The sequence below is a fragment of the Cyprinus carpio genome, chromosome A21 (genome assembly GCF_018340385.1).
Source record: "Cyprinus carpio isolate SPL01 chromosome A21, ASM1834038v1, whole genome shotgun sequence".
NCBI classification, from domain to species: Eukaryota; Metazoa; Chordata; class Actinopteri; order Cypriniformes; family Cyprinidae; genus Cyprinus; species Cyprinus carpio.
In genome coordinates, this window is record NC_056592.1 from 17,809,778 (window position 1) to 17,914,932 (window position 105,155).

The following is a 105,155-nucleotide window of genomic DNA, read 5'->3' on the forward strand; positions in this document are numbered from 1 at the left end:
ATAGAAATTAAACCAACCCTACGCAATAGTTTTTTTTTTTTTTTTTTTGCAGATTTTATTAATTAATTAATTAATTAATTAATTAATTACTTGTGAATGTTAGACTGAAAAAAAGCTACAGTACATCCTGTACTATCAGCCATCCAGTCTCCTGAGCAATGGAAATCAGAGGAAGCACGTCTGGTAACTGATATCCTGCTTATAAGTACATTCATTTCATCTTTACATTTAATCTTTATCTGTTATTCTTAAGCTTTTCCTGCATCAAAGTGTAATTTGGTGTCTATAAAACCACTGCTTGTGAAAAATGTTAGTTTTTAATGTTATTTTTAGTTTTAGTAGCACTTCATACATAATCAATAGGTCTTTTGACGCTATTCATATTTTTGACGTGGATACAGGACATCCACCGCACAAAAACATTTGTAGCCAGCATCTATTTTCCAAACCCACAAACTTTTGTATTCTTCCTGTTCATAAATGATCTCAACCTTTGCTAATGGCTGCGTGGTCAGCTGGGGATAGTTAGAACGATAAAAGCTTTGAGCATGCTGTAAATGGGTTTGATGCAGAGGCCATATCACAGAACATATACACTTTATATTACAACATTTTACAATGTCATAATATATTACTTTCATTTCTCCAGTTTAATCAGAATGGATGTGTGAACATTAAGGTAACATCTGTTGTGCAATATTGTTGCCATCTGACAATAATTTTTCATTGCATATTTGCAAATATATATATATATATATATATATATATATATATATATATATATATATATATATATATAAGAATTAATTTTGTATAAAATATTTCTAAAATTATGTTATAATAGTACTAAATCTCACACCAAAATTGTCTATATATATATATATATCTATATATATATATATATATATATATATATATATATATATATATATATATATAATATAATCATTAAAATAAAGTTATAATATCTAAATATCATCTCAAAACACTTTCAAAATGATGTTCCAATATTTATATCGCAACATTCATGACAATCCTAACTATTTTACGCTTTGGGAAATAGTTAATTTGTATGAATGTCTACAATCTACTCACTGACGGTGAGGTTTAGGGGCGGGGTTTGTTTATTTATTTATTTATTTATTCAAATCGTACAAAATCACCAATTCATAAAATAATTAGGTTTTCTCATGAAATAAGCTGTCTTTTTGATGCAAATAGCAACAAAATAAAGTTTAAGATCATTCACAGTCTAAACTCTAGAAATCATTCAAACTGTCATCCATCAGAATTCTTTCCCATTCAAACTTTTTTATTATCTTCTTATCTTATACTTGAAGCGAACACCCACAGCATTGAGCTTTTGACCTATGGGGAATGTGTTTAGGCAGATCGTGGCATGCTCAAATGAAGTTTAGAAAATCAATAGCACTTAGTCTATGTTATTCTCTTGCTGACAGAAAGGCCCAGTTAGTCCAGCAGGAGGAGTAATGGACACTTGTGAGGTTCACTTATATATAAACAGAGAGAGGATTCCTCAGCTCACATATCCTGTGAGCACAGCATGAAAGCTTGCAGGATTTAAAAGCAACAGAAATGTTTTATGGAGCCAATGGAACCAAATTAGCAAATAAATGCATTAAAAAAAGGATCATGCGATGTTTAAATGACAGTTTAGGTCAGTGCTGTAGTGGAGAGTTGTCTCGATCATTTTCCTGCGAGTGTTGTTAAATAGAGAGACAGATTTGTAGAAATTGTTGAGGTAAACCACAGCTGTTAGGCCAGTTCCTGGAAACTTCTAATGGACTTTCCCACTCAGAACCCCCTAAGCTGGCATCATGGCAGTGTACCAGAATGTAGTTAGCATGACGTTACTCCATCTGAAAGGCCATCAATGAAAAGGGCATTGTCTGAAACATATTCTAGTCTGTTGGTTTAGATGTAGGAGAGACGGACTTCATAAGTACTTGAAAAAAAAAAAAATTAAATAATAAATAAATGTAAAGCAGCTGGATGCTTCAGGTTTGTTTGTTGTTCCTTTGTAAAATTTAAAGTGTGACATGTGATTAAAAAATCATGAACATTCAAATTAATATGACAGTGGGATTAAATCATTTACTCTCATGTTGTTCCAAACACTTAGGTTTTTTTCTTCTTCCATGAAAATGAGATATTTTGCAGCATCTCACTACTACTCTTTTTTTATATAGAATGATAGCGAATGGTGACCATGACAGTCCCTGATGGTTAGGTCCCATTCACTTTTAAAAGGATAATTCACCCCCAAAATGAAAATTTGCTGTTAATTTACTCACCCTTAGGCCATCTATGACTTTTTTTCTTCAGTAGAACAGGAAAGATTATTTTCATCTGAAACCATGGTGATTCAATGCAAGGCAATGGCTACCCGTCAAGAGCCAAAAGAAAACTAAACAAAACAACACACACACACAAAAACCCTTATACAGGCAAGATTAAATTAATACCAGAGGCTCCTGACAATATAGGCTACTGAAGTGAAATGAAATTAACAGTGAATTTTCATTTTTGGTGACGGCCCATCCACACAAAGGATGAAAACAATTAAGATAAATTCTTGAAAAACATTTAATAGAATAGTCCACACCACAACTATAATGATAATGGCACAGTGATAAAATTTCATTGGTATCACTTTCAGAATTATTATTATTATTATTTTTCCATCTGATGAAAGATAAAAACATCAACAGGCAATCAGAATCCACTTTAAAGAGTTTGGGCATTTAAAGCAGCAAAACAACATAACTGCAGCGCATGCTTATGAAAAAACAATGTTATCACTTGTTAGTGTGGATTCTAATATAGTAAGCATTATAGTTAGCATTTTAGTCATTGTCCTTAAATATCTCATACTAACTAGAATGTCAGTCACACAGGTTTAAAATGAACATGAAGGTGTATGAGTAAATCAAAGATATTTTATCTTTGGGAAAAGGGTCCCTTTAAGATTTTGGTCACACGTAAACACCCATCCCAGCAGCACATGGACTTGCTCTGCTCTTCCTCATTACAGGAAATGACTGTGATGGGACTCCCTGCATTACTTAGCTTCTCCATCAACTCATTCCCGTCTGAATTCTCAGACTGATGCAGCACTCAGTATCCACCATTTTAATGTACAATACTAGATTTGAACTCTTTCTAAAGAAATTGTGAATGATGGTTGTGAAAAATTCTCCATCATACCAGGGTTTTCTGTGGATATAATACCACATTCAGTCATTCACATAGCAACTAAATACGGTTGATCGTCCTGTATTTGAGACCTTATCTGGGGTGTCACTATAATCCCTTTTTTCAAACTCTTGTTTGTCAGTAAGACATCAATATACTGATTTGTGAATTGATCTCTTTTGATCTTTCAAGTCTTTTTTTTTTTGCACAGACTATAAAAGGTCTAAAAATGTTTACGATTCAGTTTGCTTCATTCAGACAGTGATCAGAGTATGGATCTGTCTCATTTAAAAGAAGTCGGACTGAAAACATGCTCTGCAGTGACAAAGGCTCTCATCAGCAGAAAGAATCAAAAGGCTGAGGAGCAAGTTGTGTGGAGAGAGGAGAACTGGTCCAAAGTTAATTTTAGTGCATGATGAGAGCAAGTTTAATTCATTTGTATGACAGTTCTGGGAGACAGTTATACGGAAATACTTTGACGACAGCCTTTGCTCTGGAATTTAAGAATGACCATAACATTTCACGTTCTGTGTAACGAGATCTGTCCACTGTTAGTCAGGTTAGCCGTCCTATATCGTGCAAAGTCCTATGACTTTTCTGATGCATATGGAGGAATTTATTCTAAAAATACATTTCCATCTCCCTTTATTCACATTAACCTCAAGTCATAAACCACTTCAAATGAGTGTAAACTTTCTGTGAATTATTTGACATTTCCATCAATTGTTTCTGATGTGATACTTCAAAAATGAGCATAAAAACAGGGTGATGGAAACAGCTACAGCAAAACTGTAAATTGGAGGAATGCTGCCAGCTAAACAGTGTTTGTCAGATTAACACCAATAACTTGGAGGTATCTGTAAGTGTTCTCCAATTTTGAAAGTTATCTCAGTTATGTTTTTTATACTGTGCTTCAGAATACAATTAATTTATGAAATATGCTTTAAAAAAAAATCACCCTTCTACTCCAGTTAGGATACCTTCAAATATATAAATGGCATCAGTGCAAGATGGCAGCAGCCCTATTGGGACATTTTGGCTTCACTCTTCTATAGTTGAAGGAAGTGGAGACATGTCACCCATCTTTTTCACGCAGCTATTGTAAATTACTCTGTGTTAACAGGACATATCGCGGCTCACACACGCAAGTTAACATGGCTGTCAGCAGTGTTGCGTAAGTTACTCTTAAAAAAAAAAAAATACTAATTACACCTTCAACAGTGTGATTAGTTTACTAATTTCTCTCTCATTCTAAATCCCATACCAATCTTGATCAGTTAACAATACAAGGACAGACATGAAACTGCTACTTTCACACTTTCAAATAAATAAAAAATTGCATAAATTATTCTTGAACTGACTAAAGTATTTAAAGGGAGAAGTATACATTTAAAATATAAATTTTAACATCAGATGTTAAATTTTGACATTAAACCCACTACTGTTTTATATTGAATTGTTCTGTAGTCTATACAGTATTTAATACAATTACATTAGAACTAATTAAATTACAGAAAAATAAGAGTAACCCTTACCTTACTTTTTCAAGGAAAAAGTAATTAAATTACAGAAGTTTCTGAATGCATAACCCCAATATAAATGCTGCCCAGGTTATTTGTTTTCAACATGTTGCTATGCAGTTTGCTAGCAAAAAAAAACCTGACTCAAGTCTCTAACATTCATCAGCCAGGCAAAAACATTTCTACACAACATTAGCCAGCCAAAATTTATTAAGTCTGATCACTTACAAAAGTAATAGCACACCTTATATTCTGTGCTTATGATTGTATAGGGATCATAACTCTATGGATAACATTAATACTTTGCTCAGCAATTATATAACATCATTCCTCACCCCATTCTTATCAATTTTTTTTTTTTTTGGTCAAATGTCTAGGTACTTTACTGCCACCTGCTGTTCATCCAATGCACTACACGCTTGAACCCCGAACTAGCTTTGCATCCCCCACTAGCAACAATCTTGGTAAATGCATGTGAAGTTTAGAAGAACAAAGGTTACAAAATACACGGTTTACAACACGTTAAGAGAGCTGCATCTGTTGCTCACAAAGTTATTTGACGTTCTGAGCATAAAGACAATGACATTTTATTCTTGAACACAGTGACAGTACATTCAGTGACCCTCCACAAGGAAAGGGTCCTCTTCGCTCCCGCACTCATCCGGAAACTCCTGTTGCAAGGGTGCCTTCTCTGAAGCTATTGTTTCCATTCGGAGGACATCCCTCTTACGACGCAACCAACGAACCCCGTCTTGTATGCGGCTGAACTTGGCAGAGCGAAGATGCCAGATGAGGAGAGCGCAGATCAAGATGCTCATCAAAGAGGCTAGACGAGGATAAAGAATTTCAGGACAGTTTAAGTCATTTATTTTAGTATTGACAAGCACCAATTATTAAACTTAATCATTATGGCCTACATTTATAGTTAATTTAAATTTAAACTACAAAATGATTTTCAAAAATATGGGGTTAAATATGAATACTTGATTGTAAATTAGAACATATTTGGTACTTAAATGGATGCTTATCACATTTCACGCTTTTCTCAGAAGCAGAAGTCGTCATAGTTGGGTAAAATTCTACAGTGGTGAACGTAAACTATAAAAAAATATTTTTTGTGTTCTCATTGCCTCCATCTGCTATAGTGCTGCTTTGACTATAAAAGACGAAAATTAAAAAAAGTCACTCCCTCACTCTTTGTATTAGAAACGGTGTTAACTAGTTTTATATAATTTAATGGCAATTTAAGAAAAAGCAGAGTCTTACAAATGTACATTAATATAAAAAAGTAGATTTATGACATTACTGTAGAAATGCATCATCACAGTCTGCGAAAAGGGTCTAATGTAGTAAATTAGAACAAGATCTTTTGACCAATGAGATCACTGGAAACAGAAAAGTAAAGAGTTTTTTTTAATACCTGTAGTAATTACAAACACAGCCTGATTGAGGGAAGCCCTGTCTGCTGTAAAGTCAATCACAATGGGCCTGGTCACTTTATCTGAGGATATATTCACCTAAAACCACAGGAAGGAGAATAAGATAATAGTAAATCGTGTGTAGTTTCACCACCTGCTGGACAGAAGCAGTGTGATCAGCTCAGCCCGATGTAGTACATAATAAAAACATTACATTACCATTCAAAAGGTTTGGGATTGGTAAGATTTAAAAAAAAAAAAAAAAAAAAAAAAAAAAGTACTCACCATGTGAGTGTCATTTACTGACAATACCATAAAAAAAAAAATAAAAAAAAAAAATTTAAAATAACCGTTTTCTATTTTTTTAAATACTTAAAATATATTAAACTACGGATAAAAAGTTAAAAATCATGAAATCAGCTGACAATTTTTTTTCCACAGTGTTTATCATCAGCAATGATCAAACATCAACCCACTCTACATTTTTTTCTCATTTAAAAGCCTTTGCACTCAGATATATGCCACAACACGAGACAAAAGACTTCCATTTATGTCCAATTTAAAATGTCATTTATTCCTGTTACGTCAAGGCCATTACACCAGTCTTCAGTGTGACATGATCCTCCAGAAATAATTCTAATATGCTAACTTGGTGCTCAAACATTTATCATGTTGAAAACAGTTGTACTGCTTTTTATTTATTTTGTGGAAACCTTATTCTATGCATTTACTGTCACTTTTGATCAATTTAATGCATCTTTGCTAAATAAAAGTTGCTTTCTTAAATGTACTGACCCCAAACTTTTGAATGGTATTGCATTAACTTAACTTACAGTTTTATTATTCTAACATTAGCCACATTAAATAATAATAAAAAAACATTTTAATATATAAATTGATAACACCTGTTAGCTGTTAGTAAACTAGAACCTGCCTGCTGGAGCTCTTGCCGATATCCATGGGCCTGAACCATCAGCTGATGTGTGCCTGGAGCCACGAGAGTGGTGAAGCGACCCTGACTGTCTGCATGAACATTCATAGAGCCGTTCACCACAACAACAGCATCCGACACCGGACGGCCTTCACTGTCCCTCACGACACCACTCAGCCTTCTGTGAACCTTCATTGATTAAACAGGAGTTAAACATGAATTCAAATGAGTTGAAGTTGCCTGGAAATATGGTTATTCTGAGAAGATGGAAAAAAATAGTTAAAATGTGTTCACCTCCAGCAGCATGCGGAAAAGAGGCAGTCTGTTCTCCATCCACAGCGAGAAGAGATGAGGTTCTGATGGGAACATACAACAGCCAGTGTACACCGTGATTTCAGGGCAAAGGCCCACATCCAAACTAAAGTCCTGAAAGAGCAACATTTGTATTTTCTTAAAGACATACAAATTGGAATATGCAGAAAATGAGATTTGAGAACAACACTGGAGGAGAAGATCTAAATTATCTATACCTTCATGCTGCCAGTGTGAGATCTGAAATCTGCACCCTTAAGGATACCTCCTGGGATTCCCTCTGTTGAGTTAAAACCAAATCACAAACCATGATATGATGATGATTACATTATTATATGTAATTACAGCAGTATTTTTTCTTTAATCTTTAAATCTGAAAGTCAAAAGTACCTGACTTTTTAGTACACCTCAGTTTACCCAAGTGCATTGAAGGATGACTGCTGGCATACAAGGAGGCCAAATATCTCAATGTCTCCTCATTTTGTGCTGTGGAGTCATAAATCAAATTATGATAAGCTTTAAATGACGTTTCTACTACAGCTGCGATCACCCTAGACTTTGAGCATGTGAAATTTCTTCTAACACTGCATCATTTGTGAAATGAGGTTATACTCTGCAGCATCTTTTTAAATACAAATTCAAATCAAACATAAAATCTACTCCTCTTTCCTGCAGTTTTAAAGGGGTCATATGATGTTGCTAAAAATAACATTATTTGGTGTATTTGGTGTAATGAAATGTTTATGCAGTTTAAGGTTAAAAAACACATTTTCCACATACTGTACATTGTTTCTCCTCTATGCCACGCCTTTCCGAAACGCGTCATTTTTTACAAAGCTCATCAGTCTGAAAAGCGAGGTGTGCTCTGATTGGCCAGCTATCCAGTGCGTTGTGATTGGCCGAATACCTCAAGCGTGTGATGGATTTGTTATGCCCCTTACCATACTGTGATGCTGTGTCCCGGTGTTCTAACAAATAATGCTACCTATCAGATTATGCTACCAACACTGTATTTATCCTACTGTGTGGGTAGGTTTAGGGTTGGGGTAGGTGTACATTTTAATAAAAGGATTTTGCTTCTGAATTATGCTACCATCTGTTTTAATAGGAGGTAGCAAAATCTGACAGGGTCGCACAAATCATCAAAACGATGAGACAAAACCAATAAAATCCATTATAAACAAGGCATTTGTTGTATCCAGTGGGGACATAATTACGGATTATAATGACTTTATACTGTCTTTTTACGTGTTGCATCAGGTTGCGTAAACATAAAACCATGTCTGCATTTGTGATCAGAGAAACGAAACTAGCACTGCTCTACACTGCTCAAAACTCGTGTTGCAAAACTCGCGTTTGAATCATCAGTGGCAAATTCTTTAAATATGAAAACATACTTACAGGCTGTGAGTCAGAACAGCCGGCATTGTAGTAAATGCACTGCACACATCTGAATATTTGGGTTGAACTGTTCTGGAACAGTGTTGTAAATACAACTTAAACACTGATTTCTAGTTGTGTCCTCTTTTGGAAGGCCAAACAAAGTAGTTTCACTTTCACAACGAAACACACAGCGTCTCTATGACATGGCGGCTGCGGTGGCAGCAATAATAAACTTACCTTTCTTTGCGTGAACATTTGGGCGGTGTTATGCAAATCCTCCCACATCGTGATTTAGACATGTGGGGGCGTGTTTAAACGAGGCGTTTTAGGAGGGACATGGACCAGTCTTAACTTTTATTGAAAAAATATCTCTTTGGGTTTGAGACTTCGCAACTTTAGGGGGATCTTATCTATTCACAAACAGCTTGTAACACTCCAAAGAGAAAGAAAAACTTGAAGTTGCATTATATGACCCCTTTAAATGTGTGTTCTTTTATTTCAGCTACGGGGTGATCTATTGGTCACATTACAAATTCACAGGTTCTGCATTAGCATGCTTATGAATAGAAGTCAATTTAATGAAAAGTGTAGCTTGATCACCCCTTAATATGAAAAATTTGGGCAAACTTTTTGCAGACAAAATAGTCCATTGCCTATTTAGCTCACACAGGTCTCACATTCGAACAAAGCGGCTTTATGTTTGTCATTGCAGCAAATCCATATGATCAAAATTATATTATTATTAAATTCCCATTCGTGTGGATTCCTATTGAAATGGCTGGATTTCATCTATGAAAAGACACCAAACAACAGTAAATGTGACCACAACATTTGCCAAAAGTGCCATGTCACATTTTTTCCACTGGCCAGATGAAAATTATAAGTCCAATCACTCAAGCACAAACTACACAGGATCATGCAGGAGTTTAATACTTTAGGGGCCCCAAACAAAAAGAATGGGTAATATTAATAATGTTAAATACATATTTATATAGTGCTGTTTGTTACCCTGCTGATTAGGTCTGTCATAGGGGTACGTAGCCAGAAGAAAGCCTCCCTCGAGCACTATTGAGAGAGAGAAAGTCCCTCCAGAAATCAAATCCATCACTGCAAGCGTCTCTGGCTGTGCGGATGCGTTACCTAAGTATAAATACAAACTTTATATTTACTCTAACCAAAGCTTTGAAGTGTTCACTCACATGATTTCATTGCAGTGTGTTGACAAACCATAGAAGAAATCGGTGTCCAGGTCTGTGCCATTAGCGTTGGTGTACCCCACACTGGATGAGCACAATCCCTCTTGTGCCTGCTCTCTACCATCAGGGTTCACACATGGGAGAATCAGTATTCTGCTCCTGTCAATCAGCTAAGGAGGAAGAAACAAAAACTGTATTAATGACAGATACACAAACTCTGTTCTCTAAACATATATTTAACAGTGAAAGTAATATCAGAATGTTAAATGCTAACCCAGTTTATAATTTTTTTTGTTTTTTTTGCAATTTTGGATGTGCTTTACTTTTTCTGTTAGCTTGGCAATGTGCTAAGATGCTTTTGTGTTTGTTTGCAAAACTTCTGTTTTCTCACGAAAGTTTGACATTCTCTGCGCAAATGCTTTGAATTCCCCAGAAAAACTACATTCACTCACGTTTTACAATCCCCCTAGAAACTTTGTTTGCAAAACTGGTGATGGGTATAATATAACATCGGAGTAAAAGGACATAAAGGATAAAGGATGGTTGGTAGGCAGTAGACAGCAAGTCTTTGGAATGGAACTACAAATTAAATGACTGAAACTGATTGAGGAAGTTACGGGTTTATTGAGAGGTTTTGTAAAGCTTGCCTTGGTGATGGCGGGATTCCTGCCATAGTTGAGGCAGAGAAAAGAAGCAAATTCGAGCAGCAACTCTGGACCTACTGCCGCATTACCATGGACTCCGGCAAGAAAACGGATCTTGGGTTCAGCAGGTTGAGGGAACTTCAAATTGCCAGCAATCTCAAGAGCCCAGATAGTTCTAAACTCAGTGCTTTGACCCAAACTGACTCCAGGAAGGGGGGGGGGTGATTCAAACAACAACAACAACAACAACAACAACAACAACAACAGAAGATTCACACCATCATTACCTTCCAACTTAAGTCGATAAATACCCATGATCTACGTACATAAAGATGTTTGGACTGGACGTTTTGCCTAAGCTGTTCTAGATAGTTACTCAAGTCTAAACATCTCAAATCTTTGGTTCTTAGCAAGCACCACTAATCACTGGATAAAGATATCTTCAGGATTACATACCTGTACAGCCGTGTGATGTGAGGGAAGTTCAAGGTCAATCCTCGCAGGAACCCGGAGCGTTCCTTGTAGGTTCGGTACTGCAAGGTCTGAGCAGGGATAAGGCTGCGGACCAACTGATCCAACTCACCAGGGGCTAAAAGCCACTCCACCAGTGTCTCAAAGTCCTTCTGTTCTCCTTCCTCTACAGATGGCTGCAACGTATCTCTGTTCAGCTTGAAGTCCACCTGCTCCACCCGAGTCTTCAACACATGGACAGATACTGACATTGGAGTATAACTGTGGATAGATCACAGGAAATGTAATGGCTGGCCCATTTTACAACTGGCATTCTGTTAGTTTGTCCATTTCTTGTGGCGTGTGAGGCCTCACCCTGAAGCAGATGCGGTGATATGGTAAGAACCAGGAGCCAGAGGTCTCCAGTATTGGCCCGTGCTGCTGGTGTGGACATGATGGCTTGAGCCTTCCACCATGACTGTGGCATTAGCAATGCCTTTGCCAGACTGACCATCAGTCACCATACCCCTCACAACCAAATGAACCTGATATATGGGACATCACAAACCATGCAAAGGTTTAAATGGAATAGCTCACCCAAAAAAAAAAAAAAAAAAAAAAATTTCTTGATCATGATCAAAAATAAATCACCCGTTGTATAAAGTGCAAGAGCGCTCTGTGATTCTTCTCCCAGTATTCTGAGAGCAACTTCTCTGGTGGAAGCAGTTCACAGCTCAGACCGATGTCAACGGCTAATGTGTCTGTGCTGTGATACGCCCAAGTCAGCAAATCAGTTCCTACATTATGCAAAAGGCAAAAACAGTGTGAAACAGGATACTCTAGACATATGTACTAATGAATAAACAATTAAGATAAACAAATCTAATAAATAAATCAAAAAGATTTTTAAAGAAACTAATAATTTTTATGCAGCAAAAAGTCAAGTGACATTAAAGAGATTCATAATGTTACAAAAGACAATGCTGTCCTTTTGAACTTTCCATTCATCAAAGAATCCTAAAAAAGCCTATCATGGTTTCCACAAAAAAAAAAAAAAAAAAAAAAAAAAAAAAAAAAAAATTAAACACCACAACCATTTTCAACATAGATAATAAAAACAAAAAATTTTCTTGAGCACCAAATCAACATATTTGAATGATTTCTGAAGGGCCATGTGACTGAAGACTGGTAATGGCTGCTGAAAATTAAGCTTTGCCATCACAGGTATAAATGACATTTATGAATATAAAAAAATGGACAACAGTTATTTTAAATTGTAATATTTCACAATATTTTTTTTTTTTATTTTTTTTTGAAATAATTGATGCATTGTTGGTCATAATATGTTTTTTTTTTTGATAACTACTACTAATAATAATGATGATATTATTGAAGACAAAATTTTTTTTGGTTAATAATTTAAGTTCTGATTTCATTTTCACTTAAATCAGTGATTATGCTTTAGTCTGACCGGTGACTACTGGACGATGGTGCTTAGTGCCTTTTTTCTCTCTGGTTCTCGGCACATCACAGGCCTGAGGCTCTTGAAAAGCTTGAGATTTCTGGAATGAAATGACAACAGTACTGGACAATTTGAGAAAGGCTTGTGATGCAAGCATTACAGAAAACAATGATATTCTACACGTTTTCTGCTTATGATTTAGTCAGTTAAATTAAATGTCACAAATGTTACATTAATGTTACATAATTCATGATCTCTACACAGCACATACAATATGCGTACCAAATAATAGGCTTCTGCAACTGATTTGAACATGTCCTTATCGACAGAGTCGAGGGAACTCGGGTACACAACTCCCCTGAACCCTAGAGAAAACAGTAGCAGTTCAGTTTTATTATTTTAAAAAACAAATTAACATTTTAAGACAAACCCAAGCCACTTTCTGTACCTCCACGTATACTTGCAGACAGCACAAAGAAGTGGGCCTTGATCCAGTTCATCACTGCTTTAGTTTCTGCTTCAACAGTATTTCTCGATCTTGACTGTTTAGGGAAATCTGCATTCAGGTCAACATGGTGACTGTTACCGTGTCCAATAACGCTCAGGTCTCCTGAGACCCGTTTCTTGTAAACTACGAGAAGAAAATCAAGGTAAGTACAGAAGACAAGAATGAAACAACTTGCCAATATATTTGCTTGTACCTTTTAGTGCTAATTCATACCCGTCTGGGTTCATGGAAGGCATGATGTGAATTATTGTGCTATTGACCAGATGTGTGACCAATGGATCTTCGCCATAATTGCGGCACAAGTACTCAATCAGGTTTAGGAGAATCCCCCGACCGATAAACTCATTTCCATGCAGGTTACCCAAAAACATGACCTCTGGTTTGCCTGGTCAAAGTAAAAAGGTGATCACTAGAGACATTTTTTTTTATAATATGTGTGTGTGTAAATGTATGCAACCATATGCAATTGCACCTTGCTGATCAACACCAGGATTGGTGGATATCTCCATCACATAAAGATTCCTCCCCTGCACTGATCGTCCAGCAGATTTCAGGTAAGTGATGTAAGGATAGACTACACTAAGCAGTTGCAAGAACATCTCCATTTCATCATAACTATGATGTTGGAAATCCAAAGTATGGATCGGAGACTTTGAGATGGGAGGCCCTGGTGTGCTCAGACGGTCATTGGTTATCATAGGTTGTTCAGAAGGATCTAGCAATAACATCTCCTCTGCAGGCTCCTCAAGAGTGAAGTTTAACAGTGTGGCTTTCCCTTTAATCACTGGCACATTCTTGACAGTATTTGAAAGAAATCTGAAGGAAACATGAAAAATTCCATTAAACTGGACCTATTCCCTCCCATTATTCTTTATGCATCTACTTATAATCACCCAGGTGAGCTAGCAGTGATGTCATATCTTCCAGGCAGCAGCAGACGATAATAATCACCAAACATCCATGTTGTGATGTTGTGATCAGTTCCAGAAACGGAGATTGTTACATTTGGGAGACCAAAGCCTGATCTGGTCATTACGTAACCCCTCACACCGATATGAGCCTAAAACAGAAATGAAATAAGGTTTGTTAGACCGTTCATGGGACTACATAAAATATTCAAATTAACTCACTTGGTGTATGTAGGCAAGAAGGGCCTCCTTGTTGTTTATCCACTCTATGGAAAGCTGAGATGCTGGTGGATACTTGCAGCAGCTCAATCCAAAAGTGACTTCAAAACAGTTCCCTTTGAAGTAGTTGTAATTCTGCATTCCCCCTGTGCACACACAGAACACCAAATCAAAGCTCAATGGATTTCCACTTGAGTACAAGACATGTTTTTAATATCAAACAGGTTGTGATACCATCTCCGAAGCTTTTGTTTGGATCGTCAGGGCAGTCAGGATTTTTCATCTTCATGATGGGGTGGTTCTCAGTGTAGGTGTGTGTTAAAAGGCGAAACAGAGCATCATCTGTTGTCAGCCCTGAGGCTGCATAAGAACTGCCATCATGAAAGGGGTAGGTGGCCTTCACCGAGCCCCCACGTAGACTACCAGACAAGACAAACTTGAAAAGACGACACAGAGGAAACAAGCATTGTAGGAAACACTGCTTGAGAAAAGATCTGACTTGTGAAAATCTCAGATTAGAAGCAAGAGAACATAACACCACTGAATAATTAGAGATTTAAGTTTTTCAGGCTAGTATAAAATGTTACATCAATTTCTCCATTATATAAAAAAAAAAAAAAGCCAGTACCGAAGTGATGCTCATTTTGTCTGGATCAATTGTTTTTAAAATAATTTATATTAATTTTGATATTTTGTAGTGCATACAGTGTTTGTAATGCATACCGTGTTGTTTTAGTACTATATATACTAATATATATTGTATATTACTATATATACTAATATAGTATATTGACTCAGTGCATCTCATCATGGTATGGAAACAGCTCAGCCCAGGATCGTAAAGCCCTGCAAAGAGTGGTGTGCTCCGCTGAGCGCATCTCCAGAACATCTCTCCCCTCTCTGCAAGACATCCACACCAGGAGATGTAAATCTAGAGCCCCTTTCACACTGCGATTCCGGCAAATACACGGGTAATGTGTCCCGGCATTTGTACCCGGGTCGCTAGATTTTGCACTTTCACACTGCCAGTGATTACCCGGAATATGTGCGTGCGTTCACACACAACCCGTAAAGGTTCCGTGAAGACACGTGATATCAGGGTGTGACGTGTAATGTACGAGTCGAAAACGCTAGGCACGTTAACTTTCACTGAAGCTGGCGAACGATCTCAGCTTCAGCGCGGAAAGTGAGGAACTAACTGATCTCTGCTTAGTTACAGTTTGCAAATATTTTTTCGTCGCGAACGTTGATCTGCCTTCAAAACACCTGGTAAAAGAGTCGCGCGATAACACGCGTCATCACTACGACACGGCATTAGATCTGGCTTTTGTTCACACAGCGCTCGTTCCGGGACTGAACCCAGCAATGTTACTAGGTCCCCGACCCCGGGTTCAATCCCGGATTCAATCCCGGGACATGTTTGCTTTCACACAGAAGTCGACCCGGCAATGTTCCGGCAATTTGCCGGGTCCGACGTGCAGTGTGAAAGGGGCTTAGGGCTGTAAAGATCCTTACAGACCCCACCCACCCTGGAAATCCATTTCATCTGCTACAGTCAGGCAGACACTTCCGCAGTCTGACGGCAAAAACGGAGAGCCTCAGGAGGAGTTTCTTCCCTCACGCTATCAGACTACTAAACCATGGACATTAAACACACTACACTTTAGAGACTCTGGTAGTGTAGGGTTACCCAATAACTCACTACACACTGCACTTTTTTATGACACCTAACTATGCAACTCATCTGCACAGTGTTTACATCTCTGCACATCATCTGTATAGCAGTTCTTGTAGCATCACTACACAGCATCTTTAAAATTATTATTATATTTTTCATATATTTCATTATTTGTATTTAATTCGTCTTATTTTTTATTTTTTCCTCATTTTTTTGGATATTTCATTATTTGTATTTAATTTTCTCTTTTTTTTTTTTTTTTGCACAGTCTAAAAAGAGTATGCCAGACCTACATTTCACTGCTTGTTGTATGTCATATAACTTGTACGTAGGGCTGGGCGATATATCGAACGATATTCATGAACGCGATATTGCGTACCTTGTCAGTGAACTACGGCTCTGTCTATTAAATGCCGCTCCATTTGAAAGCAGGTGATGGCGATTTAGCGCTAATCAGGGAACCGGCTTTACTGACTAGATACGCATGATCATATCGTTCGATATATCGCCCAGCCCTACTTGTACGCGACAAAAAAATCTTGAATCTTGAATATACTTGAGATTATAGGTTTTAAGAATTTGAATGAGCTTTTATTTTTATATTTTCATCTTAATTTTAGTTTAATTTTTTAGCAATTTTGTGTAGCAGTTATTTATTTTTAAGTATTACCATTAAGGTCGATTTTATTGTTTTATTTTCCATTAGTCTTCGTTTGTATTAATTCCCAGTTAGTAAATTTAGTGCTTCAACAAAATTATTTTAGTTATATATATATATATATATATATATATATATATATATATATATATAAAAAGTTTAAGGGGAGACACTGCAGGCAAAAACAGTGTTTTTTCATGCACCTGTCAATATTTAGATTTTGGGCTTTTTGGCTTTTCATAAAGTGTTTTTTTTCAGACTTATGGAAAGAAAACATCCAAAAGACACCTGTTAAGTGTTTCTTTTTATAGCACTTTATCTGTGATAGCACTTTCAATAGATTTCAATTAAAATACATACTTTTAAAGGCCCTTTTCATTTTTTTTTCTCCAACTCTGAGCCATAAATCTCCACTTCAGTGGCACTTACACACACCAAACTTTACATTTGTATTCCTGTCTATATTCTGAAGGTTGTTACAGAGTGATTTGTTCATATATAATTTTCTTGATTATATACAACATTTTATTCCCCAAAAAATTGTGAAAATATATTGTTTTCTAGCTGTTCAAAGTATTTTCTGAATTATGGAGTGACAAAAAGAGATAGCCAGAATTCCTTCTGTAAAAACATTTGACTCTAATGTGTCAATAAAATTAAACAAGAATTTTGAAACTGACTTCATCCTGTGTTCAGATTTTTGTACTAGAAATGTATGCAAATTAGCGCATATTTCATTAAATAATGCCTCATTTGCATATTTAAATATAACATTTTTAGAAAACTTGTAATACAAAAAATGTTTGCAATTATCAATGTAATCAATCAACTTGGTAAGTAAGGTGATATCTATTAGTTAATTTTTTTTCCCTATTCACCTGCAAGGCAACTGAAAAACCTGAAAATGTCCACGTGGCTTAAAATGTAGAATTTTTACAATTATTTTTGTTTATAAATTATACTCCTGTTGACCCTCTTAATAATAATAGATATGAAATCATTTTTAACGACATAGATTTTAATGGCAAGGATAACTGAGGTTGTCAGTGTCAAATGATTTGATTAAAACATTTGTAAATTTATAATAATAATAATAATAATAATAATAATAATAATAATAATAATAATAAAACATACTTTTTCTCAAGAATCCATTGCATGACAGCTGTGACCTCCGGTATGTCTTCTGAAGTCTCACTGAAGGCCTTATCCTGGTCTGGGAAACTCTTATCGAGGTCATAATGTTTGGTATTCTCGCGGCCTGCGCTGCTGCCGGTGCAGTCCCCCTCCACCGCGCGCTCAAAGCCGTCCGGATTCATGCTGGCCATTATATAGATGTCCGTCCGGTTCACCAGCTCCGTTACTCTCACATCACGGCCATACTGAGTCAACAGGTACTCGATCAGATACACTAACAGCTGCCTCGACAAAGCCTCGTCCCCGTGGATGTTGCCCACATACTTGAACCTCGGTTTGCCCGGTACGTCCGCAGTCGGACTCGTTGTTATTCTCGTGACCCAAAGCTCCCTTCCCTCGACAGACTGTCCTATGCTCACGAGGCTGCAAATATGCGCGTATTTTTGAGAAAAACGCTGAAGACGATTGGTCATGTCAGCGTAGTTGTAATATCCTTTGTATGTTTCTTCATAAATTTTGTTGGTGCGTCTCAAACCAAGTATTTGAAGCGGAACTATTAAAATGAGCCACAAAATACGCATTATGTGTGTGTAGTAGCTTTCAAACAGTAGTGAAATTAAAAAAAAAATAGTTTAATCGTTTTATCGTTAGTTGCTTTTTTGTTGAGCCATCATAAATTTTTCTTCACTGCTTTGTCAATGAGCAGGTTAAACGCTCTGAATCAAAATTAGGAACACTAATAGAATCCACTTGGTATAATTAGTATAAAATTGATTTGCACTGGGTCAAACCAAAACCTGGATTAAACCACTGCCATTTGTTAAGGGGTGGTTGTCAAATTTCCATACAATTTTACAATTGTAAAGTTTTACAAAGTTAAATGTATATCAAGATCATCAAGATTCATTTAAATATATATATATATATATATATATATATATATATATATATAATATAAATGTATAATGTAAAATGAGCCCAAAGACCGCTTCCTAAAATATAAAGGCAGCTATATATTTTTGTAATAATAATAATAATAATAATAATAATAATAATAATAATAATAATAATATTTTTTAAATGTAAATGTAAGGAGTACTTGTTAAAACTGTTTATATGAACACGGTAATAAAAAATAATGATTAAATTATTATCTGGAGAATGTTTATATATTACACACACACTTATATTAATGCATTTAGAGATATTTTAGACATATTTTTCCTACAAAAATACACATGGGGGATGCTTATAGAAGCAACAAATGAAAACCGCCTTTCCTGTCCTTTTTTGTATTTGTGATGTTTTCACATGATCACATTTACAGTCATTTTATGTTTAGCATCTGAAAGGTTGTTGATAAAGTAGCATCTAAATGGTAATTTAGTGAGGCCCATCTGTTGCCATGTTGAAATAGTTAGTACAAAAGGCTGTCGTTGTTATGTTTTAACATATATTCTGAGACATTATATCTTTTCATTTCAAATTTTAATTTTAAACATTTCATTACACCTTTTTCTGAAAATGACTGATGTGAGAGTTCAGTGTTTGTTCTAATGTTCACTTAAGGAAAGATCCACACACCACAGTCAGCTGATATCAATTATTCTGTATTTTTTTGTTTGTTTTGTTTTGTTTCTTTAGATGTTATGCTCATGTTCTTTATTCATCAAATATCATACAGGAGCTGACAATGAAAACTGCATTAGCTATGATCATGATGATCAAGTCATGATGAAAGAAGAGCAACGCTCCCAGCTTCTCCGGCTCCCGTCATCATACAGGACTTTTTCTTCTGCTTTTTTTTCTCATCGTTCCTGCTGTCAATAGTTTGTCTTTCTTTCCTCATGTAGTTGGTAAAAAACATGCTGGGAACTTGTTACATTAGTGTAGCACCAATATACCAGCCTGCCGTCCGAGTCAACAAACCATCTTGCATGGCTGGGAACAGAAGGATGGAGGAAGTGGAAGTTTAAAGGGTTCAGGAGGAAGAAGGGAGGGAAGGGAGGAAGGACACGGCTGGTTCCTCTCAATGCTGGATCCTACGGATAGACTGGATCTGGGGGGTCTGAGCATGGCAACCGTACTCCCTGTAGTGCCTGTACTCGCCTCCATGGCAGTCGCACTCCATAATGTACTGGTAACCACGGTAACCAGGATACTGGTAGCATACCCATCTAGAGAAATAACAAAGAGAGGCAGCATGTTACCATGGAGGCCAAGTGGAGCATTTGATATCTCAAACGTTGATGAATGCAGTGACGAATACAGTGATGCCAGCCTTTGTCAGATACAGGTCAAAAGTAACATAAGAGCTAAAAACAGAAAGCCAGCCTCCATTTTTGGAATAAAAATGTTTGACCCTAACAAAATGATCAGGTGATTAAAATCCATGCTGAGCAATGGTACTTACGCTCCACTCATGACTTGGATGGAGCCGATCTCATTGCTGCACCATCCCATAGCCTGCAGGGAGGGGTAGTCATTGCACACCTCCCACTGCCTTCCAGTCATGTTCTCACACTCGAAAAGCGTCATACGGCAATCACTGTGCATCTGTTTCAGAATGGAGAAAGAAAGACAACTTGTTGAATTCTCTGTAGAGCAAAATTCTGATTTGAAGAAACGATTACCTTTAAATTTGTGGCCTGGAATTTGAATTAAACTGTTGAATTTGAACAAATGAAATTGCAAATGGAAATTGAATTTACTTCATTTTGAATTAGTCAAACACAACAAAATGGGCAAGATACTGCATTCTAGGAAATGTTCTTCCGCCATGAGCCATAAAATGACCATTAAAATAAAATTTAAAATCGATCATAAATTGACCATAAAATCAATGTTTTATAACTTCTATAAATCATACCTATCTATCTATCTATCTTATATAATTATATCTTATATAAATCTTAAATCATATAAAAATAATATACATTTTATCATTTTTATTTATTGTTCAAATAAATATTTTAGATTAATATTTCTAATGTTTTCATTACCCTTTGTATGATAACATGTAAATTATAATAAATAAATAAGATTTAATATATATATATATATTTGATGATTTATTGCTTTTTATCAAATATTTTGGACTTACAGTATTTTTCTGATATTTCTTATTATACTCCTTTGTGTATGATAGCATGTATATGTAAATTATGCAAATAAATAAATAAAGGTAGCTTTTCAGACATTGATTATTAATATTTTATATAAATTATATTTATATTTTATTATTTATTTCTTTTTAAACAAATATTTTTTTATATAGTTCTTATTACTACCCCTGGTGTATGAAACATGTGTAAGTAAATAAATAAATACATAAATGTAGCTTTTAAAACATTGATTACTGGTATATTTACATTTGCATATACATTTTGTTATTATGATTTACTGCTATTTAAACAAATATTTTAGATTTATATTTCTAATATTTCTGATTATTAATTCTATTTGAATTATGCTTTTTGCAAATTATTTACTATAGCTCAATTCAATTTAAATGTATTCTCAAAAAAAATTAATGTCATGTATCTACAGCTATGACAAAAACGTGTTGAGAAATAGTGATGATCAGAGAGTCTGTTGGTGGGTGTCTTTTGTGTCTCTGCTGCAGATGGTCTCACTCACAGCAGAATAGATGGGGCGGAAGGACATCAGCCTCTCAATGCGGTAGGCATTGCTGCCACTCCAGGCCTCCCAGCAAGGGTAATCTCCCTTCTCCAGGATGAACTGCTGGCCATTGAAGGTAGAGTGCTCAAAACCTACCCAGCTAGAATCAGAAGAAACAATTAGGAGATGGGGGCTGGAAAGAGGAAGAGAGATTTACTCAGGTTATCAAAGATGCTTGCTTTTACTCACACGCCACACTCCACCTTCAGGGAGCGGACAGTCTCCATTCCGTACTCCATGATGTTCTGACAGCAAGCGGTGAATTCACAACGCCTGCCCTGGAAATGCTCCTGATCATAAACAGTAATCTGAAACAGAAAGAAATGTGTAATTACACAGAAATATCCAGGGGTGTAGCCATCTTTTCAGAAGTGAGGGGGACAGAAATGTGGTAATACTTTTTTTTTTTTTTTTTTAAGTGACAAGTTTTATTTTTCTCTCATTTATTTTAATTGGCAAAGAAATCAAATACACTGCAGGACAATAACCAATAATGTATATATATATATAATATATATATATATATATATATATATATATATATATATATATATATATATTATATATATATATGATATATATATATATATTCTATACTGTAATAAATGCAATGTAAATTATCACTGTATTAAAAAAAGTGAAGTGACATACAGCCAAGTATGGTGACCCATACTCAGAATTTGTGCTCTGCATTTAACCCATCCAAAGTGCACACACACACACAGCAGTGAACACACACACACACCCGGAGCAGTGGGCAGCCATTTATGCTGCGGCACCCGGGGAGAAGTTGGGGGTTCTGTGCCTTGCTCAAGGGCACCTCAGTCGTGGTATTGCTGGCCCAAGACTCGAACCCTCAAACTTAGGGTTGGGAGTCAACCTCTCTAACCACTAAGCCACGACTTCCCCCTTTTTTCTTTCTTTCTTTCTTTCTTTTTTTTTTTTTAAAGTGACGTGATTATTCTTATACTTAATTTATTACCTGGATATAACTTGAAAAACCCTTGATGTGAACACACTTGCCCGAAATAAAGTGCAGGGTACAAATTTAGCTGTTATTTACATGTTAGTGATGATTTAATTAAATACCAATTATGTTCTAAATTGCATTTAAAATTTGTTTTAAATTATTTAAAATTATTATTTTTTAAACTTCAATTCAACATAAATTCATACATCAACAGTCAGGAACAGTTAGGAATAATATTTTTTAAGAAGTCTCTTATGCTCACCAAGGCTGCATTTATTTACATATGAAAATACAGTAAAACTAATATTGTGAAATATGATTACCATTTGAAAAATCTGTTTACTATATGAATGTATTTCATAATATAATTTATACCTGTGATGGCAAAGCTGAATTTTCAGCACTCTTACTCCAGTCTTCAGTGTCACATGATCCTTCAGAAATAATTCTAATATGCTGATTTGGTGCTCAATTATTATTGCTGCTTAAATATTAATAATGATTTTTATTATTATCAATACTAAAAACAGTTTCTGCTCCTTAATATTTTTGTGGAAAGTGAGATTATTTATTTATTTATGGTAGTGTTGGCTGCTGAAAATTCAGCATTGATATCACAGGAATAAATTACAGTTTAAAATACATTCAAATAGAAAACAGTTGTTTTAAATTGTAATATTATTTCACAATATAATAGTTTTTACTGCATTTTTGATCAAATAAATGTAGCATTGGTGAGCATAAGTGAAATTTTTTTTTTATTAAATATAAAATGAAAAATAAAATATTTTTTCTTCTTCTAAAAAAAAGAAAAAATAAATAAAATCACTGTACCTTCCATGGTCCCATGGGCGTTGACATAGGGTTTGTCAGAGCCATTGTTTCAGATATCTCAGCACTGACTGACCTGCATGCAAGGAATCAGACATCAGAAGAGTTCATCACTGTATAACATCCCTAAAATGCATACATGATGAACAGTTTTCATTCATTTCTTCTTTCACTTACTTGTCTTACTGTGAAAAAAAAAAAAAAAAAAAACGGTACAAGTGTTTTTTTTCATAACATTCTTTGTGCGACAAGCCTGAACATTGTTCGATCAATTAAACCGAGTGGCTTATATTACTGTTTAATGCACATCAGGTCTGCAAATGAAAAAGGTCTTGTTCAAATCATAATTATCTCCTTGTCTGATTGTACCAGTGGATCGTTGTTTGATTTATCATTCTGTATATTTAATGCTCCAATATGGTGTTCCAGGCTTGTTTAATCTGGTTTAAAGTTGGCAGAGGTACAGGGTTTACCAGACTTACCCAACAGAATGAGCTGTATGCGTTGAGGGGAATCCACCACGCGGTCTCCTGCTCAGGCATCTGTGGGGCTATTTATACAGACACCACTTCAATGGGGCTCCCTGATTCACAGACCCCGGCTGCTGTCAGCATTTTGCTTTGGATGCCTTTTGTTTCTGACCTCAACTGTAGTCCTTTCTTTCCTCTGCATGCTCTTTACAATGAACTGATCTCCACCAATGAGCAGCCATGGAGCTACCTGATGAGCACCTCACTTTTACTCTTTAAAGGTAGCAATGCATACCAATATCTGATTTTATGTCACATTTATGTGAATTTCATAAAAGGTTATATACTATAACTTGAGATTTTCATTTAAGGCCTTTCAAATTTGAATTGAAGATGTCTCTGCTGTAGTATTTGGTATTTTACAGACTTTATAAGGAAAAGTTCTAATCAAAATAGCACTGAAATATATTTTACATACTATATGTGGTTTTCACATAATACAAATGTTTAATCTGATGACGCTTGACATGCAATGACAAACAATAATAAATATTTATATTTCCAGTTTTTAGTCTCACATCTGAGTGCAAACTTAAAGCTGCTGCTTACATGTTTTCTGGGGTTTAGTCAGATTTCAAAGGCGATGTCTGATTAATGCAATGAGTAACGCGGATGAATATCCAGCCCATAAATAGAAAAACATTGCTAATATGAATCAGTGTGTTTTCCAAATCAATGAAGCGGATACTGGTTGAGCTCAAATACAGACAAGTTTAACATTACAGCAGTTTAAATGTCTAAAAACTATGTTCAATTGCAACTTCAAATATCAAATTCAGGAACAATACATGGGTTTTTAGAAAAACTATGTAACAATAGGACATTTACATTGAAAGATGCACATATACTGAAAACAAATAGGTGTAAGATTTACTTTGAAACAATTTTGATTGCTAGTTAATTTCACAAATAATTGCAAAGAAATGGCATTGAATTAATGTGAAATTCTGAAGCACAATGACTAAAACTGAGTTTTCTTGTAAACTTACTCCAAATATCTTTTTTATTTCAGTGTATAGACCAGTGTTAGCATTCATTGTGAAATGACTTCTGATGCTCAGCGCACAACCTCAACCCAGGTCTCTTTGCAAAACCGTACACAGACTGCAGTCAGCACATTGTTGTCCTGGGTGGAGGTGTGTGTGTCAAATGTGTATGACGTGTTTATCTGTTAAGCTCTGTGTGAGTGTGAGTGTGTATGTGTGTGTGTCAAATGTAGTTCTATTTGTGTGTAAAAATGTCTGTATGTGCGTGTGTGTGTGCGTGTGTGTGTGTGTGTGAGTGTGTGTGTGTGTGTGTGTGTGTGTGTGTGTGTGTGGATTTCTGCTGATGAGAGCAGCCACACCGTGATGACAAAGAGACAAGCCAGCTCAGCGGGCCTGTGAAATTAAATGAGTGTGTCCTCTTCTACAATACACTCTCAGTCACATTATTAATAAATTCACCTCTGTATGAACATTATACTTTAACATATTATACTTTGCTGATTAAATTTTTTATGCCTTTGTTCTGTCTTTTAAGCTATAAAGGTTTGATTCTATCTTAGTTTTGTATCATAACAATAGGCTATTATACCAATACGCACAACTGTATTGGTTAAAAGGGAGATCTTTGAATTATTCGAAGTTGGCAGGCACAAAATTTAATTAGACGGCATTATTATATCATTTGGGGAAAACTTTTTAAACAAACCAAAACCATGAAAATACAAGCTCTTATGATTGTATTATTTGATGAATTGCTTGAGTTATTTTTCTTCATTAGAAATCAGTATCTCATTCTCTGGTATAAATGAAATGAAATGTTGATTTCGTTTATATCAACGGTTAGGCTATTTTTATTTGTTTTTAATGTTTTTGTACTGTCGTGTGGCGTCCTCTTGTGGACTGTCATAACTTCAACGCTACACTAAATGCAGGTTGTATATTGGCATACAGTATGTGGTTCCATCAAGAACATTTTATTGCACAAAAAGTACTTTATGGTAACAAGAGATTTTTTAAGTTATTTTTTAAAAATTCTTAAAAGAAAAAGGGGCTATTTTAAGAACTGTTCACTGAAACGTTCTTGTGGGATACCTAAAAATGGTTCTTCACTGGCATTGCCCATTTTTATCCCCTTTATGGTACCTTTATTTTTAAGTGTTGAATAAAAAACTTTCACATGAATTATAAACATGTCAATGCAGACTTAAATGTAAAGTTTTAATTTAGATTTAAAGTAAAAAAAAAAAAAAAAAACTTTTTTTAAAAAAAATAATTAATAATATCGGCGTTACAATTTCTCATATTTGCTGGGGTTTGTGTTTTATTTATTTGAATTGCTTTGAGTTGAATTAATGCACGTACACAAAATTCACGAATCAATTTGGATCATACCACACGACAAACGGGAGAATTCAAAATAGATATCCGGCGAACAATACATGCTAGAATTACCAGTTCAGTCCAGGCTCGACGACTGATAAAAAAAAATAAAATAAATAAAAAATAAAAAATTTAATCAGTGAAACAGTGTCATCTGTTGTCACCGTGCGCCACTGAACTGCAGGCGACCTCGTACCGCGCAATAGTACGTCCCTCAGCTGGAGCGCGAGAGAGGTTCAGATTGAGCGGAGAACAGGAGGATTTAAATACCTCTAAGCGGGCGACCTGCTCAGCCCTTCGGGTGTGGGAGGGTGACTGTTTTGTGTCTTTGCTAGACCGGGGGAGCAGGGGGGTGGAGGAGGAGGAACGGATAATGAGCTATTCTTGTACCAGCACAGGCAACAGCCAGGACCCATCGTGCTCTAAGAAGTCTGGCGGCGTTAATCCCGGTAGTTGCAGCAGCGGAGACACCGGCAACAGCGATAACCACCACAGCATCCGCGGCAGCAAAGCGAACTCGAACCCTGATTTATCCGAGGCCATGAGGGTCAAGAAGGGCTGCAACACGACAGACGTCGGGGTCCCCGTAACCACAGAGGAGGAATTGCTTGCGAACGAAACGATCTCCCCGGAGGATGTGCTGGGATTGCAGAAGATCACTGAAAGTAAGTGACCGAGTGGATCGGAACACACTCGGAATATTTCGTCAAACATCGTGCATTGTCGCAAAGCTATTGCATACGTTGCGCTTTGTATCAACGCAGGCTACAGTACATTGAGTAATCACAGATCCTCTTGTTTATGAACACTTCACAATGGCATTTACGCCATATTGTAGCGATTCTAGATCACCGGATTTCTTTAATAAGAAGTCTGAAAAATAACTTGCTTGAAGAACAGACTGAGCCAATACAGTCCATCAATATTTCGACCTATTGGTGTGATTATATTGCATACAGTGCATTGATGTAGCTCACTCTTCAAAGGTCTTTATTAGGGTTATATGACCTCTTACTGGTAATACTACTGAAATTAAACTCATCAGCTAATGAATGACTTTGGAAATGAGAAGAAATAAATGGCATGGGCAGTGTAATTTCTTAAGGATCAGCTATAATTAACCTCCTTCAGCCTTGCAGTCCTAAGCATGGTTAGGTAACAGGTGGCCAATAAGCCCTCTGTTACTGTTTTTAAAGGCCTGTGCAATGCTTATACAACATCCACATCTCATGAACCTTAATGAAGAGGCTGCATGTAATGCTAAGCTATTAGAAATGCCTCCAAAAAAGTTTGGATTCTGATTGATTACTAATTCATTCATTTATTTTTTAATATTAAATTCCTAGTTCTAACCAGCTTGTGAATTATATCAGGACTTGTGTGTTGAGGCCCTTTTTCCTTCATCTAGCATTTTAAAGAGCAATCATTCTTTTTTTTAAGTGGTCATATTTATGATTTATAAATCTATAATAAAATCATAGTACAGTTTTGTAATTTTCCTGTTTATACTGAACAGAAATCTCTTGGGTTATCTTGTCCATTAGCGAGTTTTGAGCAACTTGGCGCACACTGAATAACTTGTAATGTGACTAGTGGTTACTGAAACATAATTTGTATATATACATAAATTATGTAAAGTATATGTAAAGTATTTACACTTCCTAGGATTATATTCTTCTCTTGGCAGCCATCTTTCTCTGTTTACAGTTAATATGTTAGCGCATCATCCTTGAATTTTTCTTTTCCTCTTCTTTTTCTTTTTTTTTTTCTTTTTTAATGATAATAATTTAGGTAAGAAGTGAAAGTTTAAAAAGAAAGTTTAGGAAATATGTGTATATTAAGTGTTTTAATAAAAGTTAAGTTCAAATGAAGATGAAGGATGAACACCAAACATGATAAATTGTATTTGGCTACACATTTTTATGCATCAAATAAATTAATAAATTAAATTAATTCATTACACCTACATTTTTTCATGTTAAAACTATAAGGTATTTAAATTACAATAATTATGTCACCCAATAACAGCTATTAATAATGTATAAACATTGTTATTCATTATAAATACTCATGACAACAACAATAATACAGATTCATGAAACATTTATGAACTCTTGCTGGAAAATGATGCTGTAATTTGTTCGATACAAGCACTACTTTTAAGACGTCCTGTTCTGTGTTAGCCACCCTGATAACTATATCTTGGTAAAGTGAAGTATGTAAATGAGCAGGGTTAGTGGGCCTTGCTTTTGTCAGATGGTGAGTTTTTAATGTGCCCTACAAATGTGCAGATCATGTTTGTTTCCAGCCCACTTAACCAGCATGTTTATTTGCTCAAAGCAGTTACATAATTTCACCTGTTTGCTGTGTTTGACTTCATAAGCTGTCCTGTTGGGCCTTTCTGAACATCTGAGAAATGCTGCCCACTCAAAGCAACAAACCTGTGCTTTGCTCACAGTACACAAGTATACATTTTTTTCTTTTGATATTTTGATCTAACTTCTAACCTCAGCACTGATGGCTGGAACTTTAGATCACCAAAACCATGTCCTGCTCTTTTTGATCTGTCAACACACAAAATGTTCCACTGTTCTCTTTTCATTGGTGTTCACTCATGCTTTAAATACTAAAAATACTAAAAATAATTTATCTTTATTTTAACTTGGCTTGTCGTTGATGTAATGTTTATATCAGTATAATCTGTTTATATTAATCGAATTAATCTATTGCTGAGCCATTAACATGTCATATCATCTGAGAGCAATTGATACAGGGTTGGAAAGCATACGTGTTGAACACCTGATTGTTCTGAGTGACCAATATTAGCACCTTTAGATAATACATTGCTTGCTCAGTAATTGTTGAGGCATATGTTGAGATTTTTACCATGGCAACTCTTTCTGCAGGTTGAAGGTGGGGTAGGAGCTCCTTATTATTGCCTCATTAAGAACAAGTTTCCTGGGGACCTGAAGCTGTAGAGAAGCAGTTACGTATGCAGTTTTATGTAGAAATGGGCATATTTTTATTCAAATGTAATATAATTCTATATATATATATATATATATATATATATATATATATATATATATATGTATATATATATATATATATGTATATATATATGTTTGTATGATGTTGTAATGTTCATAATATAAACTTTAAATCTTACTTTAAGCCTTAAAGGGATACTCCACCCCAAAATGAAAATTTTATCATTAATCACTTACCCCCATCTCGTTCCAAACCTGTAAAAGCTTTGTTCGTCTTTGGAACACAATTTAAGATATTTTAGATGAAAACCGGGAGGCCTTTGACTATCCCATAGACTGCCAAGTAAATAAGTGTCAAGGTCCATAAAAGGTATGAAGGTCGTCGTCAGAATAGTCAATCTGCCATCAGTGATTCAACCGTAAAGTTATGAAGCGACGAGAAGAAAATAAAAATGAACTTTATTCAACAATTCCTTTGGTAGCCGTCTCCTCTGTGTCTCTCCATATCACTGTATGCTGCATATGCTCTTCTGTATCAGCCGCGCCACAAGGATGTGCTGTTTTTACGTGTATTTAGCTTTGATTTGAAAGAAAACAGCACTTACTTGGCAGTCTATGGGACAGTCACAGGCCTCCCAGTTTTCATCCAGAATATCTTAAATTGTGTTCCGAAGACGAACGAAGCTTTTACGGGTTTGGAATGACATGGAGGTAAGTGATTAATGACAAAATTTTCATTTTGGGGTGGAGTATCCCTATAAAGGGGTCATATGACGTTGCTAAACATTATTTTGTGTATTTGGTGTAATGCAATGTATTTATGCAGTTTAAGGTTAAAAAAACACACTATTTTCCATACATTATTGTTTCTCCTCTATGCCCCGCCTTCTTAAAATGCATAGATTTTTACACAGCTCATCGTTCTGAAAAGCGAGTTGTGCTCTGATTGGCCAGCTATCCATTAAGAAACTTATCCTTAACAAACTGTGATGCCGTGTCCCAGCAGGACGAGACTCAGTTCAGCTGCTCTGCTCATGCACGTCCCATCATCGGTTCTCTTTTAGCAGTTCAGTCAATGTACTGTTAGGTAGGGCTGTGCGATTTGGGGAAAATATCTAATTGCAATTTTTTTTTTGACAGATATTGCAATTTGATTTGCGATTTTTTTTTATTTTTGCAAAGTCAAGCTTCAGCTTAATTTGTCAATAGTGTGCAGCACAGTATGAGTATCATTGCTCTGCTGGAAAAAAAAACAATAGAAACCATCACAGAAATTCAATAACAAAATTCCTTTTTGTAGTGTGTTTTGGCCATTATTCCAATATGAATTACTGTTGTTCTATTGTTTCCCATCTGCCAGTTTATATCCCACCAATAGAATGAATCAAACACCAGTAGATACCGTTATAGTTTACATTAAAACCAATATAATTCCCAGTATATATAACCCTTAAATCCATTACATTGTCTATTGTGTTTTGGGAGGGGTTCTAATGTTGTTCTATTTTTCAGCTGGGAATATTATAATGGTATTACTACTTTTACATAATTTGCATAATTACTGAATTTCACAGAAAAGATAAAGAATTACACTTGTTTTAAACGTGGAGCCTGGCGCGAGTTTACACAGGCTGCTCACGTGCATCTAGCCTTATTGCCAGATGCACTCGTTGAGACTTGAGTTGTGGAGCTGCATGTGAGTATAACTGAGCATTACGAGACGGGCTGTGTGTGTGCGGTGAGTGTAAATGGCTCCTCCGTGAGACACGGATGAGAGGAGTGAGTATGAGAAGCATTCAGAGACACAGGATGTGTGTGCGGTCTTCTGAATTGGGAATAGCTAACACATTATAAACTTCTTTCAAATTAGAATCTGTTGGGGAGATAAAATGTGCAAGATAATGTTCATGTACTAATAAAAACATCTAAGAATGTATTTTTTTTATTCTCCAGTACTGAAAGATGTGTGTCTGGAACGCAGCTCTTGCAAATTAACATTACCTTTTTGGTGTCTGTCATTTCGAAGCCGAAGTAAACTCATATTACATAAGTTTTTCTTAAGTATTAATTTACCAACTATCGATCTGACCCTGTAGATGCCATAATCACACACTCCCTCTCCCGCTTGTTTTTTTTATTTTTTTTATGGTGGGCGTTTACACAGTTGGCTAGAGCAGTGCTGATTTGGGAGAATGTAAGTGTGCTCACTCTATTGGTTAGTAAGGCTGCCACTCTGGAACAGAGAAATATCGTGTCCATATCGCAGGCTTTGCGATTAGCAAAACCCAACGTCTCAAATCGCGATTGCGATTTGATTAATCGCACAGCCCTACTGTTAGGAGTTTATTTCGCGTCAGAGGAAGTGTCAGGCACGTTTATAAACTGATTAACTTTAAGTAATTTGTGAATTATTGCGTACTGGAGACGCAAACCATTTCAAACGATTCTGTTCGATTTGGTGAACTGGTTTGACCGGTTCACTAAGAAGATCCGGTTAAATAGAACAATTCGTTCACGATCCGTACATCACTAGACGAGCCAAAACCAATAAAACCCATTACAAATGAGGCATTTGTTGCATCCAGTGGGGACATAATTACTGATTATAGTGACTTATACTGTCTTTTTACGCATTGCGTTGCATATCACTCTACGTAAACATAAAACCATGTCTGCATTTGTGATCGGAGAAACAACAAGCCTACTCTACACTGCTTAAATCCTTGGCAAATTATATAATATAAAAAAACGTAACGATACTTACAGGCTGTGAGTCAGAAGCGCCAGACTGTCCTTGCAAAGTTGTAACTGCCTGACTTTTGCCACTGACGCATTGCAGGCTACTGGTTCAGGAAACAGTCCTCATCCTACATAGAATGCGCAGCACACATCTGAATATTTGGGTTGAACTGTTCTGGAACAGTGTTGTAAATACAACTTAACCACTGACTTCTAGTTGTGTCCTCTTTTGGAAGGCCAAACAAAGTAATTTTGCTTTCACAATGAAAAGCCCTATGAAATCCGTTTTATTTTTTCTTAAATTGTTTTATTTTTATTCCAAATTCAGTTTTTTCCGTTTTAATTTTTCTGGATTCAATTTTTTTCATTTTTTAAATTTTCTCCACTCCTTTTTAATAGTTTTTTTTAGTTTTATTTATAGTTTATTAATTATAATTAATTTATAATTATTTAAATTATTGATTTTTATATATGTTTAATAAAAGTTTAACAAAAAAATACATGTTTAGGGCCCTATGAAATGTTTTTTTCTTTTTTCACCATATTTTTTATTGTTACCAAATTCTGTGTTTTAGCATGTCTAATTATTTGAATGCATAAAACAACTTAATTTATTCATTTTTTTTCTTAAAGAAGCCTTTTTTTCCCCTCAGAAATTCTGTGATGTGTATTTAACTTTTTCTGGTTATCAAATCAAGGCAAAAAACATTAATTTCATTTATCTTTTAATTGCTGAAAATTAAGAATTTTTTTTTTTTTTGCAAACAAAGGGGATTTACTATTAAAATTAAAACATGATGGAAGAAATGTTGTGTGATTATTCCTTAAAAAATAATGTTTGTTTCATTTTAGTACTACTGTAGTAGTAGGCTATGTACATTCTACTGAAAAATAGACTTCAAATCAAACTGGATTTTATTTTGACGGTTTGCCGTGAATACAGTTCTATGTATGTGATATGACGCTAGTTTTACTCAAATCAAATGGTCAAATGCTCATGAAGTGACTCTCAGAGCAGTTCTGGAGATGTTGTTAATGTGTTTACGTCCTCATTTTGAGACAGCAAACGCTGAAATCACTGCAAGCGTCACGCGCGTTTATGTTTTTAATTTGTTTACGTCCTCATTTTGAGACAGCAAACGCTGAAATCACTGCAAGCGTCACGCGCGTCGGATTCATATGAAATTACTTTTGTGGCTTTTAGTTACATAGTTTCGCACTAGGATTTAAGTGAATGACCACTTTTGATGAATTCGTTCTGTGTTGAGATGTGAATTCCGTTTTTTCTGTCCACGTTTTCTGCATCATCAATCAATGGCACTACAACAGCGAGAATAAAAGTTGCAGCTACGACCTTCGCTTTGCGTGAACGTTTTGGGCACGTAGACGTGGGGTGTGTTAAAATGAGCCAATTACACTGAAAGATAGCATTTGAGACTTTAGTCTTTGCAAGTTATGCACCAGAGCTTGTTACACTCCAAAGAGAAAGGAGAAGTTTAAATTGCACATCATATGAACCCTTTAAATTCCTGGCATTCTATCAATTTGCATTTAATTACATTTATTTTTGCTTTTATCTAGGGTTGGGACCTATGTCATATCCGAAATTTCCCTGTATCGAGTGGTTTTTCTGCAGTGGATTTTGTTTTATGTTTTGGTTTTTAAATGTTTAATTTTGATGTTTTGTGTTTTGATGTGCATGGGGTTTTCCACATGAAATTAGTTTTTACATGTTTCGCACTAGGAAAGGAAGAACATGAAGGTTCTGTGTTGAGATGTGTTCAAGCGCTAGCAAAAGACAGTGTAAAGAAATACACTGAAAGAAGCAGTCAATCAGTGGAAGTTAAAAGCAGCTCGTAAGTGTATTTATTTATTTATTTATTTATTTATTTATTTATTGTCTCAGTGTTTAGCGCAGTTGTCGTTGCTAGGAAATGCTTATTTTGTTTACTGTGTTGAGACATGTTAAAGTCGCGTTTGGTCTCGTACTGTGGGCGAATTCCAAATGGAAGTGGGCATCTATATGCCCTACCCCTTTCGAAGGGCAGAGTAAACCAAGTAAACTTGCAGTAAACCAAGCAGGTTTCATTACATCTATTACTAATCATTCAAGATTAAACCTCATGGCCCTGACAGTGACGTGGATCTAACCAGAGGACACTGCTACTCCTGCAGCACTCTCCAATAATTTCTCATTTTCCCACACTCCCCGTCTGACTGGACGAGGTGGAGGTACTGGTCTGCTTATCTCTAATGATTAAAAATGTATTCCTTTACCTTCTATGGGTATTAACAGCTCCTTTGAATCATATCCAGTCACAACCCACCCTTTTAAAATCCATTTTGTAGTTGTTTATCGACCCCCAGGACCACAAAGGTAACTTCTAGGATGAATTAGATGTGCTGCTCTCAACAGGACCACAGAAGGTACTCCCCTAGTTATGCTTGGAGACTTCAACATCCACCTAGATAAACCTCAATTTACAGACTTCCACACTATGCTTGCCTCTTTTGATCTTGAGTGTTAACTACTGCTACTCACAAATCAGGCAACCAACTGGACCTTATTTACACACGACACTGCTCCATTGGACATTTACTGGTTACTCCACTGCACACCTCTGATCACTTCCTTCTCATTCTTAACCTCAACATGGTTCCTGACACAGCACATACCCCTCCACATGTATTGGAGAGTACGCTCACTCTCACCCTCCCTGCTATCTGCTATGGTTTCATCTTCGCTTCCTCCCCCTAAACAGTTATGATCTCTTGATGCTAACAGTGCTACTGACACTTTCTGCTTCAGTCTTACATCTTGTTTAGACACTGTCTGCCCCTTGTCTTCCAGGTCAGCCCTTACCACCCCTTCTGCCCCTTGGCTGTCTGATGTCCTCTGCAAACATTGTTCTAAACTCAGGGCTGCTGAAAGGGTATGGTGCAAATCAAAAAATCCTACTGACCTTAATGTGTATCAGTCACTCCACTCTTCCTTCTCCGCTAATGTCTCCACTGCTAAAAGGACATAATATCATAACAAATTTCTTCAACTTTCATGCTCTTTAAAACATTTTCCTCCCTCCTTTGTCGTCCTCCTCCCCCTCCTTCATCAGCTCTAACAGCTGACGACTTTGCCACATTCTTCATTAATAAAATTAAAACCATCAGCGCACGGTTTTCCACATCACAGTCTGTCAAGCACAACTTACCAGCAAAGATAAACTTGTTCACATCCTTCTCTTCACTCTCTGACGCAGAAGTCTCCAAACTCATCCTTTCTATTCATCCCACTACTTGTCCGCTTGATCCTATTCCTTCTCATCTCCTTCAAGCCACTCACTTCATTACACATCCATTCACACTGGTGTTTTTCCCTCAACATTTAGACAGGCTCGCATAACCCCTCTACTTAAGAAACCCACCCTTAATCCACCTCTTTTAGAGAGCTACAGACCAGTTTCCCTTCTTCCTTTCATTGCAAAAACACTTCAACAAGCTGTGTTCAACCAAGTTTCTCCCTTTCTCACACAGAACAACCTCCTCGACAGCAACCAGTCTAGTTTCTCTCAGTTGTTGAAGCCCTAAGACTGGCAAGAGCGTATTCCAAATCTTCAATACTTATCTTGCTGGATCGGTCCGCTACTTTTGACACCGTTAACCACCAGATCCTCCTGTCAGCCTTACTGGCAAAGGGCATCTCAGGAACCGCACTCCAGTGGTTTGAATCTTACCTCTCAGATAGGTCCTTCAAGGTATCTTGGAGAGGTGAGGTGTCCAAGTCGCAACATCTAACTACTGGGGTGCCTCAGGAATCAGTTCTTGGACCACTTCTCTGTTTACATGGCATCACTAGGTTCTGTCATTCAGAAACATGGCTTTTCATATCACTGCTATGCTGATGACACTCAACTCTACCTCTCATTCCATACTGATGATCCAATGATAGCTGCTCACATCTCAGCTTGTCTAACAGACATTTCTTGCTGGATGAAGGACCATCACCTTCAACTCAACCTTGCCAAGATAGAAGACAGAAACCTTGGAGTTATGATTGATGATCAGCTGACTTTCTCAGACCACATTGCTAAAACTGCCCAGTCCTGCAGATTTGCTTTATTTAACATCATGAAGATCAGGCCCTTTCTTTCGGAACATGCTTCACAACTCCTTGTTCAAGCTCTTGTTCTGTCCAGGCTGGACCATTGCACTGCTCTCTTGGCAGGTCTTCCAGCCAGTTCTGTCAAACCTTTACAATTAATCCAGAATGCGGCAGCAAGATTAATTTTTAATGAGCGAAAAAGAATGCAGGTCACACCTCTGTTTATAAGTTTGCACTGGCTACCAATAGCTGCTCACATAAAATTCAAGGCATTAATGTTTGCCTACAAAACCACCACTGGCTCTGCACCCCTTTACCTAAATTCATTACTCAGACTTACGTGCCCTCTAGAAGCTTGCGTTCTGCAAGTGAACGTCGCTTTATTGTGCCATCCCAAAGAGGCACAAAATCACTTTCACAGACTTTTAAATTAAATGTTCCTTCCTGGTGGAATGACCTGCCCAACTCAATCCGAGCAGCTGAGTTATTAGCCAAGAATAGTCTAAAAACACATCTCTTCCATCTTTACTTGACCCTCTAACTCTAGCACTCTCTATTCTAATTTTATTTCTTAAAAAAAACTTGCCCCTTTTAGACTTGCACTCCGTTCATTTACTTTCTTAAAAAAAAGCTTCTAACTAATCTTTTTGTATTCTATCTATTTGTTTTATTTTTATTTATGATATAATTAACAAAAGCAAAAAAGGCCTCTAACTCTAGTTCGCTCTATTCTTTTTCTGTTCTCTCTAGGGCTGCACGATAAATCACATGCAATTGTCATGCGCATCTCGTCAGTAATCCTTTTGTTCTTTTTGTTTTATCTCTAGGGCTGCACGATAAATCACATGCAATTGTCATGCGCATCTCGTGATTCATCGGCGATTATAATAGAAACAGAGCTGCTTTATTTATGGGGTTTCCAGGGACAGCGCGCTACATGTGCACGTCAAGCGCGTTCTTTTAATTTTCGATTGCGATTCATCTGAATAATTTTGTAATTATGAAAAGTACGATATATCTAAGTAAAACAGCAGTTGCTTTACCCTGCTTTTATGGGGTTTAATAGACAGAGCCGTAGTAACGGCTGCATTTTCTGCAGATGTTATCGCCCGATCTGCTGTCAGAGAGTGATCTACGGCTCTGTCTATTAAATGCCGGTCCATTTGAAAGCAGGTGATGGCGATTTAGCGCTTCATCAGGGAACGGCTTTAACTGACTAGATGTGCATGATTCCCCATATCGTGCTTCTAATGCATGCTTGTGCCCATCAATAGCGTGCGCATTACCATGATATATTGCATTCAAGCAGATATTGCATTACCGAATACTGGCATATTGCATTACCGAAAAGCGCCCTAATTCTGTTTTCTTGTGCATTTTTGACCAGTACTGCGTTGATGGGAAACGTATTCTTGTTATTTTGATGCATTGTTCTCAAATTCGGAATAATTTGTAATATATAATTATTCACGGTATTTGGAAGTGCCCACGATAACAATATCGTGAATATTCATTACCATGATATATTGCATTACCGAATACTGGCACATGTCTACACAGAACCAGCCTTACTGACAAGATGCGTATGTCGTGAATATTCATTACCATGATATATTGCATTACCGAGTGCAGCCCTTAATTCTGTTTTCTTTTCTCGAGGGGTGTGTAAATTATGGGGTTTTTTATGTTATACATTTGACTAAAAAAAAAAAAAAAAACAATACTTGCTACTTGTGTACTGTGGTAAGGTAACATATATATTCAGAGACTGGTTATAGCACTTGCATATCTGCCATCTCTTGTTGAGTGACGAGAATACTTTTTGATGCGCTTCCATTGCAATTTCTCCTGTTTGTAAGTTGATTGCACCCTTTTGGATAGGCATTTGTAAGTTGATTTGGATAAAAGTGTCTGCTAAATGATTAAATGTAAATGTAATGAAGGTCACAGGATGTTAGATGATCTTTTTTTTTTTTTTTATTATTTTTTTTTTTTTTTGTTTGTTGATGTCTTTCGAGTCTTGAGTTTTTTTAATTTTAGTATAGTGAGTGTATTTCAAGGTTTTTTAAGTTTTATTAGGTTATTATATTTTAGTAATTTAGTATTAGGTTTGTATTTTGAAGTAACTTTGTCATTTGCTTTTAGGCCTATAATGGCGTGCAATTCACACACAGTACAGAATTACAGTATTATAAAATTCACTCAGACATAATCTGCTCTGTCTTAAGTGAATGCTTAGGGAACTGTGGGGGAAAACCTGATGTGTAACATTATATTAGATATGCATTACAGTATAGGATGTCATGTATCATTATCATAATGTTAATCTAACCAATAAAAGAAAGAGGGCACTCGCTCCACTTCATTGAACTGCTTTGGCCTAGTATGCGTTATTTCCCCCAAATGTCGAGAGCGCATTACAGCGTGAAAGTACATATAATGCGCGAGCGCGAATCTCTCTCCTGGGGAATATAATGTGCCCGAGCGCGAATCTCTTCTCCTCGAGCGCGGAATATAATGTGCTGAGCGCTGAACTGGGCGCGCGCTCTCAGATACACGTTGCTCTTGTAAGAATTTTCTCTGGGCTAGTATGCCTGCACTTTAAACGAGTTCAGTGCAATCGCGAATCTCTCCTCTTTACTTAAAGTAAGCATGTATGTGCTTAGACTGTGTCCCGTGCGTTTGCGCATGGCCAAGTACTCTTCTCTTCGATTTCTTTCTCTTTGCTCTAGGCATAAACGCTGTCAAAACGGCAACAACCAATCAGAAATAGGCCTCAACGACTGACCAATGAAAAACCCTTTACTTTTATAAAGAATATCTCTTTTGATTTGAGACTTTAGTCTTTGCTACTTTACAGATCTTCTTTATGCACCAAGAGCTTGTAACACTCCAAAGTGAAAGGAAAAATTTAAATCGCATCATATGACCCCTGTAATATAATAAACTTTTTGAGGGTCTTATTTGAACTATGCTGTCATAACTTCATTTTCATTTCTCTTCTTTCTCCCATTCTTTGTCTTAAACAGACACAGAATCTATATCTATTTTATGTTTCACCCAGTCAGTTTTAGATGTTAATCATCATTAAGAATGTGCTCTAGAGGCTCAAAATAAAAGTACATGGATTTACTATCCACATCTGATGAAATATAATTCAAATGAATGTGCTTGGACTAGGTGTTTAAAGTACTTTGACAAAAACCCTTGTCCTCTCCCGTATTCATTTTTTATTTAAATGTAATATCCTGTTCCAGTTCCAACTCTATGCACACAATTATCAGAAAGTAATTTATACAAGGCTGTACTATAGAAGACAAGCAAATCAGAAAAAAAAACTCATTACTCTTCCTAAGTTTACCAACTATGTTGTTTTTTCTTAAGACTGCATTCAGTGCGCGCAGTGTGTAAAATCATACTTCAACAAGACAGTTTGTTTTACCTCAATGTTAGCCCTGAACTGCAGTTTCTGCATTGTTTACCTCTTACCTAGCTCGGAGTTGAATAATTCAACATGTGACCCAGCTTCAGTGTTGATCTAATGAAATTATATTGGCATATATTCAAATATGCGACTCTGCATAACTTTGTCTTCTCCAGCAAAAATGAAAGCACTGCTAAACATACATTTAGATCCTGCTTACTTAAGAATCACAACTTCAACTCCCAGTCACTGTTACAGAACTGTAAATTTGCAATCTGAGTTTAACATAAAATTAATAGAAAATTAAGACTAATGGGTAGTAGGGATTTTGTTCTATACTGATGGTCTGTGTAAATGTTTAAAGTCAGCATAAAATTAATAGAAAATTAAGACTAATGGGTAGTAGGGATTTTGTTCTATACTGATGGTCTGTGTAAATGTTTAAAGTCAGCATAAAATGTAAATTTAACCTTTCTATTTCTTAAGTGCATTGATTCATTGATCCAAGAACATTTAAGGGTATTGATCTTATTGTGAACGATTCAGCCATGCAAGTTCCCCCCCACCTCCCAAATCATTCTGTATGCATAAACCCAACATTAACACCATATTAAATCACTATACTTTTTAAAATCATAAAACACCTTTGTGTCCTCTGTTCTTGAGCCAGGTTGTTTTGAGCTGTAAATGCCATGTGACTAATTGTACACATTTAGGGCTTTTTTCACCCCCATATACATGGCTGCATCTCTTGCCCTTTTGGTGCTCTCCACTGTCTGCTCTTACTGTCATTTCCTGTGTCTTATTCTAGTGTCTATATCTGTACCTCTAAACTCCAGATGGCTAATCTGCCAAGCTTAATGTGCTAAAAATGTACACCACTTCTTTGCAACCTAGTGTCCTTAGCACGGCCCGGTGTCAGGAAAAATTCAATCCTCCTGCAGATTCCAATCCCCCTTGGACCCCAAGGGATAGCTGTTTGTAATGCCTGATGATAATGATGATAATAATAAATGTGTTCCCTTTGACATCTGAAGATTAATAGTTTTGAATGGAATGTACTATCATGTCCATTATATTGCATGTTTTAATATCAGTGTTTTGATATGATTACGTATCCAAACTTTAGGACATGGATGACGAAATGTTAGCTTGGCAGTAATTGGTTAGTATGCTAACTGAAAACCAGACTTGATAAATTTGACCATATGTGTTGTACATATCACTATTTGACATTTTCATGTCAAATAATAAAATTTGCATACAAATATTTTCATGAACAAATCATCAATACATTTTGTACTACATTTTTTGTAAATTTATGAAAAAAAAAAAAATTGTAAAAACAACTAAAGTCACTCTGGGTTACCTTAGAATTGTGTTAAGATTAAATTTTAAAGGGGTCATATGATGCGATTTCAATTTTTCCTTTCTCTTTGGAGTGTTACAAGCTCTCGGTGCATAAAGAAGATCTGTAAAGTTGCATAGACTGAAGTCTCAAATCCAAAGAGATATTCTTTATAAAAGTTAAGAGTCAACCATGCCTACCTAAAATGGCTCAGTCTTACACGCCCCGCACATGTCTACGTCATGATGTGGGAAGATTTGCATAACGCTGCCCAAATGTTCACGCAATGAAAGAAGGCGTTACTTATTTTCGCTGTTGCCACCGGCGCCATGTTGTGGAGAGACTGTGTGTTTCGTTGTGAAAACGAAACTGCTTTGTTTGTCCTTCCAAAAGAGGACAGAACTGGAAATCAGTGGTTATTTTGTATTTTCAACACTGTTCCAGAACAGTTCAACCCAAATATTCAGATGTGTGCAGCGCATTTTGCAGAGGATGAGGACTGTTTCTTGTGAGAGTAGCCTACAATGTCGGTGTCTGTTTCTATAAAGTGGGGCAATTCCAACTTTGCAAGGACAGTCAGGTGCTTCTGACTCGCAGTCTGTAAGTATATTTTCATATGTAAAGGATTTGCCACTGATGATTCAGACGCGAGTTTTGAGCAGTGTAGAGTAACTGTTAGAGCTTGTTGTTTGTCGTATTCGGCCAATCACAATGCACTGGATAGCTGGCCAATCAGAGTACACCTCGCTTTTCAGAACGTTGAGCTTTGTAAAAACCAGATGGGAAGATTATCAGTGAATAACTTATAATTTTTGGCCTGTTCCTGCTACTGTTTGAACAAGACTTGGGTTATGGTGCATGAGTCACACTGACTAATCTTATGAGATATGTTATGTATTATACTTCTGCTGTCATTTTGAAGCATTGGGCACTAATTACATTACATTACAAAAAAAAGGGCCTGCAATGACATTTTGTTGAACTGTTCCTTTTAATAATTAGACCAGTTTGGTTCATTTAATGTTGTACAAGGCCTTTTCTGCTTATAATATTAGTAATAATGTTGGATGGTTGTTATATGCATTATAATGCTAAAGTGTCTGTCTGATAATGCTGAACTATTAACTTGTAATTTTTGATATATGACTTTAGTTTGTATTTTTGGTAAATTTTGTAAACTTAAATTGATAAATCACTAAGACAAACTGATGTCTGAGAGCTAATTAAAAGAGTTATTGAACAGAAACAAACTGGAGAAACCATTCCAACTGCCATATGAGTCATTTACATAGATTAACATATTTGTATAAACCCAGACTGTGTGATCAGAGAGCAGTTATTTAAAGAGACAGCTTTGTTCAGTTTCAAGCAATGATGCTGAAGGATGTCCACGCAGAGTTCACATAACACGCATCCACTAATGTTTTCTATTCTTGCTCAGCACTTTAAATGCTTCTATGTCATGCCAGTAGGTTGGTCGTGTTTGTACAGCGGCCCATCCTCTCACCATGGTGTTGCTTGATGCTAATGCAGAATGATCCAAGGTCACGTTAAAACCGCCAAAGGCATGGCGGTCATGCCTGTGCTGGCCATGAAGTGATTTTTTGGCTGGGTATTTACAAAACTGAGCCTAAACCTACCAGACGTGTGTAATACTGTGACCTCTATCAGGTTCTCTTGCTCTACAATGTGCATGTGTGTTTGTGTGATAAGAACATCAAGTACCCATTGAGGTTTTCCTGTTCGTGCGTATGCAAACACATTTTGCAAGAACGTGCACAACCCATTAAATTCTCGCTTTCAAAATGACAGTGTTCTGGTCCTGTTCAGAGTGACTACTGAATGTGGCATCTAGATCAGTGGTTCTCAGCGGACCCTGTCATTTTAGGGTTAAGATCTACCAGTTCAGAACCATTGATCTAAATATGTTCATTTGAAATATCAGTTAGTGATTCCTAGTTAAGGATTGCTTTGTACTTATGTCAAAGCATCTAGTTTTAGCTTTTGTTTACATGCTCAGAACATATTTGAAAAGTTAATTTGTAGAAAATAACCACTGTTAATTGGAATTCCGTGATATTGATTAGTGAGTGGTTGCTCACATATTTCGGGCTTATCAGACCTTGTGGTTGTTTATTTTGCTGATGATACTCTTAGCAAGCTTTTTTTCAGTTTATGACTGCTTAAATGTAGCAAACGTTTGTGGTTATTTTGGTGGTTGCGCGAGTATGTTAATGAATATACCCACAGCATGTTTTAAATAGTTGGTTACCGTGTGCCTAAAGGTCAAAAAAGTACAGACATTCTCATTTTTATGAATCATGTTTCATACACATCTCTATATTTTTGCTCCATATATTTTTTCAAGCAAGCAGTGGTCTTTTTTTTTTTTTCTTGTCTTTATTTTAATTTATTTTTTGCCCTTATTTATATTTTGCCTTTTAGTTATCTTATTTTAGAATATAAAATCTTGGTAACACTTTTTTTTTTATATACATTGCTCGTTACATGTACTTGGTACAGTAATAACAGTGTATATTATGCATAATTACATGCAACTAATACAAAACCAAACCATAATCCAACCCTATCCCTACAGTAAGTACATGTTTTCAATTAATAATCAGTGCATAAATGTGTAATTACACTGTAACAAGGCCACCTAAAATAAAATGTAACCAAAATCTTTTGTCCCTCACAGCTGGAATGAGTATCATTACCATTCTCAGTTGCATGCTGGATACAGTGTGGCACAGTGAATTTAAACTATCATTGCTTGCATGAGCATCACAGCTCAATGTTGGAACTCCTAAACCATGGCTCTGACAAAATGTTGGCTGTATTCCTAAAGAGAAAATCTGTGTAGCTTCCGGGAGCAGTTGAGTAGAACCCTTCCGGCACACTCTGTCTCTGCCGCCCACCATGAGACATGTTAGTGTGACACAGGCTCATTCCCAACTCATAGACACACACCTGTTACTCTGTGCATTACCTCAGTGTTTTGGGTGATGTGCCCGAGAGCGGATTACAGGCCACCTCTTATTAATGTACCGCTACACACATTCCAATACACGCTCGTGCAGACTCCATCACTCTCTGTATCTCTCTTGGCGTAGATGAATAGCCAGATGGCATGATGTGGTGGAGAAAGCTTCATTTGTGGTCAGTGAACCGCAGTCGATATTACATTAATTTGTCTTGCTCTAAAGGTGTTAGTTATGTAGCGGATACTGAGGAATTACATAGCAGCAGTAATCCGCATTACTATCGCTGTCATTCACTGCACAGATTACTTAACGGGTTTAAAGGTGAGTCAGTTATTGTAAACATCTTCCAGTGAATGAATATACATAACCTAGTGTTTTTGTGTGTATGTGTTGCCCTCTGACCACTATAGAAACGGCTCACTTCCTGGTTGTAACGAACAGCTTAATTTTTTTGTAAACTACATGTGAAATTTCAATTTAAAACAGAAAGCGGCAACTGTGATTTAAGAATCAACTGATTTTAAAAATCCTATGACAGATGTCAATACTCTGATTAATTTTTCTGTAACTCTTTACAGTAAGGTCCCATTTGTTAACTTACAAAGAACAATACATTTGTTTTAGTATTTATTAATATTTGTTAATGTTAGTGGTTAATGTTGTAGAGTAGGGAACAAATATTTACTATTAACTAAGAGTTTTCCCTCATTAAACTCCTAATTTGCTTCTTATTGATAGTAAGGCAGGTTGTTTGTAGTTTAGGTATTGGAAAGGGTTAAAGGGGACATCGGATTAAGTTTTCACTTTTGCTTTTTTAGCATTTAATTAGGTTTCTTGAATGTCTTCCAGTTCAGAAATGCTAAAAAGAAAACACACTGCAGCCAATTTGTTATTGGCAGTCTGAGCTTGAAACTGTGTCATCCAGCGAGCTGTTTCAGTCTGCAGCTGGTTTCTACTAGGGCTGGACCAGAATATTCAATTATTTGAATATTCCTTCGATGGGTTGGCATTCGATTTTTCAATTTTGAGATTCAAATATTATTTTTATTTATTTATTTATTTTCTCAAACACCTGGCATCCCCCGTGAAACGGTTTTCATTCGCCCTTGAATATGAATCGCCCATGAATGAACGTCATGATTCAGTTCATCTGGAGGAGAAGACAAAAATGCCAAGACCTCAGCTGTGTGGGAGCATTTTAAATTGAGTGAGGACAAGACAATGGCAGTATACCAAATATGCGATTTGAAAATGGCCTACCACAACAGAACATCAAGTTTGTAAGTAGTAGGCCTATAGTATATTGTTGGTGTAAAAAAACAAAAACAAACTGCTTTTATCTGGCATGTTAATCCAGTAATTTTACACATGATAAAAACATGCACTTAATTTGTTTGGAAAATACTTTTAAATACGGCAGTCATAAAAAAAATAAAGAAACGTACAGTAGCCCAGCCTAATAATAGTTTTGTCTATATTAAAAGTATTGCTATTAACAGACCTGTGTTTTTTATCACTAGTGCAGTGTTCGTTCTCGGAGCATATAAGCCCTGCCCGCGTGAGGTGCGCTGCTTCTGGCTTGCACTGTTCTGTAGTTTATTAAAAGTTTATTAATTAACCAAAACGCAACACTGCACTCCCTTGGGTCTGCAGCAACACACCCGCCACGCATGAAGTGAATTTGTCAGCCACGCACACCACATTCAGTGTAGACAATATAGGTTCTATTGTATTTTGTCACGCCGCGCCGCTTGTGTCAGGTATAGACACGGTGTTAGAGAGAAGAATATGTTCAGCCCCCTCCCTCCCAAGCTTTGAATATTTAGTGTTGATTACTACCGAAGCTTCGAAGCTCAAAAAATGGTATTCGGACCAGCCCTAGTTTCTACGTAGGTACTGTAGTTATAGTAGTAGGTAGCTGCGATTAGAGCTGTTTTTAACAAGGTAAAAAGGATGTTGTTTTACACGACCATTGATGAATTTTAACCAAAGTATGTTACAAACATTTCATAAAGACCCTAAAGAATCATAACAACTTGGGCGTCCGATGGCCCCTTTAAGGGATCTAGGATATGGTCATGCAGAATAAGACATTGTGTGCTTTATAACAGCCAATATTCTAGTAATATGCATGCTAATAAGCAAGTAGTTAATATTGAATAGTGTTCCCTAATCTAAAGTGTTACACAGTTGGTTAAAAAAAAATACAACTGTGCATTGAAAGTTCATGTTTGCTCAGGTCAGTTAAATGCTAACCAATACAACTTTTGATTTTATTAATTTTGTCTTGAAATGAAGATTTGGCAATTTTGCATTTTTCATTAAAGTATTTTTTCATGTTAACTAATGTGGTTAAGTAATGTTAACAAATGAAACCTTATTGTAAAATGCTTATCTCTTAAAGGGGCCCTGTTATGCTTTTTTACTTTTTCAACTTTAGTTAGTCTGTAATGTTGCTGTGTGAGCATAAAATATGATCTGCAAAGTTACAAAGCTCAAAGTCCAATTCAAAAGGAGATATTTTGTTTAACATAAATCACTTTTCAAAAACTACAGCGAACAACTCGTTTGGACTACAACGCATATTTTCCGGGATTTGTGATATCACAAATATCAATGAATGGGACAAGACCTGGTTGAGCTGCACTAGAGAAGGCAACGAGTGTTATCTTTATGTCGGAGACACGCTAGCTTTCCCAAGGCAGACAAACTTAAAGTGGTTACAATCATCCAGGTTTAAATCGCGTTCAAATGGATTTGATTTTGATGCAATATTTACACTGAAGCTCACAGGTGGCTATGGTAAGGGGCATGACATTTCCCAACCAGCCACCGAGTGGAGCCAATCACAACACACACTGGCCCAGCTAACCATTCACAGCACATTTCGTATTTCACATTTGATACAGGAAATATTTGAGCCATTCATGCCAGACTGGGGAGAGAGGTGTTGTAATAATGTAAAATATGTGAAAAATGTATGTGTTTTTCGAACAACCTAGTATACCCAAAAACAAAATCAAAACTTTGGAAAAGAGCATAATAGGACCCTTTAAGCCAAATTCAGGTACTTTGCTGATTTATTAAATTTCTTCTTCTTCTTCTTCTTCTTCTTCTACTTTTACTTCTACTTATTATTCTACTATTGCAGAGTCTCATAATCCAGAAACCAACTTTTTTTTGAGAGAGCTCACTTATGTATATGGGTCATTCCATTCAGTTATTTCCAGGTCAGAGTCTGTTTTTGTGCGCTGTGTGAGGAGTGTCATTACAAAACCGGTTTTGGATCGGAAAACATATGCTTGAGGACTGTGTTTGTTCAGTTGCAGTTAGATCACATTGAAGTGCAGCAGAGAGAGGTGCACAGAGCCTGCCTTCCCATTAAATCATCTGATCGCATCCCAATCCATCCCTGCCATGTTGAGACGCCTTAAGCTTCTTAGGGCCTAATCTGGGCCCTGGGCTCCTAGGGGAGCACATGTACACTGTCCAGAGAGGAAGGGCTAAACTACTGCATGTGACCATGGGAATACCTTCTCTCAGGATACTACATGGTGGACTTATTCAGCATGGACGCAGTGTTGAAAACATTCAGAGGCTGGATCTTTATAACTGGAGAATGGAGATGGTTTTTAACATGTTATGCACATGTTTGGGGAACAGTGAACACATTAGATGTACAAACCCGATTCCAAAAAATTTGGGACACTGTACAAATTGTGAGTAAAAAAGGAATGGAATAATTTACAAATCTCATAAACTTATATTTTATTCACAATAGAATATAGATAACATATCAAATGTTGAAAGTGAGACGTTTTGAAATGTCATGCCAAATATTGGCTCATTTTGGATTTCATGAGAGCTACACATTCCAAAAAAGTTGGGACAGGTAGCAATAAGAGACCGGAAAAGTTAAATGTACATATAAGGAACAGCTGGAGGACCAATTTGCAACTTATTAGGTCAATTGGCAACATGATTGTGTATAAAAAGAGCCTCTCAGAGTGGCAGTGTCTCTCTGAAGTCGAATTGGGCAGAGGATCACCAATTCCCCCAGTGCTGCGGTGAATAATAGTGGAGCAATATCAGAAAGGAGTTTCTCAGAGAAAAATTGCAAAGAGTTTGAAGTTATCATCTACAGTGCATAATATCATCCAAAGATTCAGAGAATTCTGGAACAATCTCTGTGCGTAAGGGTCAAGGCCGGAAAACCATACTGGATGCCCGTGATCTTCGGGCCCTTAGACGGCATTGCATCACATACAGGAATGCTACTTTAATGAAATTCACAAAATGTGCTTGGGAATACTTCCAGAAAACATTGTCGGTGAACACAATCCACCGTGCCATTCGCCATTGCCGGCTAAATCTCTATAGGTCAAAAAAGAAGCCATATCTAAACATGATCTTGAAGCGCAGGCATTTTCTCTGGGCCAAGGCTCATTTAAAATGGACTGTGGCAAAGTGGAAAACTGTTCTGTGGTCAGACGAATCAAAATTTGAAGTTCTTTTCGGAAAACTGGGACGCCATGTCATCCGGACTAAAGACGTCAAGGACAACCCAAGTTGTTATCAGCGCTCAGTTCAGAAGCCTGCATCTCTGAAGGTATGGGGTTGCATGACTGCGTGTGGCATGGGCAGCTTACACATCTGGAAAGGCACCATCAATGCTGTGAAAGGTATATCCAAGTTCTAGAACAACATATGCTCCCATCCAGACGTCGCCTCTTTCAGGGAAGACCTTGCATTTTCCAACATGACAATGCCAGACCACATACTGCATCAATTACAACATCATGGCTGCTTAGAAGGAGGATCCGGGTACTGAAATGGCCAGCCTGCATTCCAGATCTTTCACCCATAGAAAATATTTGTCGCATCATAAATAGGAAGATGCGACAAAGAAGACCTAAGACAGTTGAGCAACTAGAAGCCTGTATTAGATAAGAATGGGACAGCATTCCTATTCCTATTCCTGGTAACTTGTCTCCTCAGTCCCCAGACGTTTGCAGACTGTTATAAAAAGAAGAGGGGATGCCACACAGTGGTAAACATGGCCTTGTCCCAACTTTTTTGAGATGTGTTGATGCCATGAAATTTAAAATCAACTTATTTTTCCCTTAAAATGATACATTTTCTCAGTTTAAACATTTGATATGTCATCTATGTTGTATTCTGAATAAAATATTGAAATTTGAAACTTCCACATCATTGCATTCTGTTTTTATTCACAATTTGTACAGTGTCCCAACTTTTTTGGAATCGGGTTTGTATTTGAATTTGCATATTCCTTCTAAACAGTATAGAAGAATTGGTGTGTCACAAATAGGGTTTTGTGGTATTTGCAAATACTGTATCAAGACTTTATAAAGAGCACAATGTACTACTATTTGGTGCAGTTCAGACAGCTTGCTAAACCCAACCAGAGCTGCTCTTAGCCACTTCACAAGCTTTTCACAGTTTCATTTGAGAAAAAAACTACTGTCAAATACACTGAAGCTCAAAGATCTTCATGACAAACTGCCAAAATAAATTTGGTTGATCTTGAAATTAGGATTTAATTTAATTAATTAATTAATTATTTCATAATTAAAATGAATGTTTTTCTCAAAGTTTTTGTATTATTATTTAAGGAATATCATACAAGATTTTCTCAACCATGATTTAATTTATACAGTTCTGTTGTGCAGTAAAAATGCTGTTTCGTTGTAAATTAATTGTTACATTATCATATGTTTGCATTTTAAAATATTGATTTCATTGTTATAGCTTTATTAATTTAGTTCATTAGACACCATTTTTAATGATACATTTGTATTAAATCATAAAACGCAGAATCTGGGAAAAAAAATAATGGGAAAACACAGAATTTGCGGGAAAATAAAATGAATTTCAAGGGGGACTGTAAATTAGCTTCTCTGTGGAGCTTGTGAACAAACAATTTATGTTTACATTCAGGCCTATAGCAAACGTGGAAAGCATTTATTTTCCTATTAATTGTAAATGATTATCGTGGTAAATATCAATATTGTATGATTTATGCCAAATATTTTTGGCCTAATTGCCCAGCCCTATATCATCTACACATTTCCTGACACATGCCATTAAAAATATATAATATACATGTAATATAATATTTTGTATATATTATACAAAATGCCATTGCACATTATTACACTTTCACAATTTGACTTTTTAACTTTGCTTACAACTGGAAGTAAAGAAATAACCATGTGCTATGTGCCATTTAGCGGTGTTAATTAAATGAAATACAAGGTCAGATGTTGTGAGGCTAAAAAACAAACAAACAAAAAAAAAAACACCCAAATTAATTTTCAACATGTCTCTGTTGTGGATTTAAATTTGGTTATGGGCAATAAAGTATGCACTTAATTAAGTACATTTTCATTTTACAAATCTAATTTTATTGCGTACAGTGAAGTTAGGTTGTAAAAGTGTTTTAGATCTGTAAGATTAGCTAAAAAAGTCATGTAATGTTTTATATATATATATATATATATATATATATATATATATATATATATATATATATATATATATATATATATATATATATATATATATAATTTATTTATTTTTTTGAATTTTTTTTAAGTGTCTCTGTTTTTTTTATTGTCTCTGTATCAAATGAAATCCTACATCATCCTGATTTTTTGGTAAACGTTATTAGTTGTTACTTTACAGACAATGTATTTATACACAATACACATGAAAGAATCATGACTATAAGGGGTTTCATTTTGAAACTGAAATAACATTATCTAGCTCTGATTTAGCAAATTACTCCCCAGAATGTCTGCTCAGGAAATCAGACACAAAAATAAATCTGAATATCAAAGGCCAACAACTGTGCATTTAAATAGAGAGCTCATTTGCAATTTAAATGCTGCTGTTGTGTAAGCCTTGATGAATTGCATGTGATGTTTTTACTCACATTATTGTTTGTCGCTGCTTGGCTAAATGCTGTGGATAGGGGTTTGTTCCCTATCAGACATTTCTATCTGTCCAGATTAGTTTAGTTGGTGCTCATTTAGCAGTTGACCACTTTATTCAAGATGGAGCTTAATACAGATATAAATACCCTGTAGTTTGTTTTAGCACTCTGAACAGGAAATTATGAATCACTGCTCTTAGTCTAAAATACTAATTGATTACCATTGCTCTGTGTAAAACATAGGTGATGGCCAAATCATTGACTTGTAATGGGTTATGTTTAATGTGGCCTCTGTTTGCCTAAGCAGGGTCTAATTTATTTGTCTAACATCCCACGGGAACAGTCATTATGGCATCTCTAATGAACTGCCTAAGAATGAGTCAGAATTCCGAACTGCACAATTTATGGGTACGTCTCGCAAAAAATACCCACAATGCACTACCTACAGGGCAGCAAACACTAATTGGCACTGTCATTTCTCATGGTTGTGGGGTTACTGAAGCAAAAATAGCGTGGACTGTGAGTGCACTTGTGTTTACATTACATGCGGCAGGTTTAATGTTGACAGTGAAGATGTCTGCTGAAACACATGGATCTTGACCATTTCTTACTAAGTCAAGCACCCGGGCCTTTGCAACCATGTAGCAATGCAATGCAACACGTAAAAAGACAGTATAAGTCATTGTTATCCGTAATTATGTCCCCACTGGATGCTACAAATGCCTCGTTTGTAATGGGTTTTATTGGTTTTGCCTTGTCGCGCCGGGACACGGCATCACAATATGTTAAGGGGCATAACATTTTTATCACACGCTTGAAGTATTCGGCCAATCACAACACACTGGATAGCTGGCCAATCAGCGTACACCTCACCTTTCAGAACAATGAGCTTTGTAAAAATTTACATGTTTCAGTAAGGCGGGGCATAGAGGAGAAACAATAATGTACAGTATGTGGAAAATGTTTTTTGAACCTTAAAACGCATGAAGCTTTCATCACACCAAATACACAAAATAATGTTCTTTTTAGCAACGTCATATGACCCCTTTAAAAGGTTGCACAAGTTGTATGTTTACCCAGAGGCGAAAGAGAAAACTGCTGTGTCCTATTATAAAATTCCATCTTGGTCTTTATGGTAAAGTCTGAGGGGAAAGTTTATGTAAGGACATGAAAGGACAAGAAAATCACCTAAATAAGTCTTGTGCAGGGCTTGCAAAATCGCTTATCTTCCAGTCGGGCTACCAAAATGTGTTAACATCTTGAATAATGATATAAAATTCCTTCATTCACGTTGTTCTCTCACTTGTAGGGGTGAAACGGATCATAGTTGACCATTTGCACGTATTTAAGCCTTGCCGATTTAAACATTGAAGAATTTTAAACCACTGAATCGCATGAAAAGGCTAAAGAGAACTCAAATCTGTACTCATGCGCACAGAGAGCAGCATTTCAGACACAGTTCAAGCACAGAATTGGTTACTTTTTTGCTTCTCTTTCAGCTTGAAAGATTTACACACAATTATCTCAAGTTATCTCAAAATACCTATCTTTACAAGTGCTACATAGTTATGTCTTACATGAACGTAAACAGTGGATAAAGAAATTGCATGTGTATCATTTTATTGGATCTTTTTAATCTGTCTTAAAGGGACAGAAGCCTATAAAAACCTACTTCTGTCTGTCATTAATGTTAATAAAACAACAAAACACAACTTTCAACAAAGATTAGTCTTTAAAGATTATTACAATGAGCACTATGCAGTGTAACTTTACATTTAATTATTAAATTTCTGTAACTGAAAACTAATGTTAGAAATTTTATTTGTAACTTTGTTCTATTTTATCTATACTTGAAATTTGTTTAGTTGTTCTTATTTTATAACTCATGGTTCACTTTTCTTTAAAAATGTTTGACCTTTATTAGCTTTGCTACTAGTTTTTAGCTGTGGTATCGAAGAAGTACGTAGTGTTCTTTAAATCAAAAAAAAAAAAAAACAATTCCTTTAAATCCTTTGCACCCCTACTCTCTCGACTTGTTATTGGAAGAAAATATATGATCACAAAAGTTTTTGATCCTGCTGATTTGTCCACAGTGAAGTTCAGCTGAAGTCTTTTTTTTTTAAATTCATTCTGGGGTTACCAAAATCTGAAGAATGCCTGCCTGAATTGCTACCAGGGATTTTGAAATTTTGTGAGCCTTTTTGTGCAGTCTGAATTTTGTACATTAAGGCACATTTAAGAGATGAGATGAAATCCAATTTAATACTGAATTAAGATACTAAACTGCTGATTTAATCATTACGACATTGACTCACAAAGTATATATATAATAATAGTAGGGAGCAGGGGCATTAACTTAAGATAAATTTGTAAAATCTAAATTTTTCTCTTTTTTTTTTCTTTTTCTTTTTCCTGCAGACTATCTGTGTAGTCCAGAAGACAATGTATACAATATAGACTTCACACGGTTCAAGATCAGGGATATGGAGACAGGAACAGTACTGTTTGAGATCACCAAACCTCCAGCCACAGGTAAGTGTGAGCGGCCACTTCCAGCAGGTTACTGATTCCTGTCATGTGATCAGTAGCATGGAGACTTATTGGATCTTGTGGGTGGGTATCTAACTAAAATTAGTCAGGTGGTTATCTATTAGACTTGCTACTAATGTAAATGCTTTCAGATCCATAAATATATACAGTTATTGACGCAGTTAGATAGTTATATAATATACAGTTTTATAATATGCACTCTGTCTGAGTGTGTGTGTGTGTGTGTGTGTGTGTGCGCCCGCCCAAACTTTTATTACATGAGCACACAGGCTGGCTTGATTTTGATGACTACTTTCATGTTTTGGTCCATGTTGAACAATTGATATTTATTAGGTTACTGTTTAACAGTCCTTTAGACAACAAACTTGTTGGTTTCACATTTGACATTGCAAAGAAAAGTTTGTGGTGTGTGGTTAAGGATAAAATCAATTAATAATCAGATGCAACAGTGACAGGTGATGTGCAATCAGTGCTATCTTTTGCCCCTAAAAAGGTGATTGTTAGCATTAGGTTACTGTTTATGTAATTACTAGCATTTTTTGCCATTTGGCTTTTGACATGCATGTTATAAATAATGTTCCTATTATTATTCACTCATTATTCACTTTCAGTAGTCATGCCTACAATTTTTTTTTTCTTTTTTCTAAATAATAGTATTCTCTGCAATCTAAAGAGACAAATGAGCATGTCTAAAGAATGTGATGATTCCACAAGCACAGTATTTGGCAGAGCAGTTCAAAGGTTCTGAGAAAACTGAACCACTTACAAGTTTTTAAGTAGGTTCAAAAAAGGATTGGCCAAGGATTTCGAGAGTTAGAGTTATAGAGAGGTAATAATAATTTTCTGACCACTAGGTGGAACTGTCCTGAAACTGCTCCGGTATTATCATGGCTGTGCTTGAATATAAACAGAAACACTGTGTGAACATAAACTACTGTAATGAACTGAGCTGGGATGCGATTCATGGAGTAACTTTGAACTCAATGCGTATTTGCTATAGAAAACAGCTGTTCATGCATAGCTTAAGTGAGGAACACAAAGAATGGGAAAAGTCTGCTGTCTCTGCTTTCTTGTTTTAGTCCTTTTAATACATTTAAGTGAAGCCCAGAAAGACACTTGGTTACAATCAGTCATGTGCAATTATTATCAGACACATACATCAATTATTTTACAATTCTGAATCTAATTGTCTGAATGTAATTTTTTTTTTTTCCACTAGATAAAGGAGGGGATAAAAGAGATGTTGATCCAAATGCTGGCCGATTTGTACGTTATCAGTTTACGCCGGCTTTCTTACGGCTTCGTCAAGTAGGAGCCACGTAAGTAGTTTATAAAACTATTCAGTGTAAAAACAACTGTTCAAAAGTTTCTTTATTGAAAGAAATCAATACTTTCACCAAGGACAGTAAAGTCTTACCTATCTCATGTTTTTGAATGGTAATATATGTTGGCCTTTAATGCACAGTTTTCCTAGAAACCATAAGGTTACTAAATGAACAGATCTTCAAATATTTATTAAAATAACAGTAGAGTTAAGTAAAGTCACTAAAAATGAGCACACGCAGGTTATTATTAAATATTTGCATGATTAGATCATCACTGTAGTGCTGCTGTCCTATCATATTGTCCTCTCTTGCAAAGAGATTACATATTTAGAAAATAAACACAGTAACACATGAAAGGACAGACAGCTGATATTCATTAGTGGAGCTGTCTCATATTCCAAAACAAAAGCATGCATGCTTATTGAGGTCAGATATAATAATCAAAACAAAGCGAGCATAAATCATTTCTCAAAATTCAACCTGTCGAATGAATCTCGTCATCATTCTAAAGAACTAGATGCAGTAAGCTACTCATTATAAACAATGAATCCCTTAATCACATAATACATTGAGGAATGGGATGCTGAACAGTTGTTGGTAATTAATAGTCTGAAGTTAACAGCTATCTAAACTAACCCAAGTGAAGAACTGTGTAGTGAAATGAACACTGAAGAAGTAGTCTCAACTGAATATCTTCTCTGCCTTGTTTCGGTGTTTTTAGTGTTGAATTCACAGTAGGGGACATCCCCATCAATAACTTCCGGATGATCGAGAGGCACTATTTCCGTGAACAGCTGCTGAAAAGCTTCGACTTTGAGTTTGGCTTCTGCATCCCCAGCAGCAAGAACACCTGTGAGCACATCTATGAGTTCCCCCCGCTCTCAGAGGATCTCAGTAAGTAACCCCTGAGAGACTATGTATCTAGAAAATACTGGAGCTTTTAAAAAGCTTAATAATTATTTGTGTATCACTTTATCCATGGTGATGTGTTTTCTCTTTATTTCAGTGCGTGAGATGATCCTCCATCCTTATGAGACGCAGTCTGACAGCTTCTACTTTGTGGACAACAAGCTGGTCATGCACAACAAAGCAGATTATTCGTACAGCGGAGGCCCTTAGGACAGCCGTGGGAGGGGACTGAGGCAGAGAGTTTGACTGACAGACCTAAGAACAAATCACATGTCTTTGTCCAGCAGTCACACCCTCCTTGAATCAGTGTCATAGACGACTGCCTGCAGTGCGTCATGTCTGTTTTTCTGATTTAGAGAGTCATATCATAAGGTCTTATCCAATGCATACATATCCTATTCTGATTTCACACTGCCATCATTCACATCAGCAAATATAGATATTAAAGCATTTATTTTGTATGAGCAAGGCACTGTAATGTGAATAGTTCTTAGGTTTTCTATTCATCAGGTGCGTGCGTGTGTATGTGTGTGTTTTGATTCAATGATTTTGTGTGTGTATGTGTGTGAGGGGGGTGTTTAACACTGATAAGATCATTATATATTGTTGATGAGTATTTCTTTCCCTGTCAGAATAAGCTACATCATATTTCATGATATTTGTGAACTTTTCATCCTAAATAGAATAAGATATGATTTTATGGTGAGACCTTGACATAATTGATAGATTTGTGTTGCATTACACTCTCAGAAAAAAAAAGGTACAGAAGCTGTCACTGGGGCAGTACCTTTTGAAAAGGTACACTTTTGTACCTATTAGGTACTAATATGTACCTCTAAGGTAACAATATGGAAATACCTAACAATACCTTTTGAAAACAGTGACAACTTGTACCTTTTTTCTGAGAGTGTAGATATATTTTGATACGTGAACAAACTTGCTTAATTTTGGGATGTTGATTATTTGTGTGGATAAAAACAAAAAAACATGCATAAAAAGTCAAATTAGTTCAAACTTTCATGGTGCGCAAGCTTCATGGATCTGTCGAAACGAAGGACTTTTGCATTCAAAGGTCTGCATAAAGTTTCTGATTATACATAATTCACACTTCAAATGAGATGTTGTGTAGATAAAACAACGTTGTGAAAAACGCCTACTGAAAAGGGAACACGGCACACATCACAAGCCTTGACATTTCAAACATCTGCTTCGTGTGGTTTCTTTTTGACTTCGTACAAAACAAGAGGAAAGAAATGACCGTTTTGAGCTGTTTAAAGAACAGTAGTTCGAAGAGATCAAGAGATGCGGTCTCTTCTCACCTCTCCATCTAGCATTCCCTTTCTCACACATTCCAGCGAGCCAGGCCCTTCAAGGCTGTTTAGTGCACATAGCAGAGGTTAGATTTAAGATTTTATCCAAGGATGTGCTGTATCTATGATCCTTGTATTCATAGTGCAAAAAGTGCATTTAGGAGAATGATTTTCCTGTTTTTGGTTTATGAATAAAGGCTTTCAAAAACTTCTTTAAGTGCATAAAATGGAGGAATAATTTGAAAAATGTTTCTATTTAGATGTAATATGTGCTTTATTTATGATTGTGATTTAATGTAAATGATTTTTTGGGGGGAGAAAAAGAAACATATGTTTTGGACAGTTCAAATGCCAGTCTGGAATAAAAGAGAATTAAATGTATATGTTGATTTATTTTTTTCCTTTTTTTTTTTTATTGAAGTTGTTTTTTTGTTTGTTTTTCCCATAGCCTTTTATTTTCTTATATTTATTTCAGATTCATTAGATTGCTTAGCACTAGTTTGTATTTAAATTATACACAAAATAGGTTCAGTAAGAATTTTTTCTTTTTTAAAAGACAGTACTTTTATTCAACAAGGAAATAACAGATTTTGTTGTTATTGTTAAAAAAAAAAAAACTTTCCAAAAAAATGCTGTTCTTTTAGAATTTGCATCCTTCAAAAAAATCCCCCCCAAAACAAAGCGTATCATGGCTTCCACAAAAAATATTAAGCATCACAACTTTTGCTTCAAAATTGCTATATTAAAATGATTTCCAAAGGATAATGCGACACTGAAGACAAGTAATGACTGCTGAAAATTCAGCTTTGCATCACAATAATTTGTTTACTAAAATAAATATAGCCTTGTTATTTATCTTCTTTCAAAAACAGTAGTGCAATGAGTTTAAAAATATATATTTTAAATTAATCTGTAAAATACATGTACTGTAGGTCCTAATATTTGCAATTGTTCTTTAATAATATAAATGACATTTTATATGAAATGAAATAATTGCTTGAAATCAATTCCCAACAATATTGTTGTTGCAGGCTAAATGAAATTTCTCACAAGACTGCACAAAATTAGATTTATTTGAGAAAAGGCACATATTCTGAAAAATGCTGTGACTTTTATGTTTCAAGTATTTACTTCTACAAAGTAGTGGCATTTAACATCTTTAACTGTTACTCAACAAATTAAGATTTTACTATTCAGCCATATATTAAATTGTATTAAATAGACTGTGATCCAAAAAGGGATCTAAAATATACAGTAAAAGGTCTTGTCCAGACCCCATAAATTAATACAATTTTCGTGAACCAGCACAAATGGAAGACCAGAAAACCTACGTGTGAAAACCAAACCCACAAAGAATGTAGGAAAAAAAAGCTCTGTATGAACCAGAACTTGGATCAGAATTTGCCCATGCTGGGCTAGCAAGAGCGCTACATGGAAGCCAACTCACATTTACAAAGTCATCATACTTGAGTGACTTTAAAGATGTAAATAAGTGTTACAGAATTTCGAACACTAGTTGTAAATCCTTACCTGCCACTAATATAGTGCTTGAAATTATACTGTCTAAAGGTTTGAGAAAAACTAAGCTTTTGCTCCAGAGGGCATTGATGAGGAGACGGACACTACATGCTCTGCAAACTATGACCCTTTTGTTGATTTGATGATGGTATTTTTTGGATTAGCTTTCTTTTCCCCCTCTCTTTCCCTTCAATGTTCTCATGAAACCATTAGATGTGAAGATTTTCATGGTGTACTTGTTGCATTTGTGGCGTTGGCCCATGCAGGAAACGTTCCTAGATTGAACATGGCCATTCCCCATGTGTTGATGCCAAGGTTGATGCTTAGAATGCCAATGATGTTGAGAATGAAGCCTGCCTTTGCCCAAACAAAAAGAAAATACAATTACACACGATTTTTTTCCATAAACAGTGCCTCAAAAATTTATTTTGACATTTAACTCCCAGTTAAACTTCCACTAGAACATCGAAACTAATGTGAGGGAGAAAGACTCATGTAAAGTGGGTTCAACCATACCATATCCAAGACTTTGAGGTTGCCATAGGAGAAAGCGATGGCATTGGGTGGAGTGGCTACAGGAAGCATGAAAGCCAGCGATGCGCTGATGGTGCAGGGCAGCATCACATAGAGAGGATGGAGCCCGATGGTTGTGGCCTGCAAGTAGAGGCGGCTTATTATTAGCACATCCATACTTGTTAGGAAGTTATATATTTGAAAAACGCAATAACAAAGAATATATGCGGTAGATATCTTTAGGCTAATTCAGGCTATACTAAATATGTTCTCTGTATGCCGTGTACTCACCATAGAGGCTAGAATGGGCAGGAACAGCGTGGTGGTGGCTGTGTTGCTGGAGCATTCTGTGAATGTTCCCACCAGGAAACACAGTATCAGAGAGATGGCGAAGGGTGGGATGCTCTGCAGTGGGGCCAGTCTTTCACCCAGCCATACTGACAGTCCAGACTCCTACACAAATACATAAGAAATATGAATATATATTAAGTCATCTTGTGGCCCACTCCTGCCCGTTGGTTGAGAACCACGGTATTAAATTAATTGAATTGAATTTGAAAAAAAACTTGCTTTATAAATACACTTTGACTTAATTTAATTTAATTTAATTTAATTTAATTTAATTTAATTTTTCAACATCATAACATGAGCTTTGTAATATTTAGAATTTTACACATGGTAATATGCTAAAAGAAAATCTAATTTTAATTATTTTGAATATCATATATTTTGTATAAATGACTAATGAAAGTAGCGTTATTGCCATTGTAATGTGCTATTCTGTGATCGTCTTACCTCACTTCCTCTTGCCAAGGCAAATCCTCCACCTAGGAGTAGCACTATGTTCCAGGGCATGTGTTCATGTACCACCTTCCAGTTTAGAAGAGTGGGAGTACCCTTCAGTTTCTTCTTCTTGTCCTTCTTCTGTTTTTCTTGTTCTTTATAAAACAGATAGTCCAGTAAATTTGGTTTAAGACCTAGTTTAAACTTATGGAACAATGTTATGTTCAAATACTCTGAATGCAAAAAGCACCTTACCATCCCCAACTCCTTCAGCTTCTTCATCATGTTCATCATTTGCACTGACAGAACATGAAAAGTCTAGCCGAGATGGAATGACGAAGAACAGGGTTGACATGAAAATGGCCACAGTGCCATCGGTGACATACTTCACAGAGAAAAATAGAAAATAGAAAAAAAAAATATTTGCAAAGAACATAACTTTTTTATGTGAACTGTTACTTAAACGTTTTTGGGTGAAGTTTACTCACTGTCCATTTTTGTTAAAGAGTTCAGTAGCCCAGCCTGGCATGAACCCTGGTTCTCGTGTGAACCACAGGATCACCAGGATCACAAAGATGACAAGCACTGCACCCTCAGCAAAAGACATCGGGCCCAGCTTCTTGTATTCATTCTTCATCACTCTGTAAGCTTCTTTGTCTCCCTTATTTTTCAAACCGCAGCCAAAACTCTTTTTTAAGCTGAAAAACAAAATCACCTCAAATTGAAATAATCTAACTAATAACACTTACTTTATGTCCTAGACACACTATGTAATTTAATGTATAGCATGCAAGTTACTTACTTAAATCCCAAATACATGAACTGCAGCCAGAGCCAAGACAGCACAAGCATCAGCACCATGTTAGGAAAGGCAAAACCGAACCAGCTTGCAAAGTTAATTACGTCATTGTTATGTGGAAAAATGCTGCAAAAATGTGCAAAAATATGTGTGAGAAGAGACCTTGCTCCATTACTGTATGCACATTTTTATGCTGTAGGTCTAACAGTTTTTGTGCACAACAATGCACAACACCTCTATGTAAATATATACTTTAGTGATTTTTTTTTTTTAATATATATATATATATATATATATATATATATATTTTTATATATATATATATATATATATATATATATGGTAATGTATTATTATCAAAATTATGATTATTAAAATAGGATAAAATAACTGTTAAAATAGCAGGATATTTGACAAACATACTCATCCATCTGGCCCTTGAGAATAAGATTTGGTGTGGTGCCCGTTAGGGTGGCAGTTCCTCCAATGCTGGCGGAGTAACACACAGATAGACTCATTCCTTTAAAGAGACGAAGGTACTTCTCTTCACGTTCTTTCCTCCTGAGTTCAGAGAGTGCATTGATTCTTGCCTCCAGATCTGGGTTGTCTGTCAAAATTTAGAATAGGTGGGATGTAAGTTTTAAGTCTGTGCTTTATTACCACTGATTCTGATTGGTAAAAAGTGGCAGCACTGTATTCTTGCACACTAATTTCGGTGACCCTTTCACTCTCTTATTTCATACAAAAGCATGGCACCACTTTGCATCTCAGTTATCGGTTGTAGTCAAAATGAGCTTTTTTGCGTGTTTGCTGTTATGATTGTTTTTATCTGATTTTCAAAACAGTGTAGAGGCGATGAGAACACAGCCCAAATACAAACACACTTTACAATCAGCTGCAAAATTTTGAATATAAGTGTAATATACATATAATAATATAATAATAATAATAATAATAATAAAAAACTGAACCTACATTATAAAAGAGGCCCAAGATCAATTAAACCTATTTATTAGCTGGTTCATTGGTTTCCATTAACATTTAACATTTAGCATATGCTTTAATCCAAAGCGACTTACATATGAGGACAATAGAAGAATTCAAACCAACAAAAGAGCAATAATATGTGCCATGACAAGTCACAGTTACACAGTAAATGCAGCAAGGTTTTTTATAATAAATAAAAAGAAATCAAGTTGAAAGTCATTTTTATAGAATAGAAAGTGCAAGTAATAAAGGGTGGAGTTTTTTAATAAATAAAAAGAAAACAAGTAGATAAAATAGAACAGAGAATCCAAGTGTCAGAAGGTCAAGTGTAGATGGAAGAGATGTGCTTTTAGCCACTTCTTGAAGATGGCTAAAGACTCAGCTGTGCGCATTGAGTTGGGATAGCACTACAATGCACCGTTCATTTGCAGAATGCAAGTTTCTAGAGGGTGCATAAGTCTGAAGTAGTGAATTTAGGTAAAGAGGTGCAGAGACAGTGTTTGTTTTGAAGGCAAACATTAATGATTTCATTAATTGATTTTTTTGCAAGCAGTTGGCAGTCAGTGCAAATTGAAGAACATAGGTGTGAAGATCTGCCAAGAGAGTGTTACAATAGTCCAGCCTGGACAGAACAAGAGCTTGAATAAGGAGTCGTGTGGCATGTTCGGAATGAAAGGACCTGATCTTCCTAATGTTGTATAAAGCAAATCTGCAGGACCAGGCAGTTTTTGCAATGTGGTCTGTGGAATTCAGCTGAAGTGTGGTCTGTGAAATTTAGCTGATCATCAATCATGACTCAAAGGTTCCTGGCTTTCCTTGAAGGAGTTATGTTTGATGGATAGCTATATGGCGAAATTTTGATGAAGTGATGGGTTTGCACAAACCAAAAGCAGTTCTGTCTTGGCAAGGTTGAGTTGTAGGTGATGGTCCTTCATCCAGCAAAAAAATGTCCGTTAGACAAGCTGAGACTCAAGCGCTTACCATTGGATCATCAGGATGGAATTAGAGGTAGCGCTGAGTTTCATCAGCATAGCAGTGATATGAAAAGCCATGTTTCTGAATGACAGAACCTAGTGATGCCATGTAGACAGAGAAGATAATTGGTCCAAGAACTGAGCCCTGAGGCACCCCAGTAGATAGATGTTGTGACTTGGACACCTCACTCCTCCAAGATACCTTGAAGGACCTATCTGAGAGGTAAGAACTGTAGTGCAGATTCTGAGATGCCCTTTGCCAACTGGTGGTTAACCAAGTCAAAAGCAGCAGACAGATCCAGCAAGATAAGTACTGAAGATTTGGAATGACATCTGTATGTGCTGTGTCAGGAACCATGTTGAGGTAAAGAGTATCACTCACATCCTAATTATTTTGTCAAAAATTAAATATAACACTATACTGACTAAAGTCTACAGTTTAACATTATGTAATAATAAATTAATTTCAAATCAGTGACCACAAATATATTTATTTGCTGTGCAGCAGAAAAAAAAAATGTTTTAAAAATGTTAACATGTTTGACTTACTGTTAGGTTTGTCTCCAGTGACATTGTCCAAAGGATGTTTGATGTTGACCTCGGTCAACTCAAACGCTTGGTTATCTTGGCCTTCCCTAAGCTCTTTCTCATCGCTGTCAGCCTCTGTGGCGCTGAGCTGTTCTAGAACAGCTTGAGAAATGGGCAACATCATGGCTGTGGTGGCGGTATTGCTGATCCACATGGAGAGGAAGGCTGTTACAATCATGAACCCCATCATCAGCCTGCAGAAGTTAACAGACAGCAAAAACAGGTGAGTGTTGGAGTGAGACAGAAATAAAGTAGGCTAAGTTTTTAATGTGTTAGATCTTACAAAGCAGGCCGAACTCCCACTATTAGGAGGACACTTAGGGCGATACGCTTATGAAGATTCCAGTGTTCAACAGCTATAGCCACTAGCAGACCCCCAATAAACAGCATATTGGTGTCCTTTAGGTACTCAACACACACCTGAAAGACAAAGTAACAGTTACATATTTAGTTCTGCTCAGTATGGCTTCAATTTAAAATGCAGTACTAGCCTGCTACTATATACTATACAGTGTGCACTGTACAGAGCCGTCATAAAGACATGGTGATGGGAAAATTTTTTTAGATATTAGGAAAAATTATATTTCAATGCTTTTTTTTTTTTTTTTTTTTTTTGCTGTCTTGCAAAACTTTGTGTTCCGTTGCAAAACATTTGTGCTACAAATAATGTGAGAAAAACTATTTCATTGCTTTGGCAACAATTTTTCAAGATAATGCAAAAGATAAATGATTGCATGCAAAGTTTCTCGGGGGAATGCAACACTTTTGCAAGAAAATGGAACATTTTTATGAGTGAACACAAAAGCATTTTCCTTTCCATCTTATGTTTTTTCCATCACCATGTCTCCCTTAGGGGCTCTGTCGTATACTGTATACTACCCACTGTTTCTCCAAAATAGTATACGAAAATGCATTAGACAATGGTAGACATTCCAGTCAGTAGTATAACTTTAACCTGTACAAAAATGTTTTTGCCAATTTTGCATTTTTAATCCAGTTTTGTATAAAAATTAGTTTGCAGTCTGCGAAAGACAGTCAAGATAAGGAAAAGATAGAAATATAAGGAATATAAAAAACAGTTTGATGACATGTTCCAAGGTGCTCATAAAAACTGCTTTTATGGCCCATAAAGTTTTTAAATCATTAGATATAACGCTTATACAAATAGATTTCATGCTGATGAAGGTAAATCTTTGTGTAAGTAAATTTATGTGTCTTTAGTCCTTGAGACAATTATAATATAACTGATCATCTTTTATGATAAATATAATATACACATTTATTTTAAACAAATGCTATGGGAGTAGTTTGCTTTTCCATTATTTTTGGGTATAAAATGATGCTAAATGCTTATTATGGATTTTTTTGCGTAATACCTTTCCAGATTCCATGATGCCCATCAATGGGAAGAGGATGACAGGCAGCAGAGCAGTTATGGCCAGCGGCATGCACTCTGTACACCAGTACAGCGCCATCAGGATGATGGCAAAACCACATCTTGCCTCCTGAAGAACAGAAGTGTCACAGTGTAAGTGAACTAGGAATACATCCCCTATTTTACATTTTTATAGAAGAGAATTATTGGATGTGAATGAGATGCATAACACATCAAAGATGCAATCTCAAATCTATGGCAATCCTTTCATCTTAGGTTGTCAAAGGGGAGGAAACGGTGTGATTCAGTTCTGTTAAAAATCTGTTACATCTGGTGAAGGTACCAGGGGTCACTACTGTATCTCTTGAAGACCTGTTTAGAATCATCTATCACTCTCAGAATGCTGATAAAAGTAACTCATGACCACAATTTTTAATGCATTTTCTTTTATGGATGGTTTTATTTTATGGAGGAATTTTATGGAACCTATATGGAAACTTTAGACAAGACATAAAAATAGCATATCTGTTTTTTTTGTTGAGTATCATATTTGATACATCAAGCTTTTATGGACCATATGTGATGTAATGACGTAATGAGAATGATTTATATGGCCAAAAAGATGAAATTGTGATAGCTTGTAATGTAAATCAATGTTTTGATCTTTATAACAGTACAGTATAGCAGACTACTTACATAAAATATATATAAATATTAGTCATTATTAAAATATCAGTCATCACTCTATATCTCCCAATATTATGACTTAGTAAGATGATATTTAAAAATAGCTTGTAGCAGGCAAAGCTTATGATAGTTCATATTTGAATCATATTTGATTAGATACAATTTTAATCTTTTTTTTCTAAATATAATGTTTGGATAATCAAGTAAACCAATGTTGCTTCAATACAGTAAATCTATTTTGAAATATTACAAAAAATATAAAGGTTATTTGTATGTTTACTTTATAAAAATTAGAAAAGATTTCACAGCAAAAACACACATGTACCACGACCTGAAGGTGAACAATAAATAAAACAGTAGGTTATAATTAAATGGTATTTTTATTTTTTAATAGTGTGTATTTTAATTGGTATGGAGTGTAGTATATTAGAAGGTTGTGTGCAAGTGGTTTAAAAGATTGTTTTTGATAGTTTTGGTAGTTTAGTTTTATTTTTTTGTATCAAATATGATATAGTAGGCTTTATAGGGTTAAACTGTCCAGTACCTTCTGATTTTATAAAAAAAAATATTTTAATAAATTAAAACATTTTAATAAGAGTATGACAGTATACTGTGGTGCATGATAGGTTGTACAGTATGACAATCATATCTTGTGTAAGGGCTTTTAAAAAATACAAAAAATAAAATGCATTCAGTAGTTTAGCCACTTGGGGTTCTTAAATGTCTGATTATTCCTTTTTACTAATATAATTGAGTCAGATATCCAGGTTTGTTCAATATTTTTTCAGCTGAAGCTTTCTTGATCAAAGTCACGGTGTCTCCAGGTCTTGAGTAACTTTGGGCCATTTGACTTTATTTTCTTTGTTTGTGATTTGAGGATGACCTCTGCAAGCTGTGTAAATAAAGTGCCCAGCATGCACCGTCCATAAATACGAACAGTGCATTTTTCAGCCATCATTCAGCTGGTGATGAGGCTTATTTTTTAATTCAGATCTTTAAATTTAAACCTTTTAAATTATTATTTTTTAAGGTTTAGATGTCACATTGTCATATTTCAGTCATTTGGCTGAAATAAATTCACAAACGAAATTCACAAACGAAATGTAAATGCATAGAGAAACAGTTTTGCTTAAGATGTTCATGACAAGGACTTTGAAGAAGATTTTCATAAAATACTTCTGCTCCAGCAGAAAAGCACTTACCGGAGTTGAGTATTTCAGCGGCAGGGGCAATATAAGAAGTGGGGTGATGAAGATGATGAAGTAGTTTCTGTTAACCCACAGCCAGCGTAGAACCGATGCCATGTCTTCTGGCCCTCAGCTGCAGATGTCAGGTGTGTGCTGGATGGAGAGGACCGCAGAGTGCTGATGGTGTGACTGCAGCAATCAATGTGTTTATAGGCATCGTCACATAACCAAAATTAAACATTAACTGTGTGAACAAGGGGAGGGTAAATAGGGGTATGAAGAAGGGGAGGGTAAACAAAAAAGATTAACCCTTTTGTTATCTTTTTCTAAAGCCGCAATTCATTGTTATGTTGGAGCACTGACTAATAGATTTATTAAAAGCATATCTGAACTTTTCACACTGTCAATGTCATCATGGAAGAGCAGGTGTTTATCTTACACCAGAGATATGTAAAGAATGTTTCTTACTGTTCACTTCTGGGAAAATAAATGACGAAAGTGCAGGAATATACTGTTTGAAAATATAATTGTTCGTGTACTGACTTTTAAAGTCTCTCCCCATGAGTTTTTTTTTATTTATTTTTTTTTTTAATAGAGTAAAATGAAGTACCAAAAAGATCTAATAGTAACAGTTAATTTAGTAAATATTGGTTAATGCAATAGGTATCATTAAATACCATTACTAATTCATAGGTTTGTGTTGATTTATACAAATGTTATAAATGTATTAGTATATAGGAGATTAACATTAACCTTGACTAATAAATGCTTTAAGAATCAATGTTAACAAACTAAACCTTATTGGAAAGTGTTATTTATAACTTATGTTATTTAATGAATTTAATGTCAAACTAATTGAGAGATTTTCCATATCTATGGAATCCAAAGATTGCTGGATTCCCAAATCTAGTTGTTATTATTTACAATTAAAAAAGCAGGATGTAGATTGCTGGTCAAAACTAATTTAAAGAATTCCAGTTAGGAGACACTTGATGTAATTCTTGTGAAAATGTAAAGGCATGCATAAACACTGCACTGTGTTCTTGTTTAACACACAAGCTATACCGTTCAAAAGTTTGGGGTCAGTACAGGTTTAAATGAATACTTTTATTCAGCAAGGATGCATTAAATTGATTGAGTGACAGCACAGATTTTTATTTTAATATATGCTGCACTTTTGAACTTTCTATTCATCAAAGAATTTGTAATAATTTTTTTTTTTTTTTTTTTTTTTTTGGGGGGGGGGGGTGCACAAAATGGTTCCACAAAACATCAAGCAGCCAACAATTTTTAACATCTGTACTAATAATTAGTAATGTTTCTTGAGCACCAAATCAACGTTAGACTGATGTCTGAAGGATCATGTGACAAATGTAATGTATTTTTGATCACATAAATGTACTTGGCGAACATAAGAGACTTCTTTCAAAAACATTCAAAATCCTACTGATCACAAACCTTTGAACAGAAGTTTAAATATTTCTGTTATTAAATGCCAATAAGTTAATGTATGGAAAAGATTACCGAGTGTTTCTAATAGTGAAAAAACAACAACAGTTAATTTAAACTTATTGTATTTTCTATGGTTAACTAGTTAATGCTAACCACTAACCATATTTGAAGATAAGTTAAATTGTTTTTCGTAATTCGTTTTTTTTTTTGGCCTTTTATTATTATTATTATTATTATTATTTATTTTCTTGTTTTGTCCTCTTTTTATGTGCCTTTACAGTTTGACATTTACAGCTCTATAACTTCACTTTTAAAATGGCATGGTTTTATATAGCCTTGTGCAAGAGCAATATGGCTTTTATTTTACTTTTCAGATTTTTTTTTTTTTTTTTTTTTTTTTTTTTAAAGAGAAGGGTTCAGTCTTTTCATGAAACCCAAATTCATGCATAAGAATGATGTGCTGAGCAGGATTACTGTAATAAATTCAGATTAGTGAGGAAAAGATCAGCTGAGCATGTGATACACCTTATAATCAACAATTCAGTACAGTCTGAGACTTTACAGCTTTATCAGCATTAATTAGTAACCTTTACAGACTTTGAACTCTCCGTTTGTAATTATAAGGACGTCTTTGAAAATTAAATCAAGTACTAGTTCTTCATCTTTGAAGCCCAGTGGCCACTACAATGGAAAAGTCTCTTCTATCTATTATGGCTGTATGTGCTAAATATGTGCTAAAGGTCCAACATATATATTTCTCCAAAGCTTTGTTCTTCTTTTACCATCTATAGAGTATGTTCCTTAGAGATAAAGCCCCTTGCTTGTTACATAATGTCACTTACACAACCTTTTGAATGGATGTACCCGGGTATGTAAGGACAGCTTTCAATAAAACCCTTAACTTTGCCCAAATATTAGTTTCAAAGCTTAAGTATGCTAATACATGTCATTAACGCAAATGTTATTGTCAGGTTCTTCTTCCTTGTCTATAGGTTTCCTAGTCTAGGCACTGAGAAAATATATAGTGGTCTCACTTTACAAGGCCATAATAACAGTAGCTTTATGGAGTTGTTTAGCATGATTATAGATGATCGTCTTCAGTACATTGAGCTTTGATGCTAGACTATAGCTGCGGCAGGACTCTGTAGTCATCTTTATGGCTGTCTAGCAGACACCAAGTCTCAAGGTCAGGAATTTTTTTTCTGAGTGCACCTCCCTAACTGAAAACTAACCTGTTGTACTTCTCTAGAGGAATTTTATATTTCTACACGCGCTCTGGGTAGTAATCCGTTTCAGAGACAGCTGGTCTGTCGCAGTCTGTTCTCAGACCTACACGTCAAACAAACGTCAGGGTTCTCCCGAGGTATTCCGATTACCAGTATTACATGACATATCAATAACTCACTTGGACTTTAATTTGGCAGTGGCCATATGGACTGAGTCAAGATAATACTTTAAATGAGTAACTGCCTTGTTCCTGAATTTGGACTTTTATCTCGTTTTCAGTGACCCACTTATGGATTTTGACCTCAATAAAAGATAAAGTCTTTTCATTTTACATTATCATCTAATTTACACAAAGCATGTCTGTGCTATTTCTGAATTATAACATCTGGCAGAACATCAAGTTATTTCCTTAAAGGAAATATTAAGGAACTGAAGTGATACGAGTTATCTGAGATTCCAGTTTACTCCAGTACAAATTACTAATTATTTACTGAAATATCTAACAAGTTCCTTAATCATAATAATATCACATTTACATAACATTTTGATTGTTTTAAGCTACTTTAAGATTTGTTTAAAGTAACATTGATAAAGACAAGGTAACATTTCAGCTTATAGCCACTAAAATCAGATAATAATGACTGGTTTATAGGAATAATGTTGATCTTATCCCACAGTAGTTCATTTATAATCCTGTCTGTCTTTTCTAGAATTCGAGAAAAAAAAATAAACACTTAAATATAAAAAAACACAACACATAAATATAACATTTAAAGAAAAGGCTCAGATTCATTTATATATTTTGTCTGCTCTTTATTTTGATGAAATAGTAGCAAAACACATATTTACCAAAGTCTAATCCATTATTTTTCAGTTCATATAGTTTGCAAATTGATTTAAGAAAGAATGCAACATCATGTCATCACCGTCTGGTACATTTTGAATGCTAAACACTCTGTTAACTCAAGACATCACAGGTGAATAGGGAAAATGTTTTAATATCACCATGCTTCCCCTGTTGATTAGAAACAGCACATTTAGACAATTGTTTTGTATTACAAACTTTCTGTAATTTTATGTTTAAATATGCAACTGAGGCATTATCTAAATAAATATGCACTAATTTGCATACATTTTCAGAACAGAAATCTGAACATTGAATAAATTCAGTTTCACAATTCTTGTTTCATTTTGTTGATATATTAAGATATATATATATATAAGTTAACGGTTTTGCAGATTAGGGGATATGTATTTGTAATAGATATTTTTAAATCAGAAAATACTTTCAACAGCCAGAAATAAATAAATAAATACAATCACCATATATTTAGAAATTAAACAGATAAATCAGGAGAATGATATATAATTTTTTTTTCATAATATATGGTAGATAACAATCAAACTGTTTATTGACTTTTTGGTGTATTTAAGTACTGTATGTAAGTAATGTAGTGCAAGCACAGTAAAATAAAGAATTTAAAAAAGGAAAATTCAATAACAGAAATGACTGTGATACTAATAAGTTTATAATGTAGAGCAGCTAATGGAGATACAGTGTTATTACCTCCAATTATTTCAGCACCTTGGTCAGCACACCTGTCATATGAATCTGAGCAGCATTTTAAACATCTTTTTATACAAATACTTCCGTAGTGGGTTTGAAGACCTTCCTAACTATATCTCAAGGCTCTTATACATAAATGTTTTAAACAATCATCTCTAATTTGTTTCATTAGAAAATAAACAAACACAGTGAGTTGAGTTGCTCAGACAGTGAAATCAATAGTTGGCAGCTCAATAGTAGTTCAATAGTTTGTTTAGGCCATTTACACATTCCCACTTATTACAGTTATGCTCATTATTACCTGTATACATTACAGACCTGTTTGGTTACATCCCTGTTAAATTTTCTTAACTTTAAATCAACTAAAAGGTCTTAATCATAACATGAAGGATTAATGGTAACAGTAATCATTGATTTTTATTTTTATTTTTTTTTGACTAAACAAACAGGGTGGGTGACTTTTGGAGCCATCGATCGGCGCAGATGTCTGAGCTGTCCTCTGTCATTCTTTCACACTGGTGATTCTAGAGCATTTCAGGCACTCGCTGCTGACAGATGTACCATTAAAAATGAAATTTGGGATTTTATTGTGCCTTGTTTTGGCGACTTGTTTTGCTGCAGAGGGTAAGTGTACCACAAACTGCTTCATTTTAATTAAATTGTTAGTTTGTTCTAATTGAGCTTTTAAAACAAAAAATCACTTTTTTTCACAGAAACATGCACGGGACGCTGTCAGAGCTTTGATCCTACAAAGAAATGCCAGTGTGATAGAATGTGCAAGTACTATGAAAGTTGCTGTGAGGATTTTGACAGCATTTGTCGAACAAAAAGTAAGAACTTAATGTACATTCAGTAATAAATGTCTAACTTTTAATGATGCATTTTTATATTGTACACTATGGTAAGATTTTGTAATGTTTTTTGAAAGAAGTCTCTTATGCTCACCAAGGCTGCTTTTATTTGACAAAAATATAATAACAGCAGTTATATTATAAAATATGATTACTTTTTAAAATAGCTGTTTTAATATATTTTAAAATGTCATTTATTCCTATGATGGCAAAACTGAATTTTCATCAGTCATTACTCCAGTCTTCAGTGTCACATGATCCTTCAGAAATCATTCTAATATGCTGATGATTTGCTGCTGTTAATATTTTTATTTGAAATAAAAAAGAAAATATAACACTGTACAAGCCTTTACTGTCACTTTTGATCAATTTAATGTCATTCTTAATTAAAAAAATAAATGAAAAAAATGCTGACGCCAAACTTTTCAATAGCAGTGTATATTTATATTTGAATGTACTGAATGTAATGTTAAGTATTTATTTATTTACTATACAGTATATGGTACTTTCTACTGTCCTAGCTTATGAGACAACTATAAGTACGACACTCATGGGATGATTTCCAAGTGTAAACACTGGTTCTCTCAAAACATTGCTGTTTGTTTGAGCAGCTGGAACAGTCCTACATGACAACACTGGCTCATCCAGTGGTGTAAGTTTTGGGAGGGGCTTTCTGTTTTGTCTGACCAATGGCAGCTGAGGGGAGGGTTTGGTAAATCTGTTTACAATTAGGTTTTGCACAACTTTGGGCATTTTTGGCTCTGTGGACTTTACCCTGACTTTACTTCACTGTGAAATTAACTTTTGAAACACAATCAACATAGAATATACAACATATACACATACATAATGCAAAAATAAAGAAAAGAAAGAGAAACAAACATGAAAAACCAAAATCAAATCAACACAACAAACCTTTTTTTTCTGAAAAATCCAGAGATGTACTCTATCTCTGATTAAAAATATTGGCCTGAAGTGTCATTTGTTTATGAGGAAAATTTACAACTTGACTGGAAACGACGCACAATAAAAATATCCTGTTCACAGGTTATATTTACCTTGATTTTGCTTTGTTTTCTTCACACATCACATGTCTCTTATCTAATGTTTGCACTTCAGTGACACTAATTACCCTTGTGGTAATCAAGTACACTAACCTTTGATAAAACTTTATTACTAACACATTTGTTTGTTGTGGGGAAAATGACAACTGTGATACACTGAAAAAGTTATTTCATAATAAAATTATACATATTGAAATGTTTATTTCTGTCTTTGACATAGCTTTTCTTCTTTTTTTGTAATAACTGAACATCTATGACAAGAAAATAATATCTATACAAGGCTATATAAGATGTTTTAAGTTACTTTTAAGTTTAAGTTACTTTTCATTAAAATCAACCCCTAGGACACATAATATAAAGTGTCTGAAATCCAGTTTGGTGTCAAAAAGTGCACATTTCACTTTTAAAGGAATAGTTCACCCCAAAATTTAAATTTGCTCACCCTTAGGCCATCAGAACAAATTTGAAAACATTTAGCATTCCATCACTTGCTCACCAGTGGATCCTCTGCAGTGAATGGGTTCCGTCAGATTGAGAGTCAAAACAATTGATAAAAACATCACAGTAATTCATAAGTAATCCATTCCAAATGTCTCCAGTCCATTGATTAACATCTTGTAAAGTGAAAAGTTCCATGTCTGTAATAAACAAATCTATCGTTAAGATGTCTTGGTGAAGATAACTTCAAACCATGGCTTCCAGCTAAAAATAAAAGTCCTCTATCCAGAATACTGCTTTATTCAGGGAAAAATGGTCTTTTCTGAATCAGGAGAGAAATATGCACAGATCTAGCAACATTAAAATATTCTCGTCACTTCATAACGTTACGGTTGAATCACTGATGGCAGATGGACTATTCTGACGATGCCTCTTTTCATACAGACATTAAAGGGATACTTCCCTGAAAAATTTTGACCTTGACCCTGTTATTTATTTGGCAGTAATATGGGACAGTCTCAAGCCTCCCATAGACTGCCAATAAATTTTCATCCAGGAAATGAAAATCATCATTAAATTGTCAGAGTTCCAAAGATGAACGATTTTATTCTGAGCAGTACGGGGGCTTAAGTGCTCCACAATGATATAACATTTTAATTTATTTTCATTTCTGGGATGGAGTACAACCACTTTAATGGATGGACTGGAGTCAGAATTGCCCAAATGGTGGATTACCGAGGAGAGGACTGTTGAATAAGGATTGTTTGTCGTGTAGGCAAAAAGTATGTTTTCATAACGTTACTGTTTGGCTCTCATTCTGATGATGCACCCACCTTTCAGTCTATGGGACAGCATTATCTTAAAGGATCCTTTTGATGGCTTTTTGGTGGGAGCAAGTATTGATGGACTGGAGTCATGTATTGTGTGTTTTACCACTGCATCATTCTAGTCAACTGTTTGGCTCTCATTCTGATGGCACCCATTCACTGCAGAGGATCCATTGGTGAGCAAGTGATGTAATGCAAAATTACTCCGAATCCTGAGGGTCAGTAAGCAAAAGGTGAGTTTCAGCAAGTTTTCAATTTTGGGTAAACTATTCCTTTCATGTCTTCTTAATGAAAACATAACCAGACATTGTGAAAATCCTGTACTAATTTAATGTTTTAACTTTTTCCTCAGTTGCCCGTGGTGACATGTTTGATGTGCCTGAGGAGGATCTGACCTCTTCACTGTCACTGGCAGAAGAATCAAATGTGACAGCCACCACCGCTCTGCCCCTTACCACCACAAGTTTCCCTCCTACGTCTCCTACAGCTCCACCTGATCCAGACGCCGTCACCTGTAGCGGCCGCACCTTTGACGCCTTCATGCAGTTGAAGAATAGTTCAATCTATGCGTTCAGAGGTGAGTTAAGAGGCTGAATTCAATCTGTATGCCTTTTTCACAGTTCAGACTGACTAACTACACAACACCGTCTTCATTTGTGTTCTAGGGGACTATTTCTTTGAGCTAGATGACAGATCTGTCATGCCTGGGTATCCCAAACTCATCAAGGATGTGTGGGGCATTTCTGGTCCCATTGATGCTGCTTTCACACGCATCAACTGCCAAGGAAAAACATATATATTCAAGGTCTGTGCATGTGAGGTTACATATTAAGGGCTCATTAACGCTCATTTTGAAATCCAGATTAATTTTTTTTTAAATACATTTAAAATAAACAATCTTTGAACCAAGCTAAAATATTTAGAACGTACTACTGATATTCCACTGCATGCTGAATCTCAGGGTAACAAGTACTGGCGTTTTGATGGTGATGTCTTGGATGAAGATTATCCAAGAGACATATCGGTGGGCTTTGAGAAGATTCCAGATGATATTGATGCCGCATTTGCAATCCCGGCTCCAGGCCATCATGGGAGGGAAAAAGTGTATTTTTTTAAAGGTATGTGAAAATCAAATGAAGGTTGTAATAGTGTGCTGCAAGGATTATTTATTTTTGTAGGCCAAAACCAGAAACAAGTTAGCATTTTAGCACTTCTGGTTCCATTGTCTTGAAGTCATTCGGTTGTTTGAATGGGTTTTGTAGTTAAATGCCTGAAATAAGGTCTGTGGTGAACACAAGCTTGAGATATTTTCACATTTTATTCAAGACATGCTTGAACAAAATACACCAGTTATTGGTGATGTTGAAGTCAAACGACCACGGTGCAGTTCATTTATAGCCTATATTTAGCTTGTTACTTCTGGTGATTATATTTAGGGTTCAAAATTCATAAAAGTTATGTTAACTTTTATGTTCATTATGTTATTATGGTTACAGAGCCAATGGAAATAAATCATATTGAGTTTGTCAAGGGAATTGGGGTGATAGTAACTTTTGGGTTGGCCTACAAAAATACATCTGCAGCACTTTATAAAACAGATTTATTCAATATTTAATGTTTCCTTTGCTCCCACAGGAGACCAGTACTACCAGTATGAGTTCAAACACCAGCCTTCCCATGAAGAATGTGACCGCATGACCAAATCCTCACCCTCGGTTGCCTTCACACGTTATACAAACATGTACTGTGACTTGGATAATATGTTTGCTCTGCTCTTTCAAGGCAGTAAGTCTGTGTAGATATGTTGTTCAAGTAGGGGGTTCAATAAATGTCCGGTTTGCTGAAATATTCCCTGTCCACCCAGTTCAGGGGGATCACAAAGGGCCACGTTTTATTTCCAAAGACTGGATTGGCATCAAACCTCCCATAGATGCAGCAATGGTTGGCCGACTGTACGTAAACCCTGGTCCCTCACCATCTCCAGCCACCAGCCTGAGCAGAGGCCGAACTGGACGGAGAAAGAAGACTAGGGGTCGAGGAGCCAGAGTGAGCCGTTCACTGTTCTGGGAAGACTTTGGATTGGACTATGAGGAAAGGTTTGTTAATTACTGAGGTTTGTTGAGAGGACATTTGGACAGTAGATGTATAGATTATACTGTATATATAAATGTCTGTTATATAGGTATTATGGAGCAGAGAAGCGTGGTAAAAAACAGAAAAAGGGCCGTGGAAGACGTCCATCTTTATTTGACATGAGCTATGATTCAGATGACTACATAGATCATGTGGAGATCGTTCAAGAGAAGGCCAAACCTGTGCAGAATGTCTTCTTCTTTAAGAAAGGTACTTCAGACAAAGATAATGTTCTGTTGATTCTCCTTTTAAGGTACATCATTAAAGTTAGTTAATTAAGTTTAGTGTGTAAGTTTTGCGTTAATAAAACATATTGTATTTGTAATTTTTTCAATATTCGTGTTAATATTGTGGAATTTCTCCTGTAGATAAATACTACAGGGTGGACCTGCAGACCAAACGGATTGACTACGTAAACCCTCCTTACCCAAGATCCATTGGCAAATATTGGTTGGGATGTAAAGAAAAGGATTTGTCAGAAAAAAGATAAGAAACAAGGTTTTCATATTTGAGTTGAAAATAATGATTTTGACATTATTGCTAAATTAGAAGTCATTTATGAGGATTGATCATTACTATCAATATTATAGTTCTCTAAATATTTCTGATGTGTCATTACAGTAATATCTGACAATAGTTTTGCATGCATTAGGAGAAAGCTTCAAATTACCTTATTACTATGATTCAATAAGATACAATGATCTCGTTTGAACTTATGAACTGTTCTTGTTATACCTGTAAGTTTAAAAATACTGAATAATAATCTGTGCAATCATTATTGTGTTATTTTCTTAGTTTGTTATGTTTTGATTCATGCAAAACATCAAACTTATTAAATATAGCTGGTTAGCAATTTATAATGAGCAATAGATGGTGCAAAATATTTTTTCTAATCTTCGTTCAAAGATTATGCTTATGCTGTTATGCAGAATTTGTTGTATAATCTACAATAAATTAACATTTCTTTATTAATTTAATAATAATTTATGCAAACTGCATGCCTGAATATAAGAACGCTGGTTATTGGCCAGTTATATTATATTATATTATATTATATTATTATGAGGAATCTATTTTTAAGGAACAAATTTTTAAAAAAGTATTTGTTACCTGAGTTTGATAAAAATGCAAAGAATGGCGCATGCTTCAAGGAAGGTAAACATACTCCTGTGTAATTTTTTCCCCTAAGATCATAAACAATAAAAATAAATGGGAAATATTTTCTCATGAACCTATAAGAAATTATGAGCTTCAATCTACTATTAGCTATATTTTAAAACAAGCTGGTAGGTTAAGTGTAAGCTTAGTTATATACAGTAGATAGGGAAGAGGACGTTCCTCTGAATTCACGTTCTTCAACTCCTATCTGTCCCAATGACAATAACATCCTCTAGTGGAACAAATGAGTGTGGCACTCATAAAGAGCGGAAGTCTGGCCATTAATATATGAGGGTAATTGAGCTATGAGTGAACAACACTCCAACAGCAAAAGAAAATGCCATAAACTTCTGAATATATACAGTGATAACATTCAGCCTTAGTTAGTTCCAGGAATGTGGGCAAATTTCTGCATTTTAAATACCCTTTGCCTCCATCAAACTTTGTAGTTGTTGGAATAAATATTCTTCTCTCTTGTAGTCCTTCTAGCACTTTTCTTGAGTTGCAACATGTAAAATATTAGCAGGCAGGAAAAAACAAGCCTATTTAATAATTTTAAGAGCCCTCAAAAAGTAAATCTGACACGGTTTAAAAAAAAAGATTTTGTAAGAAACACAGATACTGTTAAAATTGCTGTCAATTAAGAAAATGCTTTTGGTAGCAAAATGGTGTAGTTACTACATTTACCAGCAGTGGCTAACCGGCCCATACTAACCAGCTAAACCTGTCACCCTTGCTAACGACTGTGTTTGACACGTCAAAGTGCACTCATTGTTTAGCACCCTGAGTAGATGCACATCTGTGATACAAGGTTAAGTTGTATAGTAAACTTAGTAAAGTTTAATGTGCAATAAAGGGATAGCTCACTAAAAAATCAAAATTCTGTCATCATTTACTCAACCTTGTGTCGCTCCAAACTTTTATGAATTTCTTTCTTCTGCCGAAAACAAGATATTCTGAAGAATGTGAGTGACCGAACTGTTGACGGTAGCAACTTTTTCATCAACTATGAGTAAATGATGACAGAATTTACATTTTTGGGTAAGCTGCCCTTTATGTGTTGTGTTACTAACATAATTTGCACATATCTGTTCGAACCAACAGTTCACACTTCGCAATGCCAAGTTTCAAGTTAAAGCTAGAACACAAGCAAGTGATATCCTTAGAGGGTTGTTCTGAATGGCTAAAGTCTCTGTGATAACAAGAGATCATCTGAAGAATGCTGATAGCAGCATTTCACATTATAACGCTTAACATACTTTCACATTAATATTAACTGATGTTAACCAGAGTAAGATGGGGTAAGATGACCCCCCCACACCTTAAGTTTCTCTCTCTCTCTCTCTCTCTCTCTCTCTCTCTCTCTCTGTCTTGAGACGGCATGATATCTCATATCAACACTTTTGATGAGTGGCTATGCTACTTTTTTTTATTTTTATTTTTTTGTCATTTTTCCTATAAATAGTGATCTATGAAACTGTATTATGTTGAATAAAAAAAGTTTTTTAGATTTTGCTGTTTTTGTCTGAGCAGTAGTTTGGGGGCTTCGCTAATGTACTAGATTTCTCTAATACATAAAATAAGTAAGCTTGACCAAAGTTCTTGTGGGCAGAAGAATTTATTGAAGGTAGCAGTGTAGCAGTTCTTCAGCAGTGATGTTAGCATGTCATCCTTCAAACAATCTTAACCCAAGGTACTGTCTGTGAGACCAAACCTTTATACCTGGTAACAAATGTACTACAAACAATACAATAACACCCTGTGGAGAGCCAATGATAGTGTAACCTCATGATGACCTGATAGGACCTCTCCCATGGAGAGCCCATGGTGCACTGACCAGATGTTGACCTAATGGGCTAATTACATGGACCATTTGTGCCACACTTTTGTAAACCGTTTCAGTTGGTTGCATCTGAGGCACAGTCACAATGTAAATGCATCTGACTAACAATACACATCATCTTTCAAGTTGTTCCCCAGAACTGGGACAGAAGGCCCCAAGTGCCATGTTGTTATTAATATTATTATTATTTTATTGTAATTAATTAATTATTCAATTATTCAATAAATTAGATTTCAGACATGAAAACCTATAGATTTATTGAATTAAATCATTTAATACATTTACATTTATAGTGTTGCTATTATGACATATCTTCAATTCAAATATGTGCAATTAAATATATAAATATTAATATGCCTGTACAGAAGTCATAGCATAAATTTACCCTTTTAGGGATTCTCCTTTGTTTTTCATCGGTTATTCAGTTATTTAACTAAATCATCAAAATACAAATGAGAAAATGTTTCTATTTATTTCCCTTATAATATATTCCATCATCACCCTGCACATGCTAAACACATATCTATAAAAGTTACAATTTAAAAGTAAGGGTGCATTGGTCTGAAATGGATATTTACCCAATGAAAATTCTGTCATCATTTACTCACCATTATGTTGTTCCAAACCTGCCAAACCTGTGAGTTTCTTTCTTTTGCTGAACATAAAAGAAGATATTTGGAAGAATGTTGGTAACCAAACAGTTTGCAGTAGCAACTGACTTCCATAGAATGGAAAAAACTAATAATACTATGGAAGTCAAAGGCTACCGGCAACTGTTTGTCTACCATTCTTACAAATATCTTCTTTTGTGTTCAGCAATTCATTTCAGTATTCTGATACTTCCATAAACTTAAAAAACTGTGTAATGAACCAAAAAGTTATTTTTGTGTGTGTCTCTATTCTCAGTGTATGAGTGCATATATGCTTGGTATGTGGGAATGTGTGTGTTTGCATTCATACATTTTCTTTGCAATGGATCCTCTGTTTTTTTCCGGCTCCCGGGGCACAGTACTGACACATTGGTGCTAATGACATGTCATCACAGCTGCGTTCCTCTCCCTTCACAGTCCGCAAACACCTGAGGCCGTCTTTTTGTTTGATGTGGAAACATCTACCATTTATTCTGCCAGTTTGGGGAAATATTGGTGTTTGGCCAGTTTTCATACTTTAGAGGTATAGAGCTACTGAGAAGAATTTTTGATACAAAGCCAAAATTATGCCTCAGAGATCCACCTGAAAGAGAAGGAGCTATGATAGCTTATGCACAGATGCTGAGGAACTGTTTTCATGGCTGGTGAAGAGAAAATGTGTTAAATTAATAAAAAGTTAAATTCTACATGTATACAAATAAAAACAAATTATTTCAGGTTTCATATTTTTGATATACAATTTGTGCACATTGTATATTTGTCTGCCTGATCCTTTATCACCATGTAGTAATTCACTTAAAGTTCTTAATACCTCTTTCCTGTTAAATGTGCCATACATTTTTAAGACATCTGCATTTTTGTTTTTCAAAAATGTAATTTTCTTTAAAGAATTTCTATGACCACATAACTCTAGAATGTAACAACAAATTTATGTAATCTGGATTATGTAATCAGATTCCAAATTTTTATTTTTATATATATATATATTTTTTTACTACAGTTACTTTTTTATTTATTACATATTATTTACACAGTAGCAATACATTATTCATAATTTATTGATTCTCCCTAATTCTTCTTTTTCATCTTTTGAATTTAACTTTTAAAAATAGGCATAAATTCATAAAATCAGGTGGATATAATTACACAGAAAATTGAGAGGCCATACAGAATTTAACCACTGGATTTACATGAACCATTTCAAGAGTTTTTTTTCAACATTGCATCAGCTAGCTTACTGAAGAACACATTAATTATTATTTGAATTATCATTCAGTGCAAATGTTATGTTCATGTTGTTAATTACAATGAATGGAATATATTTTCTTTCTCTTTGTATATTTATCAATATGCTAAAAGATTATCATATTTAAATCAATGTGGTAAACGAGTTAGGTCAAAAGTAATCTAAAAGTAATCAAAAAAAGTCGATTATATTACCTAAAATGTGCAATGTAATGGATTACGTTACTAACTACAATCTGTGTCATGCTATTTGGAATCAGTAAGGAACTACAATATGCAAACAATCTCCCCATCACTGGACAACACTGCTAAGAGTGACTGGCATGAAAAGTGACCAATTAACCTGCTGTTTGCTTTCTGACCACTTAAAACATAGATGACTTAAGTCCAGCAAAAAGTCTCAATGATTAGCTACCATTGCAGATTTAAATGATTTAAAATGATCATCAAATCTTCTGCTTTGTAGTTTCTATACTGTCTGATTAGTATCACACCTTACAATATTGTAAATTTATTTTTTACACATTTAACCCTATTGGTTACATTTGTAACAGAAGTTTGAGGTGTTGCTGCTGGGTTAAATTTATAATTTGCAATTAGCCAAGAATAAATCACATGGAGTGACTTATATGTTTTAAAAATATTTTAGACTATAAAAGAAGATACGTGAGATTGAAGCATGATTCTGAAAGTGTTACATCTGACGCAGTAACCCAAATGTAACGTAGCCTGCTCTAATTCTGTCAGTGAATGTTTATTGTACGTAAATACACTGCCTACGGACTGGCTTTAAAGCCTTGTGACCACGCCCTCCGACGAAACTCCGCCCCCTCCGCTTGCGTATCTACTGTTAACGGAACAGTATTGTTTAATGGTTACGATCGTTCAGCTTGACTGCTCTATCTGATCTGGACGCTTCATCCTCAAAAAATATACAGCGAAAGGCTTGGACGCACTGTGAAATAACTAAAGGTAATGTTCGGAACTAAGGCTTTTTGTTGTCATTCTCGAAAGCGTATTAATCGATTTGGCTCCGACCGCAGCGATGTCGCGAAACAGTAATAAAAGCAAGAGCTTTTTCATCTAATTTCTTCTTCTGAGATTCCAGCCTGTTATAAACGTGTAATTGCAACTGCGCATGGCAATGACACACTAAGAATCTTAACTATATATAATCGTATCCGGGAGAGAGTTATATAAGACCCTATAAACCGCATGGGCGGCAAATACATAATTTCATTGTGTTTCTGCATGCACGCACTGAATGACGGTCTCATATTCCGCTATGTGTGCGTTGCATAACTTCTAACCTACTGTGCACTGCTGCCAAACTGAAATAAAGGCTGTCACGTGACTACACCTTTTCCTAACTTCTATCTATTTTTTATTTTAAGAGTAGTTATTTGATAATTTAACTACTTGATAAATAACTATTAGTTATTAGATATTTATTATTATATACTAGTATTTAGTATGCTATATACTAGAATGTATTTCAAGTAACTACTACAATAATAATATTAGAATTACAATATATTGTTATTATTTTAAAACTTAATAATAAAAACAATTATTAGCATTATTAATATATTAATTAATTATTTTGATCATTTGTTACACTGTAGAAAAAAGTTACCCACTTAACTAAAAATTAAAAAATAGATTTTTTTTGTAAATAAAGCTGTCAAAGTTGCAACCTGCTGCAATAAGTTAATTGCACTTTTCCAACCACTTTAAGTTTAATTGCTCATAATAATAATAATAAAACTGAGTTGACACTCTGAAAGCTCATAAAACTGAGTATAAATTACAATTCTATTGTTAAATCCATAGAAATAGAGATGTGGTTATGGCATGATGTTGAAAACACTTTTAAAGTGCAGAGACAGCCATGTCATAATGCAAAGTTTTAAGTCATGAGCTGTCATATGATTTCTGATATAGTGAAACAGTTTTGAAAAGATTTGTTTGCTCCATCATTCACTTTTTAAGGACTCAGATGTCAATCAATTATAGATCTTATACTTGGCCGGGAGCACTTATAATATATGAGATCATTGTGTGAAGTTTACCTAAATGTGACAAAAGTGCAACCAGAGTGAAATGAATGACTTCTCCTTTCACAGTATGTCTCGAGAGCAGAAAGCAGTGGATCGTGCCAGGAAGGCCTTCCTCACCGGCCGGAGCAAATCACTGGAGTACCGCATTACCCAGCTAAAAAACCTGCTGCGTTTTGTCAAAGAACGACAGATGGAAATTTCAGAGGGTCTCAAAAAGGATCTCAGAAGGGTTTGTGAAACATCATCTTGTGTATTGTTCAGTTCCTATACATTGTTTGCTAATGTAACTGATCTGGGCTTTATATATCTGGTGACAGAGTGAGTGTGGAACTCCTTTGTATGAAACTCTGGGTCTGGAAAGTGAGATTAACCTGGCTGTGAGAAATCTGAAGCAATGGGCTGCTCCTCGACCTGTGAGCAAGAGCATGATGACCATCTCAGACCAGGTCTACATCCAGCCGGAGCCTCTGGGAGTAGTGCTGGTCATTGGGGCCTGGAATTACCCTTGGGCTGTCACCATCGGGCCCCTTGTAGGGGCTATGGCAGCAGGTAATGAAGGTTACATGAAATGTGCAAAATATTATGACTAGAGCTTACCTGAAGTCTTTATGTAGCCTATAAATATATCTTGAGGACTTACGTATATGGTCTTAAAGTCTGACACCACTGGTTTGGCATTTTTCTGATTTAATGTTTTTTTATATATATATATATATATATATATATATATATATATATATATATATATATATATATATATATATATATATATATATATATATATATATTATCAGTTTAACAACCATTTTGCTTCAATAATAGCAACACTCAAGCTGCATGAACTCCGCTAATTTTTGCAAAATCTGATCATCATCTTATTCAAAACTAATAAAATGTGCTTATTTATTCAGTGACCAAAATAGTCAAGAATTTTAAATATTTCTTAATCATTTACACCAAAAAATCTGTATATTTCCAGGTATGAATTACAATTTGATTCCCAGATTTTCATTTTAATCCTAGGCTTCTGAACCCTAGTGTATGTTCCGGAACATTTTCCACCAGCTTCAAAACATTATATATGAGACAACATTATATATGTTTATGGTGTGAAAAAAATAAATAAATTTTGTAACATGAATAAAAAGCACATTTAAGGATTTCCGTGTTACTGAAATACAATGTTAGCAATTGCAATTTTTAATTTCAACTAGTTGCCAAGACAACATTTCTTATTTTCATTTGTTTAACTTAATGTAGTAAAATAACTTAAATTGAAATGCACAGCTATATAGACATATTCAAAAAGAAAACAATAAAAATGACAAAACACTACAAAATTACTAAAATGTTACCTAAAATTACAATGAAAACAGAACATATCAAAAGTAATTAAAAAACAAATTAAAAATATTAATATAAACTATTATAACATCTCAGTGATACTAAAATAATGCTGCACTGTACTTTGTCCTACTTATGTTTATCTGCTTTGTGCTGACAGACCAAAGTACAAAACTGTTCCTCTGCTTCAGTCCCTTTCAACAACGTTACCAAAAAAAAAAAATGTGGTAAAGTTCAGAAGGCATGTAAATGACTTAAGGCAAGCAATCTTTATTTGCAAATCCTGCAATTTTAAAAGTTGTTTACTAAGTAAAATGTCAGGTTTTGTATATTCCATATATATGTTGCTTTTACTGTATATTTGCAAGTGTAGAAAATTAAAGTATTCACCACCAGAGTTGAAAGTATTTTTTATTTGAGCTCCACATTATTATCTCTAGATAATATATATAGAGCTCTATACTATTATTATAGAACTCTGGATTTACTAGTAAGTTTACCTGTAAAGATGTAGAACAGTTGTTATAATGTAACATACTCGATAAGAATATTGTCATACAAGTAATCCTGTGTTGGCAGGCAATGCAGCTGTAATCAAGCCATCTGAAGTCAGTTCTCACACTTCCAAAGTAATGGAGGATCTCTTACCACTTTACCTGGACAAAGTAAGATGCCTTTTTTTCATAACTTTCTGAATAAACACAAAAAGGGTTTTCACATCGTGCTTAACTCTGGGTTATTGTCGTTCTAAACCTCATTTTTAACCCCGGTTGTAAATTTAGAAGCTGGGTTTGCGCCACTTTTTAACCTGTGTTTCGGGGGAGGGTTAGCAGTGTTTTTGCAATGTTAACCCCACATTGCAGAGCTACATTTTTACAGTGTGAAACGATGTGGTGTTAGAATGTTACTGTTAGATGGTTAACAACAGACTGTGTCATATATTCATGTGCTTTGGCCAGTCACGGAAACACAGCAAATTGCATAAACAGTGAAAAAGTGCCAAATGCTAATGGAAAACACATGAATTGCATTGAAGAAAGACCATTTTATTCTTACCTTTAAACTCCGAAATATATTGCTGATTGACAGTACAATCAGCAATATATTATGCGAGGATGCGCCATGCTAGAGCCATCATGTAAACTCAGTGACACTGACACAAAAAATATTAATTTCTCAGTTCATGACCTTTAAATAAAAAGAAATAATAATATTTGAATTCATGATGTTGATCTCAGGAGTTGTATCCTGTTGTCACCGGCGGGGTGACAGAGACCCAAGAGTTGCTCAAGCAGCGGTTTGATCACATCTTCTACACTGGAAATGGGACAGTGGCTAAAATCATCATGGAGGCCGCTGCTAAACACTTAACCCCTACCACTCTGGAACTGGGCGGAAAGAGCCCGTGCTACATCGACAAGAACTGTGACCTTTCCATTGCCTGCCGGTCAGTCGATTCAGAATGAATCCTTCATTTGTACGCACTGAAGCTGTAAAATGATTTTGAAGACATGTTCTCTGTGACGTTACAGGCGTATTGCATGGGGGAAGTATTCAAACTGTGGTCAGACCTGCATTGCTCCGGACTACATACTGTGTGACCCCAGCATGCAAGACAGAGTGATTGAAGAGATCAAGAAGAATATTAAAGTACATATGTTCATTGTTAATGACAGTTTTGGCCTGGTAACAGCCTGCAAATATAAAATGTCTAATGGGCTAAAACATACTTTCTTTTGTGGCATTTAGGAATTCTATACCGAAGACCCCAAAAAATGTCAGGATTACGGACGCATCATCAATCAGCGCCACTTCAAGAGATTGATGGCATTGTTGGATGGCAGCACTATTGCTGTGGGGGGTGAAAACGAGGAGTCTGAGTGCTATATTGGTATAATTTAGCTGCATTTTTAAGTCACAACAAGCATTTTATTTGCAGTTGCAGCAATTTATTGTTTAATCAGATTTATAACTCAACATTTTATTCAACATGCATTTCCTCACAGGTCCAACAGTTTTAAGGGACGTGAAGCCGGATGCCAAGGTGATGCAGGAGGAGATCTTCGGGCCTCTGTTGCCCATCCTGACAGTTAGCAGTGCAGATGAAGCCATCAAATTCATCAACCAGAGAGAGAAACCCCTTGCCTTGTACATCTTTTCTTCAGACAACAAGGTTTAAAGTGATTTTTTGTACCCGATATAAAAAATATGAAGTATTACTTAAGACAATTTTACAAAACTGTCCTTTCATTATAGTTGATCAAGCGTATGATTGCGGAGACCTCTAGTGGTGGAGTGTTGGCTAATGACTGTTTGATGCACTTCTCAGTAACCTCTTTGCCTTTTGGTGGAGTTGGTGAGTTCTTTTAATGAAACATTTTCCTTTTATATAAATAGGACAGTAATTTTGACCTCTGAGAAAAGCTGCAGAAGCATACATGACATGCTGTGTTGTGTGGACTGTAGCTCAGCTCTTTGGCTCCCCCTGCAGGTAACAGTGGGATGGGCCACTATCATGGCAAGTACGGCTTTGATAACTTGAGCCACTTGCGTGGCTGTCTAATCAAACAGTTGAAGATGGAGGGGGTGAATAAGATGCGTTACCCACCACATACAGCAGATAAGCTGGGCTGGGCTCGCTTTTTCATCCTCAAACATGTCGACTTCGGCAGCCTGGGTCGCATGGCGCTGCTGGCTCTGATGGCCGTCTTTGTTGCAGTGATTTTACAGGTAACAGATAATTATACCCATGTGAAACATTTTATTTTAAATACATGACAGATTTTCATTTTAGATATGTGATATGTCATTTGTTTTCGGCAAAATACAGAAGTTTTTATAAAAATAGAATATTTGTATATAGACATTTATGTAATATTTTAAAATACAGTATAGATATTAATATAATATTTATATTTAATATAAATTATATTAATATACATATAAAATGTATTGACAATATTATATAATATATATATATATATATATATAAATACAGAAATTCTAGTATGATTGAAAATACCAATGTTTAATTAATAAATATTTTAATAATATAATAATACTCAGAATAGGCAATTATTCCTCCAAGTATATATTATTCCTTCAATATAGTTCATTTTTATGACAATTTAAACAGGGATGAATAAAATATAAATATATTACTGTATATATATAGATATATATATATGATTTTAAAATATTTGTATAATTTTATAATATTAACATGTTTTTAATAATAAAATATTAAAAATAGTTTTAACTAAAAATAAAATTAATTTCAATATCACAAAAGTGCTTATCCAATCAGATATAAAAATCATATGAGGCTTTCCTGACAGACTCATTTTTATTTTTATTTGTATTATTATTATTATTTTTGTTGTTGTTTTACAGAGATACTTCACTGACTAAGAATGTGAATAATATGAAGAAATCTTACCTCCACCCTGAACACACAGCTGCACAAGGCCTTGGGCAGACGAAGTGCTGCTTCCCTCCTTTGCCTTAGTTTTATTATCATGGCCATGATTCATTTCAATCATTATGACAATGCTGCATTTTAGGTCATTGAAACTAACATATAATTTTAACACTAATTATGATATATATCTGGAGCACTTTCATCAGTGTCTGTTTTAGAATACACTCTTTTTTATGATGCTCAAAGACCCTTGTCAGGAGTCCATCATGTCTAGGATGTTTTTTAATGAAGGTCTCTCAGAATAGAATGATTTTGTTTTCTTATGCACATAACTTATAATAAATGCTATTTTGAATAAGAAGTCCAGCATTTTGAAGAAATGCACATTTCAGAAGTCTAAATGTAAGTTTTGTGAAGCGTTAAAAGGTTTGTGCTGCAGTTATGTGGTTCAGCCGGATTTATGAAGAATTGATTCATGTGAAGAAAATATTATTGTCTGAAATACAGAATATATATATTTAAATGAATTGTTTATTCAAAAATGAAAATTGTGTCATCGTTTATTCACCCTCATGTTGTACCAAGCCCGTATGTATTTCCCTTTTCTATGAAACAAGATGAGGACATTATATTTACGCTGCTCTTTTTTTCATGCAATGCAAGTGAATAGGTCTGCAACAACATGAGGGTGAGTGCTAAAATTGGGTGAACTATTCAGTGAAGAAAGCAGTCCAACTACACCATATATGTAATATGTTTCTGATAATATTCCTACAGTATACATGACAACATTTCACTCTATATACGCTGAAATTTTTGTTCCATATCTGGAGGTTTCCACATTTCCATTAGTCCTTACATACTGTATATGTCTTATAATGATTCCATAGATACAGAGAGACTTTTATGATATACAGAAATAATTTTTAATGCAACAATAAACTTGTTTTTACACAGCTGCATGTAAAATTTCTGGTTTAATTGTGTAGCTTTTGGCATCTCACTGACTGTATATCAGGTGCAAGAATGATTGTCATGTTTGTTATTGCTTCTCTTTATCTCTTTATCTGGCTCTTTGTTGCCCTGCTACACAAATACACAAAAGCTCGCGTGTGCTCCTTCTCTTGGTTGACACCAATTAAATGTACTGCTTTTCTTCGGCAGACTGACAGTTTAACTAAAATGAATCATTTTTCAAAGCAAACAAAAGCCCTTTTCATTTACTCATCACAGAATAGAAGGGTTTTTTGAGTCGCAATAAAGCATCAATGCATCTTTCACATCTAAGTATACTACTAAACAAGCTCTGTGCTTTTTACTGCTGAAATGGCCTACAAGGAGTCTAAGGTCAACCTGAACATTCCTTTTTGGAACGAGGAAATAAAACTGGTTCTACGGCTTGAAACCTGTTTCGATGAAACTGTCTAAAACGTCTAGCCTACATTTGCACACTCTGGTAAAACAAGAATCGGTACTTATGATGTCATGTAAATAACCCGCTATAAGGGTATTTTCAACTATGCATATAGCAAATCAACAGCAAATTTGGTAAATGAATACATCTCAGACACGTTTTTCATACCTTTTCAATTGTGAGAGCCATTGGGAGGTGTTGCGGTATCAAATTTCAATATTAACACAGAGGGTGCTATGCTAACACTGTAAAACAGGTGGATGGGGGAGGAGGAAAGAGACACTTAATACCTGGTATTCATCATTGACTTGCTGTCATTGATTTTAAGCATAACATCAGAAAACTGTTTAAATTCAAATTAAATTGTGACTAAATATTCAGGGTTATTATTGGCAATTAAAATTAAAACCATAAAAAATGTTTGTTACTTAAAATAAACATTAACTAAAATAAATATTTGTAAAAAAAATCAGCTAGTTGCCAAAATTTCTCATTTTCATACTAAAATAACTAAAACGGCAATAAAAATAATAAAAAACTATATAGACATCATTTATTTAAATATTTATTTAAAAAAGGATAAAACTTTAACATTAAAATGAAAATGTAAACTAAAATAATAAAGTAATAAAAAAAAATTCAAAAAAAAAAAAGTTAAAAAAAAAATAGTTGTCAAGGCAACATTTCTCATTTTGCACTTGATGTAAGGCCTACTAAAATAACTGAAATTAAACTTAATAAAACTAGGCCTATATAAAAATGAAAAAAATAAAAATAAACAGAAAATGTACACATAAAAACTAATTTTAAATATTTATGTATGATTAATTAAGTATAATTGATTGTATATTAATGATGGTAAGGTAACACTGCCCACGCTGCAGTATTAGGTGGAGGCTGCTGCTGCTGCTGCTGCTGCTGGCTCCTCCTCTCGCTGCTGTGGGCGGTCTTGAGTGCAGACGTACACACATGAGTAAACATTTCCCTGTGCTGTACCTTACTGAAGACGGAAATGTCATGAGAGATCGATTGTTGTTTAGTGTTGGATCGATAAATGAGCTATTAATAGCGTTCTACATCTTTGCATTAAGAATATTTATTAAGTTTTATTCCAGCAGTTTATCAGTTGACAGTCTGAAGTTGATATCTTCAAAGGCATTATGCCTGGTTTAGATTTAAAGTTTCTGGAGAGACCGAGGAGGAGCTTTTATTGTCCTCTGTGTGAAAAGCCGATGCGGGACCCCGTGCAGGTGTCCACCTGCGGACACAGATTCTGCGACACCTGCCTGCAGGAGTATCTCAGGTAAAGCTGACTCTTGACCTGCATCTGAAGGATCAAAGCGAGGTCAAACTGACTGACTGATTGCATGCATTCTAATGGAAATTTATGCAGATTTTTTTTTTATCTCGCACGTCGTAGTTCTTAACGTGCATCTCTAAAAAAACACTTAAACACATAATATATAATTAAAGTATCTGGGTCACTAACAAATTATGAAAGGAAAAGAGATAAAAGAGACATTAAAACACGTTCAAAGTTCTAAATGTATTATAATTATTTCATATTAATATGAATATTTCAAAATGTCAAGAAAAAGCGACACAATGTAGGCTATCTCTTACATATTTAATACTTGAGTGTTACTATACTGTAGGTGCAAGTCATTGTTCAAGTGAGTAATTCTTATAATAACATTTCAAACATTTTTCTAATTACTACCGTTTTCCGCATAAAAAGAATACTTTTATTCAGCAAGTGACATATATAATGTTACAAAAGGTTTCTGTTTCTTTTAAACTTTCGATTTATCAAGGAATCCTGAATCACGGATTTCAGTAAAATCTTAAGCAGCACTGCTTTCAACATTGATAATAAGTTTCTTGAGCAGCAGCAGATCAGCATGTTAGAATAATTTCAGGATCATGTGACACTCAAGTCTGATACTGTAATGAAGCTTTGTTGTCACATACGTTTTAAAATATTTTAAAATACAAAACTGTTATTTTAAATTGTAATATATATATATATTAAACAAACAATAAGAGACAAAAAAACGTTTTTAAGTGACAAAAAAACATTTAAAAAAATAAATCATGAAAATCATGAAGTTTTCTTCCATCTAGAAGTTTCCTCTTCCATCAGTTATTCCATCTAAAATCTAACAACCCTTTGAATTAAAAAAGAAATACATAAATTTACTACACATTAATATTGGGGGTAGGTGTGAGGAGGACTTGCTAACAGTCTTGAGGGTTTACAGAGGTAGGATTTACGGTTTTATATACTACAATGAGTTGAATTTTTACAAATACAATCTTTAGACAGATCACATTGATAGATCATTTTAGTTTATTAATTTTTTTAATCATTTTAGTCAAAGAAGAGGTGCGCTCTGATCATTGTCTATGTGGAAAGTATCACTTAAAAATAATTGCTCTCATGACAGAGCAGTAATAAATAAACACCAAACAGGCCAAGCAAGATGTCAGAGTGACACAAATTACCTCAGGCTACAGACTCGTAGTGCATTCTGTCTCTATAGGTTTTACATGGTAATGTTTACAAAACATAACACGTTTTTCTATTTTACATTTTATGTAAATGTAAAAATATTATTACATAATCAAAATACTATCTTCTGAACTTCTTCTTCTTCTTCTTCTTTTAATAGATTTTTTTAGATATTTAGAAGGGTTGTGATCCTCGTTTAAAATGGATTTAATATGAAAAGAAAGTATGCAGTGAGTCAGTTTATTTGGTAGTATTACTCAACTGCAGAGTTTTGGGTTATGACCCATTCTTAGCATTCCAAGCCTTGTCTTCTCAGTCTCATAGTCATAACATAGAGTTGTGTTGCTCACAGGTGTAATGAGTGAAACAATCACATTCATTGTCCTGTGTTATCCTCTGGATGTTATCATAATGATTGATAGTCTTGTCCTTTCACATTCTATCAGACATGCTTTTCAATTAGAGTATTAATTTAAACAAAAGACTAATTTACATGTACATCTGTGGATTGGATTGCTGTAAGGCAATGCATGCAATGATTTAAAATGTGACCGTCAGCAGGTATTTAGAGTGAGAATGACGCTCTCTCTGTCACCTTAAAGTGATATTGTTAGGAACATAATATAGTTCACACAGGATGTTTTTCACGTAATATAGCATGTGTCTGCCTGAAGGGCATGATGCACCTACTTTTTCAGGGGCGTCATTTGCAGTTCTGACTCATTCAGTGATGACAAGATAAGACATGACCAAACAGAGACAAAATAAAAAAAATAAGATAAGACTTTTTAAAACATTTTCATATATATATATATATATATATATATAATATATATATATATATATCTATATATATATATATATATATATATATATATAATTACAGCAATTATTTATGTCCATAGGAAAAAGTCATAATTTTTGATGACAGAATTAAAGCAAATTATTAATTTTTTACCCAATTACCAAATTTCATTGTCCAAAATAGAGATTATTTAAAATACATAAAAATGCATTCAAAATCCACTTGTTGAAAAAACGAGGGGGCACATGCATGAAACTTCTGATCGGCCTTAAAAATGCCGCAATCACATTTTACATCTTCTTATGAAGCTCCCTGGGACTTTTGGGAAAATTCCCCATTGGATTTCGAAATGATGACATGCTTCTGTGTCACACGTTATGGAAAGATCATGTTTTGTTGGTTGTACTGCTTCCCCATACAATGTATGCTAGTGGACGTCACCATGCCAGATGGATGATTCACTCATATTCTCCTGAAGGCCCTTCGTCAATTTGTGGTGTGGGAGGTGATTCTGAAGTTCCTGTCAAATCAATTCGGCTGTGATTCATTTAGGCTTTATAACATCATAAAGGCATCAATCTGTGACGGCTGTGAACTGCTTTTCAACCCACCACATACTGTATAATGTAAAAACTAATCGAATACACATGAAATTCTAACACAAAAGCATAGATACGTAAATTCATCATCTAAAACAAAAATAAAATGCTCTAGTAATAGACAGCCAGCTTTTAATTTTAAACACATATTAAACAGAGCTAAACCACATTTACCGTTGTGACTCTTCCCAAAATATGCAACATAGCTTTCAGAATGTATGTGAATCTGACTTTGTCACAGTTTTTTCTTCTGTTAAATTTTAATAGTGAAGGTGTGTTCAAGTGCCCAGAGGACCAACTGCCACTGGATTATGCCAAAGTAAGTGCACCATCATAACACTATAGTTTTTAAAGGTCTTCTGACTTCATCCAAAGGATGATCATTCTTCTGATATTTTATCCTAAATTATAGAACAGTGGTTCTCAACTCCATTTGTGGGAACCCACCTTTATTTAAATTAAACATAGAAATTTGACTTATTTTTAATTCTTACACAGGCCAGTCCTGAATATATTAATAACCATTGGATACAATGGTTAGTTTCTTTCCTTAAATTTGATTGGCTAAGCATTGTTTGCAAGAATGCTGATGCACAATCCAACAACACTGGGATTTACATTGATTCATTGTTACGCCAGTAGTAACATGAGTAAGTCACTGACTATGCTTACATGTGCACCAATAATGCAATTAACTCCAATTATGAGAGTAAGGACTTAATCGCAGTAAGATGACAAGCAAACCTCTTCACTCCCATTTACATGCAATTTTCATTCCTCTGATTATTCGTTAATAAATGTGTTTTTTTCTGTCATTATTCACATGCTCCAATGCACAGCACAAATGGTTTTAATCTACTTGATACCAAAGCAAAAATAAACTTTTCTGTGCATGTATTGGATAGTTATTGAACGTCGAAATGTTACAGCAATGCCGCAACAACTGGGGTTGCCTATGCTGCCATCATCTTCTTCACACCATTTCTAGATGAAGATAAGAAGCAGAGATTGTTGGCAGTGGAAGCACACCTATGTTCCCAGGGTCCTGTGTTCCCCAGATTGATATGGCACATAAGGAACACATGAAAAAGTGTTCTGTGTTCCCCAGTTTAATGCACTGTTAACACACATTAAATAAACTTTCTAGGAAAAGGTCGGGACTCATTTTCCCTAACCCTAACCCTTACCTAAAACAGGATAAAATTTCATGTAAGTTCAACAGAACAACACAGAAAGAGACTCCTTAATTAATTTACTTGATGCTGAACTTGATGAACTTGATATTGAGAAGATAGACTTTGTTAAGGACTGTAATAAAATCATTTGGAAAGTTGTTAGAGAAGTAGATGTTCAGTGCATCTGGCTTAGTTATTGAAGATAACCTCTGAGTGATTAGAACATATTTTATAACCTGGTAACATAGTCAGGTGTTTCTTACAGTATGTGCCATATAAACCTGGGGAACATAGTATCCTGGGAACATAGTCAAGTGATTGGTGGGAAAAATTGTCATGGAGTTCATTTATTCATATGAGCTTAATCGCATCAGTTTGATTGAAGTATTGTGTTTACATGAGATAAAGTTTAATCGCAAAAAAATTGCCTAAATCTCATAATCGCATTTAGAGAACATGTAAACAGTCATTGAATCATTCATTCAAGTGATTTTTGAAGCAAAACTAATTCATTCAGATTAATTTGGCTTCGACATTTGGAAGTGTTTTCTCTGACAGAGCAAAAATAGACCATATTGACAATATTGTGTCTAAAATATGTTACTTATTATTAATATCTTGTTTATTGAATTATTGTATAAAAGCAATATCTCGTGCCCAGTTTTGCTAGTAATCACAGCTGTGCTGAACAACAGCAATCTTCCTCATGTTTTATTTATTGCTTACGTCCATGCTTTTCAAATGTTCTTATATGTTCTGTTCTAATAAATAGTCATACATTTGTAATTCTGAATGCAGATTTTTCCAGATGTGAAGCTGGAACAGCAGATTCTTTCCTTGCCCATCCGCTGCATCCACAGTGAGGAGGGCTGTCGCTGGACTGCACAGAACAAGCTCCTACAGGTGAACAAATGGCACACAAACACAAATCTCAGTCGTATTTGTACATATTTCCACATACATCTTTATAGGGTTGAATACATTGCTTTATGGCTCCTGATAGTAGGCTATTGTACATTACCGTATCTATTCAGATGTATAAAAAAAATGTGTATGTACACTACAGTATGTACAAATACCAACATTTTACACCACTACTACAATGTTTGGGGTTAGTATGATTTGTTTATTTTGAAAGAAACTGATTCTTTTATTCAGCAAGGACACATTAAATTGATCAAAAGTTTTATACCTCCTGAAGTCTCTTAAAAGTGTTCACATTTTAGATGCTGTTCATACATTGGTAGGCTATTGTATGTTACCCCACCTATTCTAATGTACAAAAATATATGTGTACACTACAGTTATGTACAAATATCAACAATATACACTACCATTCAAATGTTTGTTTGTTGATGTTTCTTTTTTTTTAAGTCTCTTTTATTCAGCAAGGACACATTAAATTGATCAAAAGTGACAGTAAGTTATTCAAAATGTTGTAAAAAAAAAAAAAAAAAATATATATATATATATAATTATATATATATATATATATATATATATATATATTATACAAAATAGATTTGTTTAAATGTTGTGCATATTAAAATGATTTCTGAAGAAATATATAACGTGGCTGGAGTAATGGCTGCTGAAATTTAGCTTTGCCATTGATTGACTGATTGATTAAGTTAAGCAAAATATATATATATATCATACACATACATAGAAAATAGAACAGTTTATCTCACATATGTATCCATACATAAACCTTACACATAATAACTACACACACAGATATGTACACACACACACACACACACACACACACACACACACATATATATATATATAGATATATACATATATACGTATATATATATATATATAAACATATATATGTATATGTGTATATATATATATATATATATATATATATATATATAGACACACATGCATAACACACATACACACATATATACACATTACAATTATGATACACATATCCACACACATATTTACTCATATAATACTTGCTCAAAAGGGAGTGGAAAGAAGTAGAACTTATTTGCTCCCTCCCCCATGCCATTGTCTGTTACTAATTATTTATGTGCTATTATAATATTTATGTGTTATTATAATATTTATTTAATACCCAATTACAATAGGACTGTCTCAATAATCACAATAATACAATGTAATAATCCTCATTATCATAAACATTCTAATATGTCCTGGTATTTATAATAATCATGTAATATATAAAATATAACCATATCCTTTTATATTGTTAAATCACAGTTTTATAGTAACAATAGAAATAACAATAATAATAATGACAATGACAATGATTGTAAGATTAATCTCTACTACCATCACAATAACAATACATCAATACCAGAACTGTGACTTAATTAATAGTGCAATTTTGTTGTAAATTACAATATTGTGGTCATGTACTGTATTTATCAGCTCATGTCAATATCATTATTATTATTTGCTCAGCTATGTAATTGTATCCCATTCTGTTGTAATTATATTACCATTTATAGTATCAATATTAATAGTAAGAACAATTATGATCATCCCTACTACGGTTTTTATACAATAACTATCACCCCATAATCACAATCCTGAGAACACCAAGATCCCTCCTTCAGCCTTGTATTTTGTTAACACCATTTCTTTGTAATCTTGATTTAAATAGGTAAATATTTGGGCATTGCTTGAGCTGTGTCTCCAAACCATACTAAAGTTTGACCCACACACATACACACACAAACTTTTCCTAGTGGTTCTCACCACCTGGACTTTAAGGTTCCCACATCCCCTCAGATTATAGCCCCCATCTCTTCCTGTAAAGAACTTTTGAATATTGCCCCGTAGTTCATTTTTGTTGACTTTGTACAAGAGTTGTTCAGTATAAAAATCAACTAAATCAAAAAGTTTTAAAAGTCTGGATTGCAGAAATAACATATTTGTGTGATTAAAATATCACACCTTACGTAAGATTCTTACTGCACGTTTTTGAAGTATGAAGAGGGGATGTATACAATAAGTTAAGCAGGGCAAAACTAATGAACAATACAATATATACAATGCATTATATTCCAGGACATATTTAACTTATTAGTATTATAGAGATACTTTTGGATACTTTACCTTGTATGTATCTGATGTGTAATTTCCAGCTTAATTTACTGTCAATAGTTATTCCTAAGAATTTATTTTCTGACACATTTTCTATTGCAACACCATCTATATTTATTAATACTTCTGAGATTTCTTTATAATTACCAAACATTATTACTTTAGTTTTATTTAAATTCAGGGATCATTTATTAACATCCATCCATGTTTTTAGTTTTACTCATTTTTTATTTACTCTTATAAGTGTATTATAATTATTGCTAAAACAGAATATATTAGTGTCATCAGCAAATAATATCAGTTTCAAAAATTTAGATACATGGAATATGTCATTCATATATAAAAAAAATGTACTTAGGACCCAATACTGATCCTTGAGGGACCCCACAAGCAATGCCCAGACTCTGTGACATAAACCCGCCCAACTTCACAAACTGTTGTCTTTCAGTTAAATAACTTTTGATCCAGTCCAAAGCCACTCCCCTAGCCATATATTTCCAGTTTATTGAGTAAGACTGAATGAGTGATTGTATCATAGGCTTTCTTAAAATCAATAAATATTTCAACTGCATACTTTTTTCTGTCTAGGATGTTTGTGATTTCTTTCACAGCTTCAATTATGGCCATTGATGTTGACCTCTTTGCTCTAAAACCATACTGACTTCCATTTATTATATCATATTTATCTCTAATTTTTTCCAATCTTTCATTAAAATAATTTATCTAAATTTTTTGAAAATTGAGGTAGACAGGTCTATAGTTTGTGAAGATGTGTTTGTTTCCATTTTTATACATTTCTCACAGGAGCATTTTAATATTGAACTGGTGGGAAAAAAATTAATTGTAATAATATTTACCAGTATTAATGTTGATTTAACTCTATTTCTGATTAGGTAAATGCAGCCTTAGTAATCATCTTCTTACAAAAACATTTAAAACCCAAATCTCACTCTCTCACTGGGTTTCTCACTGCTCCTCCAGGCCCATTTGTCCGTGTGTGAGTTTAACGTGGTGTCGTGTCCAAATCGCTGCTCCGTGAAGCTGCTGCGTCGTGATCTGCCAGAGCACCTGCAGCATGACTGCGCAAAGAGAAAACTACAGTGTGACCACTGTGGTGACGAGTTCACTGGGGAGGCATATGAGGTCGGACACATGCATTTCTTGCATTCATGCATTGTTTTGTTATAATAATAAGTCCCTTCTGATACTTTAACAAAAACATCATTTAAGTTTAGTAATATTTGTAATTTAGCAGTGGTAATACATTAATATAAAGATAAACCATTTTTTTTTTATCAGGCTTCTGTTAATTTTTCTTGTATTTTGATGGTTTCAAGTATGCACTACAGCTATGACACAGGCAATCATGTTTAATATTTTATGTCCCTCTCTGTCCTCATTTAGGATCACCAAAGTGATTGTCCAGAAGAGAGTGTGTACTGTGAGAATAAATGTGGTGCTCGTATGGTGCGGAGACTGTTGGCCCAGCACTCTGTGTCTGAGTGTCCCAAACGCAAACTGCCCTGCAGATACTGCAGAAAGGAGTTCCTCTATGACACTATTCAGGTCAGTGGACTATATGCTGCCATCCAACATTTATGTATTTATTTTATGGTAAAAGGAGTGCATTCATAGGTGTTTTATATTCATAGCATCATCAGCAGCAGTGTCCACGCTTCCCTATGCAGTGCCCTAACAGGTGCGGCACACCAGGAATCACTCGAGAGACTTTAATGGCACATGTAAAGGAAGGATGCAGCACTGCTGTGGTGCTTTGCCCATTTAAGGAGGCTGGCTGCAAACATAGGGTATGATCTCTACAGTTATGCATATAGACAGTAAAGCACTGTGATGAATAGTGACACAATGTATGCATGTCATTGCGTTAGATCGCATGATAACACTGGTGGTATTTAGGGGTATTTCTTTTAAAAGAAAGACAGCACAAGCACCACTTTTCAATAGGGATGCACCAATATTAAAATTTTCTCCAACACAAGATGTTTAAATTTGATACTATTTTGTAGGGGTGTAACAATATATTGTGTCACAATATATTGCAATACAAAAATGCAAGAATGTGTATTGTGGATGGTGACAATTTATATAATGTATATTTTCAAACAAAATGACTAATTTATTTTTTTAATTAAAAAATTAAATATTGAAACTATTTTTTTTTTTTTTTGCTTTTTTTTACCATTTTAATTTAACATCAAATATGGTAAACCCAGATGGTCACACATTTGAGTTTTTATGTTTATTAATTATTCTTAATTAATTATTATTTTAGTAATTTTATTATAATAGAATTAGATAACATATCACATTGACATTCTGCCACATTGTAAGCCTTATGTATCATGATTTCTGGTAGTGGCAGGTTTGGTACTATCTCCCAATTATTAATTTTTGAACTTTATTAAACAGTTATATATAGGTTATATATATATATATATATATATATTATATATATATATATATATATATATATATATATGTATATATATGTATATATATGTATGTATGTATGTGTATTTAACATACATATTATTAAGAGCTCAGGCTTCCAAAAAAGCTAAGTTCGTATAAAAGAAATTCATATATCTGGTTGGATTGGTTCGTGGCCTATTAACAAAGATTTTTAACAATCATTGCACTCTATAGATAAAAAAAAAAGGTAACCAAAAAAAACCTACACTTTTTAAAAATAGGACATGAATATCAGTGTTATGGAGTGAACGAGATGAGAGACATGTGGATCCATCTGCATAGCTTAATTAATGTTAGTGGTCATAAGCAGTATCAATAATCGAATAAACACAGGCAAGAATCTATACAAAGGGAATCAATCAAGACAATACTATAACTAAACTATGAGCACTAGAATTGGCTCTGTAACATTGCTATCACTGAAGTACAGGTGCTGGTCATATAATTAGAATATCATCAAAAAGTTGATTTATTTCACTAATTTTCAGTTGGCCTTTAAATTTCTAAAAATCCTTTCTTTGTATTGGTCTTAAGTAATATTCTAATTTTCTGAGATACTGAATTTGGGATTTTCCTTAGTTGTCAGTTATAATGAACAAAATTAAAAGAAATAAACATTTGAAATATATCAGTCTGTGTGTAATGAATGAATATACTGTAATATACAAGTTTCACTTTTTGAATGGAATTAGTGAAATAAATCAACTTTTTGATGATATTCTAATTATATGACCAGCACCTGTAAGATGTTTGGATGTGTTCAGCTTATAAAGGGTTCCTGATGATGGGGAACATTTGTGGGTGTGTGATTGATTCTGGGTGAAGTGTATTGTGGGAAATAGAGACCAGGGTAACATATGACAGTCTTTGCAGTGCGAAAGTCCATGTAGTGCGTGGCGACCTCTGGTGGTGAGTGGGCAGAATGGCAAGGCACAGATACTATGTGACAATCAGAATATCCAGCAAAGTATCATAACCTTTTCTTTTATGACATCTTTCTGTCTGTTCCACTCATAGTGCCCCAAGACTGCAGTGGGACGACACCTTGAGGAGGCCACGCACACCCACCTCTCTCTTCTCGGAGGTCTGGTAAATCGCCAGAGGCTGGAGCTCAGGGAACTCCGGCGTGCAGTGGAGGAACTCTCTGGAAGTCGAGATGGAACACTGCTGTGGAAGCTCACGGACTTCAGCCAACGGCTACAGGAAGCTAATAGGCAGACTTCTGGGAGTGTGGAATTGTTTAGTCCCGCCTTCTATTCCCATAACTATGGTTACCATCTGCAAGTGTGCGCCTTTCCCAATGGGAACGGCAGTGGCGAGGGCTCTCACTTGTCAATCTACATTCGTGTTCTACCAGGAGAGTATGACGGGCTGCTAGAGTGGCCTTTCCCTTACCGCGTTTCCTTCTCGCTCTTGGATCAGAGTGACCCGGCGCTCATCAAACCTCAGCACGTCACAGAGACCTTCAGCTCAGATCCCACCTGGAAGAACTTCCAGAGACCACGGCCTGGAGCTCTGGGAAGTGTTCGTGAGGGCTGTCTGGATGAGAGCATGCTGGGCTTCGGCTACCCAAAGTTCATCTCTCATGAGGAGATGAAGAAAAGGAACTATATCAGAGGCAACACTATTTTCATTAAAGCCTCCATAGATGTTGTCCAGAAGATACTGAACTCTTGAGTTCTGAAATAAATGTTAAATAATGTGAAAAATATTCACTTCTGGCCCTTTTTGCTTATATTCGGAATAAAGACATATAATGTTTTTGTTAATATAATCAGGGCTTTTCTACAAATTAAGGATATTAAGATACTGAGAAGAATAAGAAATACAAATTCATTTGTGATTTGCGTGTATTTTTCTGTAATGTTTTTTTTTCTTCAAATAATTCAACATGACATTAAAAATTGCTAGTGGCTCTCCTTTTTTATATATATAAAACTATGTGAATTTTCATGTTCTGTGTGTATAGTGCTTGCTTAGCCTTAAAAATATCACTGTAAAAACATATCAAATGCACCACCCAGTAGTTCCACTGAAAATGACATGCTCTTCAAACGATCCAAGATTTAAAGGAGACATCCGATGCAGATAGATAAAGCTTTAAACATGACTACATCACAGAATCACAGTTTAAAGGCATGAGATTGACTGTTCATTAATATCACACTTTCATGCACACCCGATCCATAAACTTAGCATCAAAGCCTGAGTTTGCCAAACAAAGCTGAATTGGATTGGTTTGGTTTTTGTCCACTCAAAACTAAACCTGTAACTGTGTTTGTTCAGCCACCATCATAGTAACAAGCCTCTGTTTGCTTGATCAGATAGATCAAATCTAGTAGCTGGGACATATGTGTTTTAAAGGTTAGGCACCACTAACTAGTGGTTCCCTTTCAGTCTGTCACTCTTGACATCAACCCCGGTGACCGAAGAATTGGGATATCGGTTCGATAGACCAATCTACTTTCAGTGTAAACTAAACGAGCCAATGCACATTTTGGCATGCAATTATTGCATCGTGAGTATAGTAAGGCAGCAGGTGCAATGCATACCAGCTTTTCGCTTTGGAGCTGAGCGACAGTATCATTCTGCTCAACTGTGTCTATTCGTGAACTACGAGGTTTATTATATTCACGCTGTGATCAGCAGCAGCTGGATGCAATAATTGCATGCCAATGTGCATTGGCCCGTTTAGTTTACACTCGAAGTAGATTGGTCTATCGAAGCAATATCCCAATTCATCTGTCACCGACGTGATGTCTCCGTTCCCTCCTTCAGGGAACGAGGGTTACCATACGTAACCGAGACTTTTAGTTAATGTATACCTGGCTCAAACTTACATAGTTAGAAATGTGCACTACAGTTGTGTGTGCCTGTAACAGAAATTATATCCTGTTGCAAGCTGACAGAGATGGAAAAACAAATAATCCCCAGCAACCGCGTAGTGGTTTTAAACGCTGTGTTCAGAAAGGCCAGCCCTAAACTATGGTTATGCTGATTCAGTGCAACAAACCACAGGAAACGTGCAAATATATCTATCTCATTTGTGTCAACCTAACAAACCCGTGTGTTGTTTTCACTCCCAACCGTTGTGTTTTTCCTCCCAAACCACATGAAATAATTAACTGAAGAGTAAGTCTAGCTTATGTAAAATACATTTTATCACTTAAAACGTTAAAGCTTGGCTATATCCTCATAACAACGCTTTTTTTTCTGCTGCTGCTGTTTTGCTTTGACTCAAAATGCATATTTTCATGCTGGCTTTGATTATATGTTTAATACTACACTCCTTGCACCATATACACAACATCAAACATTATGTTGTATGGTTGAATTAGTGCACTAAGTGCTGGGTTGGGTCAAGGGCATCCAGTGTAAAAACTGTGGCAAATGACTGTACAGATAATTCAGGAGCAGCTGAAGGGGAAGAGAGTATTCTTTTAGGAACTGAATTTTCATTTTAATTTTCTTCTGCTGAACACAAAAGAAGATATTTTAAAGAATGTAGGTAACCAAATGGTTGCTGGTCCCCATTGACTTCCATTGTATTTTTCTTCATACTATGGAAGTCAATGGGGACTAACAACTATTTAACAAGTGTAGTTGTGTGTTTTTAAGTGCAAAAAGACTAGTCAAATGCTATGAGAGCTGTTTGCAGTCCATTTTTGAAGACTGCAGGGCTTGCAAAAATCGCTAGCCCACTTCCTAGGGCTATTGTGTCTTCCAGTCGGGTTACCAAAATGTATCACCGCTGTTTATCATTTTATAAGACTTTTTGCTTTTATGAAAACTTGTACCTGAACTGTAAATCATGTCATTTTATGGTTTAATATGTTACTATAAACATTGCCCAACCCCACTCATATGGTATTAGTTTTATTTGTGCAGGTCTTAAAAAGGGTCAAAAAAACTTACATTTCTGCAGATACCCTGTAAATTTTGAAGCTCAATATCTCAAAATTACTCGGAATGCAGATAGAAACTTATAATTCCAAAGGGAAGATTTGTGTTTTGAAAAATGTTTTTGACTTATATCCAATTTTCTATATATACATAAAAAGGTATTTTTTATGTGGGCTAGTTAAATTTATTTTGGCCTATCAAAATCTGAAGAGTGCCTACCGGAAGGGCTACCAGGGCAGAGTTGTAGACTCGAGTCACATGACTCGCCACTTGACTTGTTTTGGACTCAAGTCTCAAATTTGAGAACTTACGACTTGACTCAAAATAATCATAGAAGACTTGCGACTCGACTTAGACTTTGACAGCAATGACCCGAGATTTGACATGAGCCCTGTGACTTGTAAAGTCTTTATGGCCTACCTTCTAAAATCAAAAAAACAGAGCTGTGATAGGCTAGTTAAGGCTATTAAGCGTATGATCACACTGCGTGGCTTTTGGCACTAAGACAAAGTGGGGCTCACCTAGTGAGCGCTTGTCAGTTTTTTCAGCCACATAATGTTTTAGGCTATTTAACGTTTCAGACATTTAAATTAGCCTACACATCATAACTATAAACCATTTATAATAGTAATAATAATATAGTCATAATAACAATATTATTATACACCGATGTATATGTGTCAGACTCTGTTCTATGTTTTGTGTGTGTTTTGCTCCTCATGTGTTTCCTATGCCTATATTTGTTTAGTTTCCTGTTCCTGTCCCTATTGTGTTAATTTGACTCCAGGTGTTCCCCATTTATTTCTATTGATCCCAGGTGTGTCTCATCTTCCTATTATCCTGTTCTGTGTATAAATAGTGTTCGCTGTGTTTAGTCTAGCGTCCGGTATTGTTGATGTCAACTCCTTGTGCTATGTGTGGTTCCCCGTGATATCAATAAATTCTTTGGTTTTGTACTCCTGGTCTCCCGGTCTCCTTGTTGCTCACTCTGTGTTCCCACACAGTAGCAAATCATGACAGAATACCGGACCAAAACACGATGACTATGGCTGAAGAAAGGCTTTGGTGTCTGCGGCAGGGTGGTCGGGAATTGAAGAGGTATGTGGAGGAGCTCCTAGAGCTTTCCAACCAGATGAGCTGGGTCAACTCTGTACTCGGTGTCTGTTTTCGGCTTATGATGATGTAATCAGCTGCTATCTTCCCACTAGTATTTTTTCCCTGATCGAGCTGATTAATCATTTCCTTTATTTAAATGGAGTTAATCTGGAGGTAGAAAAAATTCTGAACGATCCTCATCCAGTCCCTCCCGAAAACCACTGTGCCTCACCAGTTCACCCTTCGCTAGGAACCCCCACATACCCAGCCAAATGTTCCGACTACCCATCTCCTCTCAGCATCATCACTGTCCTCAGCCCAGAAACACTGGCAGTTCCCGAGTCAAGTCAGCCGGCAGTTTCTGAGTCAAGCTCATTGGCCTTTCATATGTCAAGCCCGCAGGATGTTAATGTGGCAAGCTGCCAGCCCCAAAGTTCACTCCAGTGCCTGCTCCTCATAAGCACCTTCCATAGCGCCCTTAAGTGCCCACTCCTCCAGCGTACCCTCCAGTGTCGACCCAGGCCCCAGAATTCGAACCAGTTCAACTGTGATCATTATGAATTAGTTTGAGCCACAAAATACATCGACTTACATATGTTTGAGAATCTAAATTTGGCGTGAACAATTTTGCATGCCTCATTTGAATGGTAACTCGTCAACTCGACATATTTACTTATGACCAAAAAAGTTGGGACACTGTACAAATTGTGAATCAAAAAAC

The 105,155-nt window shown here is 35.2% G+C and overlaps 7 protein-coding genes and 1 pseudogene across 7 annotated transcripts in view; 5 read left to right on the forward strand and 3 right to left on the reverse strand.

Annotated features, from left to right (window-relative positions):
* The window catches only part of LOC109046354 (trafficking regulator of GLUT4 1-like), a 3,108-nt gene extending 3,088 nt beyond the window's left edge, over window positions 1-20 (forward strand). The window contains exon 3 of the mRNA XM_019064118.2: window positions 1-20. This exon is cut by the window's left edge and continues 1,196 nt beyond it. The gene's annotated coding sequence lies outside the window, so the exon portion shown is untranslated.
* A 4,908-nt stretch (window positions 21-4,928) lies between these two features.
* Window positions 4,929-18,380, reverse strand: LOC109045857 (carboxypeptidase D-like). The gene is made up of 21 exons (XM_042711142.1): window positions 17,641-18,380; window positions 14,402-14,604; window positions 14,171-14,313; window positions 13,934-14,100; window positions 13,513-13,856; window positions 13,234-13,425; window positions 12,981-13,163; window positions 12,815-12,897; window positions 12,542-12,632; window positions 11,722-11,867; window positions 11,446-11,615; window positions 11,077-11,352; window positions 10,624-10,819; window positions 10,008-10,146; window positions 9,789-9,920; window positions 7,788-7,883; window positions 7,616-7,677; window positions 7,380-7,511; window positions 7,089-7,274; window positions 6,157-6,253; window positions 4,929-5,562 (listed from the first exon to the last, which is right to left on the reverse strand). Exons 1-21 carry the CDS (start codon window positions 18,219-18,221, stop codon window positions 5,351-5,353), a joined length of 3,831 nt encoding a protein of 1,276 aa, XP_042567076.1. The 5' UTR covers window positions 18,222-18,380; the 3' UTR covers window positions 4,929-5,350.
* Window positions 18,381-19,109: 729 nt separating this feature from the next.
* Window positions 19,110-23,747, reverse strand: LOC109046201 (beta-crystallin A1-like). The gene is made up of 6 exons (XM_042711143.1): window positions 23,605-23,747; window positions 23,126-23,198; window positions 21,511-21,629; window positions 21,280-21,421; window positions 20,054-20,196; window positions 19,110-19,817 (listed from the first exon to the last, which is right to left on the reverse strand). Exons 2-6 carry the CDS (start codon window positions 23,168-23,170, stop codon window positions 19,670-19,672), a joined length of 597 nt encoding a protein of 198 aa, XP_042567077.1. The 5' UTR covers window positions 23,171-23,198; window positions 23,605-23,747; the 3' UTR covers window positions 19,110-19,669.
* Window positions 23,748-26,232: 2,485 nt separating this feature from the next.
* On the forward strand, window positions 26,233-57,038 carry LOC109045858 (protein unc-119 homolog A-like). Its single transcript, XM_019063671.2, has 5 exons — window positions 26,233-26,683; window positions 52,982-53,095; window positions 54,333-54,432; window positions 55,160-55,332; window positions 55,445-57,038. Exons 1-5 carry the CDS (start codon window positions 26,392-26,394, stop codon window positions 55,555-55,557), a joined length of 792 nt encoding a protein of 263 aa, XP_018919216.2. The 5' UTR covers window positions 26,233-26,391; the 3' UTR covers window positions 55,558-57,038.
* A 674-nt stretch (window positions 57,039-57,712) lies between these two features.
* On the reverse strand, window positions 57,713-66,264 carry LOC109083221 (annotated as a pseudogene).
* Window positions 66,265-70,777: 4,513 nt separating this feature from the next.
* LOC109083234 (vitronectin-like) lies at window positions 70,778-76,405 on the forward strand. The gene is made up of 9 exons (XM_019098054.2): window positions 70,778-70,938; window positions 71,028-71,144; window positions 73,847-74,071; window positions 74,160-74,299; window positions 74,456-74,612; window positions 75,130-75,279; window positions 75,359-75,590; window positions 75,677-75,837; window positions 75,996-76,405. The coding sequence occupies exons 1-9, from the start codon at window positions 70,884-70,886 to the stop codon at window positions 76,115-76,117; spliced, it is 1,359 nt and encodes a 452-aa protein (XP_018953599.1). The 5' UTR covers window positions 70,778-70,883; the 3' UTR covers window positions 76,118-76,405.
* A 4,815-nt stretch (window positions 76,406-81,220) lies between these two features.
* Window positions 81,221-88,304, forward strand: LOC109083231 (aldehyde dehydrogenase family 3 member A2-like). Its single transcript, XM_042711145.1, has 11 exons — window positions 81,221-81,495; window positions 82,650-82,812; window positions 82,901-83,132; window positions 84,507-84,592; window positions 85,166-85,374; window positions 85,460-85,577; window positions 85,677-85,818; window positions 85,934-86,100; window positions 86,184-86,283; window positions 86,419-86,657; window positions 87,321-88,304. Exons 2-11 carry the CDS (start codon window positions 82,651-82,653, stop codon window positions 87,336-87,338), a joined length of 1,473 nt encoding a protein of 490 aa, XP_042567079.1. The 5' UTR covers window positions 81,221-81,495; window position 82,650; the 3' UTR covers window positions 87,339-88,304.
* A 1,425-nt stretch (window positions 88,305-89,729) lies between these two features.
* On the forward strand, window positions 89,730-101,190 carry LOC109083222 (TNF receptor-associated factor 4-like). The gene is made up of 7 exons (XM_042711146.1): window positions 89,730-90,065; window positions 92,946-92,997; window positions 94,652-94,756; window positions 97,925-98,086; window positions 98,348-98,509; window positions 98,596-98,751; window positions 100,454-101,190. The coding sequence occupies exons 1-7, from the start codon at window positions 89,923-89,925 to the stop codon at window positions 101,111-101,113; spliced, it is 1,440 nt and encodes a 479-aa protein (XP_042567080.1). The 5' UTR covers window positions 89,730-89,922; the 3' UTR covers window positions 101,114-101,190.
* The last annotated feature ends 3,965 nt before the right edge of the window (window positions 101,191-105,155 follow it).

Excerpts from the sequence above, each read along its gene's own strand:
- LOC109083234 (XM_019098054.2), top strand. The coding sequence starts at position 70,884 with ATGAAATTTGGGATTTTATTGTGCCTTGTTTTGGCGACTTGTTTTGCT. Across the intron at positions 74,613-75,129 it reads AAAAGTGTATTTTTTTAAAG|GAGACCAGTACTACCAGTAT; the intron begins GTATGTGAAAAT and ends TTGCTCCCACAG. Across the intron at positions 75,838-75,995 it reads TGTCTTCTTCTTTAAGAAAG|ATAAATACTACAGGGTGGAC; the intron begins GTACTTCAGACA and ends TTTCTCCTGTAG.
- LOC109046201 (XM_042711143.1), bottom strand. The coding sequence starts at position 23,170 with ATGGCTCTGACAAACCCTATGTCAACGCCCATGGGACCATGGAAG. Across the intron at positions 21,630-23,125 it reads CGCCCATGGGACCATGGAAG|ATTACTGTTTATGATCAGGA; the intron begins GTACAGTGATTT and ends TTTCTGTTTCAG. Across the intron at positions 19,818-20,053 it reads ATCCAAGTCATGAGTGGAGC|ATGGGTATGCTACCAGTATC; the intron begins GTAAGTACCATT and ends TTATTTCTCTAG.
- LOC109045857 (XM_042711142.1), bottom strand. The coding sequence starts at position 18,221 with ATGCGTATTTTGTGGCTCATTTTAATAGTTCCGCTTCAAATACTTGGT. Across the intron at positions 12,633-12,814 it reads TTGCAGAAGCCTATTATTTG|AAATCTCAAGCTTTTCAAGA; the intron begins GTACGCATATTG and ends ATTTCATTCCAG. Across the intron at positions 7,512-7,615 it reads CTCACACTGGCAGCATGAAG|GACTTTAGTTTGGATGTGGG; the intron begins GTATAGATAATT and ends TTGCTCTTTCAG.
- LOC109045858 (XM_019063671.2), top strand. The coding sequence starts at position 26,392 with ATGAGCTATTCTTGTACCAGCACAGGCAACAGCCAGGACCCATCGTGC. Across the intron at positions 26,684-52,981 it reads ATTGCAGAAGATCACTGAAA|ACTATCTGTGTAGTCCAGAA; the intron begins GTAAGTGACCGA and ends TTTTTCCTGCAG. Across the intron at positions 54,433-55,159 it reads CTTCGTCAAGTAGGAGCCAC|TGTTGAATTCACAGTAGGGG; the intron begins GTAAGTAGTTTA and ends CGGTGTTTTTAG.
- LOC109083222 (XM_042711146.1), top strand. The coding sequence starts at position 89,923 with ATGCCTGGTTTAGATTTAAAGTTTCTGGAGAGACCGAGGAGGAGCTTT. Across the intron at positions 98,087-98,347 it reads TCACTGGGGAGGCATATGAG|GATCACCAAAGTGATTGTCC; the intron begins GTCGGACACATG and ends GTCCTCATTTAG. Across the intron at positions 98,752-100,453 it reads AGGCTGGCTGCAAACATAGG|TGCCCCAAGACTGCAGTGGG; the intron begins GTATGATCTCTA and ends TTCCACTCATAG.
- LOC109083231 (XM_042711145.1), top strand. The coding sequence starts at position 82,651 with ATGTCTCGAGAGCAGAAAGCAGTGGATCGTGCCAGGAAGGCCTTCCTC. Across the intron at positions 83,133-84,506 it reads TGTAGGGGCTATGGCAGCAG|GCAATGCAGCTGTAATCAAG; the intron begins GTAATGAAGGTT and ends CTGTGTTGGCAG. Across the intron at positions 84,593-85,165 it reads TACCACTTTACCTGGACAAA|GAGTTGTATCCTGTTGTCAC; the intron begins GTAAGATGCCTT and ends TGTTGATCTCAG.